Below are 144,179 nucleotides of genomic sequence, written 5' to 3' on the forward strand. Positions count from 1 at the left end.
GTGGATTGAGTGACATTGTCTGTTCTACCTTGAAGAATGATGACATCTAGTGGTGAAAAAGTGCCTTTTAAAAAAAAATTAGAACAGAAGTTCTTTTTTTTTTTTTTTTTTTTTTTTTTTCAAGTTGCATCAGTTTATAGCACGCCATAATCTCTCGTCAACAAATTTGTGGCAAGTTTTACGCCCTTGTGATTTTTGGTGCCCTTCTTCTCATCGCCACTATTTTGCCTGTTGGCAGTGCTACTTTGACATCACATGCAATCCTTTTTCCTTTTTTCTTTTTTAACATCTTCCTCCATTTTATTTTTATTTATTTTATAAGAATTTCGAAAAAGTAGGAATATTACAAAAATATGCTTCCTATTCCATAAACTTATATCTTCCCGTCCCCTCCCCCTCAGATCTCCCTCCCCAACCCCCCCCTCTCTCTCTCCGTCTCTCTCTCCAGCCCTCCCCCTCCTCTCTCCTCGGGACCACTCATTCTGGGACATTCCCTTGTTTCTTAAACTCCAACCATTTTCCCCATTTGCTATGATAAATTTCCACTTGATCTCCTCTTTTAAGTATTGATTCCTCCATTGATCTTAACCACTCTACTTTAGCTAACCATTCCCTCATGGATGGGGGTTCAACAGAGCCCCATCTCTTTGGGATCAGGCTTTTTGCAGCAATCAATAAGTGAGGTATCAATGAATTTTTATATTCCCCTATTGTTTTATCTGTGTCATGAAATAGACATGTCCAAGGATCTTTCTTTACCTGTTCCCCTGTTATCTGGAAGATGTTTCCTATTATTTTCTCCCAATAAGGGCCAATCTTACCACACTCCCACCAGATATGTGCAAAAGTTCCCACCTTATCACAACCCCTCCAGCATAGTGCTGATATGTCCGGCCTTCTCTTATGCGCTCTTTGTGGGACAATATACCATCTTGCCATTAATTTAAATGACATTTCCGCTGACATATTGTCCTTAGATATTGTACCTGCTATTCTTAAAATCTTCTTTCTACGTTCCTTATCTCCCAGAGTACCCAACTCTTCTTCCCATTTTTTCAAAAACAGTGGTTCTCCTGGTTCCTTTTCCTCCTCCAGAATTTTATAGATTTTGGACAAACTTTTTTTTTTTACAGCTCGGGTCTGAAAGCATTCTCTCCATAGGTCTAAGATCTCCTTCCCCGCGAAGTGGTCGGGGTAGCGCCTGAACAAAATGTTTAATTTGTGCATATCTCCAGCTGTCTAATTTCCTACATCCCCATTTTTGTCTTATTTCTCCTAAAGTACAAACTCTGTCCCCATTCATCACATCTTTCAAAAAAATATCACCCCTTTTTGCCCATCTTGTGAAATAAACATATTCTTCCTTCCCTGGTTTAAAAAAACTTGTGTCTAATAAAGAAATTAAAGGTGAATTGTGCTGCCAGTGATTTAATTCGCCCACTTTATCCCATATTCTAAACAGATTAGTAGTTAGTGGGTTAGTGCTTCTCCCCAAGTCACGGTAGTCCCGAGGTATCCAGATCCTTTTTCCTAGATTAACTCCACTTTGTGTTTTCTCTATATTTACCCACCCTTTATCGCCTTTATCATACACCCAATCCACCACCCGTGAAATTACTGCTGCCTGATAATATCTTCTAAAGTTCGGGGCGGCTAATCCCCCTTCTACTTTCCCCCTTTCCAGAGTCGCATATGAGATTCTAGGATTCCTACGTCCCCATATATGTTTTAAAATTAGGGTTTGGAGTTTCCTAAAGAACTCCTGCGGAACTTTTATTGGGATCATTTGGAACACATATATTAGTTTTGGTAAAATAAACATTTTCAACGCGTTTACTCTTCCTATTAGCGACAGGGGTTTATATCTCATGCGTTTAATACATTCTTTCACCCTATTTAATATATCTGTATAATTAGCTGCGTATGCGGATGACAATGTGGGTGTGATTTTTACTCCCAGGTACCTCAAATCTTCCCTACACCAGATGAAGGGGAAGAACCTCTGGAGTTCCTCTTGTTCTTTTTTTGGTACCGTTATGTTCAGAATCTCAGTTTTTGACATATTAATCTTGAAATTTGTCAGCTTCCCATATCTATGGATCTCCCTGATTATATTTGGCAAAGTCACCCTGAGATCCGAAACATAAAATAATATGTCATCCGCATACGCAGAGATCTTATACTCTTCTCCGCCCATTCTCACCCCCCTTATGTCTCCATTCTTCCTAATTGAAGCCAACAAGGGTTCCAAGGCGAGTATAAACAGCATTGGAGACAGGGGGCATCCCTGTCTAGTTCCATTGTATAGCTTCACTACCGGGGAGAGGTTACCGTTAATTTTAATTTTTGCCGACGGGCGGGAATAAAATGCTTTTATCCATCGTAATATTTTTTCTTTTAACCCCAAATATCTTAAAGTCTCAAACATGAAGCCCCAGTCTACCCTGTCGAATGCTTTTTCAGCATCCACCGATAACAGGGCGACTGGGGGTCCACTGCTCTCCACCCCATGAATCAACATTAGGGTTTTAAGACAATTATCCCTCCCCTCCCTGCCCGTAACAAACCCCGTTTGGTCCCTATGGACCCATTGGGGGAGCAACGGTTTCAATCTCTCTGCTATCACTTTTGAGAATATCTTCACATCCGTGTTCAGAAGAGAGATTGGTCTATAACTCCCAGGGGTTGTTGGCTCCTTCCCCTCCTTTAATATCAAAGTTATGTAAGCCATCAATGCCTCTTCCCTCAGATCTTCCCCTTCTGCAACTGCATTCATATACTCACATAATTTGGGGGCCAATATCTTTTCAAACTTTTTGTAATATAAAATTGGAAACCCATCCGGGCCTGGACTTTTCCCTATTGCCATCCCTCTTATTGCCCTCGCCACCTCGTCTACCGTGACCGGGGTCTCCAACATTTCCAGCTCTTCCTCCGGGACTTTAGGAAAATCTATCCCTTTTAAATACTCAATAGTATCCTCCTTATCTCTGTTTTTCTCCATTCCCTGTCCTACCTTATATAACAGACTATAATATTTATGGAAGACCGTCGCTATTTCAGGAGTGGAGTGCTTCATTTCCCCCTTTTCATTTTTAATTTTGGGTATGAAAGACAAATTCCTTCTCTCCCGCACTACTCTCGCTAACCATTTCCCAGGTTTGTTCCCCTCCTGGTATCTTATGCTCTCTGCCCAGTGGTTAACTCGCACCCTTTCCTCCTCCATAAGTTCTTCTAATTGTAGCTTCTTATCTTTTAGCTCTACTTTCTCTGGGATCCCCTTTGATCTAGTTTGTTGCTCCAGTTCCCAAATCTCCTTATTTAGATCTTGTAACCTTTTCCCTATTTCCTTTTTTTTCCCTGTCCCAATGCTTATTAGGATTCCTCGTATATATGCTTTGTGGGTCTCCCATATCGTACTCCTCGTAACCCCAGGGGAATCATTTCTTATAAAAAACTCTTCTAGTTCTATTTCAATTCTGCTTCTAGTTTCTGGGTCCTGGATCAAAGCTTCATTTAATCTCCATGTCTCTCTTTTAGCCTGATCTATTACTAGCTCCAGCTGCACCATGACTGGAGCATGGTCAGATAAGGAGATAGATTTTATTACTGTATCTTTGAGAGCTGGGAGCATTTGATGTTCAATCAGAACATAATCAATTCGGGTGAATGTCCCATGCACCGAAGAGTAGAAAGTATAGTCTCTGCTGTTCGGATGTTTAATCCTCCAAGCGTCAACCAGCTGAAATTCTAAGAGCAGGGCCTTTATTTTTTTATATCTAAGCTCCGGCCAACGCGGGGACCCGGCTGAGGAGTCCACCCGAGGGTCGATGCCCATATTCAGATCTCCCGCTACTATCAGTTTACCTTTTTTAAACTCCGCTAATAGTTCCAAAACCTTCCTTAAAAATTTATCTGGGTCCCTGTTTGGGGAGTATATATTCGCAAAGGTGTATATTCCATCCGATAGTTTCCCTCTTATAAACAAGAATCTCCCTTCTGGGTCGGCCATCTGTTTCTCGACTTCAAACCTCACACTTCTCTCAAAGCCTATTGCTACCCCCCTGGCGTTACATGTTGTAGAGTCACCGTAGAACCATGTTGGGAACCCCCGGGACGTCAGTCTCCCTGTAGCCTCGTGTGATAAATGTGTTTCCTGCAAGCAGACCACATTCGCTCCATACAATTCCAACTCCCTATTAACTCTGAACTTTTTTTGGGGAGTACTTATACCCCTTACATTATATGTTATCAATTTCAGTCTTGTCATATCTCACTGATCCCCTCCCCCTCCCCTCCTCCCCCGGCCCCCCGGGAGGTAGACATCCCCCCCCCACCGGAGGTCGACGCGGGGGAAGAGAGAAGGGGGGGGCGAGAGAGCAGGAGAGAGAGCACCTAAACCCTGTTTGAGAGAGAGATTACCCCCTAACCCACCCCCCCCTCCGTCCCCCTCCCATCCCCCCTCCCCCCTTCCCCCTCCTCCATTTGGAGGAGTGAACAATTTCCACATTTGTTCCTCGCTTAGGTGTCCCGGTGACCCACAGGTCACCTTTTGCCCACCTAGCATTCTTTGGGAGGACCGCCTCATTCACGGCCTGTCCACGTGCCCACACCTCCCCCCCTCACCCGCCAATGATGGTAATTATACCCCCTCCCTCCCCCCCCCGTCCTGGACCCGAGACCATTGCACCACCCTACTAATTCCTTCGTTCCCCAACACCTCCTCCCATCCTGGTAGTGCTGGTGGGGGGATTTCTAACTTATTACAAAAGTCCGTTAAATCCTCTGGGAACCTTAGTACTGCGGAGCGGCCATCTCTCCTTCCCCTAAGGCATGCTGGGAACCCCCATTGATAGGGGACATTTAGTGACCTCATCAGATCTGTCAGAGGTTTAAGGAGCCTTCTTCTCCTCAATGTTTCCCCTGCTAGGTCCGAGAATATCTGTATCTCCGCCTCCTGAAACAAAATTTTATCCAACCTTCGGATATTCTCCAACACTAACGCTTTATCCTCGTAAAAATGGAATCTAATTATTACGTCTCTTGGTTTTTCTGTGGCTTGGGCGCGGTATCCCGTGACTCGATGTACTCTGTCTATTTTTAATTTGTCCTTCTCCGCCCTGCCTAGAATGGGATTGAACAAGTCCTGCATCACCCTAGGGAGCTCTTCATTTTTAAATTTTTCTTCTAGGCCTTTTATCCTTAAATTTTTCCTTCTTCCGCGATTTTCTTGGTCCTCGATTTTATATAGGATCGATCTGTTTGTTTTTTGGGCTAATTTCACTTGTTCTTTTAGATCCCTCATATTTTGTTCATATCCATTCATTCTTTCCTCCAACTCTTCCACCCTTCCTAGCACTCGGCCAATATCTGTCTTAATCCCGGCTATATCAGATTTAAGTGATGTTTCAACCTTGGTCAATGCCTCTGTAAATACCTCTCTCAGCATGCTCAGGCTCACTTGTGGGTCTGCCAGCACTAGGGCTCCTTCTAATTCGGGTTGGATTTCAGGTTGAATTTCGGGTAGGGGGGTAGCCTCTCCTTTTCTCCCCAGTTCTTCCCTTTTTTTGCCTTTATCTTCCTCTCGGGAGCTTACCCCCCCCGTCCTGGTACGAGTTGGGCCTACGTCCTTAGGTTTTCCTGCTCCCCGCACTTCTCCCGTGTCTATAGTTTTACTCGTGCCTGCACCTGATTTTCTTGATGTCTTCTGGCTAGGGGTTTCCTGGCTGCTTTCCAACACACTTGTCTCCCCCACTAAGTATCGTTGTATCCCCCCCGGGCTAACAGGTCCCGTACCCCCCCTTTTATTCATCTTCCCCGGCATTCTCCTTTGTTGCAGGTTAACACCCAGATCCAGGCCCTGTCCCTTTCCCTATGACTCTTATGGGGTCCGGGTTGCTCAGATCACTTTCTGGGGGCGGGGTACCTCACTCCCTTGTATCTGTATGCCTGCAGGCAACTACAAGACAAAATTGCTGTCAGGGAGTGCTGGGTGCACAATGGGCGAAGGACCGACAATTGTGAAATGAGCCCCCAACCCGACCGCTATTTTATGCCTCTATCTAAAATTGTAAAAAGAAAAAGAAAAAAAAAAACTCTGCATAGCATTACTGATTATCAATCCTTCAAATGTCCATCTGTTCACCTCTCATCATTCCTCCCCCTGCAGGGTTTATATCCAGCTAATCAAGCAGTGTTGATAACAATCTGATAGTTCCAGAGAAGGAGTCACATTAAGAGCAGTTGTTAGCGTGCTTATGTATATATCCGCCTTACCACTTTCCAAGAGAAGTTATTACAATAACAGCTTCTAGTCAATGATAATGACAAGATATGCAGCCGACCATCACCCCTCCTTTCATTCACACAGATTGCTCAGCTATCATTGCTCCTCCACTCTATCGCTGATTATCTCATTCATAGCCTTGCCAGCCTGTGCAGGGGTGGAAAGGTCCGTGTCCGGCTAATCAGGCGATATTGGTAGTACACTGATAGACAGGTAGTAGACGTCACATTAGCAGCAATCGTTAACCAGCTTATACATGTATGTACCTTACCGCTTTCAAAGAGAGGTCTTTAGAATGATAACTTCTGATCACTGATAATGACCAAATCTCCAGCGGGCCATCTCCCCTCCACTCATCCATACGGTTGCTCACCTCTCACTGCTCCTCCACTCTGTCAATGACCCTCTAATTCTTTGCCTTACTGACCTATATAGGGTAGGGAAGGTCCGTGCCGTCAAGCCTGCTCCGCTGAAAGGAGGGGGGGGGCGTAAGGCTTCCTACAGAGCCACCTTCCCACCGCTGTGTCTCCGCTTCACAGGAAGCATTCTCCGCTCGCTCTCTCTCCTGGCTTGATCCGGGGCGTCCGCTCGCCTCGTGGAAGCGAACAGCTGACGGCGGGTGGGCGGGGCGGGTGGATCAGGAGGCATAGGCGGGGGGAAAGGACGCGAGCCGACGGCCGCTACGTGTCCACGGCTCCTCCCATCCCCCAGAGGTTCCGATAGAACAGAAGTTCTGATTTAACTTTTAAAACATTAAAGCAGACCTTAAATCTTTTGCCCTTGTTATTTTAACTTTAGATAGTAAAACATTTTATTTTCTGCCAGTAAAATACCTTCATCCAATCCACTTCCTGTTTGTCTGGTAAAAAGCCTAGGCTTATGACATCATGCACAGCTCTCTCTCACTCTGGTGAGAGTTTGCCTGGAAGGGGGGGGGGTGAGTCATAAAAGGGTCAATAAAAGCTGCAGAGCTGGAGGTGTGCCTCTGTGTACATCCAGGAAGCGAACAGGCAGCAGCTTCCGATGCCCACAGTTAAAATGGCTGCAGTCAGACTCAGTGGAGGGAGATTTCTGGAGTATATTTGCCAAGTACAGAATCACAGTATATATAAAATAATATATTAAATATTTAAAAATAAAAATTTGGACCAGTGTACAAAGCAAGGCCCTTAAAGACATGGATGAGTGAGTTTGAGGTGGAGGAACTTGACTGTCCTAACCTCAACCTGATAGAACACCTTTGGGATGAATTAGAGCGGATACTGCGAGCCAGGCCTTCCTGTCCAACATCAGCGCCTGACCTCACAAATGTGCTTCTGGAAGAATGGTCAAACATTCTCATAGAAACACTCATAATCCTTGTGGAAAGCCTTCCCAGAAGAGTTGAAGCTGTTATAGCTGCAAGGGGTGGGCTAACTCAATATGAAACCCTATAGACTAAGGCTAGGATGCCATTAAAGTTCATGTGTGTGTAAAGGCAGGTGTCCCAATACTTTTGGTAATATAAATAGCATTCGGCATTCAGTTTAGCAATGTTTGCTATTCAGATTTTATTTAAATTTTTTTAAACAAAGCTTAATTTTATCTCCAGCTATTCCAAATTCCCTCAGAATTTGCATTAGAATCACACCTGTCACTACAGAAATCGCATCAGTGTGGACCAATTATTGCTGGGAAGATCCACCCTCTCTATTAGTTCTGGTGACCATTGTCTCCAGTTCTGTTGTCAACGAAACACGAGGTGAAGGGAAATGGACTGGAGTAGGCTGTTCCTCAATCTGAACATGAACAGCCGGATCAAACACATGTTCTCCGAGGTCTGTCAGCATCTTTAAAGGAAACCACATTGGTAGGCAGTGTATGCTCTGACTCCTTAAAGTGATTATAAAGTCTCATTTAAAAAAACAAACGTTATATTTACCTCCTCTGTGCAGTTGGTTTTGCGCAGAGCAGTCCGACTCCTCCTCTTCTCAGGTCCCTCTTCGCTGCCCCTAGCCCCTCTCTTCTGTCGCGTGCCCCCACAGTAAGCAGCTTGCTATGGGGGCACCCAAGCTGAGTCACAGATTTGTGTGTCCATTCAGACATGGGGCCCCCACCCCGCCCCCTCTCTGCTGATTGGCTAACTGACTTTGACAGCTGTGGGAGCCACTGGCGGCGCTGCTGTGTCTTAGCCAATCAAGGGGAGAGTCCCAGACGGCTAAGACACTCGTGGACATCGCTGAAGAGCGATAGGGCTCAGGTAAGTATTAGGGGGTGCTGGGGCGACTGCTGCACAGAAGGTTTTTTTTATCTTCATGCATAGAGAGCTGATTTTACAACTCCTTTAACCACTTTCAGACCGGACCATTTTGCTGGTAAATGACCAGAGGTCTTTTTACAATTTGGCACTGCGCTGCTTTAACTGGTAATTGCGCGGTCATGCAATGTTGTACCCAAACAAAATTTGCGTCCTTTTCTTCCCACAAATAGAGCTTTCTTTTGATGGTATTTGATTGCCTCTGCGATTTTTATTTTTTGCGATATAAACGTAAAAAGACCGCAAATTTTGAAAAAAAATGATATTTTCTACTTTTTGTTATTAGAAAAATCCAATAAACTCAATTTTAGTCATACATTTAGGCCAAAATGTATTCAGCCACATGTCTTTGGTAAAAAAAAAGTCAATAATTGTATATTTATTGGTTTGCGCAAAAGTTGTCACATCTACAAACTAAGGTACGTTTTCTGGAATTTACGCAGCTTTTAGTTTACGACTGCCTATCTCATTTCTTGAGGTGCTAAAATGACAGGGCAGTACAAAACCCCCCCAAATGACCCCATTTTGGAAAGTAGACCCCCTAAGGAAATTGATAAGAGGCATGTTGAGCCCATTGAATATTTTATTTTTTTGCCTCAAGCGATTGAATAATGACAAAAAAAAAATTTTTTTTTTTTTTTTACACAAAGTTGTCACTAAATGATATATTGCTCACACATGCTATGGGCGTATGTGAAATGACACCCCAAAATAAATTCTGCTGCTTCTCCTGAGTACGGGGATACCACATATGTGGGACTTTTTGGGAGCCTAGCCGCGTACAGGGCCCCGAAAACCAAGCCCCGCCTTCAGGCTTTCTAAGGGCGTAAATTTTTGATTTCACGCCTCACTACCTATTACAGTTTTGAAGGCCATAAAATGCCAAGATGGCACAAAACCCCCACAAATGACCCCATTTTAGAAAGTAGACACCCCAAGCTATTTGCTGAGAGGCATGTTGAGTCCATGGAATATTTTATATTTTGCCACAAGTTGCGGGAAAATTACAAACTTTTTTTTTTTTTTTTTTTTTTTCACAAAGTTGTCACTAAATGATATATTGCTCATGCATGCCATGGGCATATGTGAAATGACACCCCAAAATAAATTCTGCTGCTTCTCCTGAGTACGGGGATACCACATATGTGGGACTTTTTGGGAGCCTAGCCGCGTACGGGGCCCCGAAAACCAAGCACCGCCTTCAGGCTTTCTAAGGGCGTAATTTTTTGAGTTCACTTCTCACTACCTATTACAGTTTTGAAGGCCATAAAATGCCAAGATGGCACAAAACCCCCACAAATGACCCCATTTTAGAAAGTAGACACCCCAAGCTATTTGCTGAGAGGCATGTTGAGTCCATGGAATATTTTATATTTTGCCACAAGTTGCGGGAAAATTACAAACTTTTTTTTTTTTTTTTTTTTTTTCACAAAGTTGTCACTAAATGATATATTGCTCATGCATGCCATGGGCATATGTGAAATGACACCCCAAAATAAATTCTGCTGCTTCTCCTGAGTACGGGGATACCACATATGTGGGACTTTTTGGGAGCCTAGCCGCGTACGGGGCCCCGAAAACCAAGCACCGCCTTCAGGCTTTCTAAGGGCGTAATTTTTTGAGTTCACTTCTCACTACCTATTACAGTTTTGAAGGCCATAAAATGCCAAGATGGCACAAAACCCCCACAAATGACCCCATTTTAGAAAGTAGACACCCCAAGCTATTTGCTGAGAGGCATGTTGAGTCCATGGAATATTTTATATTTTGCCACAAGTTGCGGGAAAATTACAAACTTTTTTTTTTTTTCACAAAGTTGTCACTAAATGATATATTGCTCACGCATGCCATGGGCATATGTGAAATGACACCCCAAAATAAATTCTGCTGCTTCTCCTGAGTACGGGGATACCACATATGTGGGACTTTTTGGGAGCCTAGCCGCGTACGGGGCCCCAAAAACCAAGCACCGCCTTCAGGCTTTCTAAGGGCGTTACAGTTTTGAAGGCCATAAAATGCCAAGATGGCACAAACCCCCCCCCCCCAAATGACCCCATTTTAGAAAGTAGACACCCCTAAATTTAGGGGTACACTAGTGAGACTAGGTAATAAATGGCGGGTGCCCTGAAACTATAAAAAAATAACTAACCAACCAGCGTCACCTGTAACAGTTATATGGTGATCACTGGTGAAAGGGTTAACTAGGGGGCAATCAGGGGGCTTTATGCGGTAGTATATGGGGGTCCCTGGCGCTATAAAAAGCTGCGGCGAACCTAAATACCTACCTGCCTAACTAGCGTCACCTGTGACACTAATACAGCGATCAGAAAAACGATCGCTTATTAGGCTGGGTTCACACTGGAGCGATGCGGGAACGCCACGAATGCGCGGCGGGTTCCCGCATCGCATGCCTCCCGGCGGCAGTTCACACTGCCCTATGCGAACTGCTGGGAGTGTCAGTGAAATGTTAATGACACCCCCAGATCAGTTCGCATATCGCAGTGCGATCTGCAAACTTGGATCGCATGGTGTGAACACCCATGCGATCCGATTCTGCTGCGGACCAAAAAAAGGGTCCCGTGCGAGTTTGCGGCGGGTGCGGCGGGTGCGACACGAATTCAGCCATACTATCTGTATAGCTGAACTCGAATCGCACAGAGATCGGATGTGATTTGCACTGCAGTGCGGTGCGAATCACATCCGTTCTCATAAACCGCTGCAATGTGAACCCAGCCTTAGTGACACTGGCGACGGGGGGTGATCACGGGGTTAAACCTTTATTGGGGGGGTTAGGGGGGTACCTTAGAACTAAAGGGGGCTAACCCTAACTGCCCTAACAGTTATTAGTCACAAATGACACCTGCCGGGTGATCAGGGGGTTAAACCTTTATTAGGTAATAAATGGCGGGTGCCCTGAAACTATAAAAAAATAACTAACCAACCAGCGTCACCTGTAACAGTTATATGGTGATCACTGGTGAAAGGGTTAACTAGGGGGCAATCAGGGGGCTTTATGCGGTAGTATATGGGGGTCCCTAGCGCTATAAAAAGCTGCGGCGAACCTAAATACCTACCTGCCTAACTAGCGTCACCTGTGACACTAATACGGCGATCAGAAAAATGATCGCTTATTAGGCTGGGTTCACACTGGAGCGATGCGGAAACGCCGCGAATCCGCGGCGGGTTCCCGCATCGCATGCCTCCCGGCGGCAGTTCACACTGCCCTATGCGAACTGCTGGGAGTGTCAGTGAAATGTTACTGACACCCCCAGATCAGTTCGCATATCGCAGTGCGATCTGCAAACTCGGATCGCATGGTGTGAACACCCATGCGATCCGATTCTGCTGCGGGCCAAAAAAAGGGTCCCGTGCGAATTTGCGGCGGGTGCGGCGGGTGCGGCGAATGGCTGAACTCGAATCGCACAGAGATCGGATGTGATTTGCACTGCAGTGCGGTGCGAATCACATTCGTTCTCATAAACCGCTGCAATGTGAACCCAGCCTTAGTGACACTGGCGACGGGGGGTGATCACGGGGTTAAACCTTTATTGGGGGGGTTAGGGGGGTACATTAGAACTAAAGGGGGCTAACCCTAACTGCCCTAACAGTTATTACAGTCACAAATGACACCAATGCAAAAAAAAAAAAAAAAAAAAAAAAAAATGACATTGGTGTCACTGTGACTGGGGGGCAGGGGTAATTGGGGGGGTGATCGGGGGGTAAAGGGGGGGTGTGAGTGTGCCTGGCATGTTCTACTGTGTGTGGGATGTGTTGGTGCAACTCACTGATCCGCTCTCCTCCGTGTCGGAACGAAAAATACCGACACGGAGGAGAGAATACATCACTTCCTCTCCTGTGTTTACATTACAGGAGAGGAAGTGATGTCACCGGGGATTTCCATTCGTCGGGAGCGATCGCGAGGGGGTGGCCATGAATGAATGGCCGTCCCCTCGTCCGGGATCGCTCCCGAACGAAAACCGACCGCCGCAGGCACCGGGCGGGGGCCCGATCGGGCCCCCGACCCGCGGGAGGCAAATCACGTACATGTATGTGATTATGCCTGCCTGTGCCATTCTGCCGACGTACATCGGCGTGAGGCGGTCGGCAAGTGGTTAAGGGCTTGCTCACACCAGAATGCGGTGTGGGAAAATTCCGTTCCGTGTGTGTTTCTCAAAGCGCACTGGGTGTGCGATCCTCTGCGGGAGTCTGTATATTTGTAATGACACCTCTAATGCAGATCACAAATATAGTGTTTACTTGCACTGGATCACATGGTACAGCAGTACCATGTGATGTACTGTGCACGCACTACTTTTTGTGCAATTTCAGCCCATTTAGATCAATGGGTGGGCGTGAACCAGCCCTAAAAAATAGTTTTTGACCAAATCCTAATAAAAATAAACTACGTTTCTTCTGTAAGAATACATTTGTCTAGATCTCCCGTTCCGCATTCAGATTGCGTTTCAGGGGCTGCTGACAAGCGGTGTGGAAGCGATCTGATGTCTCCTCACTTTAACTCCATTTTTGCCAGCAAATGCACTCACACAGTTGCGGGGTCTTTGTGGTGCTTCCCCATTTGCTTGCGCATGTAGCATTTGGTGGACAGAAGAAAACAGCTGCACACCAGAGAAGTTTATGTGGCGTGCAGCCGTTTTCTTCTGTTCGTTTATCTTCAGTGGCGAGCCGTGGTATTGCACCCAGCACTATTTGGGCTGCAGTGATTGGTCACCTGGAGCGGAGTTTTCTTCTTTGGACTGTTAGCATTTTGGTGGGCTTGCTGCCTGCCGATCACTACATGTTGGGTAAACATCCCCATCTGCTGCCTGTTGCAGCTTAAGGGGGGCAGGGGGGTAAAAATGTGGCTCACCTGCAAATTCTTGGCACTCCCAACCACACGTCTAAATTAAGCCTAACCGTTTACACGAAGCCATCACCTTTTTCTCCCAGTGCTGTACATTGTTGTATTTGGCATATGTTGCAAGTGAAGTGATGTTTATTTGGTAACTGTTAAAGTATTTGTGTGTCATTCATATTTGTGTGTTATGTTGAAGCATTTGTGAATATTCACTAATGTCTTTTTCTGCAACTAATTCACTTGAGACCAAATAACAGTGTTATGGACGATCATGGAACCTGGCAGGGGCCCATGATTTTACATCTAATGCAGTTTTGACATTTTGTGATAATTGTACAGTTTGTGTATTTTGTACATTTTATAAGTTTTCTACATTGAAATACAGAGCCATGCATCCCTGGACTTTGTGTTTGTTTTTGTTTTTTTTCCCTCTTTCCTCTTCTTCTTAGATATGAATATGAATAGGGAAGAAAAAGCACATACATAGTAATGTTTGGCAAGCTAGATCTGTTGTATAATAATCACACACACCCCCTGTATAGGGATCTAATCCATAGGTTTCATAGGTCCATATCCTCAAAGCTTGCTACAAGTCCTTGTACACACGTATAGCTTATACGGCAGAAAGGCAGTCTGAAGTCGCATGGAAGCCGGATCAGAAGTCATGTAACTTTTGTGTCGGAACAGTGTGAACATGGCCTTAAGGGGAACTAACTAAATCCTGCTGCTTACAATTCAAGAAGCACAAGTCTCAGCTGTACTCGTCTGTAAATATACACTATATTACCAAAAGTATTGGGACTGTTATAGATCAGGCGGAGGACAGAGCCCGCACACACACAGCGGGTTGACATTGCAGGATCCTGGGGACAAGGTAAGTAACTTTGCCTGGATCCTGCGCTGCAATCCCGAGTGTGGCTCGGGGGTTACCGCTTTTGGTAATGAAAATTCACCCCGAACCACACTCTGTAATACTGCCAGGGAGGTTAAAGGATAAGTTCACCTTTACAAAAAAATAATAATAAACGCACATTTTTTTGCAGGTAAAAAATATATACTTTTTTTTTGTAATGAACCTGTAAAGCATTGCACCCACCATGCTCAGCAGATCATAATGTGTATCAGGCAGTTACACTGTGACAGGAAGACTTGATGAACTATCACACTGCTCAACAGCGCCGTGGTAGTTCATTGAGAACCAAAAGCCGACAGTCGCAAAGGTTGCCTGACCTTGTCGTTTTCCTATTCACAGAACACTGCAGATTTGGGGGTGAAGATCCCCTGCTAGCTGTCAGATTAGTGGGAGCGGGGGCTGGTGCATTTGTAATGTGTTATATGTTACACCATGAATATGAGTGTAACATGTTATAAGAGGTGAACTTATTATTTAACCAATTGGGACTTATTCACCCTTATATCCTGGCGACACTAGACCTGAAGTAGATAATTTGCTAAAGACAAATTGGCTGTTACTTTTGCAAGGGAAATTTTTCCTTAGCATAATGAATAAGGTGAAGCTCTGCTGACGTCCAGCATCATCCAAATCATGTATGCACATATTAGGTATTCTTTGCAAAGTGAATTTTCCCCACATTTGCTAAAGGGGAAAATTCTCTTACAACATGAACAGCCTATTTGCCTTTAGTAAATCAATCCCAAAGAGGCTTTATACTTACTGGCATCCCTCATGAAGACTGCATCCTTCTCCTTGGGGTCTGACGTCCTCCTGTGTAAGTGTTGGCCCCCCATTCACACCGGTTCGACTTGCCATGCAATTTGACAGTTCCAGTCCTAGTTCAAATGCTTATAATAAAAACCCCAAATGGCCCAAAGATTTGTCAAAAGAGAATACTCTAAATACCGTAGTATTAAAACAGAATCTATGGGAGGTGACAAACATGACCCGTGGGAAAGTCTGTGTCCCAAAACAAAAGAAAGACCCACTAGTCCACTAGTCCAGTTTTTTGTGTCCACTTCGAATATAGGTTCATCAATTAACAGGGTGATGAATTCAAACTGGTCATTAGTTACTAGCGATTAGCCCTGATGTTTACCAATTCACCTTTCCCATATTATGGACTATTGGCCTGGCAGAAACCTTTGTTACATTCTTGTCAAGAACTTTTCCCACCGAGTGGGTAACATCTGGCTGTACCACACTAAATTGGGGTATTACAGGTGCTCTAATTGTACCACATGTAATCATCTATATACAAGCTTGTTCTTACATCTGCAAATGGCCAATATACTGCATTTATCTGTGTATAACGCACGCATTCATTTTAAGAGGGAAGTTTCAGGATAAAAATTTATATTTTAAATCTGGAACTTTGAAGCAAAATAAGAGTCAGCGCCCAACTGCAGCCTCACCATTGCCATCAATGCAGCCTGATCAATGCCCACCTGCAGCCTCACAAGTGCCATCAATTCAGCAGCCTCCCCATTGCCATCAGTGCAGCCTGATTGATGCCCATCTGCAGCCTAGAGGGGACAGGGAGGGGGGGCAGGACAAGCGCCAACAGATTACATACAGTGAGAATCTCCTATGATAGATAGAACAGTGGTCCAATGGCGGCCCAGGAGATGGGACTTCCTATTACAGAGGCCGCTAAGTAAACAGGAGAGGTCATCACCCGGTGTCCATGCCCCATGCCTATATAAGTCGTTGGGCACCTCGCACACAGCATTATAGTGGGAGAGAGCGTCGTGTCAACATCGGAAGAAGGCAGCGGAGGAGACTGGGTCAAGACAAGCAAAAGAACAGAAGATAGCGGAGGAGCCCAGTAGAAGACACAGAAGACCTGGAGAAGAATCGGAGAGCTCTAGAAGAGAGCAGAGAAGTCGGGAGAAGACCCCCAGAGCTGCCTAATAAATTACTTAAAAAACCTGTGTAGTGTGTTTTTTTTATTGACACTTTTTTTTACCCCCAGGTGAATGGGTAGGGGCATACTCATTCACATAGGCTGGGGGGAAGGGGCGCTTGTCCTCATCAACATGGGGACAAGGTGCTTTGGGGTGCAGAGGCCGCAGGGCGCCCCCTTCTCCGAAGCACCCACCCCCCATGTTGGGGGCATGCGGCCTGGTACGGTTCAGTGGGGGGGGGGGGGGCGCTCGCTCATCCCCACCCCCTTTCCTGACTGAATGGGCTGCGTGCTCGGACAAGGGTTTGGTGTGGATCTTGGGGAGACCCCACGCCGTTTTTTCGGCGTAGGGGGCCCCCCTTAAAATCCATACCAGACCTAAGGGCCTGGTATCCTCTTGGAGGGGAACCCATGCTGTTTTTTTTATTAGAGAGGCGACACTTTCTCGTGTTCACTACAGTAGAAAATGTGTTTTTCCTATTGCAGCCAGCGCCAGATGTACAGTACCCTGTCGCTGAGAACCAGCACGATGGGATCGGGCTGGAAACACATTCTCACGGGCAGGTACTGTAATTTATTTTCCTGTAAATTTGCCTCAATATAGATGGAGATCCGACTTGGGGGCGACTTCCATTGAATTCTATGGGTACAAGTCACCTAGAAGTCGCCTTGAAGTAGTACAGGAACCTTTTCTGAAGTCGGAGTGACTTCAGTAGTGTACATTAAGACTGCTCTTATTGACTATAATGGAATTTCTGATGTCAAGCGACTTGGGGTGACTTGAGGTCTGTTAAGTCAGATCCCAAGTCACGGTAGTGTGAACCGAGGCAACTTTGAGGCGACTTCAAGGCAACTTGAAAGCAAGTTTGAGGTAACTTGGAGGCAACGTTGAGGCAATTTTGAAGCAACTTGGAGGCAACGTTGAGGTAACATGGAGGCAACTATGAAACAACTTGGAGGCAACTTCAAAGGCAACTTCAAAAGCAACGTCGAAGCAACTTCAGGGAATTCCTGGGTAATCTTCCTGTAATGTCGGATCCAAATCACAACAATTAAGATAAGGTTCCGACTTGGAGGCAACTTCCATAAATCTATGGGTCGGCTAGAAGTCGCCTTGAAGTAGTACAGGAACCTTTTCTGAAGTCGAAGTAACTTCAGTAGTGTACATAAACAGCTCTCATTCACTTAAAAGGAATTTCTTATGTACAGCGACTTGGGGCAACTTGAGGTCTGACAAGTCGGATCCCAAGTTGCTGTAGTGTGAACCGGCAATTACTCTTTGGAAGATATTTACGCTATGTTTAATAAATGATTATTTTAGTAATTGCAGTTGTTTCATTACCAATGAGTCATCCTAGACCACCCGGTTTTGTTACTTTGTTCTTTGTTTCTTGTTGTGGGTTGATGACTCATGGGTAGTAACTAGTGATGGACGAACGTTTCGCCCGGCGGTCGTTTCGCGGCGAATTTCCGACATTCGCGGTCCGCACGTTCGAACGCCTTTTTCCGTCGTTCGCCGCGGCGGACTTACGTGTTTAATGTATACAAGAACTTTAACCTTTGGTGACACGTTTATCATGTGATACAGGACAGCCAATTGAGACATGACAGCACATGGACACTTGGACATTCCCCCTAACCTATAAATACACCCGATCCGGTGGCCATTTTACATTCTTTCTTCTGTTACGATAGGGACAGGTTCCTGTGTGGAGTAGGGAGAGATAAACCACTAGCTATTTGGTACACAAAAGTTCTTTTCAGGACTGGTATAGGTGTTAGGTGTTGATAGGTTTGCTGTGCTGCTGATTCTTGCAGCAGCCTGAGTGTCTTTTGTTAGTTTAGAGAAAGGGAAAGGACGGTGTATGCTACAGGGACAGCCAGATTAGTCTTTCATCATCATCATCATCATCATCATCATTAGCTGTTACTATCAAGGTCCACAAAAGAGCTGTTCCAGTAACCACTAATCGTTCTCTTTTTTTGCCAATTTGTATAGGGACAGGAAGGAAGCAGTGTTGTCAGGCAGTGAGGGTAATTTTAAAGACTTGCTGTTATTATTAGTTCCACAAAGGTTCTTTTCAGGACTGGTATCAGTGGTACAGTAATAGGCTTGTACATGTATAATATTCTTTCTTCCAAATATAGAAAGGATATTATACTTGACTGCTGCCCTTCTGCTGCAGTCTGCTAAACATTCACAACTCACTTGTTCCACAAAAGTTCTTATAAGGACTGGTAACTTGGTATAGGGTGCTACGGTACATAGGCTTGAGTGCGGTACAGTCTGCTGTTCTGTAAGGACCGCTATCGGTCCACAATAGATAGGGTTGACGTGCACCACTGCTGACCGCTGCCCTATACTGCAGCAGTCCTTCAGCGGTATAGGGACTGACGTACAGTCTGCTAATCACTAACACACAACCTGCTTGTTCCACAAAAGTTCTTATAAGGACTGGTAACTTGGTATAGGGTGCTACGGTACATAGGCTTGAGTGCGGTACAGTCTGCTGTTCTGTAAGGACCGCTATCGGTCCACAATAGATAGGGTTGACGTGCACCACTGCTGACCGCTGCCCTATACTGCAGCAGTCCTTCAGCGGTATAGGGACTGACGTACAGTCTGCTAAACACTAATACACAACCTGCTTGGTCCACAAAAGTTCTTATAAGGACTGGTAACTTGGTATAGGGTGCTACGGTACATAGGCTTGAGTGCGGTACAGTCTGCTGTTCTGTAAGGACCGCTATCGGTCCACAATAGATAGGGTTGACGTGCACCACTGCTGACCGCTGCCCTATACTGCAGCAGTCCTTCAGCGGTATAGGGACTGACGTACAGTCTGCTAAACACTAATACACAACCTGCTTGGTCCACAAAAGTTCTTATAAGGACTGGTAACTTGGTATAGGGTGCTACGGTACATAGGCTTGAGTGCGGTACAGTCTGCTGTTCTGTAAGGACCGCTATCGGTCCACAATAGATAGGGTTGACGTGCACCACTGCTGACCGCTGCCCTATACTGCAGCAGTCCTTCAGCGGTATAGGGACTGACGTACAGTCTGCTAAACACTAATACACAACCTGCTTGGTCCACAAAAGTTCTTATAAGGACTGGTAACTTGGTATAGGGTGCTACGGTACATAGGCTTGAGTGCGGTACAGTCTGCTGTTCTGTAAGGACCGCTATCGGTCCACAATAGATAGGGTTGACGTGCACCACTGCTGACCGCTGCCCTATACTGCAGCAGTCCTTCAGCGGTATAGGGACTGACGTACAGTCTGCTAAACACTAATACACAACCTGCTTGGTCCACAAAAGTTCTTATAAGGACTGGTAACTTGGTATAGGGTGCTACGGTACATAGGCTTGAGTGCGGTACAGTCTGCTGTTCTGTAAGGACCGCTATAGGTCCACAATAGATAGGGTTGACGTGCACCACTGCTGACCGCTGCCCTATACTGCAGCAGTCCTTCAGCGGTATAGGGACTGACGTACAGTCTGCTCACTTCCTTGACCCAAAAAAGCACACCGTACTATATGCCCCTACCCTCCTCTTTGAAGAGGTTGAGCGGTGTCATATTTCTACTGGGGCTGCTTATGATATCCCTGTGCTGTGCTGACTTCCTCCTGGGGGTTCTTATTATGAAGGGATCACACTATCCCTGTGCTGTGCTGACTTCCTCCTGGGGGTTCTTATTATGAGGGGATCACACCATCCCTGTGCTGTGCTGACTTCCTCCTGGGGCTGCTTACGGTGCTGCTGTCAGTGCTGTATGTCACGGTGCTGCTGTCAGCGCTGTATGTCACGGTGCTGCTGTCAGCGCTGTATGTCACGGTGCTGCTGTCAGCGCTGTATGTCACGGTGCTGCTGTCAGCGCTGTATGTCACGGTGCTGCTGTCAGCGCTGTATGTCACGGTGCTGCTGTCAGCGCTGTATGTCACGGTGCTGCTGTCAGTGCTCTGTATTACGGTGCTGCTGTCAGATGCCTCTATCACGGTGCATGTGTCATTCCGGTATGTCACGCTGCTGGTGATCATCTCCTGCACCCTCTTCTTTGCCTACCCTGGTCCCTGACCTTCCCTCTCCTCCATTGCCTTCATTAGCTCCATAGTCCTGAATTGTTAGAACAATTTCCCAAATAAAATAAAAATGCTTGTAGTTATCGATCCCAAATTCACCTCATACATGTATTATGTCATTGTCCAGATGGTGGGACTACGTTTTACCCCCTAATAATTACCACGTGGCCGCAAATTCGACATGAAGGTTTGCAAAGTTCGCCTCCCATTGAAGTCAATGGGGCCCGCGGCGAACGTTCGGTTTCGCGAACGTTTGGGTCCGTTCGCATTTCGCTTTCGCGAAACGTCCCGTCGGAAGTTCGTCCATCACTAGTAGTAACTGATTCCCTTCCACAACCATTTATATAAATCTTTTTAGCACAGTGGTACTGTCATGCTGGAACAGAAAAGGGCCTTTCCTATACTGTTGCAACAAGGTAAGAAAAACACAATTGTCTAAAATGATTTTGTATGCTCTAGAATCAAAAGTACCCTCCACTGGAAACACATGATCTCAGTCAACTGGAGGGATTTATATGTAGGTATGACGGTCTGGTCTAAGTTTATTTTCATGTAACAGACATGGAACAAGCATAAACCAAATGAAATCCATGAAAAGTCAGAATTCCTTATCGCTATGCTTGTTCCAGTTTAACAAGTGTTTTGAAGCCAAAGCATAAATATAACAGCCAGGCAAAATGCATTTGCAGGAGGAGAGGTTGGCAATGGAAGCACATTCAGCTCTGGCAAAACATTTTAAGAATTACACAAATATTCTCTACTGCCTCAGTTTTTATGATGGCAATTTGCATATACTCCAGAATATTATGAAGAGAGATCAAAGGAATTACAATCAATTGCAAAGTCCCTCTTTGCATGAAAATGAACTTAATCCCCCAAAAAACATTTCCACTGCATTTCAGTCCTGCCACAAAAGGATCAGCTGACATCATGTCAATGATTCTCTCCTTAACACAGGTGTCGAGGACAAGGCTGGAAATCATTCTGTAATGCTGATTGAGTAATGCTGTGTACACATGGCTGGCAATTTCGACAGACTAGGTCCGACGGTCTTCCCGACGGACTTTCGGCAGACTTCCGATGGACTTTCAGAATGAACAGACTTGGCCACACACAATCACACCAAAGTCCGACGGATTCGACTGTGATGACATACGTCCGGACTAGAATGAGGAAGTAGCCAGTAGCCAATAGCTGCCCTAGCATCGGTTTTCGTCTGTCGGACTAGCATACAAACAAACTGATTTTTTGACTGGACTCGAGTCCGTCGGAAAGATTTGAAACATGTTCTAAATCTAAAGTCTGATTTTTCAACAGCAAAGGTCCGATGAAGCCCCCACATGGTCAAATTGTCCGACGGATTTGTTCCGTCGGACCTTTGCTGTCGAAAAGTCCGGCCTTAGACTAACAGACAGGAAGCTTTACAAGAAGGGTAATAATTGAAATCATTGTTCTTCCTACAAGGAAACACATGCAGTCATCATTGCTTTGCACAAAAAGGTATTCACAGGCAAGGATATTGCTGCTACTAATATTGTACCTAAATCAACCATTTATCGGATCCTCAAGAACTTCAAGGAGATATGGTCAATTGTTGTGAAGGAGGCTTCAGGGCACCCAAGAAAGTCCAGCAAGCACCGAGACCATCTCCTACAGTTGATTCAGCTGCGGGATTGGGGCACCACCAGTGCAGAGCTTGCTCAGAAATGGCAGCAGGCAGGTGCAAGTGCATCTGCAGGCACAGTGAGGCAAAGACTTTTGGAGGATGGCCTGGTGTCAAGAAGGGCAGCAAAGTCATTTTCTCTGATAAATCCACTTTCTGATCGTTAGGGGCATCCGGCAAAAACATTTTTCAGAGAAGAAAAGGTGCGCTCTACAATCAGTCCTGTGTCATGCCAACAGTAAAGCATCCTGGGACCATTCATGTGTGGGGTTTCTTCTCAGCCAGGGAGTGGCCGGATATTGAATGACCAGAAGTGATGTAAGAGGTGTCTGCAATGCTGTGTATTGCACATTTCTGCTGTTTTTTTTTTTTACCTTTTTCTTTGTAAGTGCCCATTTGGCTAGTTAATAAATTCATTATTCTAACGGTTTGCACTATGGGAGATCCTTCTTTTATCCCCTTATATGCCCGTTTTCCGTGAATGGCTGTGAATCCGGAAACCCATTGTTTGGAACACACTATTTGGAGAAACACCACTGGCTATCACTGTCTCTAAAGGTCAGGAGATCCATAGATGTCCTCCAGCTAAGCTGATTGCCAATGCTGTATATACTTCATATTAAGGTAAAAGTGAAGAGAGCTTTAAGTGGTGTTTATGAAGATCCCCAATTGAAGATACCCTTTGATGACACGTTTAGGACTTTATTTATTTTAAACACAGTGGACTATTATTTTACTATATAGTTCTATAAATTGGAGCTATCTGGGACTTCATGCTTATTTGCACAGTATACTTTTATCTATTTATTAGCTATTTGCGCGTCACGTTATTTGCACAGGAGTTTATTTTGTATCTTGCAATATTTATTGTCATCTTGCACAGTACACTTCATTGCATAAATTTGCACAGGAGTTCTTTTTTGCAAAGGATTATATTTTACATAGGAGATTTTTTAATTAGTTCACAGGTAACATGCTTTTATTCTATTAAGTTGCGCTGATCATTTTTTATCCTATCCCTCACTCACAATTTTGCCTAAGAACACAGACATTAATAAAAAAGGGTACAAAAACATCTTCCAACTTCTGACAACCATCCAAGAAGTTTGGTGATGAACAATGCCTTTTCCAGCATGATGATGGAACACCTTGCCATAAGGCAAAATTAATAACTAAGTGGCTTGAGGAACAAAACATCAAAATTTTGGGTCCATGGCCAAGAACCTCCCCAGACCTTAATCCTATTGAGAACTTGTGGTCAATCCTTAGGAGGTGGGTGAACAAACCCCCCCCCCCCACACAAATTATGACAAACTCCAAGCATTGATTATGCAAGAATGGGCTGCCATCAACTGGGTGCAGAAGTTGATTGACAGCATTCCAGGGCAAATTGCAGAGGTCTTGAAAAAGAAGGTTCAACACTGCAAATATTGACTCCTTGCATGAAAGCCTTTGACACTCATGAAATTCTTGTAATTATACTTCAGTATACCATAGTAACATCTGACAAAAAGATCTAAAATCACTGAAGCAGGAGACTTTGTGAAAATGTATATTTGTGGCTTTTCACAAAACCTTTGGACAGGGCTGTATGTTTCCCCTATGACAGGTTTCATGTACTAGAGGTGTCTCCAAACTTTCTAAACAAAGGGCCAGTTTATTGTCCTTCGGACGTTAGGGGGGTCGGACTGTACCCAGTGAGAGTGGAAATTTTCTTGGCATCAGTGAGAGTAAACACATTTGGTAATATTGGGAGGAACAGTGCCCCATTGTTGGTGTCAGTAGGGAGAAACGTTGCCACAATGTTGATGTCAGTTGGCAGATCAGTGTCTTGTATCAGTGGGAGGAATAATGCTCCAAGGGTCATATAAAGGCAAGCAAAGGTCCGCATTTGGCCCCTGGACTACAGTTTGGAGATCAGTGTACTACTAATAGAGTATCAGCGATGGTAAGCTAGAGGTGCCAACAAGAGTGTTTACATACTTTGAAACCTGTTCCTTGAGCTCCAAACTTGGGTGATGTGATGTGCAAATCGCAACTTTACAAACTCAAATTTCACTTTGCCCCACTTACTGTGCCTCCCTATCAGCTTACATGTATGATGGGTGGCCTCATGGGTCAAAGGAAGAGGCAGATAGTGACAAAGCTAAGTTCAACTGCAGTTGCCAAAGTATTTGTAGGTCAGATCAATGGATGGGGATTTTGGAACTTTACACAAGGCACAGAAAAGTCGCAGTGCCACTGAAAATCACTCATTTTCTGTTCCCTTTTGGTTGTAAATGCTGTTGAAGTATGTACTGTCCACAGGAGGTAATCACATGTTTGTGATAGTAAACTTTAGTCGGCGTGGAATGTTTTGTCTTGTTAAAGATTTTATTGTCAGCTGAAGAGATTTCCAAAGCAACAAACCTATTTTGCACAATTATCACTAAGCAGACTGGAGACCTGAAAAGACTGCATGAGCCCAATTTTTTATTTTATCTGTGCTACAATGTAAACCTGTGACAATTCAACTGAAGAATTAGTAATAATACCGCAGATATTAGGCATGTTATGGAGCCAGGGTGCTTCTGATTTGCTGCTTCAGCCCTCAAGTATGGACTTTTAACAAGTTCTTATTTGAATTGGGTTAGGTATAACCCCCACCGCACTATGCCAGTAGCCTGGTGATAGGTTTTAGGGAAAGTGACTGCATTCTATGAGAACACATTTGCCCCCCATGCTTGGATGTTGTTTCTTTCAGTGGGCATCCAAGATAGAAAGATGCATTGTCATCATGGGCTAAAAATCCATTGCTCCTTCTGGAGAGCTAGACAAAGGGGGTGATTTACTAAAGGCAAATTGACAGTTCACTTTGCAAGAGAATATGGGGTTCATTTACTAAAACTGGAGAAAGTAGAATCTAGTGCAGCTCTGCATGGAAACCAATCAGCTTCTATTTTTTTCAGTCAAAGCTTAAATGAACAAGCTGAAGTTAGAAGCTGATTGGCTATCATGCACAGCTGTACTGGATTTTGCACTCTCCAGTTTTAGTAAATCAACCCTACGGCCCCTTTCATGCGAGGTGGACTCCACTTCCACGGAGTCCGCCTCTGTCCGCCGGCTCAGCGGGAGATCTCTCCGTTGATTTCCGTTAAGCCGGCGGATGACAGGTCCCTCTCTGCTCACTGAGCGGAGAGGGGCTTGTCCAGCACCGCTGGTCTCTATGGAGAGATCGGATAAAAACGGACAGCATGTCCCTTTTCATCAGATCTCATCCGATCCGCCAGCGACAGATCCGGATGTAGGGCCATCCGTCTGTTTTTGGTGGATCGGACATGTCACCGCTGACATCCATCACTCCGTAGACCAGCATGGAGCGCCCGTTCAGGTCCACTGTCAAAACTGACAGTGTGAAAGGGGCCTACTGCCCCAGAGCCTAGTGAATGAAGTGAAGCTCTGCTGACTTTCATAATCCAATCATGTGCAAGCAAACTTTTTTTTTTTTTTTCGTTTGTTTTCACTGCATATGGTTGGTTATTCTTTACAAAGTGAAATTGCACTACATTCACTAAGTTCTGGAGCACATTTCCCTGCCAAATCTAACTTCCCCTGCATGAACAGTCAATTTACTTTTGTAAGTCAACCCTGAAATAACATATCTCCTATTATAATCGTTAAAGAAACTGCCCAGATTACCTATAGTGATCAAAATGTTGCCCATACAAAGAATTGAACCAGTCTTTTCAATACTTCATTTATTGGTACAGTGCATACAACAATGAATAAAGATTTCCAAATTACTTTTTATCCAAAAGAACGGATTTATTACTAAATCTCTGTTTCTACTTAAACACATCTCAATCTCAAATTACTGTTTTCTCAGAATCGGTGTATTTTTTTAGTGCAGTAACTATTCTCCCTAGTTCTAGGACATTACTATTATTATCACACATCCTAAGAATATTCTAATTGAGCAATCCTAGCCTTACAAAGGGATGGTCTGATGTCATCATTATGTTTTTAACCTACATCATCAGCAAATAAAAATGATCGTACTTAGAAACAAAATAGAACTAGTATGTCACTAGGGTCAGTATGCTGGTCTCCGGTGGCAAGAACCTTGCTCCATAAGTTCTCAACTCAGCCCCTGAAAACAAGTTAAAAAACATGTCCCATATGCCCTGAGCCCTAACCCTTCAGCTGACCCTAAAACCTAACCTCCATACACATACAAACCCTAAAATATAAAAGGAACCTGTCAGGATAGAAATATGAGAGCTTCCCTTGCAGATTTAGATGACCCTATAGATGTCTATGGGGACTCACGACACAATCGCAACACTCGGTAAAGAAGATTACAGCTAAAGGATATAAACGATACAGGGGGCCATAGGTGCAATAGTCAGGTAAGTATGTTTTTAGAGGAGGGGGAGTCTGGAAAGTTTTGATCAGAAAGATTAGGCATGGTAGGTAAGGGTACTTTGTGTGACACTTTTAAAGTGATTCTACAGACTGCAGGTTTTTGTAGCTTAACCGCCTCACGTCGATATACGTCGGCAGAAGGGTACGTACAGGCAAAATCACGTACCTGTACGCTGCCCTTTAAGAGGTGGCGGGGGCGTGCTTGCGTGCCCACGGGAAGCTCCGTGAGTCCGGTCGTGGGTCCTGCAGACTCGATCGCCGCGGGGATACCCGCGATCACCTCACAAAGAGGAAGAACGGGGAGATGCTAAAATAAACACGCATCTCCCTGTTCTGCCTAGCAACAGTGACACTGATATCTGCTCCCTGTGATTGGAGCAGAGATCAGTGATCTGTAAAACACAGCCACGCCCCCCACAGTTAGCAACATGCCCCTAGGACACACTTAACCCCTACACTGCCACCTAGTGGTTAACCCCTTCACTGCCAGTGTCATTTACACAGGAATCTGTGTATTTGTATAGCACTTATTGCTGTATAAATGACAATGGTCCCAAGAATGTGTCAAAAGCGTCTGCCATAATATCGCAGTCACGATAAAAATCGCTGATCGCTGCCATTTAAAAAAAATATATATATTAATAAAAATGCCATGAAACTATCCCCTATTTTGTAAACGCTATAACTTTTGCACAAACCAATCAATAATCGCTTATTGCAATTTTTTTTTTACCAAAAATATGTAGAAGAATACGTATCGGCCTAAACTGAGGAAAAAAAATGTTTTTTTTTATATATTTTTGGGGGATATTTATTATAGCAAAAAGTTAAAAATAATGTGTTTTTAATGTGGCTCAGAAGTGCCCCCATAGCATGTGGTTTGCTATGGGGGCACTCGGCAAAGAGGAGGAGCCAGGGGCATCGGCAGAGGAGGATCGGGGCTGCTCTGAGCAAAACCACTGCATAGAGCAGGTAAGTATAACATGTTGGTTATTATTTTATTTTTTTTAAGTTTGCCCTTAGTATCACTTTAACTACCAAAGCCCTAAATGTAAACCGACCCTGTCCCCAGATCATTCATTTTAACAATAATATTCCCATAGGAATATATAATGTATATATCAGAATTTAATTTATTTTAGGCATGTTATTTCCCTTCCTTGTGTGGACATCCAAAAATCCTGAGACTGTTGCTGGGTGCTGCCATCTTAGATGTGATGTCAGCAGCCCCACCTGACTGAAAGCTGTTACTCAATCCTCTTCGTTCCTCCCCTGACAGCTACTTAAAGGTTTATGTAGGAAGCAGAAGGAAGGGATGGTAGCTGTGCCAGCACAGGCATATAGACACTCCCAGATGAGAAGAGGGCTATGACGTACAAGAAGGGGGATAGAGCTATGCTAAGGAACTGTCATTTATTGGAATGTCAGTTCCCTAGTAAGTTTGGAGACACATGGCCAGTCAAAAAGAACTCATTTATGAAAAGTAAATACAATGCAAGTAAGCTATTAAAATATAAAAAAAAAATTGCAGTTTTTTAACTCTAATATTTTAATTTGGAGATAGGTTATATTTAATTTCTAAACCTGAACTTAAGGTTCCTTTTACACCATACTGCATATAAAAATGCACTGAAAATGCACACCTGAGCGTTTTGTTTTCAAGCAGAAAGTCGTGCATTTTACCGTAATTTTGACATGTTTTTGTACAGGTCAAATGGTCACCAATGAAAAAAGAAGAAAAACGCCCTTTAATAGAAGCTCCAGAACTTGTTTGAGCTTCAGGCGACATGGAGTGGAGATGTGAACCATCTCCATAGAGAATAATAGATTTTTTCCCCTCCAGCATTTTGTAGCTTGAGGCTTCAAGTTACAAAGCGCCCAGGTGTGAATGGGGCCTAAGGGCTCAATCCCACCGTGTCCGGCGACCTGCATTTTTCTACACTGGTCACTGCAACGGCACATAGAAAACAATGGCTTTCGATGTGCCTCATTCACATCGCAAAGCACATTATTGAAAAGCAATGCACATAAAGATGCATACATATTCGTGGTACTACACATGTACTTTCAGTTTATTTTTATGTGCAGTATGTTAAGAACGGATACTTATTAGGGTCCTTTCACATGGGCGGTTTGTGTTTTCCGATCATCAGGGATCCACTCACAGATCCCCTGCTGATCAGAGCAGAGCGGGCGGATAACAGGTCCGAGCCACTCAGACAGACCCCGCTCTGCTCTATGGGCGCCGATCTGTTCTGCCCCAAATGAAAGAGAATACAGTCCCCCTTTATTTCATTTTTTAGTGGGCCTGATCGGACCCGGATGTAGGCGGGTGTAAACGGACACAAGTCTGCTTATACTCACAGCCCACCTGTCCATAGGAATAAATGGACCATCTGATCAGGTCCCCCTAAAAAACTGATAGGTGGACCTGATCGAAACCCCAGTGTGAAAGGACCCTTAGGGTTTGTGGACACGTTGTTGTTGGCATCAGAACGGCTCTTATCCCAATGGGAATGTACAAGTAGTTTAAGTCAGAAGCACCTGAGAAGTGTCTGAGACACATTCTGAATGCACCTGAAAGCATACAGGACTTTCCCATCTACACAAGCTTCAATCTTTAACCTAACAATAACTTAAAGTAGAATTCTGGGATATACCTAACTAATATTACAAATATCCCCTCCCCCCACCTAACACCTATTCTGACTGTCCTGTGTAAGAAAGATCTGTATACATGCCTATTTGCAGGCCACTTTGGTCCAGTCACATAATCTCCCTGTGTCAGCCATTGCTGGCTGCAGGGGAGAGGAGAGAGTGATTGACAACGTTTGAACATGAAAAAGGACCACTAAGTCAGACATTGAAGGCAGATTGGACCAACGATGTTAGTTAAAAAAAATCACATTTATATATAAAGGTAAAAAGACATATACAGTAGTACCTTGGATTACGAGCATAATTCGTTCCAGAAGAATGCTTGTAATCCAAAGCACTCCTATATCAAAGCAAGTTTCCCCATGGGAGTCAATGAAAACTCAGATAATTTTTCGCTATTGTATGCAGTACCGCATGTGGCCAGAGGTGTGGGGGTGCCGGAGACATTCGGAAACACCCGAGAGCCAATCGGATGCACTCAGAGAGGCTCGGAGACACAAGGGGACGGAGTGTTTTTGAGTGTTTTTGAGTGTTTCCGAGTATCTCCCGAGCATCACCGACACCCCCCGCACTTCTGGCCAAATGCGGTACTGCACACCCCATTGGCTTGGATCCTGCTCGTCTTGCAAGACAACGCTCACACACCGAGTCAGGATTTAAAAAAGAATAGCTCGTACTGCGAAACACTCATAAACCGCGTTACTTGCAATCCGAGGTATTACTGTATACATATACAGTTTATAGTTAAGGAAGCATATATACACACAATCGGATGAAAAACCTCCAGTATGTATAATTGACCACAGAAAGGGTCACATATATCTAAATGGCGTTCATTAATGTAACATCACAAATGCAATAGCTCCTGTACGTCTACGCATTTCACTGGTTTGCTTCCTCCGGACACACATAGAGGGTGTATAGAAACAGGTCTCACTAGCCTGGGTGTGTGAAAATGCCTGCATAGAAGATCTCCCTGGGTGGGCACTGGAGCAACAAGGATATTTAAGTCCCAAGTTGTCTGATATAATCAGAGGGTTGCTGTTTAGAGGAAACTATGACTCCCTGGGTCACCATATGGTTGCAGGAGCAGGCTCTGACTCTGGCTTTCCTGGGGATATGTGCTGTGGAACTGCTTGGAATGTATTCTTTATAGAATCCCTGTGTTAAAATCAGGCAATAGAGATCTGGTTGCTGTTCTTTGTGAAGCTATTCTGTTGATATTGTTCTTTGTCATGTTACACTATTGAACGTCATTTGGGAATATTGGACCCTTTCTGTGGTCAACTGTACATACTGGACATTTTTGTGTATTTATGCCTTTTTAGCTATAAACTGTATATGTACCATATTTATTGGCATATAACACACACTTTTTTCCCCTTAAAATCAGGGGAAAATCGTGGGTGCATGTTATACGCCGATCCCCTGCCAATTGTGAGCCTGTGGGTGGTTTACGGCCATTCTCGGCGGCTTCTGGCCACCTTCGGCTGTTCTTGGGGGCTTTCGGGCGTTCTCAGCAGCTTTTGGACCGAAAGCCACAGAGAATGGCCGAGAGCGGGTGGCCGAAAGCCGCCGAGAACGGCCGAAAGCCACCAAGAACAGCCGAAGGTGGCCGGAAGCCGCCGAGAACAGCCGAAAGCCACCAAGAACAGCCGAAGGTGGCCGGAAGCCGCCGAGAACAGCCTAAAGCGGCCGAAAGCAGGACATTCGGCTCTGTATCTCAGTGGCGCCATTTTTAAATGGCAAAGCTGAAAATGACACTGACAAGGCTGCAAATGACACTGACAAGGCTGCAAATGACACTGACAAGGCTGCAAATGGACACTGATAAGGCTGCATTGATAGGCATTTAAATGTAAGTTTTTTCCTTAAACTTCCCTCCTAAAAGTTTTTTTCCTTAAAATTCCCTCCTAAACTTGGGGTGTTATACGCCGATAAATAGGGTATATATGTTTTTTTTTATCTTTATGAATAAATAAAATATGTGAATTTTTAACTAACACCGTTGGTCCAATCTGCCTTCAAAGTCCGACTTAGTGGTCTTTCCTTTTTCATGTTCAAATGATTTATAGGGATGTGGCTTAGGAGTGACAAATTTTAACTTTAGCGATTGACAACGGTTGAAATGCCTGGAAGCGGGGACCTCACCCATAGGCTTACTATGGTCCATCCGCTGTTGGCACTCCCTCCTCTCAGCTGCAGCAATCGCTGGCTAACAAAGGGGAGCTGGATATCGTGGCCGGACCAGAGCAGCCTGAAAAAAGGTCAGTATATACATCTTTCTTACACAGGTCTTAAGAGGGGAGAGGGGAATTCTTAAGATTAGTTAGGTATATCTTGAATTCTAATTTGATTCCCGCAGCTAAATTGTAGGGCACCAAAATTCTGGATTTCTCTCTGTTGAGATCGTCATCTAAAGTTCTCTGTCCTGTGCTGAGATGTCCCCTCCTATACCCTTTTTTTTTTCTTTTTATGATTTTACAAGTGCTTTAAGAGCTTGCACTAATCTCTCTCTCTTGTCCCAGCTTGTTTTACCAAGCTTTGAATGACCGTTTTTTTATTACTGCATGAAATTTTATATTTTTGGGGTAAACTAATGCCCCGTACACACGGCCGGACTTTCAGCCAACAAGCTCACATCCAACATTTCCCTTTCGGAAAGTCCGATCGTTTGTGTGCTGCATTAGCCTTTTGGAGTGGAAAACCTATTAAAAAAGGTAATTGCTGAAAAATTAAACATTTTGCAAGATAAAACAAATACATTTTTTAAATGCTTTTTTTTTCTAATTAAATATAAAATAAACATATAAAAAAAATCTTATTTAAACCACATCTGTGTGAAATAATCAATAAAGAAAATTTATATAAAAAAAAAAATAAGAAAACAACATAAAATCTTTGTGTGGTGTACCGTGTTTAAGTGCATCAAAACTGAATAATTTTACATCAAAGAACCAAAGTAGTTTCAAATAAATTGAAGCTTTTTTTTTTCTTTTTTTTTAAGATCTGCATATCAGTGAAGTGCTATCTCCATAGAAATATGGTTTAGAATATCAAAAACACAGAACGTGAATTTTTTAGCACAGTTTTCTCTATGTTACACAGAAAAGCCACGGGACATAAACTGAAATTTAGGTATTTACAGTACTAATCACTAAGTTATTAAAAAGAAAGAAAAAAGATAATCTTTAAGCCACTGCCTGCAATAGCACTCCGGAGATTTGTATTATGATACAGAAGAGATGGGATTGTGTGGGGACCCCATCTGGGTCAGAACCTTGTCCAGCCATTGTAGAGGACCGTGAAGATGGATCTCAATCCAACATGGAGTGCTGGTGACGTCTTGACGGTGATATTCCGCTCCCCAACCCTGAAAAATAAAACAAAAATTAAAATTTTAATCAGCTGAGCTCTTGCATGTGTATACCCCTTATGAACCACAGTAATATTTGACATTTCTGCTATTGAGTCATCATTAGCATATATACTGAAAATCCATGATATTGTCAAAAGTATTGGGACACCTGTCTTTACACGCACATAAACTTTAACCACCCTGGTGGTATGATTATGTCAGATTTTTGCGTCTGAAAGCGGTACAATTGTTTTGCATAGAAATTTGGCGTTTTATATTGTAGGCCTGTAATTCTTATCAATAACTCACTTAAATCTGTCAAGTAGACATCCCGGGTATGATAAAGTTTGAAACACAAAATCATAAATTATAATATAATAAATAACTATAAATAATTATAAAAAATAATAATAATAAACTTAATTTCCCCAGGATTCACTATCACTCAGTTCTGCAAGTGTTCTAATTTACTATCGCTGTTTTCTAGCTGGTCTAAAACCACTTTGGACGTAAAGGGTCACTTTTTAGTTGCTATAGACAATCTCCAGTTTCCAGGCAGAAAGAAGAGTTTATATAATATAAAACTGCATGCAGGGCACTGGACAAAAGGGATGTGAAATGATTTCATACAGTAATGCAATCTGTAAGATTACAGTGTACTGTATGTGTTTTTAATTTAATTTTTTTTTTTATTTGCTGCCGGGCTCCGTGTGTCGTGATGCTCGCAGGGAACAGAGCCCAGCACACCGAGGCATCGGGCGGAGAACAGAGCCCGTGGTCACAGCGGGGGGGACATTGCAGGATCCTGGGGACAAGGTAAGTAACCTGCACCAGGATCCTGCAATGCAATCCCGAGTGTGGCTCGGGGTTACCACTAATGGTTGAAACAGGAAGGGGCCATCCCTAAACTGTTACCACAAAGTTGTACACTATATTGCCAAAAGTACTGGGCCACCCCTCCAAATCAGTTGGTAAAGGGGGATTATGGTGTGGGGTTGTTTTTCAGGGGTTGGGCCTGGCCCTACTTCTCGTTAAAGCGGAGTTCCGGCCACATTTTTATTTTTTTTGATCTGAGCATAATTAATTATTAAATTTAAAAAAAACGATTATATCATTTTAATAATGGATGTTGCTAAAATAAAAATGTTAAACTCACAAGTTTTTCTCTCCTGTTGTGGCCGTTGCCATCATGATTGTGGGCATGTGAAGCAAAACACTATATGTGGTGGAAAACTAACACTGTACATATACCCAGAACACACCATCCCTACAGTGAAACCTCATGTTGTGGGGATGCTTTTCTCCAGCAGGGACAGGGAAGCTGGTCAGAGTTGATGGAAAGATGGATGGAGCCAAATACAGGGCAATATTAGAAGAAAACCGGTTAGAGTCTGCAAAAGACTTGAGACTGGGGCGGAGGTTCACCTTCCAGCAGAACAACGACCCTATACATACAGACAGAGCTACAACTGAATGCTTTAGATCAAAGCATATTCATGTGTTATGCTGTGTACACACAAGCAGAATTTCCAACAGAAAAAGTCAGATGGGAGCTTTTCATTGTATATTCCGATCGTGTGTATGCCCCATCGGACTTTTTACGTTGAAAATTCTGAAGTACCTAGAAAGAGAACATGATCTAAATTTTTCCGACGCACCCAATTCCTATTGGGAAAACCGTTCGTCTGTATGCTGTTCCGACGTACCAAAAACGACGCATGCTCTGAAGCAAGTATGAGACGGAAGCTATTGGCTACTGGCTATTGAACTTCTTTTTTCTAGTCCCGTCGTACGTGTTGTACTTCACTGCATTCTTGACAGTCGGACTTTGGTGTGATCGTGTGTATGCAATGCAGCTTGAGCGGAATTCCATTGGAGAAACTTTCAGAGTTTATTCTAACCGAAAAAAACGCTTGTGTGTACACGGCATAAGAATGGCCTAGTCAAAGTCCAGACCTAAATCCAATTGAGAATCTGTGGCAGGACTTGAAAATTTCTATTCACAGACGCTCTCCATCCAATCTGACAGAGCTTGAGCTATTTTGCAAAGAAGAATGGGCAAAAATGTCACTCTCTAAATGTGCAAACCTGGTAGAGATATCCCTAAAAAGACTTGCAGCTGTAATTGCAGTGGAAGGTGGTTCTACAAACCCAGGGGGGCTGAATACAAATGCACGCCACACTTTTCACATATTTATTTGTAAAATATTTTGAAAACCATTTATCATTTTCCTTCCACTTCACAATTACGTGTCACTTTGTGTTGGTCTATCATATAAAATCCCAATAAAATACATTTACGTTTTGGTTGTAACATGACAAAATGCGGAAGATTTCAAGGGGTATGAATACTTTTTCAAGGCACTGTATTTCCTGTGTCTTATCAGTTTTCATCTCCTAAATCTACATACCAGGAAGTCATGAACTTCTGAATGGAACAAGCTGGAGGCTAAGGTAAGGTCTTGTTCTAAAATACATAGAAAGCTTTTTACTTTTCGCCAGCAGAAGTTTTAGGAATTTAGGAAAAAAGGTGAACCTAGCCTTTAAATTTGATTTGTTCATTTATAGATTTTTTTTTTTTTCAGCCCACAAATATTTGTAAAATATACAATGTGACCCTCGGTCTAAAAAGTTTGGAGAGCCCTGGAGTAGGGGAAAGGCTAGTGTTAGTGGGAACTTAGGGTAGGGTTATTGGGAGGTTTAATACAAGGATTGGGATGGCTATTTGTATACAGTAAGTAATGGTTGCAATAAAAAATAAATAGTGCTTACTTTTACGAAACTCATCCGGATCGTGCACATTTTGGTCAGCTCGTAGACCACCTCGAACCCTTGGTTAACAGACTGTGATAGAAGCTGGGCAAACAGCTGGTTATTGAATATCTTCAGGCTGCAGCCACTTGGGATCTTGCACACAGTTGCTGGGTGGAAGCCATGCTGGTAGTTACAGTTGCGACTTTGTACAAAAATACTGCTGTCACTGACGCACTCTGCATATACCTCTCCACCGACATAATACAGATGAACTCCTGGGTGCAATAACAGAATGTTGTTATAGAAGAACGTCTTACTTCACCTGCAAAACCCCTCTATTTAATATAACAAATGTAACACTCCCTTTCAATTATTTCAGTATAAGCAACCTCTTCTGTGATCTGAGATCCCCATAAAAAAATAAAAAATAAGCCACGCCCTCTCCATTCAATATTCTACACACTTTTGGATGTTTACCAGGATTGGTTTTATACTTTTTGCCCATTATGTTTAGCACACACCATGCTGATTAAAAAAAAAAGGCAAGAGTATAGCAAAGTGGTGCTAAATTGAAACCGTAACTCCACTTTTGTTGAGAAAAAAACATTCGACCTCTGGGGAACAAGGATTTTAAAAACTTTGATGCAGATTTGTACCTTTTGTTATTGTGAAGAAATCCCTGTGTGTTTGTCTGTGTCCATGTGAATTTAATGGGAGGGGGTTTCATGATTATCAACCAGCTGCTGCACCTGCAGGGCTCTAGTGAGAAAAATATGCAGGGGCTACATTCCTTTAGATGTTTATATTGGGATTTAAGACCAGTAATCACGTGATCATTATATGTCTATAAATATCCCTGTCCTACCCCATTTTTTTCTAACTCAACAATCAAGGGGGAAAAATGCATCAGTGCGGAAAAACAGATGTGTTTGTGTCAACTGTTTAAAAAATAGTATGGGAATCAAAAAAACAAAACAAAAAAAACAAAACATCTATACACAGCTCCACTGCAGCATCGGTTTAATGCTGCAGCTGCTCCCCAATAGCTCTAAGCCTGAGAACTGAGTGATCACATGACCGTTGATTGCTCAGTTCTTGTTCTGCTCTGAGCAGAGAGCGGTGCCTGTCAGTCACCTCTCTCTGCTCTGCGCCTCCAGCACTCACTGGAGTGCCACGCTAGGGAGGGACAGAAGGCTGGTTCACGCATTTAGCATCATGGTGAGAGGCTGAGCAAGCTTTCAATCAGGTACTTTGGTGGATCCCGACGAAATGTTTGGGATCCATCTGGGGCACTTTAGCCTGCTGTCAGATAATTCTGGGTCACAGGAGAGCACGAGTCACAGGAGAGTAAGGGCACTCCTGTGACCCACAAAAGAAGCATGGCCAAAAGAGCATCAGCATACGTATCTTTTGATAAAGTTTTTTTAACATGTGGTTTGAAGTGGCCTTGCATTTCTGTCTGCAGGCTCACAGTCCTCCCAGTTTCTAAAAGTTTGACATGAGAAGTTGTGAAGTCAAAGTGATATACAGAATGATATCTTTAAAAATAGATTTTGTACTGAAAAGGCAAAAAATAACCTGACAAAATACAGCAAATAAAACCCTTTTGATAAACACTTCTATCCAGCTTTCCTCTATTAAACAATTACACATAGTACCAGCTTTACAGTGTCATAAATCCTGCAAACATTTCCAAGAAAAGAGAACTAGCAGGTTTGTTCAATAAATATTACATCTAGTTCCTCTTGCCAATAGCCGGCCAGCATGCCATCTGCTGTGTATGGGTACCCAGCTTTGGTCTTAAAGTGTTACTAAACCCACAACAGTAAAATCAGTCTGTATTTGCAGTAAAGCATGCTTGTTATACTCACTGTGGAAGGGGTTAATCCTCTGAATTGTGCAAAAAGGCTGTTTGAGCCTGTCTTCTTTGATCCTCCCCTTCTTCCACCGTCCCCAAACCATCTCCTGATAGAACAGAGCCTTGGCGACAAGCTGCACATGCTATGTTTGGTGTGTATTGCTACAGATTTTTTTTATTTTCTTGGGAGTGTGCATGTGATCAGCACAGAGCCAATCGGCACTGTCCAGACAGAGGGTGAGGGGTCCTGCAGCCTCATAGGACAATCAGGGGAGAATGAAAACTCCTCCTACAAGCTTTAACCAGGCACTGATAGAAGTCACAAGACTGCTATATACTGATGATGAGAAAGGGTATTTAGCAGTTTATATTTACTAAAATAATTGCATTTCCATGTTCTGTGTACTGTGGGAGTTCAGATATAGTGAATGCAGGGTCCTGGGTTTAGTAACACTTTAAAGTGGTTGCAAACCCTATTTTACAATCTTAGTCTACAGGTAAGCCTATATTAAGGCTTACCTGTAGCTACCCAGGATATCTCCTAAACCTGTATGGTTTAGGAGATATCCCCTGTCCCCTGCATGTGCCATTGTCATTGGCACATGCGCACTGGGGAAAACTGAAGCAATGACACCTATGTGCCTTTGCTGCAGTCTCCATGCCGTTACCGGCGGCTTCCACGCGCATGCGCGGGAGTGACGTCATCGTGGCTCCAGCCAATCACAGCGCCAAAGCCACGATACCCAGAAGTAACTCCGGGACGACATGTCGGCGGCCGGAGGGGGAGGCGAGGACCACTGTGGGGTCTTCGATCTGAGGTAAGTAATACATAATAAGCTAGTATGCTATGCATACTAGTGCATTATGCCTTTTCTTCCAGGGTTTTTTGTGGCCCCTGTCTTAACGTGACACTTTGTAAACACTGGTAACATGGCATAAGATAGGTATCTGAATAATTTGCATCTTTTTGGATTAGTTAAAATGTATCTATACCAAAGCAAAAAATGTAATACACTGCACCTTACCAATCCTTCGCTGTGGTGTCTGCATTTGTTTTCTTTTTCAGGCTTCTTGTCTTTTATTTACACCTGGTCATCCTGCCAACAACACTTCCTGGCCTAGGGGGGACAACGAGGACTGGGGCAAGGGCAGAAGGAAGCTGCCCCGGGCACAGTGTTGTCCTGCGGAGGAAGGGCGCTGGGAGAATGTCAGTACTCCATGCTCCATCTACCTAAATTACAGGAGCGATGCTGCTGGAACTGAGCAGGAACTGCAACAGCTGCTGGAGGGAGGATTCTACTCTCACCTCCTTCAAGCAGCACTTTTGTGGAAGAACGTAGGCAGGACGTGCACCCACTGAGAAAAACAGATTACTGCCGGAGAAGAGAAGAAGATGGGCCAGAGCGGGACCCCTGGTGACATCATCTGTCATCTCAGATGCCGCCCCTTCCTGAAGCTGGTGAGACTGGGGAAGCGGGAGATCTAAGAGAAGCGGCTTGAAGCCACTTCCAGCGTTGTCAGTGCACACGTTTTGACCAGCTTACATGGGCAGCCACCTCTCTCAATCTGACAGTCCACATATTATTCTACTTTAATTGGCCACAAGTTTGGATATTGAATTCACACCATGACATCACAAGCAGCACTAGTGGTTTCTGGAGTGTCTTCTTCTTTGTAAGTGGACTATTTATACGAAATCTGCTCATTAAAGCTACCATAACATTACTGCATATTGGAGCACTTGGCATTTACTGGCCTTTTTTCTGTGGACCCCTCCTCAGACTTTCTGGGAAAATGCTCCTGCACCTCTGCTTTCACTGATGTTGCAGCTCGGTCTCGGTGGTGGGAGTGTGCAGTGAGTGCGCTCAGCATAGAAACATTGTCCACCCAGCGATGCATACGTATAACTACCCTACATCCCATGCTCCTTTACATTTGCAGTTGCAGGCAATAAAAACACGTGATTGAGCAGCATTTCCTGACAGATCCGTGCATCACACATCTTTTATTCTCCTGCTGAGTCATTGTATTCTAACAAAGGGGACTCCACCCTGCCAGAATACAGTGATCAGTGCTGCAGCCATTGGCTAAAAGAGCTGATCAAATGCTGGTTTTCCAGCAAGGTCATTCGACAGCAGCAAGCTTCTGTTGGACAGTCAGTGGTAAACATGGACTGAAAGTTGGCCAGTTCCGGCAATATTTGGACCATGTATATCCAGTCTCACACTATTCCCAGCTATCGCTCAGGGACTGCAAACCCCTCACCCAATGTTATGGGGATGATGAGATGGGAATCAGTTCTAAAGTCCTGTCCTAGGTTGACAAAGCCACTCCTCCACGGATACAGTGAGCAACGGCACCCTAGGACAGGAAGTGTTATTAGCAAGATCACCAGATGAAAATCACAGAAACCCAATAAAAAAAAAAAAAATTCTGCCACCACATCTAAGGACCAGTAAGCTACAATATATTACATTTTGGTTCTTGGGTGGGTTTGGACACACTTTAACCTCTTCCCGCCGGCCATACACATATATGCGGCCTCTTGGTGGGTAGGCTTCAACACCAAGAGGCCACATATATGCATAACAACTGTAAACATTTCTGTGTGCTCCCAGCACAGGGATCGGTGGGTAACACAAAGTTCCTGATGCCTACTTGTAATTGGGAGCTTTCCGATCATGTGACAGCCAATTACAGCAGTCACATGATCAGAATGCCCATCTCCACCTCCCAGCCCTTTAAGAGGTTCTAAATGCCAGGAAGATGTTAATGCCTAAACAAAGGGCCCTTGTACAGTGTCCACGTGAATGAGCCCTTAGATTGATGAATATTGCTTGTGTATCTATTCTCTCTTCCATTCAACTGCAGATTCGTTTGATACATATATACTTGCCGTTTGAAGTTTACACATTAGAAAAACATTCTACAATGAACCGTTGAAGAAGGAATTGTATTAATTTACCTTTCCCAATGTGCCGACGGGTGTTTTCAATAGTGGAGTTACGATTGACATTAGAGAGGAGGCCTAAGCAGAATCTGTTCTTGTTGTTGGTGGGATCCGTGAAACCGTCAATGAGAACACTGCGAGACGATGCCTGAAATGTTTCTCCCACCCGATTGTTCAGCTCATAATAAGCTACAGAACACCAGTGTAATGGTTCCTCGTAACAAACTGGGCGGAAATCTGTGAAAAAGCAGAATAAATTATTCAATATTATTTGACATTCTGACAAATTAATATTTGTACTAAGATGATGCAAAGATCTGTAACATACAGTAAAACCTTGTATTGCGAGTAACATTGTCTACGAGTGTTTTGCATGACGAGCTAAATTTTTCAAAACATTTTATCTTGATATACGAGCGATGTCTTGCTATACTAGTAGCGTTGAGTAGTATGAGCACAGTTTAACTAATGCGCAAACCCTCAATAATACAGGAAAGGTCAATGATTAGCTGCCAACATGTAAAGTGTTCTCACACGGAATGAAGTACGGTATATGATAATATGGTGCTAACTCAACCAAAAATAGGAACAAAATACAGTGCTCTAGGGGAAAAAGGTCTATCAATAACAGTAATAAATCTGAAAGTGCAATGATCAGGCTTCAAAGAAACACCTCAAACACTTTTTTCTATGAACTGTCTGTTTGGATGTCTTTTAATTGGACACTACTATTGCTCTATTACCACTTTGGAGCATCTTTGCACTTTATTTTTGAAGATTTTTTGCACTTTGAAAGATATTATTATGCACACATTGATGGAATTTTTTCGGAATATTGCACTTTATTATTCGTTTATTACAGTTAGCACTGTCATTGAGGTTTTTCTTTGAAGCCTGCTCATTGCACTTTTGGATATATTACTGTTATTGATAGATCTTTTTGCCCTAGAACACTGTATTTTGTTCCTATTTTTGGTTGAGTTAGCGCCACACGATCACAGTTTTAATGTAAAAAAGTGAAATTGCTTTCACAATGTTAAAAACAATATCCAGCGTTAAGGAGTCTGGTGTTCTTCCATGTAAAGTCACTGGTGTATACAGTATGTGGCTAGAGGTCCAGGCTAGTGGAAGCTGGTGGCTTCCTGGAGAACTCCCAGCCAGGTGGGGCAGTCGTAATGCACCTTCAGAGCACCCGGAAGTGATGTCAATGGTTCCCCAGTGTCTCTGTGTTCTCCAGAAAGCGCTGTGAGCCACCAGTGCCCCCGGACCTCTGGCCGTGTACTGTATACACCAGCAGCTTTACACGGATGAGCACCAGACTCCTTAATGCTGGATTTTGTTTTTAACATTGTGTCATTTCACTTTTTTACATTAAAACTTAGATGGCACTGCTCTTTTTTTTTTTTCTTTGTGTCAACTGATATGGACTTTTCAACAGAAACAAGTACCTCATTATGTAGGTGGCTCTGTTGCTCGTGTAATCGGCCCTGCCTCACCTTGCAGGGAGATCGCTCTCTTTATCTGATTCTGGAGATCTGTCCCCACCGTGCCCCACCAGGAGAACGCGCAGGAATCTGGTAGATCTGGAAGCCACTGAAAGAAAAGCTGTCCCTTGTAAACACAGAATACTTCTTTGTTTATAAGTGACAGCTGAAGCGGGAGCGGAGGATGAGAGCCAGAGCTGGCAGAATGGAGTTCTGCCACTTTACAGCTGCAAAACTGGGTGCAAGGGTGACATGACAAGGTCTGGAGGGCCGGATTCAGCCCGCGGGGTTTGTGTTTTACATATGTGAAATAAAGTATGCCGTTTTTGAGATATTGAGTGGGTTTTGTTTGTTATGGGCATGAAGGCACTGGTGACCCAGCCTTCCTGAAGGGCAGTTTGGATACAGAGTTTTTGCCTTTTCTATCCCTTTAGAGAGGTTTCTCTTTATTTCTTGCCCTGTAGGCACAAAAGGGATTCTCTAAATTTAAGGAAAATATTCTCTCAGACAGTTGTCAATTGAACAACCAAGTATTAATACATTACACAGTGGTGTGAATCTGATCCTGGAAGCTTTCTGACAGGAGCAGGAGCTCACTATTCACTGCTTTGACTGTCCGGCCACAACCTGTGGAGGGTCCTTGACTAAGCTGCACTGCTTAAAGCAACACTACAGTTAAAGTGACATAGCTAGGTTGGTGGCCCCACTTTCTCCACTGCAGTTGGAACAAATCTGCAAACGAGAATTCTCTTCAAAGAACACAGTAACTGGTAATATTTATTGTTGCCACTGCCACCAATTGTCACTTTAATGAAGAGAAGTTGCTGCCTAAAGAGTCTTCAGAAATCAACATTTCCAGGGGTGTCGATCTCCTTTTTCTTCCGTTGGCTCAGTGGTTCCTCCAGCCAATCTGTTTGTCACTACAACACAACGTAGTGGAATAGAGGTTGGAGGGAGGAACCACAAATTTTAGCGAGTCATTTTTTTTTTTAATTGTTTATTTATAATGGGTCCACATAGACCAACAAGATACATACGTTCCACATGTCTTACAGAGTAGAAGGCAAAACAGGTGATATAACAGCAAGTCTCTGCTAACATTAATATCAATAACAGTAAATGCCATCTTCGTGGAATTCAGCGCATTATAACCGTCTCGTGGGCACACCTCCCAAGGTCTTTTTAAATGACCAACTATTTGGATACAACCCCCTAAGGTGTGGGGGGGGGGTGAAGCAAGAAAGAAAACAGGGGGGACAGATGGGAAAGGAGAAGAGCGGGAGAGCATTAAGTATGTGGGAGGTAGCGGGAGAGGGGTGGGGGGAAGGGAGGGAAAAGGGGGGGGGGGAACAGTGTGGCACACGATCATGGAATGTGCAGAAATCTGATCAAATTCGCAGTTACGGGGTCTTTGTCTACGACCACTGAACTCAACATACTATTGTCATTACCCGCCGTATTATGTGTCCTCTTAGGGCCTGGCCCTCAGCTGAATATATAAACATATTCCAGCCCTGCCAGATTTTAGTGAAGACCTCTTCTCTGTGTCATGCTGTGAGGAAATAGGTCCTCCATTTTCCTGATGTCCTCTACCTTACGAAGCCCGTAGCGGGATCACACTTTGGGACTGTTCCAGCTTGGCCCATAGCTTGATTCCCTGATGGCGGCACCAATCTATGAGTCTCCCCAAATGTACAGCCTGATAGTAGGCTCGGATATTTGGTAGAGCTAGCCCACCATGAGATTTGGGGAGAACAAGAAGTTTATAGATGAGTCTAGGCCTTTTGTGTGCCCAAACAAAATCTGTAAATACAGATTGCACCCGTTTAAAGAAAGCGGTTGGGATGAGTATAGGTAGTGCCTGCATCAGGTAGAGGATTTTTGGAAGGATATATATCTTTAAGATGTTGTAGCGGCCTATCAATGAGTGCATGCCCGATTGCCATTGGGTCAGAAGGGTTTTTATTTCCAAGAGTAGTGGTGGGAAATTAAGTTCATACAGTTTCGAGAACGTATGGGGAATGTATATACCTAGGTACTTCAGGGCCTTGTCTGTCCACTTCAAGTGGAAGCTGGATTGAATGTGCGTGAGCTGTATCGTCAGTATCCCTACCCCCATTGCCTCCGACTTCGCAAAATTAATCTTCAGGTTTGAGAGCGCCCCATAGGTTGTAAACTCCTGCATCAAATTGGGAAGGGATATCACCGGATTTGAGAGTGAGAATAGCAAGTCGTCAGCATAGGCAGACACTTTGTATTGAGTATTCTTAATCGATATTCCCATTATGTTCGGATTTGATCTGATGCGGCATAGGAATGGCTCGAGTGACAACGCGAAAAGGAGGGGTGAGAGCAGGCATCCCTGTCGCGTACCGTTTGTAATCTGAAAGGGTTCGGAGATTACCCCATTAGCCCTAACCCTGGCTGATGGTGTTGTATGTATTGCGGAAATCCATTGCAACATGTTATTGCCCAGTCCTGTATGGCGTAGTGTGGCAGACATGAAAGCCCAGTTCACCCTGTCAAAGGCTTTCTCAGCGTCCGTGTTGAGAAAGACACTTGGCCCGCCTTCCAAAATGGCAGCATGCAGCAGGTTCAGGACTTTGGTGGTATTATCCCTAGCTTAGCGAGTCACTTTAACTGCAGTTGAATCACTAACTTTGCTATATTGTCTGGCAGGGGTGCATCAGGGGTAGATCACAAGATTATGTTACACACCCTTTTGAGAGCTGCTGAGTTAGGGTTCCCCACTACTGCACAGCCAGGCACACAGCATTTCCTTCATGCACTCAAACACTGAAAACACTTCTTGACTTGTTTTTGTTGTTTTATTAGGGGGGTTCATGACTTGGATGGGGTAGGGAATTATGGGATGCCCAACTTGAAAAAGTCTAGAACAACGAACAAAAAGAGACAACCTCCTCCTTATTTACAAAGGTCTTCTTCTTCCTTCCACCTGCGCACAATTGGCTCCTATGTACAACTCCCACTGTTTCACTCCAGGGGAATTAACAGTCTTTTTATTTAATTCAGCAACAGCCCATTACAGGCTAGGAACATCCTGTCCCTTTGTAGATAAAGTAGCACAATGTGGAGTGAGCAGCTTCACCTTCTGCCCTCCTGTAGTCTCTGAGCCCAGTTCTACTGCTGCAGAAGATACCAGCCCACCTGGCTGTTTGCTTTCCCAGTCCTCCTGACTGGCACACTTCCCCAGTCCTGCCTGACTGGCACACTACACATGGAGATCTCCCAGGGCAAGGTTAGATGAAGACTTGGTACACCACTGTATTTAAGAGAGTCCTGCTACAACTGGTAGTCCCTCCCCTTGTCCGTCCCTGCACTGTGCTGATCTACTCACTGTCTCTGCTTGCTCCTTCCTGCTGCCTCTCCTGTCTGAATCCCTCCAACTGCCTCCTGTGGCGGGATTCTTCCAGGCCAGCTTTCCTGAGTTCCCAGTCCGAGGCTCACCCCCTCCCCCTAAGGGGTCCCTCGAGGGCCACCAACAGCCTTCTTCAGCATTCCTTCACCATCTTCCTCCTAACCTCCCTATTGGCATGGCTCATGTTTATTTAAAGGCTCTTTAGTTCCCTGTCAGACACCCAATCTAGGGATTGGCTAAAGGCCTTGTAAGTATTCAAAGCAACTCCTCCTCACCAATGCCATCTAGTTCTAGAACATTCTCCAATATTCCAGATGCCAGAGGGAGGCACCAGAGAGCTGCTAGAATGAGTCATCCAGCCCTGGCTTCTAATAACCCTGACCCAATGCATTGACTCAGGTTTAGTCCTAGAGCCAGACAATGCTTCTACCTGCACTACACTTCACACTACACTAGAGGGTGCTACAACTATAACAAATTTTATTGGCAATTAAAGTGGTTGTAAACCCTTACAAACCACTTTGACCTACAGGTAAGCCTAGATTAAGGCTTACCTGTAGGTCCAGGAAATATCTCCTAAACCTATACGGTTTAGGAGATATTTACCTGAAGACAGCCACTGCTGTCAGAGGTGCGCATGCGCACTGGGTAAGCCGCAGATCGCAGCGATATGCCACGAGTGTCGGCTCCCGTGCGCATGCGCGGGAGTGACGTCATCGCTGCTCCGGCGAATCACAGCGTCGGAGCAGCGAGACCCACCAAGAAGATGGACGCTCGGAACTACAGGGGACAGCGGTGACTTTGTTGGCTCCTGTGTCAGGTAAGTAACACATAATGGACTACTATGCGATACATAGTAGTCCATTATGCTTTGCCTTTACATGGAATCAAAGAGGAAGTAAACCCATCAGGGTTTACTTTCTCTTTAAGACAGCTTACACCTATGTATTTAAAAATTAATTTAGTTGCTTGCAACTCTGCTTTAGGTAGTACACTAAATTTGTATAGGATTTGGACATGTTTAAGCTAATCCTTTAGTCCAATCTGCTATATCCTGCAGCTATAGTACTTAATTTTTTTATTAAAACAGACTTGAGACACATTTGTTCTTTCATTTACTGTACATATTATATCCTACCAACATGGCATTTATTGATTAGGACAAATACATACCTCTGTTTGATGTTGACAAAATAAACTGGCAATCAGTGGAGTCACCAGAATGTCCATTTTGGTTCCCAAGTATCTCTGGTGGGTTGTATGGTGGCGGAGGGGTATCTGAGGGTATAAAGAAGAAAGTTATTGTTTGTGAGTATACACAATTGAGACAAAAAGCTGTCACAGAAGTAATCAGTATAGTTTACCTGTGATTTGATATGGGCTTCCCGGATCAGAGGAACTTCTGGGGGAATCAGGGTAGCCAATAGTGTTTGGAGAATGGTGGTAGATGTTGCTGGGTGAAGTAGAGAATGGCGTACAGGATGGTTGCTGGAAGGACTCGGGGAAGGTTGCATTGTGTGGCATTAGTGGGTCATTATTGAGAGAGGTGTTACGAAACTTGGCAAGCAGGCTGAGCTGTGGATTAAACTCGCTGTGTCTTGGAACTAGGACCGGTGGAAGAACTAGAAATAAATAAATTAATAAAATTAAATACTTGTCCCTGTATTTTCCTCCTATAGCAAATACATCTATCATAATCCCCACATGAGGCTGCTAATATCTCTCCTATTCCATAGCAATATTTCGAGGCACCAGACAAGGATGCCCCCTTTCTCCCATGCTCTTTAATTTTGCACTGGACCCCCTTTTCCGACTCTTAAAATTACAAACCACTTTTCAGGCCTTACCTAAAGTCACAAAACCATTAAACTTACTGCTGCTACAGACAACCTACTTTTATACAGCTCACATCCCGAGTCTTGCCTCCCTCGCATACTGTTTCTTATTACCACATTTGGTCAGATTTCTGGTTACGCTATTCATTTTAACAAATAAAAGGCACTTTACCTTACCAAACATCCCAAATCTCCCTGTAGGTATCTCTATCATTTTATGTGGTGTAAAGACATAATATCTTAAAAAACATATTCTATACAGCACCACTGTCTCCCCTCTCACCTAAAACCTCTTTCACTACTTATTCACATTTCAATATCTCCTAAATGGCTTTCCCAAAACTTTATTTTATACCATGCAGGTTCTTACTATTTACCTTAAACATTCAAGTCTGAAGTGTATCTATAAGATGTGCTGGACGTTCATCTGGGGCAGCAGGAGAGCAACTATAAGGCTATACGCTTTACAACATCCTTCTATTCATAGAGGGCTTAAAGTGATACTAAGGCAGCCATGGATTGCAGGAAAGAAAATCACTTGATTCCCCCATCAACATTGTATTGACGGGGGAATCCCTCCCGCTATTGTGTTCTCCGGGCGCGGGGGGGGGGAGGGGTGCTGTCCCTTCCGGAAGAACACAGTGATTATTGCTAGTCGCTGTAGCCGCTGGCTATAATCGCATTCTGGAAATCTGATATGCTAGTTGTAATCAAGTTGATCGATGGATTGACTTGGGTACAATCAGCCTGCCCATACATGAATCGTATCTCGGACAGTCCCTGCTGAACTGGCCGAGATTCAAACCACACTTGGGTGCCAGAAGAATGGGAGAGCGATCTTTCTGTGCAATATCGTTGCACCGAGCAGGTAAGTATAATCTTTTTTTAATTAAAGAAATGCCCTTAGTATCACTTTAACCTTACAGACCTGAGGTGTAAACTATGGCCTCTGTTACCAGATATATAAGGAACTGGGTTCATGGCACCTCAGTGTACACTGACACTGATCTTAACCAGAATATAGTGCCTTGCTTTATTTATTATATGTCCTCCTTATTCTCAAGGAGATTTTGCCTCCAGTGGTAACCATTATTGATTGGTTTGAGCAAAAGTTATAGCGTCTACAAAATAGGGGATAGTTTATGGCATCTTTATTAATATTTTTTTTTACTAGTAATGGTGGCAATCAGCGATTTTTAGCATGACTGCGACATTGTGGCAGACAGATCGGACACTTTTTCCGCTATTTTAGGACCATTCACATTTGTACAGCGATTAAAAATGCATTGATTACTATGTAAATGTGACTAGGAGTGAAGGGGTTAACCACTAGGTGGCGCTGTAAGGGTTAAGTGTGTCCTAGGGAGTGATTCTAATTGTGGGGAGGAGGGGCTATGTGTGACACGACACTGATCACCACTGATTACAGGGAGCAGAGATCAGTGTCAGTGTCACTAGGCAGAACGGGGAGATGCTTGTTTACATCAGCATTTCCCCGTTCTTTCTCTCCATGAAATGATCGCGGGTAACCCTGCGGACATCGAGCAAAACGCTTCTTAAAGGGCAACATACAGGTACATTAATCTGCCTGTACGTGCCCTTCTGTCGACGTATATCAGTGTGAGACGGTCGGCAAGCGGTTAAAGCGTGACATTTTAGGTATTTATTCACTAGGCGTAACATCATCGTTTATATTTTTCACCAAACAGTTGAGAATTATATTGTGTTTTTGTGCATTAAAATTCACTAAAATGTATTTAAAAAAAAAGAAAAAAGAAAAAAAAAAAGAAAAACCGCTGCACAAATACCATCTTTTTAAATTTTTTCTGAAAATTTTTTTTTTGTGTGTACTAAAATTCATTATGATACAGTGTGACATAAAAAATTGCAGCACCCACCATTTTATTTTCTACTGACTGCTTCAAAAAATATGTAATGTTTGGGAGTAATTTCTAGCAAAAAAAAGTAGATTTTACATATATGTGAGAAGTGTCAGAATTGATCCAGTGTTGGAATGGATAATTTCATATTAAAGCTGTAGTTAACCGTAGTTGGTAAAAAAAAAAAATCTCTGCAAGCACATTATGAGAAATTAACCTTAAAACGAAGCCCTCTAGTGCCGCGCTGTCACCACTAAGAGGGCTTCCATTCCCAGGTCTTCCTTCCGGGTTCGCAGGCCACGGCTACATGAGTGGACAGAGAGACGCGATGACGTCACTCACCTGCATTTGCGTTTACGGCCCGGGCTCTGAAGGTCCGGCACTGTATGCTATAGAGTGCATGCGCTGGTGATGTCATGGGCTGTATGCACTCTGAATATCTCCTAAAAGTTTAGGAGGTATTCACAGTACCTAAAGGTAATCCTTATTATAGGCTAACAGAGATTACTACCGCTTTCATTTATATTTTTCTCCAGATTTACATGCAGAGGTCCAGAAAAACTGACAGTTGCAGGGTTGGGACAACTAGAAATAATAGTACTAATGGGTAAGGGTTGTAAGGACCCCTCTGGCAGTGTTTTATGTATCATCCCAACCCATCACTGTCACTTTCATCCACATGTGGTGGATAGCTTGGCCTTCATATAAATGTATTAGAAATATAAATACAGGCATGTGCAATACAAAAGAAAATCATATACTGAATATTATCATCATTCAGTTATCAGAATACATTTTTTCTTATTGGTTCTTTAAGATCTCCTGACAAAAGTTGTTGAAACCTAGCTGCGGAAGAATGTTGATAAAGTAATAGTTACCTGGAGTTTCTACCCTTCGGTAATGATAAGGATTGATGCACACATCTTTCTGCTTTGATCCAAATGGGAACTCGCAGCATTCAAGTGGTTTTAACTCATGATGTGACTGCAGATCTGGCCACCTCCAGACCCTACAATAGATGACATGTGGCAGACCCTTACGATGTGACACTTGTAGCCTCCCATCCAGTGACCTTGGGATGGTGACACATTTACTGGACTGTCCCGGTGTACTGAGTGCCCTCTCCAGCTCCTCCATGGCACCCTTCTTTTTCTTCAGCTTCTTCACCAAAGAATCCACAGCCTTCTCCGCCCATTTTTCCTCTTCGTCTCCTTGCTTCCATCCCAGCAACCGTTTTACTGCCGGGCTTGTGAAGGAGAACAAGGAACTGATAGGGGTGCTGGTGTGCATAAGACTTGTTGGGGGTCACTTGGTAGACTTCTGAAAAGACCAGGTGGCTTAACCCTCTGATTTTTCTTTTTGAAATGACTCTTTCAAACCCGGTTGTTCAACATCAGATTCAAGTATTCTGATAAAGAAACAATAGTTGCAGTCAAAGTTTTGTAAAAACAAGTACATTCTAAAAGACTTAAAATATTCTTCTAAAGTTTCTATTATTTCTTAAATAGCTTGCCTAGTCATTTTAAAAATAAAAAAAGTTCTCGCTACAGAATTCGAATTTTCTCTTCTGAAAGTCTCCATTCCAGCTGCCAGACTTCTCCGTGGTTAAATAACAGTCACTGCCCTTCAACCCACTTCATGTAAACCCAGGCTGTCATGGGCAAAACCCCTGGGGGTGTCACCATATTGACCTGGACTCAGGTAGAAAACTCATAGGGTGTTGTGTGACTGGCCAGCCGAACCAAAGCAAAAGAGAAATTATTGAAAAAACAGTGTGGGGAGAATTTTATAAAAACATTCTGCTTATACCACCAGATAAATAATGTATCTACACCCAAAATGCACTATTTTAGAGTGAGCAGGCAATGTTCGGTCTCCCGCTGGTTTTGCAATGCCGTCATCCGCCCCACATGGACATGGCAACCTCAAAGTATAGCTGTCACCTATGTGTGAGTCTTTTATAAATTCATATGAAAAATGTAATAGGTAGCATTTCTTTACCCTGCCCTATGTTTTGAATTCTCCACAGGCATATAAGGAGAACTCGGTCATTCCAATGACAACAATAGCTCTTCCTTCATCCAGCTTTTAGCCAATCACTATAATGACTCACTTGATACTTGAACCATATCCTAAAGTAAGAAATCTCTTTTGACAGGGTTTGCTTGAACCTCCCTGGCGGTATGATTATTTCAGATTTTTGGTGCTGAAAGCCTTACAATTATTTTGCATGGAAATTTGGCATTTTAAATTGTAGGTCTGTAATTCGTAAGCCGCGTACACACGGGCGGATTGTATGGCCTACTTAGACCGTCATACAATCCGACGGACAGTCCGTCATACTTTCGAATGAACGGACTTGACCACACACGGATGCACAAACAGTCCGTCGAAAGCTTGCGCGATGACGTGTACAGCATGTACGACGGGACTAGAAATAGGAAGTCCAATACACAGCAATGCAACCTGCCGCCGTGTAAATCCTTTCTGAGCATGCGCCATTCTTAGTCCGTCGAACTAGCCTACTCACGAGCGGATTGTCCGCTGAAACCAAAGTATGACGGACAGTATTACGGAAATTCCGAAATACTTAGTACGCCAGACTGCACGCTGAAAAAGTCCGCTGAAGCCCACACACGAGCGGACTGTCCGCTGAAATGTGTTTCGACGGACTAAGTAGGCCATACAGTCCGCCCGTGTGTACGCGGCTGTAGGAATAACTCATTTAAATCTGTCCAAACCAGAGTAGACATCCCGGGTATGATAAAATTTGAAAAACAAAATCATAAATTAAAATATAATAAATAACTATAAAGAATTATACCAAATAATAATATAATAATAATAAAAATTATTCTATAATGTAATCAAATCAAAAACACTGAAATTTTCTCAGTTGCAGAATTGTCACTGTCATTACTTTTCAGTATTTGATGACGAATTTCCCCACAAAAAGCTATCGCTCAATTCTGCGAGTGATTCTAATTTATTATCGCTGTTTTCTAGCTGGTCTAAAACCACTTTTGATGTAAAGGGACAGTTTTGGTTGCTATGGACAATCTCCAGTTTCCAGGCAGAAAGGACAGTTTTTATATTATAAAACTGCATGCAGGACACTGGGCAGACCACTAGGGACAAAAGGAATGTGAAATAATTACATACAGTAATGTATTCTGTAAGATTACATTATACTGTATGTAATGTGTGTGTTTTACTTTTTGAACTTGGCGCCGATCTCCTTCCCCATAACGCTCGCAGGGAACGGAGCTCGGCTCCGTGATAGATCGAGAGGAGGACGAGCCGCTCGCACAGTGGGGAGACATTGCTGGATCCAGGGGATAAGGTAAGTATACTCATCCTGGATTCAGCGATGCGATTCCGAGTCTGGCTCGGGGGTTACCGCTAATGGTACTGAATTTTCACCCTGAACCAGACTCGGGAATACCGCAAAGGGGGTTAAAGTATCCACATGCAACAAATAAGAAAGTTTAAAGCAACACAGTATCTTCTACTTTCACTCTAATGCCCCGTACACGCAATCCGAATATCGTACGGCCAATTGTATAACCATTTTCGGTTAATAATCGCAAGTAGAAATTGAATAGCTAAATAAAGTCATGAAAATTCTTGTACGATAGAAAAAAAAATCGGACGTGATGTCATGTGTCAATGTATTTGTTTTGTATTTTCGGACGACAACTATACTGACTAAATGAAAATCGTACGATCTCGAATCGTATGAGGAAAATTTCCATTAATGTCCGATCTAATAATATTGGATGAACGGTCATGATCGGCTGTCGAAAGTAGTGTACACACGATCTGAAAATCGTACGATCCTTCTTTGGACAACCGCTTTCGTACGATATTCGGATCGTGTGTACGGGCCATAAGGCTCGGTTCACACTACCGCGACTTGGGATCCAACTTGTCAGACCTCAAGTCGCCCCAAGTCACTTGACATCAGAATTACGTTCTAGTTAATGTGTACGGGCCATAAGGCTCGGTTCACACTACCGCGACTTGGGATCCAACTTGTCAGACCTCAAGTCGCCCCAAGTCACTTGACATCAGAATTACGTTCTAGTTAATGTGTACGGGCCATAAGGCTCGGTTCACACTACCGCGACTTGGGATCCAACTTGTCAGACCTCAAGTCGCCCCAAGTCACTTGACATCAGAATTACGTTCTAGTTAATGAGAGACGTCTTAATGTACACTACTGAAGTCGCTCCGACTTCAGAAAAGGTTCCTGTACTACTTCAAGGCGACTTCTAGGTGACTTGTACCCATAGAATTCAATGGAAGTCGCCTCCAAGTCAGATCTTAATCTATATTGAAGCGACTTTACAGGAAAAGAAATTAGTATACTCAGGCAAAACCCACCCCCCCCCCCTCCCAAAAAGCTGATTATTCTAAGACTGGCCATAGTCAAAGTCGCCTGTCCTGGAGGCAACTTTAAGTTGCGTTGTAAGTTACTTAAAGCCGCGCTGAAGTCGCCTCCAAATCGCGATATAAGTCGGGTTGCCCCTGTGTGAACCGAGGTCCCTGCAATAGAAGAAGTGTTATGTCCACATCTCTGTAGGCCTTTGTCGCCTACCTTTCCACCATTCCAGTGATGCAGCCTCCATTTCACACTTCAGCATTTAAATCCTGGGGATGTAGGGAATGGGGGGAGCAGAGCCTACGGCAGGGACACAGTTATGATGGACATTCTCAATGCTGAATAGTTTGATGGAGGCTGCAGCTCTGGAATGGTGGAGAGGTAGGAGACACAGGCTTACAGAGAGGTGGGCATAACACTTCTTTTATTGCAGGGCCCTGCCATTTAGATTTTTGGGGGCAACTGGCAGGGTCTCTTTAAAGGAAACATGTACTGTGAAAAATATACAGCCTTTTGTTGCTCACTACTTTCTGAAAATGCTAGATCTCTGGCTTTCTGAGTCCATGGTCCTGGAAAAAGCATGCAGAAAGTCTAGTCTAATGTATGAGGGTCCTATGGTAATTGTCTCTGATATAACAGTTTCATAGTTTGTAAGGTTGAATAAAGACACCAGTTCAACCTGCATGAGTGTATACAATTGTCCCTGTACATTGCACACTCACATCAGTCCCTACCCTCAAGGAGCCCACAATCCAAGGTCCCCATTCATATACTAGGGCCAATTTTGGATAGAAGCCAATTAACCTACCTGCACGTCTTTGGATTGTGGGAGGAAACTGGAGTACCTGGAAAAAACCCATGCAGGGAGAACATGCAAACTCCAGGCAGGTAGTGTCATGGTTGGGATTTGAACCAGTGACCCTTCTTGCTGCTAAGTGAGAGTGGTACCCACTACACTACACCACTGTGCAACCCACAATTTTAGAACCTCACTCCTCTGCCAGGTATGCTTAACAGCATAATATCTCTTCATCTGCTCATGTTTTATGAGACACTTTATGACTTTTGACAGTTACAAAATGTATTATGTGAAAAAAGTGCACCTGCCATGAAAAAAAAAAAAAAAAAGAAGTAGCAACTGCTGATTTACTTATGAATATGCTAACTTCTGGGGTAGCATGGTCATCCTGTTACTTCAGTTGCTTACTGGTTAGCACTTCTGCCATGCAACACTGGGGTCCTCGGTTTGATTCCTGGCTAGGATGCTACCTGCATGAAGTCTGTATGTTCTCCCTGTGTTTGTGTGGATTTTCTCCCACAATCCAAAGATATGAGGTTACTTGACCCCTGTCTAAAACTGGCCTGAGTATACAGTATGTATGCATGTGGGATTGAGAACTGTAAGATCCCTAAGGGCAGGGACCAATGTATAAAATACTGCGTCAGTTGCTGGTGCGCTTATGTTATAAATAGCTTTTGACTAATTGACCCAAAAGCATGCAGACTTCACTTGAAGCTTACCAGTTCTGGGTTAGTGACATGTAAAGAACTGAGACCTGAGACAGCAAGGCCAATTTGAGTTGTACTTCACTCATGACAGGGACCCTTTACGATATTTTCATATCCACAACTGTCATTTATTTATGGTTTGCGTAATGGATTTTACAGTAAGAGTAGCTTTCCATCATTGTATTTGTCAGCTGTGACTGATTTGCAGGGACGAACCTTGAAGGTTTGCCCATAAAAATATTTATGGGTTTCAGAACTGACCAACTAGTATTATGAGATCCCAAAGTTTGCTTTATTTTAGATTAAAAAAAATGTTTTATCATTTCTTTCTTATATTATTGTATAATAGTTAAAGTGCAGTATTTATTGAGAGGCATTTAAATTACAAAAAATAGTCTTATTTCAATTTTAAGTGTATGTATTACCAAAATTAAACTTTTTTTTTTTTTTTTTTACATATAGTAGGGAAGAGTAAAGCAGGGTAAACATGGACTGTAAATCAGCCGGTTCAGCAGGAACCAGCGTAATTTTGGTCTGTGTGTACAGTCACGCTGGAAAACCATCATTCCACCAGAGCTTGCCGTCAATAGCTGCAGTCTAGATATAGTCTGTTTATTCTTGGGGGGACAAATACACCACTAACAGAATTATTATTCAGGATTTATAGCGTCCGCAGGTAGGGGCAAGGGGGGTCAAGTGCCCCCTCCGGAATCAGGGATCGGATCTTAAATTCAGCACAGTTGCTTCGCTATCAGGGCTCCGTTCCTTCCCTATTGGCCATAACCGAGGGCCAATCAAAGGAGATCAGGAGAGGACAGCATCATGGGACATTACTTATCCTAGGGACTGTACTACGTCTATAGTCTCTGACCATGATAATGTGATAATGATATTTTCGAGTTTGCCAGCAGAACACAGTAGGTGAAATCTTACAATGTGGAAACCCGTTCAGGTGACAACTGTCTTGGAGGTAAATTCCCCTCACCATGTAAAGATTTCATCTCACGTCTGATAAATCTCTTGAAATTCGCTTTGTGGGTGGCCCTGTCTGCACCCTGCCCCCCGACATCTGAAGGAGCTGGATGGAAGAAAGTTGGCCAACAGATGCAGCCACACTTTGGGTATTCTGACCGCCACTTGCCGTCAGTATTTAATAGCCAGTACTGCAAATTTATCCATCCATGCAGTATAATGTGGATGGAGTAATCTCTTAGTTTCGTTTATCTCAGCCTGCAGTGTATGGCCAGCTTAAAGAGGAACTTCAGTTGCTCCTATGATTTGTTTTTTAGCCCCACTTATCTGTTACGTAGGTTAAAAAACCTGCCAATTTAAACAGTGGAATTTAGCACAAATGTAGTTCAAATGCACAAATACATCCCAATTATCAGACATGTCACACTATGATGTGTTACCATATGTTGTAGTGGGTTACACTACATGTGTGTTGCCTTAGTGCTTGAGGGTGCTATTCATAATGAACCCATGTAACATGCACTGTGGTAATGTGTGCATTACTGTAATTCAGAGGCTTCATGTACACGGGACGTTTTTACAACCTCTCCTGAACGATTTAACTTGACAGATAGTAACCCATGTTTAAAGCATCTGTTTTGCCATGTTTACATGCCGCATTTAGCAGCGTTTTGCCACATTTGCGTTTAGAATCGCTTCTAAAAAAAAAAATGTAAATGTCCAAAAAACGAAAGACACATATAAACGAAACGTGGCTATATGTGGGTTACCGCGTTTGGCATCTGAAACTTCAGGATCTGAACTCATTTTTTTGCCTTAAAAAAAAGCCTATAAACGCAACTGTCTAAAAACAACAGTAAACTAACCTGTGTACATGTACACATAAGATGACATTGAATGGGTTCGGGGGCAGTTGAAAAAAGTGTCCAACTGCCTCTGAATGTCCGTTTAGCAGCAGCAGTATACATGGGGCCATAGATGTCAAGAGACCCTTACTGACTTAGGGATTATACCCCTGGACCTCTTCTATATGCTGAAGAGGCTGGGGGAGAAAGGGGCCTCTTCATGTTTTGAACAATTAAAATGTTTACTTTATTTTAAATTCCCCTTTTTATGATGTCAACAGTCATCATATTCATCATCCATTCATAAAATCACATCATGTCCCTGGGTGGACCATTATCTGCCATATTAAGTTGAGGAGAGCCTACTGCAATGTTCACTTATGACAGGGGTATTGAATTAAAATTCAGACGTCTGATCAGTACAATTTTCTTCCAGCAGAGGTCCAAATCACATGCTTGTCCAATAATTCAGGTCCTTCACATCACAGCCCCCTTCCTCTTATATTACAATCCTGTGCTTATATCAGTGACCTCTGTAGTGTTCTGTATCCCACTTCACATCACCCCCCACCCCCCTCACAGTAGAGATCTCTGCCCCTTTAAATCAACCCCCCCCCATTCCTTTCTGCCCCTCCACATTACCACCCCCTCCCCACACACACACACAAAACACTAGCATGCTATGCACCTTCATATCACCAACCCCCCCCCCCCCCATAGTCCTTTCTTTCCCCCTCCACACAGTAGCATGCTTCCCCCTTTACATCACCCCACCTCAAAGTAAAGCTCTTTGTAAGTCCACAAGCATCCCCCGCTTCCCATCCTTCAGAGCAAGGTCCTCTTCCCCCTTTACTCCGCTACCTGACAGGTACACAGGGCAGAGAGTGGAAGGCAGGACAGATCGACAGCAAGAGGCACAGTAGTAATAATGACAGCAGTGGAGGCTAAGGGACAGAACTAGCTCCACGACGGCGGGACCGGATGGAACAGTGACTTGGTCCTGATCCGAACCACGGTCCACCATTAGTGATGCATGACCTATGGTATTACCGCATATAAAGTCAGCTGAACACAAAATGTTGTGCTTCTCTCCATTGGGTGGGACCGGATGGGACAGTGACTTGGCCCTGATCCTACCTACGGTCCACCATTAGTGATGCCTGACCTATGGTATTACTGCATAGAAAGTCAGCTGAACACAAACTGTTGTGCTTCTCTCCATTAGACGTGACTGGATGGGACAGTGACTTGGTCCTGATCTGAACCACGTTCTACCATTAGTGATGCCTGACCTATGGTATTACTGCATAGAAAGTCAGCTGAACACAAACTGTTGTGCTTCTCTCCATTAGGTGGGACCTGATGGGACAGTGACTTGGTCCTGATCCTAACTACGGTCCACCATTTAGTGATGCCTGACCTATGGTATTACTGCATAGAAAGTCAGCTGAACACAAACTGTTGTGCTTCTCTCCATTAGGCAGGACCAGATGGGACAGTGACTTGGTCCTGATCTGAACCACGTTCCACCATTTAGTGATGCATGACCTATGGTATTACTGCATAGAAAGTCAGCTGAACACAAACTGTTGTGCTTCTCTCCATTAGGCAGGACCAGATGGGACAGTGACTTGGTCCTGATCCGAACCACGGTCCACCATTTAGTGATGACTGACCTATGGTATTACTGCATGGAAAGTCATCTGAACACAAACTGTTGTGCTTCTCTCCATTAATTTGATTTTGGATATTCAGCTCAACTAACCTCCTAACAATTTCAAACAGGTGACTGTAAATCCTAAAAAAATAAATTTAGTGTTGGTTATAGATACTTTGCAGAAGTCTGTGATTGCCTTCCAAATCCAAGAGGCATTTACAGAATATCAACAACTGTTTGCTCATCACCCGTCTCCACCCGCAGCCAGCCACATGAGCCATGTCATAGCAGGCATTAATGGCAGCTCTATAAGCTTTATTTGTTTAGCCTTGCGAAAAAGAGAAGATTTGACAGCAGATCAGTGAGCATTGCTGTTTATATTGTACAAATGTTTTTCTTTATAGAGGGCTTGGAGAAGAACACTGATCCCTTTTGAGTCAAATGAAATTACTAGCCGGTGACATCAGCGTGAACTAGAACACCATTCTTGTCAATGGGAGCCAAGCCAAGATTGTCAATTAAGGACAGAGCCATAGTACGTACACTATGTCATATCACTGCTGACCTTTTTAATGCCAAGTCTTTCTGCTCAGTGCTATTTTCTGAGTATCCAGTATTGCTAAATAGGCACAATAGGGATGAACACAAAACATGTATTCCATGAAATACGACCTTGATGGAAAACTGTCAATTTTCTTTTGCAAACTGTTTGTTTGGTCAAAGTATCATAACAATAGCAATACAATCCAAATATATACTAAAGGAAAAAGGAAAAAAAAAGGAGAATTGTCAGCATAAAGAGATACAGGTGATAGAGGTGTGATGACGCTACACACAATATATAAATATATATAAAGTGGCATGAAGCGTTCTAGACCTCATATGCATACACCACAGATCAAAACCAGCATCAAGACAAAACAAATAAAAAGTATTTCATTGATAGAATCCATTAAAAAACAAATGTTGATTTCTCAACAACAGTTCCATGGAATCCTTGGGCTTCCTTGAGCAATGAGCAATGCTTGGCGTTCAGATACGTTCCCACTGACACCACAGATTTTTTTCTATCTGCAGGGCTTTTGTTCAGCGGGAACACGGGGGAACGCAGTTCTGGCACTTCCAGCATTGAATGTATGTAGTGGTATGTGGTGCTTCAGAAGCGCTTTTCAGGCGCTTCGGAATCGCTGCCCATTCACAGCAATAGGCAGGGGTGAATAGGCATGCATACAGCACTCCCAAACCACCCCAAAGCTGCTTGCAGGGCTTTTTCTAACGTCCCGCAAGCGCACCATCCGGGTGTGAAAGCATTCGGGCGGCATGGGAAGGAAGTTTTCAGGGACATTACAGGTGCTATTTCTAGCTCTAAAACGCCTGAAAACTGACTCAGTGTGAAAGATTTCTTATCGTTACTGGAGGGGATATATTTTTACAGGTCAGGGGGTGTCTATTATTGCTAAGGAGCTCTATTGTTGCTGGCGGGGGATATACTGTTGCTGGAGGTGGGTTTTATGCTGCTGAGGGTCAGTTGTTGCTGGGAGGGATATATGGGGGTCAGTTGTTGCTGGAAGGGATATATGGGGGAGGGGGTATTTTGTTGCAGGTGATCCATTGTTGCTGGGGGATCTATTGTTTCTGGCTGCAAGGAGAACTATTATTGCTGCCGGGGATCTTTTGTTGCTGGGGGGGTATTTTGTTGTGAGTGGTCCATTGTTGCTGGGGGGATCTATTGTTGCTGGCTGCATGGGATCTATTTTACTGCTTTTATTATTATCATTAATTTGTCTTTAGCGGATATGATCAGATGTCGGCGGGTGTAAACCGACTCATGTCCATTTCCAACCACCGCTCCAGAACAATGGATGCTCTGTTTCGGTTCCACCTGTCAGGGTTTAGGTGGACCCGTTGTCCACCCATGTGAAAAGGGCCTAACTTTGTGCACAACCTTCAGTCACCAATTAAAAATATTTAAACTTCAAAACACACTGGATGTTACTTGTAACAACACAGGGTCAAACATAACAAGCAACACTACCCCTGCATTTATTACCTCTTACAACTGCACTAGTAAGATTCCTCACCATGGATGTCTTCAAGGTTTGTTCGAACTCATTATCCTGCCTATGTATACAGACAAATATCTTAAATGTTCTATCGTGATGCGAATTCCATGTTCCTACCTATGCTATGACACCAACAGCCCATGAGAACCATGAGTTTGTTGTACTGCAGCCTTTCTCAACCTTTCTAACTCAGAGGAACCCTTAAAATAATTTTCAGGTCTCTGGGAACCCCTGAAAAAAACCATTAATTGGGGGTCAGTGGGAACAATGTCCTTTACTTTGGTGGTCAGTGTGAAGAATGGCCTTTTTTTACAGTGGTGGTAAGAATGGCCCTCTTACAGAGAGCTATAAAGATCATTGGTGTCATACCACTGGCTCCTCCAAGTGGCATTGGCTCAAAAGTATGTAGGCACCATCAAACAGGAGGTAAACCAGCCACAGCTCAAGGAACCCCTAGCCATCTCTGGAGGAACCCTCGGGTTCCACAGAACCCTGGTTGAGAATGGCTGTTGTACTGTATTCGCTGGGTCCAATCCCTTGTATCTATAACTTTATCAATAAAAATCTATTGTAAAAAAATGTGTTTTACTATCCATACAGAATATTACAACAGATTATTGCTTAAATCTGGGCAGTTTACAATATCAGACAAATATTTCTACACTTATGTCATAAAGAACGTGATTGGAGGAAAAATAACAATGTACAAAATGTTGCAAAACTTGTTTGACTTAAACATGATCTCTGGATTGAATTATTTTTACTTTTAATATTTTCTGCACATTTGGCTTTGTGCTTATAGGCCATCCACGCTCTAATAATAAAATATACTTCATATAGATTGGAAAGAGCCTTGGACCGTTCCTACAGATATGGAGGAGATTAATAAAATAGTTGTTTTATGAGTTGGGGCACAGGGTTGGATCTTTGAAGAGTGTACATTCCTGAAGGATGAATCAAAACCAACCCTGTTTTGTCTAGCACAATTCTACATTATGGGAAGATGTTTTCTATGTAAGATTTATATGTATAGTTCACTACACATGTACCAGAATTTCTGGGCTTTTATTCCAGCAGAAAACAACAATTTCAAATGAATGGGTTCCTTCATGTGTAGAATACCTAGAGCCACCCATATTACATTTTCTCCCCGAAAGATTCCTGAAATACTTTCAAGAAAACATGTCATGAAAGGACTGCCATTGCTGATCTCATTCTGAAAATGCTAAATGTCTGGCTATAGCAATGGAACTAAACTCCCCTGTCCACTAGGAGAGCATTGGTCTCTACTGTATGTAGACCTGCATTTGCTATGGTGCTGCACATATGATAAGCCATGAGACCAGCTATCTGAGGTCTTGAAAGATCAGAAAAGAGTTAACAAAGGCTCAATGGAAGAGGCGGCTCTAGGCTTTGTGATGCCTTAGGCAAAACTTAGACATGAGGCCCCACTCATGCCCATAATGGGAAAAACAAATCAAGGGATTCGTCCGTCAGCTGCGCAGCAGGCCTTCCCTTAACAACAGATGAATCATCAGCTGTCAGGGAGGTTCCCCGCTGACAGCTGAATGTAAAAAAAAAACATTGCCAGCAATAAAAAAAAGTGAAAAAAAATGTCCAATATTTAAAAAAAAGTCATGCCCCCCCCAAATCCATACTAGACTCTTTTTCGAGCATGCAGCCTGGCAGGCCAGGAACAGGGGACAGGGGGATGAGCCATACCAGGCCACATGCCCTCAAGAAGGGGGGTTGATGGGGACAAGGGCCTCTTCCCCACAACCTTGGCCGGTGGTTGTGGGCTTCTGTGAGGTTTTTTTTCTCATTCAGCTGACAGCTGATGACTCATTCGTTGTTAAGGATGTGGTGGTCGGCTTCCTGGCCTGCTCCTTTAAGTGGCTGTAAACCCTTACAGTCCACTTTTACCTACAGGTTAGCCTAGATTAAGGCTTACCTGTAGGTGCAAGAAATATCTCCTAAACCTACACGGTTTAGGAGATATTTGAAAAAGACAGGCACAGATGTCTACTGCCTGAGTGTGCCGTTGCTAGCGGCGATCGTGCCGTTAGTGGCGGTTCTCGTGCTCATGCCAGTCACAGCACCGGAGCCACGATACCTGGAAGTCAATCCGGGAGATATGGCGGCAACGGAGGAGGGGAATGAGGACCACTGCGGGGGCTTCGATCTCAAGTAAGTAATTTATAATGAGCTAGTATGCTATTATGCCTCTGTCTTGCAGGGTGTTTATTTTTTTTGTTTTTCCAGAGGGTTTACTTCATCTTTAACAACCAGCTATTCACTCCGGCGGCCCCACTCCTGAGTGAGACACAACTCTTAACACTGCCTGAGCACAGCAGCGTTATGGTCTACTGTCCCTGAAAACTGGAGTAATGTGTTAGGAAATTCGGGGCTGCCGCGAGGCCCCTAAGAGCATGAGGCCTTAGGCAACTGCCTATTTTTCCTAATTAAAGAGCTGCCTCTGCTCAATGGCAACTGTGACATTTATCACCAGAGGCATGCCGTGAATGTAGCATACACTGCGTTTGTGCTAGTACACAGAATGGAAATCAAACCACTGCAGAAGATGACACTGGTACATTTCATTAAAGTGATACTAAACTGTCAGTTTTTTTCAAATTGTATAAATCAGCTGCTGAACGTGCTCAAAAGAAATGGACAGTTTAATATCACTTTAATGAGCCTGAATCTTTTTTAGATTTTAATCCTTGCCTATCATCTTGGATATGCAGCTAACAGGCTGATTGGAGGCTGCACTGTCCACTGTTAATTCCTTCCAGACTGGAAGTTCAGGGAAGCAACACTGAATGAGTAGGAGCCAGCAGCACTGAAAGTCAGTATTGGGGTAAGATTTTTAACAAATAGTTTACTGGGAAATTTTTATTTTACTGTGCTCAATGTGTTAAGCCTAAAAAGAAAACAGGTGCAGCCACCGCATATAAGAAGTAGTAAACTGCTATATATAATAAATGTTTGCTTTTGGGTTTAACACCATTTTAAAGCAAATCTGACTTGTCATATTTAGTCCAGAAGGAATTGTTGATCAGCAGCGGGTCAACAGAAGACAGGTTTTCCTTTCATGCAAGGAATGTCAGTTTTCATGTATAACTGGTTAAATGCCAGTGAGCCTAATCAATAAAGTCAAACTATAGGTAAACTTTTTTTTTTTTCTCACTTTGGATAGAGTAAGGGAGGGTTTAAAACCCGTCAGATTTTTTTTTTTTGCCATCTGTGTCCCATTGGGGAGATTTCCTTTCACTTCCTGCCCCATAGCCAAACAGGAAGTGAGAGGAAATCCTTGCAAATTAAAGTGTCTCTAAAGCCTAAATGTTTTTCATTCTGTGCATTAAGGTGAGATTGTAAGCTCTAATGAGCAGGGCCCTCTAGTCCCTCCTGTATTGATTTGTATTGTAAGTGTACTGTCTGCTCTCATGTTGTAAAAATTTGTGCAAACTGTTGGCGGTATATAAATCCTGTATAATAATAATAATAATAACCTTCCATGCTGCAGCTCTTCCCCAGACCCCCCCCCCCCCTCCATTTTTCTTACCCGAGCCTGATTCGGTGATGTGCAGGAGCACCGCAGCTCCCACAGATTGGGCAGATTGATAGCAGCAGGGCTGTCAATCAAGTGCTGTGACACCGGAGCGGGGGGGTGGGGCTGAGTCCTGCTATCTGTGTCAATGGATGCAGCAGCAGGGCTTCGGGAGCGAGCAATGAACAGGTGGCCCCATGAAAATCGGATTTCCATGGGGGCATCTCCAGAAGAGGAGTGGCCTGGAGTGCTGGCGGGGGACCCCAGAAGAAGAGGATCAGGGCTGCTGTGTGCAAAAGCATTACACAAAGCAGGTAAGTTTAACCTGTTTGATATTTTAAAGGAGAAGTCCAGCCTGAGCTTGTTTGGTTGGGCTTCTCCTATTGGTCACAGGAGTGCAATTCGTTTTGCACTCCTGTGAACCATTTTCAGCAGCGAGTGGTCTGAAGTTCGCTCTCCGCTGATGTTACTGCTATCAGTTGCGGCAGTGCGTCATCCCGACTTCCTAGTTTGGATCCGACAGCTGCCTTGATTGATGGCAGTCTCAGCGAGCAGCTCCCCGCCCCCTCCACAGCTCAGCGCTCCAATGAGCATGGGAGAGCAGAGAGGAGAGACGCTGACTGACAGTCAACAGCTCTCCTCTTGAGGATCTGTGAGAACCGAGCCATCGGCAGTATTCGGTGGGTCAGTTCTCAGCGCAGAGACAGCGGGGGACAGCTGCAGCATTGGTCTGATGCTCCATCCACAGAGGTAAGAATGAATCAAAAAAAAAAAAAAATACTTCTCTTTTCATTTAAAAAACCCCAAAGGTTTAAAATCACTTTAAGGGAATCCCTTGGGACCCCCCTGGTCACCTGACACCAAGTTGGTTCTATAAATATCTTTATGGATTACTTATTTGTTTCTAAAAAAAAAAATTAAGTATAAAAACTGTGAACCCCAAAGATAGCCATATATCTTTCAAACTGATTGAACAATCGTCCTTAACTCTACCAACAATTATGTAGTATTATAGCCAGATAAAAATTGAATGTTTTGCCCCGATTCACATCTATGTGGCCTTCGACAGCTGACATCCCGCGTGCCTTGATTGTGGCCTATGACTCGCCCAAGTCGCCCAAACGTAGTGTAGGAACCTTTCAAGTCAATGCGGTTTAAGTTGCACCAGTTAGAACAGTTCCATTACCATTACTGAGGTGCAACTTGTCATGTGACTTTGAACCCTCAAGTCGCATTACAAGTCGCGGCAGTGTGAACCGGCATGTACTACACAGCTTTGTAAGATCTAAAGAAGACTGATATTCACATTGCTAGGTGTATGGTCAGCTTCAGCCAAGCGTAATTCATTATATTTAGCAGACAAAAGCTGGAAGTGAGCTTCGTTCAGAGAAACGCAGAAGGAAAAGTATACACTACCTCTATAATTAGGCTCCAAAATGTTCTGTTTACTTCTAGTTGAGATGACCGGTTTACATTCAGACATCTTATCTTTAATCTGGCACAGAAAAGTGAGCATTTGGTGACAAGTTGTAGGGCGAGTGATAATGATGTACATAGAAAAGAATGCTTGCTATGTTCTATTTTATGTTTGGAAACAAATCTGTGCAGCAGACTGTTGCGAATACGTCATGTTCTACTGACTGATCGAGGGCAGGTTCATTGAAGACAAAATAAATCGCTTTAAATGCTATAGGATTATGTGTTTGCACAGACATGGCAAAATGCAACACTTGCTGCAAAAGACTCTTAGGTATTATTGAGATATTCTAACTGGCTGTAACTGGCAGGTGGCAGAATATCCCGAAACTGACTCGTTCCACCAAATAAAACATTACGGTAAATACCACGTTTTGTAAGCTAAGGCTGGTCAGATGTGCATGGGATTGATTGGGAAATTATTATAATATTTGTAGAGTTTTCATTTAGGGGGCATGCATACCGGGCATCAAAAATAACGCTTTTATAGGTGTTTGATGTTTTTTTTTTGCCTTTAACCACTTGACCACTGGGCACTCAAACACCCTTCCTAACCAGACCAATTTTCAGGTTTCGGTGCTCTCACCCTTTGAATGACAACTACTCAGTCATGCAACACTGTATCCATATGAAATGTTTGTCCTTTTTTTCCACACATATAGAGCTTTCTTTTGGTGGTATTTAATCACCGCTGGGGGTTTTATTTTTTGTGCTATTAATCAAAAAATACTGAAAATTTGGTAAAAAATAAAAATTCTTTCTTTCTGTTAAAATGTATTGCAGAGTATTGGCGAGTATTAGCGAGTATTGGCAGAGTATTGCTGTGTTGCAGAGTATTGCACAGTGTTGCAGAGCATTGGCAGAGTATTGCACAGTGTTGCAGAGTATTGGCAGAGTATTGCACAGTATTGCAGAGTATTGGCAGAGTATTACACAGTGTTGCAGAGTATTGGCAGAGTATTGCACAGTGTTGCAGAGTATTGCACAGTGTTGCAGAGTATTGGCAGAGTATTGCACAGTGTTGCAGAGTATTGCACAGTATGGGCAGAGTACTGTCACTGAGCAGCGCTGTGGGCACTACACATCCAGCCCACAGCGCTGCTGCCATCTCTCCCCCTCTCCCCTCGCACTGTACCGATCGGTACAGAGAGGGGAGGGAGGAACCAGCGTCATGACGTGACGCCGGTTTGTTTACAAGTGATCGCTCCCTCATTTGACGGAGCGATTACATGGTGAACGCCCGCTACCAGTGGGCGTTTACCACAATCCATGATGGCGGTCACGGATGTTTGCGGGAGTGTGGGGGCGTGCAAGAGCAAGATTCTGGGAGGACGTCCATGGGCATCCACCCAGAAAAACATGACCGCGCTGTAGCCGTCTTTCGGCTATGGCCCGGTCGGCAAGTGGTTAAACACCTTTGGGCTCCATGTACACGGGACGCTGAGGCAAAGTCCTCTGAGCGTTTTTTTTTTCGAAAGCCTGAAATCGGCGTTTAGAAAGGCCCGTTTAGCCGCATTTGCATCTAGAAGCGTTTAGTAAGGATAATATCATAAGACCCTCCCCAAGCTTAAAAAAAGGTTTTATTTATCTATTTCAGCCATTTTGTAAGACCAGAGTGAGTAGCAGCAGCAGAGAGAGCAGCAGTGTCCTTGTATTTGTCCCCATTTCTGTGCTTTTTTTTACAATGGATCCCATAATGAGCATATGTGAGGAAATGCTCCTGACAATGCTCTTGATGAGGCTAGAAAGACGCCAAAAATTGAATGCGATGACCAGAGTTCGTCGCTACTGGACCCATCCATTGATCGCTCAGCGCATGTCAGTAGGATATTTAACCAACATGTATGTACAGCTGCGTACCTACCCCGATACTTTTTTTTTATTTTACACGCATGTCCACTGCCTCATTTGACATTCCACTAGAAAAAGTTTGACCCAGTCTGACTTGCTTGAACACGAACATAAGGAAGAGCGTGCCACCAGAGGAACGTCTGTTGGTGACTATCAAATTTCATGAAACTATGTTTGATCACGTCGGTGGTCAGGCTCAATGGTGGGGTCATCTTTTTCATATCTAACAACATATAGGTCAAATTACAATTATACTTTGTAAAACAACGTTGCTAGTGGTGTATTGGATTGGATCAAAGGCTATATATGATCTATGAATCATTGCAAGTAATTACCAGTTTTTACATTTTTTTTTTGTTGTTTTATCATCGTTTTCCATAATTTTTTTATGTTTTAATGTCCAAAAAATTGGGTACCTTTAAAAGCACTTGGCGTCTCAAATGTGGAAATCTTCGGCATCTGAACTCAAAGAAAGGCTGAAGAAAGGCTGTTAAACGCAACTGCCTAAAAACTACTGTAAACGAAACTGGTCACATAAGATAACATTGAATGAGTTCAGGGGCAGCTGAAAAAAATTGTCCAACTGCCTCTAAACGTGCGTACAAGCAGCAGCAGTGTAGTGTACATGGGGCCTTAAATGCACCCATGCACACATAGGCATCTATATGCAGGAGCATTTAGGCTTCATGTACACAGGACATTGTTTAACCTCTCCTGAACAATTTAAATTGACAGCTAGAAACCGGCATCTAAAAACATCCATTTAGCCACCTTTACATATCGTGTTTAGCCGTATTTGCGTCTAGAAGCATTTGAAAAAAAAAAAAATAATTTTTTTGTTAAAATGAAAAACATCTGTAAGCGAACATGAACATCTGTCTGAACCCATTTTTTTGTGTTCCAAAAAATGCTTCCAAACTGAACTGCCTAGAAACTACTGTACACAACCCTGTGTACATGCACTGATGAGATAACATAGAGGAGAGTTCAGGGGCAGCTGAAAAAAACGCCCAACTGCTCCTAAATGTCCATTCACCAGCAGCAGTGTACATGAGGCCGAGGTAAAGAAATCACTTGCGTATTCAGGAGAGGAATGTCTTAGCAGAAGAAACTCTTTAGTGCACCTAAATGCCTGTAAACGCACCTAAATGCTAGATATTTAGGGGAGGAAAAAAATGTCCTGTGTGCATGAGGCCTTAATCATACCATACATAAAGTTACAAAACGTAAACAATGTTTTCAGTGCAATAATAAAAAATAAAAAATGATCTTAAAGCGGAGCTTCACCCAAAAGGGGAAGATCTGCTTGTTTGCCTCCTCCTCACTCCCCCTCTGCTGCCACATTTGGCACCTTTTGGGGAAGAGGGGGGAGAAGACACCTGGTTTTGACAGGTACCCGCTCCCACTTCCGGTTGACTTCTCCATGGTGAACTCAGCCCAAAGTTCGCCCCCTCCCCTCGTCCTTCCCCCACTGCCGGGCCATTCCTCAAGCCGCAAGGTTTCCCTTAACCAAGATGGTGGCAGCAGTGCCCAAGAGGCATTTGAAAAATCAGCTCGGGTGAAGACACTGCTGGATTCCTGGACAGGTAAGTGTCCTAATATTAAAAGTTGGCAGCTACAGTATTGGGAGCCTGGAGCTCTGCTTTAAAAATACATATAGCACATATGATTCACTAGAAAGATCCACCAGGAATATTATACAATCAGTCACCATTAGAGAGGGTTCAGAGAGTATAACTCTTATAAGGTCCATGAGGCTATGGGGCTCACATATGACTGCTAGTTACCTATATGATAGCATACTGTAAATGACAGGTTCTTTTTAACCACGTGAGAACCACATGAGAACAAAAATGTTACACCTCCTTCCTGTCCATGCAATTTTTCAGTGCTGTGATAGTTTGACTGCCAATTACTCTGTTGTGCAATACTGTGCTCAAATTAATTTTGAAGAGACAGATAGAGCTTTCTGTTGGTGGTACTTAATCACTTCCCGTCCATACTATGTCATAGGATGTCCTCAGTTTGAAATTGTTGTACCTGAATGATGCCTGCAGCTGCAGACATCATCCCATATCAAAATTTTTAGGCAGTGATTCTCTCTTTTGAAGAAGTGATTAGAGCGGCTATACAGCGCTTGATCACTTCCACAGGTGGGAGAAGGGGGTCCCCACCCTCATGCACCCACCTATCCTGTTCCATCGGAGAGATCAGGACCAATCTGCACTGGGCAGAGAGAGAGGAACTGAAGTTGTTCCTCCCTCACTGTGAAATCAGAAACTGGAAACTGGAAACACCGAGGATTTTGTCACTTCCGGCTTCGGTTTGTTTGCTGACAAGCCGTTTTGGGCTTGTACAGCATCTGATCATACCGATCTCGGTTTGATCAGAAGCTTTGGAGACCAGAGGAGACCCCAGATTTCTCTAAAAAAAGGGATGCTGCTCATCCTTTGTTGTATTAGCAATAAAGTTGATCAAAAAATAAATAAATGAAGCTTCATTACTGAGTCTTTGAGGTTGTTGTAGGTTAAAATATGTAGTACGTTATAATGCTCATTTTAGGCTTGAAGATGACTTAAAACCTCTGCATGCAGAGACCCTAAAGAATAAAACAGTGGCAGTTGCTATACCATGTAAACACAATGGATGATCAAATCCATATTTTCACTGCATTGTTTTGTACGTGCAAACACAATATATTACCCAATTCTTTGGTAAAATTTAAAAGATAAGGTTGTGTTGAGTAAAAAAAATTAAATAAAAATACTAAACAAGTCAAAGGGTGGAAAAACAAAGGTACCAAAAATTGTCCATAAGCAATGCTTAAAAGTGAATGATGGAGCCAGAATTCTTGTTCTCCGGTCTGTACGGCAATATCTAATACGTGTGGCACAATCTCCATTTACGTAACCACATGACTTGTGTGTTTACATTTGTACGTGAGTGTAGGTACAGGCACAGGGGCTTGAATACTGACCACCATGTAAGGGTTCACACTGAGCAGTGAATGCCAATTTAAGGGGACACATTCAGCGCTTATCACCAGTATAAGTTGGCCTGGTGACCGCCTGTGTAAGGGGGCATGTTGATTGACAGTAGTAATTTGTGCAATTCCATAGTCCTGACCCCTGTACTCTGACTGCAGTTTGGTGTATAATACATAGTCCTACAGTCCATTGCTGCACTGTATACTCAACATTAGTGCTCCTCAGTTTACCTCCCACCGAGCTGCAGCTTAACAACTGCCAAATCTGGCAAACCTTTTTTCACTGATGGCAGCCAACAGGAGCGACCCAGATGAGACCTGGGAACTGACTTCACAGACTTGTTGGCTGGCCTACAGGGAGTCTGATCCTTTTTTGGGTCAAGACTCTGCAATAATGTAATCTCTATTGTATCCAGAGAGCCCTTCCCATCCATCCTTCTCTTCTACCCCAGAATCCTAACTCAGACATTTCAAGCTGCAAAAACTCATTTCAGGACTTCAGTGCACCTGGCAAGCTCATTTGAGGGAGGTCATGCTCCTTGCCGACACCCCCCCCCCCCCCCCATTCATAATAAAATACTACTTAAAAGATAATTAATAATATAATGCCATAATAAAATAATACTTCAAAAAATAATGTTGTGTCACACTCACCAACAATGCACCCTCACTGTGCCCATTTGCATCCTCATCAGTGCCAACAATGCAGCCTCACTGTGCCAATCTGCAGCCTTATTGTGCCAATCTTCACCCATCTGCAGCCTCGTGAGTGCCTATCAATGCAGCCTCACTGTGCCCATCAATGCAGCCTCACTTTGCCCATCAATGCAGCCTCACTGTGCCCATCAATGCAGCATCACTTTGCCCATCAATGCAGCCTCACTGAGCCATCAATGCAGCTTCACTGTGCCCATATGCAGCCTTACTGGAGGCGGGGCTTTGTTACAGTGGACGGCCATCAAACAGTTAAGACTGCAGCTGTATGACACAACGGGAGACACCTGTGATTACACAAACGAAGGGAGGGAGAGGAGGACTCTGCATTTGGATTGGCCCTGGGCACCGCTGCAGACACAGCTCAAAGCGGCCCCAGGGCAGGCAGCCTACCCGGGAATTTCTCAGTATCCCTGTAGGCCAGTCTGGCCCTGCTTGAGGCTGAGTGTCAAGGCTCAGCCGGAAGATCATCGTGCCGCACTCACGGGTGTCCGTGAGCTCGCTGTCAAATGTGGGAGTATCCCGCGAGTTGCAGGAGACTTGAGATGTCTGCTATGTTTGCCCCACAAAATGAGTTACGGTCTTGTCAATATCCTACAATAACCCTACTTAGGTGTATAATGTTCCCCATATTGATTCACAATTTTTCTGCTGCCTCACCCCACCTCCTTCCCCATTATTATCCCTTCCCCTCTCTCCCCTATAACCGTATTGCTGTCTAACCTGTATAGCATTGGGGGTTATTTACTAAAGGAAAATCCACTTTGCACTGAAAGTGCACTTGGAAGTAAAGTCACTGTAGATCTGAGGAGGACATGCAAGGAAAGTAAAAAACAGCATTTTAGCTTGCACATGATTGGATGATAAAATCAGCAGAGCTTCCCCTCATTTCAGATCTACCCCTTAGATTTAGAGTGACTGCACTTCCAAGTGCACTTTCAGTGCAAAGTGGATTTGCCTTTCGTAAATAATCCCCCATTGTGCTGTACTGAGATTGTCCAAAAGCTGAACAGGTCCATTGATGGTTGTTCTATAAGGACTGTCTGTTCTAGTTTTGTACAAATGCCTTGTGGCTTTTTTTTAATCCATGGCTGGTGGGTCTAGGAAAAAGTAGAGATGCGACTACTTAGCCTGTGAAGCTAAGGCGCCCTGGCAGGGAAGACGTTCGATGCGCAGAGCAGCCATCTTCCATGCGGGAGCTGTATGATTACACCAGTTAAACTGTCATATATTTTAATGGCCATGGATTCCTGGAACAAAGGTTGCCCTATATTGAGAATATGAACTTACTAGGTAATTTCTAGAGTTGTGCATTGATTTTGTTGTTTACATGTTTCTCTTCACTGAGCAATGGTAAGTAAACCATGCAATAAATGGGTGGTTAGAGAAATAAATGATCCTTTTCGATGAAGAAGTAAAATCACTCCTGGCAGGAAAATACAGTTATCACATTGATCTTTTTCTTATATAAATCTAAGACACTCAGTACTCAGACACTGCTTTGTCATCACGTAAGGCCTCATACACACTGGACATTTTTACAGCAGCTTCTAGGGGCATCTGGCATTTTTTCCTGCCTCTAAACTCCCCTGGATATTAGCCTATGGGGTTGATTTACTAAAGGCAAATGGACTGTGCACTTTGCAGCTGCTCCAGACCTTAATAAATAGCAGAGGCTCTGCTGATTTCCATCATCCAATCATGTGCAGGCAAAAACACTTTTTTAAATTTTCCTTGCACATAATTGGGTACTCTTTGCAAAGTGACGCTTCACATCATTTACTAAGCTCTGGAGCAACTTCACTTGCAGAGGGCAACTATATTTGCCTTTAGTAAATCAACCCCTATGTGTCCATGTACACATAGGCTTTTAGCAGCATTTAGCTGCAGGAGAGTTTAGAGATAGGAAAAAAAAACACTGCCAGTGAGTCCAGGATCAGCAGAGTTTGGTTGGAAAAAAACATTATGCTTGCAGACGCGTCTAAATGCGCATTAACGCTAGGCACATTTAGCGCTTAAACGTTAATTAATTTCAATGGCAAGAATACATAATTTATTCTGGCCAATGATATTAATACCCAAACACTTGACGCGGGTAAACGTGGCTAAATGCGATATACACTTTTACAAGCGTCAAGCTTTTTTTTTTTTGCCAAAACGCTGCCAGGAGGAAGGCTTCTACAAGAATTTAGTACATTTCCATTGTGCATGAGGCCTAAAAGCCAAATGTATATCGACTGCCATCACCAACACAAGATACATTCACTAGAGCAACTCAACTCAACTTGTACATGTCTACTGACTGTTTTTGAGGGAAAGATAGAAAGAAAGTATAGAGTGATCATATCTGAAATCAATCATTTGTATGTCCAAGTATGATAACAAACAAATATAAATGAATGAATGAAAAAAGTGATGATAACAAAACAAAACAATGAATCCTGTGGCATATATAAAGTATATCAGAAAAGATCTGTGAATAATTAACTCAAGAAATGATCAAAAAAATTAATATTTACATATATAAAATATATATATATATATATATATATTAAGATGAATATGCCCAAAAATATATAAAAAAAATCCAAGACTCCTCAATTGAAGCCTCTTGGATTTTTTTATATATTTTTTGGCATATTCATCTTAATATATAAATATATTGAGTTAATTGTTCACAGATTATGTCTGAGGACTTTATATATGTCACAGGATTCATTGTTTTGGGACTCATCATCACTTTTTTCATTTATTCATTTATATTTGTTTGTTATTATATTTGGATTATCACGTCATTTGAGAGCGCAGCTCCCTTTTTTACTTATTTTTACTCGTGTATTTCACTTTGAGTTGCAGCTGGGGTTGTTGGGTTTGTACACAGTGCAGTTTTCTTCTTACAATCATTTGTATATCATTGATCTACTTTATGGTGCCTATGCACTAGACAAAAAAAATCGTTGGCAAATCTGTCATTTGGACAATTTGTTTATTTTTCAGCCAGTTAATGGGGACAAATTGGTAATCGGTTGTGATGTTTTTGAGTCAAAAAAAAGAAAGACAAGGTTAATGTGTTTCTCTTCTAAACTGTTTGCACTAAGCAAGAGAGGGCAGAATCTGGTGCAGCTGTGCATGGTAGCCAATCAGCTTCTAACTTCAGCTTGTTCAATTGTAAAGGTAATTATTTTTTTTTTTAACATAACAAACATGTCTATACTTACCTCCTCTTTTCGGGTCCTCTGCCGGTGTTCCTGGCCCCTCCACTCTGGACGTTGCCCCATGAAAAGCTGCCTTCAATGGGGGCACTCATGTGTCCTCACACCCAAACCCCGCTGCTGCATCCATTGACACAGACAGCGGGATGGACCCCCCCCCCCCCCCCCAGCTCCCTCATCACTAGTTTTGTAGTTTTGATTGACAGTAAACTGTGCCCCAGCAAAGACAGCGAGACCCGCAAGTGAGGGTAGAAGAGAAGAGCTGCAGACGTGCACGGCACCTTTATCGAATGAGGGCTAAGGTAAGTAAAAGGGGGGGGGGGAGGGATGCTGACACCTAAACATTTTTTTAATTTTTTTACCTTAACCTCCCCAGCGGTATGATTATATAGGATTTTTGAATCTCAAAGTGGTACATTGTTTTGTATAGACATTTGTCGTTTTATATTGTAGGCCTGTAATTTTAAGGGATAACTCACTTAAATCTGTCCAAACAAGGGTCTAGTAGACATCCCAGGTATGATAAAGTTTGAAATACTAAATCATAAATTATAACAGTTCTGGTGCATCCATAAGGGCGCACCCTCTCTCTCTAGCCACCCCCTCTATCACCAATAGCCGCCGCTGCCACCCCCTATTCAGGCGCCCAGCCCCTTTTTGGGTGCCGGGCACCTGAATTACAGGCGGGGGGTGTTTTTGAAGCACCTGATTAGAGCCATAGGCTCTAATAGGCATCAAAAAAGGTAAACAGCGAGCACCACGCTTAGCGCTCGCCGTTCACCCAGGTGTGTTAGAAAACGTACGGATATTTGCTTTCTTAACACTGAACCACCTCTCCGCCAATCAGGTGCTCAGGTCTGTTACCCATCACCTGATTGCCTGAAACGCCAGGCGCTGTGATTGGACGCCTATGGCGTCCAATCATAGGAGAGGACGGGAGAAGACATTGAGGACATGGAGGAACATGGAGAACGCCGCTTGCTGCCTGCTGCCATCACCCGCTGCCGGAACGAGGTAGGGTAAGTGCCGGGCAGAGGGGTGGGGGGCACGGTGGGAGCATTCGATGGGCACAGTGGGAGCATTCGATGGGCACAGTGGCAGCATTTGATGGCACAGTGGCAGTGTTTGAGGGGCAAAGTGGCAGCGTTTTATGGGCACAGTGGCGGAATTTGATGAGCACAGTGGCTGCGTTTGATGGCACAGTGGGAGCATTTGATGGGCACAGTGGCAGAATTTGATGGCACAGTGGGAGCATTTGATGGGCACAGTGGCAGCGTTTAAGGGGCAAAGTGCCAGCGTTTGATGGGCACAGTGGCAGAATTTGATGAGCACAATGGCTGCGTTTGATGGCACAGTGGGAGCATTTGATGGGCACAGTGGCAGCATTTGATGGCACAGTGGGAGCATTTGATGGGCACAGTGAGGGTGCAATTGATGGGATTTTCTTTGTTTGTTTGTTTGAACCCCCCCCCCCCCCAAAAAAAATATTTTGAGCCCCAGCCACCACTGAATTATAATATAATAAATAACTATAAATAATTATCAAAATAATAATATAATAATAATAAAATGTATTCAATAATGTAATCAAATCAAAAACACTGAAATTTGCTCAGTCGTAGAATTGTCGCTGTCATCACTTTCAGTGTCTGATTGCGAATTTGCCAAAAAATCACTATCGCTCAATTTACTATCGCTGTTTTCTAGCTGGTTTAAAACCACATCAGAAAGAACAGTATATATATCATATAAAAGTGCATGCAGGGCACTGGACATAGCACTAGGAAGAAAAGGGATGTGAAATGATTTGATACAGTAATGCAATATTACAGATTACAGTGTATTATGTGTACCGTATGTGTATTGTACTTTTTTGAATTTACCGCCGTGCTCCACCCCCATGCATTGCGGTACTCGCAGGAAATGGAGCCCGGAACAGTAATACATCAGGCGGAGGACACAGCTGGGGGACATTGCAGGATCCTGGGGACAAAGTAAGTAACCTGTACCAGGATACTGCAATACAATCCCTAGTTTGGCTCGGGATTACCGCTTTTGGTAATGAAAATGAACCCCGAGCCACACTTGGAAATACTGCTGGAAGGTAATGCAAGGAATGCATTCAGGTAAAAATGTTTAGTCTTTACAACCCCTTTAAAAGTTTTTTTTTTAAATCAAACATATACTTACCTCCACTGTGCAGTTCGTTTTGCACAGAGTGGCCCTGATCCTCATCTTCTGGGGTCATCCAATGGCGTTCATGGCTCCTCCCCACATCGGTAAACCCCCTGGGAGAGCGCTTATTGTGCGGGCGTGCTCTGGCGTTCTGTGTCTATGGACGCAAATGAGTCCAGCATTTGCGTCCATAGACACAGAATGCCAGACTCTGCCCCCCCAGGTGCCCATGTCATTGGATTTGATTGACAGCAGCAGGAGCCAATGGCTGCACTGCTATCAATCTATCCCAGAGCCGGGAACCCTGGCCAGAGAGGTAGAGCGCGTCTCCAGCGGGGGAACGAATGGCCTCAGGTGAGTAAAACAGGGGGGGGGGGGCTGCTCAGTGAGAGAAGTTTTTTCACCTTAATGCATTAAGGTGAAAAAACACACTTTACTTACTTTAAAGGAATTGTAGTCTTTAAAGTTTTTTTTGTCTGTTATGGATAGAGTAGGGAAGATTTAGAATGGGGTCTGCAGCAAGCCAACCGTAACCTATCCTTTGATCATGGCCATGTTGGGTAATGAAGGGTTTTGCTTTTTACTGCTGACCCAGCTTGTTCTGACAACAAACTGAATTCTGCCTGTCCAGACCTTTCTATGTTCCAGACTCTGATTGTCCCTTCTACTATTTTATACCAATGCCTGCCTTGAATTTCTTTCTTGATTTGACCCCTGGCTCATTTAAAGACTCTGCTTTGTCTGATGCTCCTGGCACTAAATCTGACTGTCTGGTGATGACCACACAGCAAATATGCCTTGTCTGACTCTTGTACTGTATTTACTGCCATACTGACCTTTGCCTAGTTTGGACCAACGTGCTGGTTACGTTACCGGTCTGCATGTTTAGATTTTGATCATCTGGTGCATTTGATCTGAGGGCAGCCAAGCACTGATGGACCATAAAAGACTGAACAGTCCAGCAGTTATAATCAACAATAGACAGTAGTCAGACCTTTGGAACAATGAACCAGCTTATAAAATGTCTGCTTGTACATCATGGGATTCCTTTAAAGCACCATTTCTTACCACCCCCCCCCCCCCCCAACCACGCCATGCAAAAATACTGCAAAGAATCTTAAAAAAAGGTACTGATATCACAGGTACCTGCCTGGTGGGTAGGCTTGGATTTGGTAGCTGGTGCTAAAGAAAAGTCCTCTCTGCCATGACGATGTATCATTACTCGTGGTACGGTGTTATTTAGAGAGGGACATAAAAAATAAATAGGCATAAAATATACATAAAATATACATACATAAAAATATACAAGAACACCCGGTCCAGGGTCTTAGCCACCTATGACTTAAGCCAGCCATACATGATTCTTTTTTTTTCTTCCAGTGGGTAAAACTAAAAAAAATTGCAGATTCCCTCATCATACATTTAATGTGGATGGAGGAATCCTCTTGCTCAGCTATTGTATTCTGATAGAAGGGAAACTTACTCCCCATCAGAACACATTGATTAGCTTTGCTGGCTATAGCTGATGGTTCGGGGAAAAACCTGACAGGCCAATTGTACAAAATATGATTGATAGATTGACTTGTGTACAACCAGCTTAGTCCATACATGGAAATTTGGCCCATTCGTGATGAACCGGCCAATATTCAATCCATGTATGGCTGTCTTAAAGGGGTTGTAAAGGTAAAAGTTTTTTCACCTTAATGCATTCTATGAAGTTGTGGAGTCCTTGCAGGAGGGAGCCGAGACAGCTGCCGAGGGAACCCAGAAGATCAGGTTCGGGGCCACACTGTGCAAAATGAGCTGCACAGTGGAGGTAAGTATAACATGTTTGTTATTTAAAAAAAAAAAAAAAATTACTTTACAACCCCTTTAAGACCCTGTATGCTTTTTATTCTTACTAAATAAGATGATTTGTGAGCAAACCTCTAGTACCGGATGCCTCTTTATATCACATTGCAATTACTGTATGTCTTGGAAGGAGGCTGACACTTTCTTTGCATTAGTAGGTGGAGGAAACACAAGCAGGGGTGGGCTGTATACTTTTCTTTTTCTATGAATACTTACCTTAGACCAGGGGTAGGCAACCTGGAGCCCTCCAGCTGCTACAAGTCCCATCATACTTCTGAGAGTAATTGGAACTGCCAGCCTTGCAATGCCTGATGGGAAATGTAGTTCCACAACAGCTGGAGGGCCCCAGTTGCCTACTCCTGCCTTAGACCCCATGTCCCCTTGTCTATCAATATTAAATAAAATACTGTTTCCCTTTGAGAGTCTGCAAAACCCCAGTTTGGTCACCACATTGGACAAGTACTAACAAACAGTGACACAATCACTCTGACCAAGCAGAGAGTTTGGCGTTTTGGATGTTGTATGGACACAGTGGTTGTAGTAGGGGAAATGATACATTCTAGATAGATACATTTATAAATGCATAATATAGACTTTCCTACAATTGCCACATTACCTGATGCTGAATCCAGTACACTTTGCAATTCTTGTACACACGGTCGGAGAATCCGTCGGAATGAGTCTTATCGGACCGTGTTGTCGGATAATCCGACTGTGTGTGGTATGCATCGGACTGATTCCGTCTGAATATCCGTCGGACCCAATTTTCCAACTTGTTGGAAATATTTTCCGACCAACTGGTTCAATCGGACATACTCCAATCATGTGTAGAGAATTTTGATCGGACCAAGTGCCACGCATGCTCAGATCAAATTCCTACATCAAAGCTATTGGCTACTAGCCTGAACGTAGTCCCATCGTAACGAAATTACGTCATCACGTTCTGAAAGATCTGATTTTTCAACAACTTAGTCCGACCGTGTGTATGCAACAGTTTCGGACAAGATCTGACGGACAAAATCCGACGGGCAAAATCCAACGGATTTGGTTGTCGAAATCTCCAACCGTGTGTACAGGGGCTAATACTAAAAGAGTTCAGTCTGGAAAAAGTCTCCAGTGTCAGAGGCGTATTTATATGTCACCAGGTGTCTGGGTGCAGGTAAGGGGTGGGGTCCAGAGCTGCTCAATGACCCATTTTAACATATACAAAGGGACAAAAATGTGTAAAATTACTTTAGAAAGGAAAAAAAAGCAGTTCTAAAACTAGGCCCAGACATGAAATGACAGTTGCTTGCTCCAGATGTCCTTACCCAGATAAAGACAACTACATTATGCCTATGGACCCCACACATGACCACCAGCCAACCACTTTCTCTAAGAGGAGGACATGTAATCAAGCAGGTTAGCAAACCTGTACTGATCCTGTACTGATCCAGCCTGAGCTCGTTTGGCTGGGCTTCTCCTGTGGATCACAGGAGTGCAATTCCTTTTGCACTCCTGTGACCCGTTTTCAGCAGAGAGCGGGCTGAAGTCTGCTCTCTGCTGATGTCACAGGAATCAGTCCAGGCACCGTGTTATCACAACAATAAAGTCTGCATCCGCCAGGTGCCTGGACTGATACAGTCTCATGTAGAAAAAATGATCTGCACTCCGGTTGTTGCTCTTAAAATTTCTTCATATAAGGCCTTAGTCATAACATTATGACTAAGGCCTTATCGGCTGAAACGTGTCAACTGACTTAATCTGCACTTGTTTAATGTGGCTATTCAATAAAATAAAGACATTTTAAGAGCAACAAACGGCGTGTGGATAATTTTTTCTACATTAATCTACTCAGCCAGCGGCTGTGGATCGAACATCTGGGAGATATGCTGTCTATGTGGTGTACGGGTAGTAGCACTGATTTTTCTGTTTATACTGATACAGTCACAGCCTCTCAGCGAGCCGCTCCCTGCCCCTCCACAGCTCAGCACTCCAGTGAACATAGAGGAGCAGAGCGGAGAGCTGTGATTGACAGTCGACAGCTCTCTGCTTGGGGAGCTGAGAGAACCGAGCTATCGGCGATGTTCGATTGCTCGGTTCTCAGTGTAGAGGTGCCGGGGGACAGATGCAGCATCCACCTACATAAGTATGAATCTAGGAAAAAAAAACATACTTCTCTTTTAGATAGATAGAATGTGGTAAAGTTTCGCTTTGCAAAGAATACCCAATCACAATGGAGAGCAGCAGTTTCACTTCATTCAGTAAGCTTTCAGTGTTCAACTTCCTTATCAAACCGCACAGCCTATTTTCCTTTAGTAAATCAACCTCAGTGTGGACCAGGGACCTCTCCCTCTACTTCCGTCTCTATGCATCGATTAAAGCGCTTGTAAAGTCCTTTTTTTTTCTTTTAAAATAATAAACATGTTATACTTACCTGCTCTGTGTAATTGTTTTGCAAAGAATGGCCCCAATACTCCTCTTCTGGGGTCCACCGCCAGAGTTCCTCCTCTTTTTGGCACTGCTTCCTATTGTGGCATATCTGAGGGTTTGACCCAAAGCCGTGCTGCCTGCTTCTATAGACACAGACAGAGAGGCTCTGCCGAGCCTGAACGCCACAAAGCCTATAAGAGTGAGGAGAAGAGGAGGGAGCGGATACAGACGGACACAACGCTGTATTGATTCCTGACTCAGGTAAGTATAAGTGGGCGATACACCGACTGAAACAGTTTTTACCTTAAAGCAGGGAAAGCATTAAGTTTTTTTTTTTACCTTCATGAATTCTATGTAAACCCCCCCACAATCTCCCTCCGATCAAGCGATGTTCACAATAGCCTCAACTGTGTTGGGACTCTTGCTCCTCTTTGGCTTAGACAACAGTAGGAGCCCATTTGCTCCCACTGCTGTCATTCACAGCCAGTGAGCCAATAAGGAGAGAGTGGGGGCAGGGCCGAGCCACGGCTCTGTGTCTTATTATTAGTATTATTATTATTAATAACAATTTATATAGCGCTAACAGTTTACACAGTGCTTTACAATGTAGAGGGGGAACAGCAGAATTACAGTACAATATAGAAGAGACAGGAGGGCCCTGCTCGTAGAGCTTACATTCTAAATGGAGGGGGTGGTGGTACAAAAAGGTAATAGATGCGGGGAATGATTTGATGGGGTTGTTAGGTGGGTGTGGGATAGGCTTCCCTTAGTAGGTGAGTTTTCAGGGATCTCCTAAAGGTGGACAGGTTAGGGGCGCTTCTAATGGACGCATAGAGCAGCAGCTCAGGAGCGAGCAGGCGGCAGTGCCCCTAGGGCAAGCGGCTTTCTCTGGGGGCACTTGTTCGAGGGGGAGGAGCAGGTAAGTATAACATGTTTGTTATTTAAAAAAACAAAACAAAACAAAGCTTTAATAGCACTTTAAGCATAACTGCTCACCCCAGCAGCACCACTGACAGATTTGCTGAGTGGCGGTTCACACTTGTGCGATGACAGACACTGCATGTGATTCGCACCGCATTGCTGTGCAGATCACATGCGATGTCTGTGCGATGCGAATTCAGCCATACAGATTGTATGGCTGAATATTCATCGCATTCGGACCAAAATCATGTAGGAATCGCACCCAAACCCATGCGATCCGATTCCTGTCCGAATATGCAGTTCGCACTGCGATATGCAAACCGATATGGGGGTGTCATTAACTTTCTATTGACACACATAGCGGTTTGCATAGGGCAGTGTGAATTGCCTGCAAGGTCTATGCGATGCGGGAATTGGCACTGGAATCGCGCGGGTGGGAACCGGCACTGGAATCGCGCTGGTGGGAACCGGCACTGGAATCGCGCTGGTGGGAACCGGCACTGGAATCGCGCTGGTGGAAACCGGCACTGGAATCTCGTTGGTGTGAACCGACACTGGCGGTGTTCAGATCAATAATTTCTAGAGCAGCCATAGCTCTGAAGCGGCTGAATTAAGTGGAGTGGGCTAACTAAGAAATTCTATTGTTCATGGTATCCAGTTATTCCCAAACCTGAAATGCAGGAATGACAGTTGGAAACTTGCTGATTGCTCTGGACAAGTAGAACCTTTTCATATCGCACATTCTTCATACAATTTCCAAAATAATTGGACAATAAAAGTGGTATAAGTGACTTGTGTAAATGGTCTTTTGCTGCGCCGCTTGGGGGTCAATAGGGCCACCACAGCTCACACTTCGGCCAGTTCAGCAGGACAATATTTGAGCTGTGTATGACAGGCTTTGTATTTTGGCTATGCAGGGCAAAGCAATAGGCTCTTGTTAATGCAGACCAGCACAGACACATACTGGATAAGGCTGCTGAAAGTCCTGTATAAGCTACATGATGCCAAAGTCATAGCTCACACTGGGCTGTGGACTCACCATGTGAAAGCAATGGGGGTTATTTACTAAAAGTGAAGAATGTGAAGTCTGGTGCAACTCTGCATAGAAACCAATCAGCTTCCAGGTGTTATTGTCAAACCTTAAAGTGGTTCTAAAGGCAGAAGGATTTTTATCTCAATGCATTCTATGCATTAAAGAGGAAGTAAACTTCTCTGGATTGTCTGTACCTATAGGTAAGCCCAGGGGCGGAAATACAAGGGTCGCAGGAGTCGCCATCATTACCGGGCCCCATGGTACAGCTAAAGTGTGTGCTGTGCTCTCTGCCGCCCCCTACAGTGCAGTACCTGGCAGAAGGAGATAAAGGGACTGCCGTTTTTAAAAAGGCTATCTGTATGTGTGTTCATATGTGTGTGTACGTATGTATGTATGTGTGGGTGCATGTTTGTATGTGTGCATGTGTTTATGTGTGTGCAGATGTGCATTTATATATATGTGTGTCTGTTTATATATGTGTATGTGTTATATATATATATATATATATATATATATATATATATATATAATGTATGTGTGTGTGCATGTATGTGCATGTGCATTGTTTATATGTGTGTGAATATGTGCATTTATATATGTGTGTTTATATATGAGTGTGTGTATGTACTTATATATACAGTATAATGTATGTGTGTGTGTGTTTATATATGTGTGTGTGTACTTATATAGACAGTATAATGTATGTGTGTGTGTTTATATATGTGTGTGTGTGTGTATGTGCGTACATGTGTGTTTACATGTATGTATGCACATTTTATGTATGCCCTTTTAATCCTGACCCCTTTATGGGTACAATCTAAACAGATTATGCCCTGTACACACGGTCGGACATTCCGACCACAAAATCCATCAGCTTTTTTCTGACGGATTTTGGCCAAAACTTGTGTTGCATACACACGGTTGCACAAAGTTGTCGTAAAATCCAATCGTTCTGAACGAGGTGATGTCACACACGTACAACGGGACTATAAACAGGCCAGTAGCCAATAGCTTTCGTCTCTTCGTTTATTCTGAGCATGCGTGGCACTTTTTCCGTCTGAATTGTCTACACGCGATCGTAATTTATGCGATCAGATTTTGTTGTCGGAAAATTTTAGATCTTGCCTTCAAACTTTTTGCGTTGGAAAATCCGACGGAAAAAGTCAGATGGAGCCCACACATGGTCGGATTTTCCGACAACATGATCCGATCACACATTTTTCGTCAGAAAGTCCGACCATGTCCGCTCCTATAGCTCCCCTGCCCATTGAAATGAATAGGCAGTGCTGCCAAAGCGTCTGCAATGCGTTTTGGCAGCGCTGCAACATGGGCACTGCCCCGCTAGCAGCCAAAAAGCACTGCTATAACAACGGTAAAGCAGCGCTAAAACTAGCGCTGCTTTACCACAAACGCTGGCACCTCCCCAGTGTGAAAGTACTCTAACTGAACAAGCTGACATTGGAAGCTGATTGGCTACCATGCACAGCTGCACCAGATTCTAAGACCTCCTTTCACACTGAGCCACCCCGGGCGTCAGCGGTAAAGCGGCCATATTTCTAGCACCGCTTCACCATAGTTCTAGCGGCACTATTCAGCCGAAAAAGGGGTAAAATCTGCCCACAAAACGCCGCCACAGAGGTGCTTTGCTGGTGGTATGGCGGCGCTGCCCCATTGTTTTCAATGGGCAGGAGCAGTGCAAAGAAGCTCCTTCAGCACTGCAAAGAAGCTGCTGGTAGGACTTTTTGTGATGCCCTGCCAGTGCAGCGCCCCGTGTGAAAGCACTCGGGCTTTCACACTGGGTTTGCAGCTGAGACTTTTTTCAGGTGCTATTTTTAGTGCTGTAGCGCCTGAAAAATGCCTCCAGTGTGAAAGGGGTCTTAGTGCTCAAGTTTTAGTAAATCTCCCCCACTGTCACATGGGGTGACTTACAGTATGCGTACTGTACAATTATTCTGGTATATAGTACCTTCGATTGTAAGCTTCTTGAGGGCAGGGACTGATGTGAATGCGCAGTATATATGTAAAGCGCTGCATAAAATTGTTGGTGATCTATAAGTATCTGTAATAAATAAATACTAATACTGCTATTGTCTGTAATTGTCTGTAATGGCTCTTGCACATAGGCATAAAAATGATGCCTTCAGATCCATACAGTGTATATATTTTTTTACAAGTCTGAACACAGCCGTATTGTACTTTATAGACCCACCGAAAAAAAAAAGTAGAAAATTCAGCGGGCGCGATCTGCGCGATTAACACGTGTACACATATATACACGTGAATGCTGGGACTGAACATGTGCTAAAGCAATGGAAGAAAAATGATCCGCGTGTGAACTTTTTTTGGCCAATGACGTGTCTAAGCTGATGCATTTTCCCGACCAATATGTGCGTTTTTAATGCAGGATCTTTCTGCGACCAAGACCCCGTATAGATATCAGAATTTTATTACGCATGCATCAGCCCTAATGATTTTATCTTTGTGCTGTTATTCTATGCAAGTTTTTTTTTTTCTTTTTTTTGAAGTTAGAAGTAAAATGTTTGCAACAATTTTATATGTGTGCCCAATGGATAAGTGTACCGATCCCATCACAGAGAGCACATGCGTGCTCGTTATCTTTTTTCGTCGGGATACATGGGGTTAACACACTTTCCATATAACATCAAGGGGGGAAAAAAAAAGACTTGTCACCAGAGCAAAGAACAGTCTCACCTCCTGCGTCATCGTGTTATTTGTATAGGGAGAAATGATGCAGTCTTGGGAGAGCAAACTCCTCCTTCCCTTCTCTCTCCTGATCACAATACTGGCGTCAGTGTGTCTCCTCTCTCTCCTGTCTCTCCCTCCTCCCCTGATCACACTATAACACTGCCAATATGTCAAGGCATCTCCAAGATATACATACATGGCTGGATTCATCCCATGGATCACTATGAGCATGCACTCACCACCGCCCACCCCACCATCATCATATATACTCTTCTCATAACTTCATTAAACTCATGTCCAGCCCAAAAAAAAAAAAGGGGGGATGTTTTACAATATTTAGGAAAAAAAAAAATATATATATATATATATATATATATATATATTTTTTTTTTTTTTTTTTTTTTCCTAAATATTGTAAATCATCCCTTTTCTTTTTTTCATTGGACATGAGTGTAGTGAAGTTATGAGATCATAAAAATATACAAATATATATATATATATATATATATATATATATATAATGTGTGAAAAAAAACAGGATGTTTGTCCAAATCAGATGTAACTGTCACCTTTTAAAAAACACAGAATCTACTATGGGTGGCACCAACGTTTTTCTTTTGCTCTGGGTTGTCTTTAAACTATACACAACAGGAACTGAAGTATGAAGACTTCAGGAAAGAAAAGTGAAACGAAGGTTTCATTTCATCTCACGCGCCGGGAATATAAAAGAATCTGCCTGCCTGTAGAAATAAATGGCTTCTCTATTCTGTATAAAGTCAGTGTGAACAAAGCAAACGCATCAGCCCTGGTGGCACCATAATCTCCAGGATGCCCAGATCAGACGGAGACTTTATTATAGCCCAGAATGTCTCTATTTCATTATGTACCCCTGTGTTATGACACCCCTGGTGTTGGCACATTTATTTATTGTTACTATTATTCTACAGGATTTATATAGCGCTGACAGTTTATGCAGCGCTTTAAAGCGGAGTTTCTCCCTCGAAAAAGTTTTTTGATTTTTTTTAAGTCAGCAGCTACAAACACTGGAGCTGCTGACTTTTAATAAGGACGCTTACCTGTCCAGAAGCCTGTGATGTCGCCCTCCCCCCCCCCCCCCCTTCCCGAGGTCGATATATCCAATCGGATCGGGTGCAGGTGCTGACTTTGTAACTAAGGGAAACCGGCAGTGGAGACTCCAGGCTTCACAGCTGGTTTCCTACTGCGCATGCGGCCCCGTCGTCTTCTGGGACACACACAGGTTCTAGAAGGCAGCGGGGGAGAAGGAGGCGGGCTCATCGCAGAAGAGGACATGAGGTATTGTGCCACGTCCAGGCTAGGACCGGAGTACACTATAGAGGTTATTTACGAAATGCAAATCCACTTTGCACTACAAGTGCAAATTACAAGAGCAAAGTGCACTTGAAATTGTACTGGAAGTGCAGTCGCTGTAAATCTAAAGGGGTAGATCTGAATTGAGTGGAAGCTCTGCTGATTGTATGATCCAATCATGTGCAAGCTAAAATGCTGTTTGTTTGTTTTTTGCATGTCCCCCTTGGATCTACAGTGACTGCATTTCCAAGTGCACTTTCAGAATGGAGCAGAATCTGGTGCAGCTCTGCATAGTAGCCAATCAGCTTCTAACTTCAGCTTGTTCAATGAAGCTTTGATCATAGAACCTGGAAGCTGATTGGTTTCTAGATTTTGCAGGCTCCAATATTAGTAAATCTCTCCCAATGTCTTTAAAAATAACCAGAATAGGTACCCCAGTTTAAGGTAAAGATTCATCATTTACTAAGCTAAGACAAATTGTATAAGACCCCTTTCACGCGGAGGCGGTTTTCTGGCATTTTAGCGCTAGAAATACCCTCTAAATAGTGCCTGAAAACCGCCTCCCATTCATTTCAGTGTGTCTTTTCACACTGGGGCGGTGCGCTTGCAGGACGCTTGAAAAAGTCCTGCAAGCAGCATCTTTGGGGCGGTTTGGTAGTGCCATAACGCCCTGCCCATTGAAATGAATGGACAGCATTTCCAAAGCGACTGAAAAGCGATTTGGAAGCACCACAACACTGGCGTTTTTAACCTCTACTTTGGGGTTAAATGCACCCCGCTAGCAGCAGAAAAGCGCCGCTTAAACATCGCTAAAGCGCCAGTAAAACGAGCGGCACTTTAGTGCTAACGCAGCCGCAGTGTGAAAGGGGTATAATACAACTTGTATACTGAGAAGTGCCCCTCACCTACCAATCTTATAGCCTAATGCTAGTCATGCATGCACAGAATTTGGGCCGAAACTGGTCGATTCTGGAAAGATCGTTCAACAATCGGCTATTAGTGGACCCAACTTTACCAACGATTTTGATCGTGGGCCTGGCTAATGTCAATGGATCTGAAGTGAAAAAACTTTTACCAGTTCAACTAAAGTGTATACGTGTATGTTGTAATCAAAATAAAAAGAATATTCTGTCTTGGATAATTTATATGTTTTTATTGTTATCCAACGATCATGTAAACGAGTTTATTCTGTCAGTTAGGGGCCAATTTGCTTTCGACCGATGAATAATCGCTCAGTTACAATTGGCCGAAATTCTGTGTGTGTATGGCCAGCATAAGAAAGGCTTGTTTGTTTGCTTTGCTTTTTTTGGATGTGTTATTTATAAACAATCACAGTTCAGCTCTAGCAGGAAAGTCACATGTAGCTATATAGATTGTAGTACTGTAGAAGAGTCTGGTGTGTTATTGGATCTACTACCTATAAAGAGAACTCAGCAGTTGCTAGAAAGTCGCACATAGCTATAGATTGCAGTATTATTATAAGTCATGGAAGAGTTTGGTGTAATACGGATAGAAAATCAATAGGGGGATCAGATCTAAACATAATTCAGTAGTAGGTGCAATCTTACATATATACGGTAGCTACAGATGATAAATAATAATAAAGACTGTCCTATGGACAAGTTTGGTGTGGTATGGATCCTTACCACACCATACAATTTCTTAAAAAAAATAAAATAAAATAATTAGATAGACAGACAGACAGACAGACAGACAGACAGACAGACAGACAGATAGATAGATAGATAGATAGATAGATAGATAGATAGATAGATAGATAGATAGATATGAGCTATAGAAAGAGTTTGTTGTAGTATAAATCTAATACCGGTATAGGGGAAGTCACATATAGCTAAAAACTGCAGTATTATGACTTATAGAAGAGTTTGTTGTATTGCGGATCTAATGTCTATAAAAAACGTTAGCATTTAGCTATAGACAGCAGTAACCTATATAAATGTTTGGTGTAGTATGGATCCAATACCTAAAAGGCGATCAGATCTCAATAATTACAGTTCAGCAGCAGATACAGTTTCAAGTGTAACTATAACCTATAAAAAGAATAAAGATTGTCCAATAGACTATAAAAAGTGTAAAGACTATTCTATAGACTATAGGAAGAGTAAATACTATTCTATTGATTATAAAAAGAATAAAAGTTGTCCTATATACTATAAGAAGAATATAGACTATCTATAGGCTAAAAATAAAGAGTAAAGGCTGTCCTATAAGCTATAAGAAGTGTAAAGAGCCTCCTATAGACTAGAACAGGAGTAAAGACTGCACTATGGACTATAAAAAAAAAGAATAAAGACTACACTAGAGATTCTAAGAAGATAAGACTATCCTAGAAACTAGAAGAGAGGTGTAAAGACACTAGTGTAGACAATATGAAGAATAAAGACTACCTTATAGATTATAAGAAGAGTAATGACTGTCCTACAGACTATGAAAAAAGGAAAGTTTATCCTTTAGACTATAAGAGGAGTAACAAATATTGTATCTATAAAATAACGAGTGTCCTATAGACTATAAGAGGAGTCAAAAAGGGCCCTATAGGCTATTAGAAGAGTAAAGACTTCTTACAGAGTATAAGAAGAGTAAAAAGCGTCATATAGACTATAAAATAAAGATTCCTATAGACTATACGAGGAGTAAAGAGTGTTATATAGGCTATAAAATAAAGAGCATCCTATAGATTAAATGCTATCCTATAAACTATAGTGGGAGTAAACAGTGTTCACAGACTATAATAGAGAGTGGGGTGTATAGTATAATAGAAAAGAGTGGGGTGTATAGTAGAATAGTAAAGAGTGCGGTGTATAGTAGAATAATAAAGAGTGGTGTGTAATGTATAATAATAAAGAGTGGGGTGTATAGTATAATAAAGAGTGGGGTGTAGAGTATAATAGTAAAGTGTGGGGTGTATAGTATACAGTAATAGTAAAGAGTGGGGTGTATAGTATAATAGTAAAGAGTGGGGTGTATAGTATACAGTAATAGTAAAGAGTGGGGTGTATAGTATAATAGTAAAGAGTGGGGTGTATAGTATACAGTAATAGTAAAGAGTGGGGTGTATAGTATAACAGTAAAGAGTGGGGTGTATAGTATACAGTAATAGTAAAGAGTGGGGTGTGTAGTAAACAGTAATAGTAAAGAGTGGGGTGTGTAGTAGAATAGTAAAGAGTGGGGTGTGTAGTAAACTGTAATAGTAAAGAGTGGGGAGTGTAGTAAACAGTAACAGTAAAGAGTGGGGTGTGTAGTAAACTGTAATAGTAAAGAGTGGGGTGTGTAGTAAACTGTAATAGTAAAGAGTGGGGTGTCTAGTAGAATAGTAAAGAGTTGGTGTGTAGTAGAAGAGGAGTAGAGTGTGTCCTATAGATGACAGACCTACATTGAGAAGAGCGATGTACTAAGCCCCACAATGTGATGATGAATGAAAGCAGATCCATGGTGCGATGTATAGAGCGATGTATAACGAGGACTCCAATGCAGTGTGATGGAAGGAGAGTGCCCCATTGCCCGGTGTACACCGCCCTCACCCAGGGCAGCGCTATGGTGGAATAGAAGGTGTCCCCTTACCTGTGTGTGGTGTCCGGTGGGGTACGGAGGAGTGAGGCGGCTGTGTCTGGAGGAGGAGGAGGAGGAGGAGGAGGAGGCAGCACACAGTCAGGCGTCAGTCAGGCTGGAGCCTCTCCGGCTGCTCTGTCACTGAGTATTACTGCGCAGAGCTGGAACTGACCCAGGACACGTCTTCCTCCTCTCCCAGCCAGTCCTGGGCAGGAGGGGGAGGGGGGTAGAGATGAGGGGGGTGTAGGGGAGGGGGGGTGTAGGGGTTGGAGGTGATGGAGGTCACACAGTCTAGGAATGAGAGGATGGCTCAGCAGGCTGGATGTCCATTATCATAGGAGGAGGGCATCACCGATACCAGAGTGGGCACCTTCACTGTCCTGGATGAGGATAGACCTACAACAAGGACTTGTCATCCTGCCACCAAAACCCATGGAACTCTTTATACCAGGCACTGTGTGCCATGTTCTATCATTTAAATTGGATTTATATAGTGCCAACAGTCTGCATGGCACTTTACAAAATAAAGGGAGACAGTTCAGGTACATTGTACATCAGTACAAGGCAGTTACAGTGCTAATAAACCCAAAAGCAAACATAGCTTTAGCTCTTAGCTGTGAAGGCTGCATTCGTTTTCTTTTTTAGTCTTTTTTCCCTTTATTTTCACTTGTGGATCCTGCTGGTAAGTCTGTTGTTTTCTACAGAACAAGCTGTCCTGCAGATGTGGCAAATAGAAGGTTAAGAGCCCTTTCACACCTAGACCGCCCCACGATTAAGGCGCCATGTACACGGGACGCTGCTAAACAGCGGTTCTTTGAAAGCAAAAAAAGGGGTTCAGGCGCTGAAGATTTCCATGTTTCAGACGCCAAATGCAACTAAACACTGTAACCCGCGTTTAGCCGCATTTCGTTTATAGGCGTTTTTCATTTTTGGCCATTCAAAAAAAATATATATTTTTTTTAGAAATGCTTCTAAACGCAAACGCGGCAAAACCCAGCTAAATTCGGAATGTAACCGCGGCAAAACAGACTTTTTAAACGCGGGTTACTATCTGTCAAATTAAATAGTTCAGGAGAGGTTGTAAAAACGTTCCATGTACATGAAGCCTTACTGGTGCTGCAGAGCCGCTTTGCAGGGGGAAGCAGTGTGCTTTTAACCCCAAAGAAGGGGTTAAAAGGGCCATGTTGTGGCGCTGGAATGTTGTGGCGCTTCGGTAGCAATGCCCATTCATTTAAAAAAGCAGGGCGGTTTGGGAGTGTATACACCGCTCCCAAACCACCCCAAAGATGCTGCTTGGATGACTTTTTTTTTCCGTTTTGCAAGCACACAACTGGGGGTATAGAAGGGGCAGTTTACAGGCGCTATTTTTAGAGCTAAAATGCCTGAAAAGCGCCTCAGTGTAAAGGGGGCAAACCATTTACGCTGAAATGGAAGATTACAATCATCAGCTATATATATATATATATATATATAAACCCTTTATTGCAAAAGGGATGTAACTGCCTATAAAGTATTAGGTGAAGCTTGGCTTCTATTTGTTAGTGTATTTAAATCTGCTAGTATATGTAATGCCTTAACAGCTTGTTCTCCCTTTTTAAGGTTAGCATTCATTAACCTAAATCTTTTGCATTCATAGCTTTATCTCTGCACCTAACTCCTGATGAATGGCAAAGAGCCATGAAACGTAGTGGTGCAATGGATCGTCACCGATCCGTGATCCGAGCGGGTCAACCTGTCCAGATCAGCACACCACGCGATCCGCAGAGCACTCCGCTGCCTCGGCCTTAGAAAAGGCCGGGGCTTCGGCCTATCTCCGGAGCGGCGGCATCTTGGTACACCCGGCAGCGTATCGCTGATCGCGGCCGTTTACCACATGATCGCTCTTTCAAATGACGTAGTGATCACTTGTAAACATGTCATGACGCCGGTTCCTCTCTCCACTCTGTGTACTGATCTGTACAGTGGAGGGGAGAGATTGGATGGTAGCAGCGCTGTGGGCTGGATCTGTAGTGCCCACAGCGCTGCTCTGTGACAATTGCAGTCACATCCATGGATCCATCCATCCATGCTCAGCCATCCCTCCATACTCTGCAATACCCTGCCAATACCCTGCAATACTCTGCCTTACCCTGCCAATACTCTGCCATACCCTGCCAAAACTCTGCCATACCCTGCCAATACTTTGCCATACCCTGCCAATACTCAGCAATACCCAGCCATACTCTGCAATACTCTGCCGTACCTTGCAATACACTGCCATACTCTGCAATACTCTGCACAACCCAGCCATACCCTGCAATACCCAGCCATACTCTGCAATACCCAGCCATACTCTGTAATACCCAGCCATAACCTGCAATACCCAGCCATACTCTGCCATACCCAGTCATACTCTGCCATACCCAGCCATACTCTGCCATACCCAGCCATACCCTGCAATACCCAGCCATACTCTGCAATACCCAGCCATACTCTGTAATACCCAGCCATACCCTGCAATACCCAGCCATACTCTGCCATACCCAGCCATACTCTGCCATACCCAGTCATACTCTGCTATACCCAGCCATACTCTGCAATACCCAGCCATACTCTGCAATACCCAGCCATACTCTGCAATACGCAGCCGTACCCAGCCATACTTAGCCATTAGTAGTGCAACGGATCGTCACTGATCCATGATCCGAACGGGTCAACCTGTTCGGATCAGCACACCACGCGCTCCGCGGAGCGCTCTGCTGCCTCGGCCTTAGCAAAGGCCCCGGCTTCGGCCTAGCTCCGGAGTGGCGGCCATCTTGGTACACCCGGCGGCGTATAACTAATGTGTTTGGTGTATCCACCTCCCCCCCAAAAAAACAAACACTGCTTTAACCCTTTTTGGGTTTACTCAATTTTTGCATAAATACAACCTAAACCATAATCTGTTTTTCACATATTTGATTATTTTAGGTCATATGCTTGAAGGCACATGTGCACTGTCCAGGTAAACCCTGAGAGGCTGACAGATGCTGGGGCTGTGTATGTGCATTGAGCTGTACAAATGTTTAGAGCAGTATGTGCTCAGGGAGGGATGTCCACAATGCAGCATTCTTGCATTCTGGGCATTCGTCCCTGGGCACATAATACTGCCCTAAACAGCAGCACTGGGTGCAAGGTCTAGAGGTTTAACAGGCTGCGTGGTGCCCCTGTGTCTTCAGCCCACACTGGAGCCTTGTGCATCAGGTCTAAATGTCCAATGTGCATAGGGCCTTAGTCAGAAACCTAATGGGGTTCACTTATCAAAACCACGCGATCCGGGGATATGCAGTGTTGGAGATGTCTGTGGATATTACAGTGAGTGGGAGAGATGTCTATTACAGTGGGAGAGATTGTAGATATTACAGTGGGGGAGATTATGGATATTACAGTGGGGACTATATGGTGGTGGAATTTTCACAGTTTTTTGCAAATTCAGTTATTTGCTTATCCGAAAAATGATCCGATCCGTGACTCTGATCCGAGGAACGATCCGAACCGTGAGTTTTTTGATCCATTGCACCCCTAATGAAACACGTGGAGTTTTTAAGGGTGCCCTGACAGGGTCGGTGTATAATTTATTTAATTTTATTGGCCTGCATATACTACTTATGTTATGTACCTAGATTTTATCAAGTTCAATATTATGTAGCACTAACCCCCGAAGGATCTGCTGGTTATTTTTGGGCTTACCGTTACCTTCCGTACTCCTTGTTGCACGTCTAGGGGATGTCCCTTGGTAAATGACCCAGTAACTTGAGACTGACAATAGATCCACTTGAATGGATTTTATTTGCAAAAACTCAAACCATTGAACAGTCTTTCAACTTGGGATCAGAGGGTTGGAAAAGGTAGTTCAGGTACTCTCAATGTCAAAGTCTATAAACTTGAAAGAACTTGCTTACTTTGACTGCATCCAGAGAATAGCCATTCGCAGCTGGATGAACACTCAGGTTGGACAGTCCCTCTCTCACAAGGCCTAGCAGCCAACAAGGTGCTTACTCAGGAACAAAGTCTTTGTCACAGACGTTGTTGCAGAACACGTAGGGAAACTAAGCTGTAGAACACTTGTAGGATACCTGGATCTTTCAGCCTGCTTGGCGATATCCACAAGACCGGATTCTTTCTGTAACTTTAGCCCTTCCAGGCTCTTGTTAAGAAAACCAACCCGTGCGTGGTATTCTTCTAAAGAGTCCTCCCCTGGAAGGCTCGAAGTACAATGGGTCTCTCCCGAACCGGATACGGCACCCAACCACCTCAGAATCCTCCTTTAGTTTCCTTGCCCTGGGCTAGCCAGCCCCGAGGCATAAAAGTTGGGTGGATCCGCACCCCTGGCCATAGCCTTCCTGGAGGCTGGTCAGGAGGACCAGGACCATGTAATCAGCACATCATACTGGACCAGAAACCCCAAACCACATGACGTCCGCATCTTAAATACCCTCTCCCAGAGGGCACAGCAAGAGGGCCACTCCCACTGACCTGGTTCCGAAAGAGAGTAACTTAAGCGCCTGACCAGACCATAGTTCCACGTCTGCCACAAGAGACAGTGCCCCCTGTGGCCAGGCTGAACATCTCACAGTCCAGTCAGACTGATACAGAAGTCAAATTTAGACAAATAATACCCAAACCTAACTGCAGTTTAGGTAGAGTTTAATTTTGAAAAACCCATAGCACTTGCTCTTCAGGAGCCTGCCGCTACACAATGTATGTGTATTCTTGTGTGTGTGTACATGGCAGCTCTTTTTCATATGGTTTATCACCAGCTATAAAAGCATTATTTATCTCTTGAATATGGAATGTTCAAATATATCTGTATTTGATAAATAAAATATATATTTATACTTTATGCAATATTTGTGTGTAGTGATATCCCTCAATTAAAGTCCCACAAACAAAGAGGGGTGGAGGTTTGTCACCAGCTATAAATGCATTATGTATCTCCTGAATATGGAATGTTCCAAAGTACCTAGGTTTGATCAACAAAATATATATTTATACTTTATGCAATATCTGTCTGCAGTGACATCCCTCATTTAAAGTCCCACTATTTTTCTCCTCTGTTTTTATATGTATACCAGGGATGGAGGTGCGTCATTTCAGTGGTGGTCAGGTTATACCCCTCTTTTGTTTAAATTGCACTTACATCCATAAATCGTAAAATAGCGATATACAGAAAATCCTCGCCAGCCGAGCATACAGCAGACCGCACGCACGTCCAGGAACGGCAACACACAATGACGTCAGCACATTGCGCGACTGTGCGCGTTTTGTCATGTGACGTCATCCAGGGAAAACTGCTATACTCTTTATAGCAAACTATGCAATAAAAAAATAGGGATATTTAGTTCACACATATAGACCAATAGATATTTAAGCTGGCCAACTGCATCAAAGTAATCCCTCCTTAGTCAATAGCCAGTGGGGGATATGCCTTATGTGATGGGAGTAGCGGTGGGTGAACATCATCAGGCAGCGATGTCATCAAGGATCTCCAGCTGGTTTGTTTACAAAAATAAGCCAACAAAAACATTTAGGGATCTGTCATTTAGCGGCAACCCCCAAAAAAAGAAAAAACACCAGCCACCACTATCCAAAACCACAATCACACAACTGAATATCCCTCAGAAAGCTCTTGCTATTACAAACTAGGTTTGAAAGCAGAAAATTGTCCTGTAGGGATTTGAATCAAGAACCGTGAAATCAAAAATCACCTCTGTAGCTTTAGACCAAAGCAAGCAATAGATTATCCAATTTTCTTTCCATTAATTATGGTTTGAAGAAAAGAAAATCGCTTGATCTCCACATCAGTACAATATATCTAAAAAACATTTTTATGGGACTTTTTAAGTGCAAAAACACTGTATTATAAAAAATATATACATTTTGAATGCAAATAGAAAAAGACATATAAATACATAGTTTTGGAATAATTTCAAGAAAATACATCACAGAATACATAAGAACAATTGCAATGCTGATAAATCTCTACATGTTTCGCCATACAATATAGGGCTTCTTCAGGAGAACTGTTAATATCGCATATGCATATAGTCACTAGAATGAAAAAAGACAATTTAAAAAAACACACAAAAAGATACAAATAATAAATGTAATACAATTTACAGCCATGCAGAATATCGTATAGACAAAAATTGACTTCAAGCACTGACCTGTGCAACCGATGAAATTAGGGAATACTCCAAAAGTAGTTGGATAAAAGAGGATCAAATTTGATGATACCATAGAGAGGGATAAATTGTCAAGAACGGCCACACCCCTTGGGATCCATCTGTCAGATTAGGAGATAAAATAGTACTGATCCGGTATATCTATAGGGAAGTATATGACAATCAAAAATTACAATGCCTACCTCAAACAATTCTGGAAAGTGGAACAAGCAACCTTCCAAAGTGAAAATATTTTATTTTTAATTTTTAAGGGAAAGCCTTCAAAGGACTTCAGTATACAGATGTCAAACAGAGCCCTTCAAATAAAATGATATAATAAATAATAATATTATCCAATTCAGCAAATAAAAAAGACAAGTTATCATATAAAGAATAATCAAATACCCCAACTTTCTTACAACTAGCACCGCATTGCCAGATGTAAAAAACAACAAGCGCTTACACCCTAAGACGTGTGTGTATATTCTGGGGGTTGTGGAATTACGTTCCTCTTAAGCAGCTGTTTTAAATTAGGCTCTATACACTGATAAAGCCCTATCACTATTATACAAAAAAACTCTATAAAGATAAATCAACACTTCCGAAAGATGAATCAGTCTATCAAAAGAGAGTCAGAAACAGCGCATAATATTCTAAATATAGACAATCACAGTGGTGTGCATTGAATGGTCAAAAAAACTTCCTCAAATACATTTAAAATCGTGTAAATGAATATATGTTGAATAAATTACAAGCTTAATATCTCATATTATGTCCATCTAGCCAATGTCCATCTAGAAATTAGTGCTTGGTGGTGAGTTCATTAATCTCACAGTCATTCAACATAGTTCGTTAAAACTCATAGTATATATTGCATATATTGCACTATTGCCCGAAATACACCTCCACGCGTGCACACATGCAAACACCGCAAGAAATCGTTGCCAGTGAGGAGTTCCCCTTAGGTCTTTCTCTTACCAGACTCAGCTGGTTTCACACAGCTGATCAGGAAATCCTCTTAGATGTAAATGCAGGTTTTCTTTCTCTTCGTATACCACCCCACTCGATCTCCGAAGGAAGTATAGTTACAGAGAAAAACGCATATAGTGTAATTCTGTTAAACAAACAAGGTGCTTTATTAAATTAAAAACCATCAAACATTGCACTCACAAACGTTTAAAACTTTTAAAGCGTAGATTCAATATATGGATTAGCAGCTAGGATCAGATAGAAACAGCTAGGTTAGAGGATGGTCCTACCGCCCTCAGCAACAGATCGCTCCCCGCTGATATTTCCCGGCTCGAGACCTCTCCTCTTCTATCTCCTGTCACTCCTGCTGTGTTTAATCTCGTATGGTTCCACCCTGACGCGTTTCGTCGTATTGACATCATCTGAGGGTGGGGCCATACGTTCCCATCTCCTTTTTGTACAGTTCGGATGAATTATCTCATTAACCCTTCATAGACTATTCCCATGTCTCTTCCTATATACCTCTGTGATACATGTACCATGCTCACAACTAGTAACTTCCACAGGTTATTTAAAATAATTTTAAATTATTTTTACTAATTACCTCTAATTCTATATCCCTCTACCCTCCCCTCCCCTTTGGGTACCGTTACTATATAAATCCCATCCCACACATGCAAATGTTGCATATGTCAAATTTAGGTATAAACCTTGATAATACTACACATGAAAGAAGGGATGGTAAGTGTACCTTCTATATAGGCATTGTGCATTTAAAAGCGCTCGTCAGAGAATGAAATGATGGAAATGCTTCTCGAGAGGTAGCTGCATGTTCCTCCCTAATGGGGAACTCGCCGGGATATATTTACATCACCGGTTCCCCGCTCGAAATACTATATTCCTAACACTGATCTAATAAGCTTCATACCTTACTTGGGCTTACGGGTGTCCAGATCCATCCCTCACTGTTCGGTGGATGGATCTGTACTCGTCGAACCGGTGATGTAAATATATCCCGGCGAGTTCCCCATTAGGGAGGAACATGCAGTTACCTCTCGAGAAGCATTTCCATCACTTCATTCTCTGACGAGCGCTTTTAAATGCACAATGCCTATATAGAAGGTACACTTACCATCCCTTCTTTCATGTTTAGTATTATCAAGGTTTATACCTAAATTTGACATATGCAACATTTGCATGTGTGGGATGGGATTTATATAGTAACGGTACCCAAAGGGGAGGGGAGGGTAGAGGGATATAGAATTAGGGGTAATTAGTAAAAATAATTTAAAATTATTTTAAATAACCTGTGGAAGTTACTAGTTGTGAGCATGGTACATGTATCACAGAGGTATATAGGAAGAGACATGGGAATAGTCTATGAAGGGTTAATGAGATAATTCATCCGAACTGTACAAAAAGGAGATGGGAACGTATGGCCCCACCCTCAGATGATGTCAATACGACGAAACGCGTCAGGGTGGAACCATACGAGATTAAACACAGCAGGAGTGACAGGAGATAGAAGAGGAGAGGTCTCAAGCCGGGAAATATCAGCGGGGAGCGATCTATTGCTGAGGGCGGTAGGACCATCCTCTAACCTAGCTGTTTCTATCTGATCCTAGCTGCTAATCCATATATTGAATCTACGCTTTGAAAGTTTTAAACGTTTGTGAGTGCAATGTTTGATGGTTTTTAATTTAATAAAGCACCTTGTTTGTTTAACGGAATTACACTATATGCGTTTTTCTCTGTAACTATACTTCCTTCGGAGATCGAGTGGGGTGGTATACGAAGAGAAAGAAAACCTGCATTTACATCTAAGAGGATTTCCTGATCAGCTGTGTGAAACCAGCTGAGTCTGGTAAGAGAAAGACCTAAGGGGAACTCCTCACTGGCAACGATTTCTTGCGGTGTTTGCATGTGTGCACGCGTGGAGGTGTATTTCGGGCAATAGTGCAATATATGCAATATATACTATGAGTTTTAACGAACTATGTTGAATGACTGTGAGATTAATGAACTCACCACCAAGCACTAATTTCTAGATGGACATTGGCTAGATGGACATAATATGAGATATTAAGCTTGTAATTTATTCAACATATATTCATTTATACGATTTTAAATGTATTTGAGGAAGTTTTTTTGACCATTCAATGCACACCACTGTGATTGTCTATATTTAGAATATTATGCGCTGTTTCTGACTCTCTTTTGATAGATTGATTCATCTTTCGGAAGTGTTGATTTATCTTTATAGAGTTTTTTTGTATAATATAAAGAATAATCCCAAGTAGGACAAAGCTAGAGAGTTATTACCTGGATACGCTAAATCCCAAAGTTTCAAATGACCCAAAGAGGGGGGACCTATAGGTGTATAGGTCCACCGGACCTTATTGTAAAATCTCTCCTTACCCGCAAAGCACATTCAAGGACTCCCTCTCAGGTTGACCAGCCCTGAAGTCTGATCTCTGCAAATCTTATATGTCCCTCTCCACCTCGCTTGGCGCCAAAACGAGGTGAGGACACATATGCATTATAACGAAGGCACCGTCCCACCGGAAGTGACGCCGTTGCTGTAAACAGGAACCGGCGTCACAACGGAGGCGCCGTCGGAAAATACAGTTTTCAGATACCCTGCCATATATAGGCAAAGGACTGAAACAGGAATTTCACGATTGAAAAAGGAATAAATAACGGCTCACGGGCAGCACCATAGTCACCACTGCTAGATATAAAAAATTAGGTGATGTTAAAATTGCCTAAGACTAGGGTGAAAAGGGCAATTTTTGATCTCAGAGTCTAAAATAATCGCCTAGAGATTAAATTGCTTTTATGCATAGTTGTCACATGATTTATGGCGATTCAATCTTGCACGGTTTTCTTCTCTGTGCAGGGGGAATTCTGCAGATATGAAACAAGCATTTCCTGTTAGAAAATTGCCAATCACTTTCAGGTTGCATATATAAATAATTAATCACACAGCCAATTCATTTCTATAGAAGCCATTGATCATGCACAGTATGTGGGATGCAGCTGAATTGCGGCAATGTACGCTCATAGGAGATCAGTTGCACAATCTGGGAAGCATTGTGCAAACATTAGCGATGAATCTATATACTTCACTTCATTGTTTCCTATGGGGGAGATTTACAAAAGTTGGTGCACACAGAATATGGTGCAGCTCTGCATAGAAAGTAATCAGCTTCTAGGTTTTATTGTCAAAGCTTAAAAGAGAAGTATGTGTTTTGTTTTGTTTTTTGCTTCATACTTACCTATGTAGCACCCTGGTGTTTAGGCCGGGTTGCTCCTAAATTTACCTGCCAGGCCGCGTGCACACGCGGGGACTGTTCGCTCAACTTTGTCCGCTGAACAGTGTTTCGGCGGACAGTCCGCTCGTGTGTGGGCTTCAGCGGACAGTTTCAGCGAACAGTCTGCTGAACAAAGTTTTTCGGAATTTCCGAAAAACTGTCCGCTGAAACTTTGTTTGAGCGAACAGTCCCCTCGTGTGTAGGCTTGTTCGTCAAACTAAGTTCCGCGCATGCTCAGAAAGGATTTACACGCCGAAAGTTGTATTGCAGTGTATAGGACGTCGTATTTTTCGTCCCGTCGTACGTGCCGTTCACGTCATCGCGCAAGTTTCAGCGGACTGTTCGTTCGTCGTGTGTGGCCAAGTCCGTCCATGCTAATTTTGAGCGGACTGTCCGCTGAAACTGTTTGACGAACAAAGTTGAGCGAACAGTCCCCGCGTGTGTACGCGGCCCCAGGTATAGCTGCCTTGGCTAATTGTTGAGGATCAATTGATTTCACTCTAAGTTTGTAATTGCTGCACTTCTCTATTTTGCCGCTAGGTGGCCGGGTACCTGGTGGAATTAGATATGAGAAGGGTGATACAAGTGCAAGGCCAGATGATGGGTATATGGGGTATCTTAGCCAATGGACAGAGGTTTTCTTGGATCCCTTGACCTGCTGGGAGAGCCTATATATTTGGGTGGAGTCAGGTGATTGGCGTTCTGTGCCACCTGGACGGCTGTCTGGGTGGGTGTGTTGTATTGCCCTGGATGCTAAGCTGGAGTTTGGACCTATCCCGGGGACATCTGGCTGCTAGGCCGTCTGAGGGCCTATCCAGAAGCAAGAACAGTGCAGGGTGGGGATTGCAGTCCCACCAGAAGTGCCAGTTCTGGCGGTGAGAGAACATGTCATGGTCAGAGGTAGAGGGGAAGTTGTCGTTATTAAGGGACCACCCACCTTATTACCAGGGACCACAGTGAGTAGCTGAAGCAAGTACCGGAGCAGTATTCTCACCAACCGGGGACGGTGAAGAATCTGAAAACTTCAGTTGGTATCAAGCCAGGGATCCAGCCAGTGGAGGTGATGCTTGCAGAGCAGCCCTGTGTGTCAAGCCAGGGACTGAGCAGGCCAGCAGGGTGAAGCTTGAGAGGTATCTGGAGTGCCAAGCTAGGGACCCAGCAGAGAGGTGGGGGTGACGTTTGAGGAAGATACTACAGTAAAGATTGGAGGAGCTCAAGGGATTCAGGGGCAATAAATCATCTAGTCTAGTGAGAGGGACTGGGAGCTCAGTGGGCTGAAGAACTACAAGAAGTGATTGTAGTGGAAGTGAAGGAACTGTTACACTTTGTCTTAGAAACTGTTAAAGACTGTTGCCATAGGAGACAGTATTCCTACATATGTAGATGTGGCGTCTTGCTGGATGCCTTTCCCTGCATGGCTGTCCTCTTATTGAAGTGTCGGAGGCTGCCAATCAATCTTGCAACTACCTAAGGGTGTCCTGGCCCTAACCCTCTCTCCCAAAGTTCTGTACAGAGAAATAAAATCTCTTTTACATTCAAGAAGTGTCTGGCGCCCAATGACTCTAACCATAGGCGTGCCTGAGCACACCCTAATCACCCCCTGTTAGTGTGGCTGCATGCAGGCTGTCTCCCAGGTTCTCCTGTGAAATGCTGCAAAGGTGTGTATAGTGCTTTGAGCAGATCACCAGGCTAAGAGCCACTAAGTGCATTAAACCAGTGGTCATCAACCCTCTCCTCAGGGCCCACTAACAGGCCAGGTTTAAGTATTACCTTAGGGAGGTACAGACAAGAATACTGCAATCACTGAGCAGCAAATTATATCACCTGTGATGTATTTCAGTTATCTTGCAAACCTGGCCTGTTAGTAGGTCCTGAGGACAGGGTTGATGACCACTGTGTTATACTATCATGTAATGTCACTGCTTGCAGAAACTAGCTGTCAAAATTCAGTGGTGATGCCAGGGGTGGGTGGAACCAAACAGCTATCCTATCAAACATAAGCCAACGGGATAAGGGCTGGGCGGGCTGCTCCGTGTATGTGGCCCCAGCTCTTTTTTAAGCAGCCCAATCATTGGTTGGTGTTTGATAGCTGATAGAAAGGTGGTGGGGCCACATACACGGAGCAACCCGCCCAACCCCTATCCCGTTGGCTAGTGTATGATAGCTGTTTTGTCCCGCCCACCCCCGACATCACCGCAGAGTTTTGACAGCTAATCTCTGCAAGCAGGGACATTACATGACAGTTTAACGCACTTAAGGGCTCTTACAGGCGTGGCTATCTGCTCAATGTGAATCTCCCCCTCTCCTCTATCAGTGCCAATCAATGCCACCTGTCAGTGCCAACCAATGGCACCTATCAGTGCAACCTGTCAGTGGCAATCAGCGCCAATCAATGCCATCAATCAGTGCCAAACAATGCCACCTATCAGTGCCATCTGTCAGTGCCAATTAGTGCCAACTAATGCAATCTATCAGTGCCGCCTATCTTTGCCAATCAGTGCTTCCAATCAGTGCCACCTATCAGTGCCAATCAGCGCTGCCTATCAGTGCGGCCAATCAGTGTTGCCTATCAGTGCCAACCAATGCCACCAATAAGTGCTGCCTATCAGTGCTGCCTATCAGTGCTGCCAATCAGTTCCCATCAGTGCTGCCAATCAGTGCACTGAGTGCAGGGATGGGGAAATGAACTCAGCAGCCAGGTACATTGTCCATGGGGGGGCCGGCCTGGTAGGGCACAACTGAAATCTGTTGATGTTTATTAATGACACATGCCAATCTTTAGTATAATAGGTAATCACCACACCACTATTTACAATAAATTACTGGAGGTAAAATAAAAAAGTGTCAGTAAAAGGTCGGCCGCTAAGCCCTTTTATATGTTCCCACACCAGAAAAAAAAAAAAAAAAAAGCGCAGTGCTAGCTTGCTAATCAACAACTTAACAATAAAGGTGGAATCCTCTAATGTATGGAAATCTCAATAAACTGTAATAATATCACAATAATGGTCTCTGTGATATGTAACATCACATATAATACACATCAAACTGAAAACAAGAGATACAAAATGATACGTAGCAGGGATGGTGGAAGCCCCTTTTATAGACATTTGCCATACAGATTAACTTCAAGTGCCATAATTCCAGTGATATGTGATCCCACATGTAATACACATCCAAATGAGAATAAAACATAAACATTTTTTTATACTTAGCAGGGATGGTGGAAACCCATCTACAGATAATTACAAAACAAATTAACTTCAAGTGTAACAGCGTTTTAGTTGGGAGGTTCATATCCATTATAGCACTTTGGAATTTTTATTTTTTAGATTGTTACACTTAATTCTATATGTTTTAGTTACTAATATAAGGTGAATTTTTGCACTTGAAGTTAATTTTCTGCCACCCTTGCTTAGTCCAGGTCTTTATGGACCTTGCTTTGTGCACTGGTGCGCAGTCATGTTGGAACAGGAAGGAGCCATCCCCAAACTGTTCCCACAAAGTTGGGAGCATGAAATTATCCAAAATGCCTTGGTATGCAGACACCTTAAGAATTCCCTTCAGTGGAACTAAGGGGCCAAGCCCAACCCCTGAAAAACATCCCCACACCATAATCCTCCCTCCAAATGATTTGGACCTGTGCACAAAGCAAGGTCCATAAAGACATGGATGAGTTTGGGGTAGAGTAACTTGACTGGCCTGCACATTAGAGTGGAGACTGTGAGCCAGGTCTTCTCGTCCAGCATCAGTGCCTGACCTCACAAGTGCACTTCTGGAAGAACGATCAAACATTCCCATAGACACACTCCTAAACCTTGTGGACAGTCTTCCCAGAAGAGTTGAAGTTGTTATAGCTGCAAAATGTGGGCCAACTCAATATTACATAGTTACATAGTTACATAGTTAGTCAGGCTGAAAAAAGACACAAGTCCATCCAGTTCAACCACAAAAATAATAATAATAATAATAATATCATACAATCCCATATACCCAATTCTATTCCCACAGTTGATCCAGAGGAAGGCAAAAAAAAACAGCAGAGCATGATCCAATTTGCTAAAGCAGGGAAAAAAATTCCTTCCTGATCCCCCGAGAGGCAATCGGATTTTCCCCGGATCAACTTTACCTATAAATGTTAGTACCCAGTTATATTATGTACACTTGGTAAATAATCCAGGCCTTTCTTAAAGCAATCCACTGAGCTGGCCAGAACCACATCTGCAGGGAGTCTATTCCACATTTTCAGAGCTCTTAGGGCCGGTTCACACTGCGACGCGAGGCGAGGCGACACGGCTCGCCTCGCCTCGCTCCCGCAAGTCGCCCCCATTCAGTGCTATGGAACCGTTCTGAGAGGAGCGACTCGAGTCGCTCCGACTCAGAAAAAAGGTTCCTGTACTACTTCGGGGCGACTTCGGGGGCGACTTGCATTGACTTCTATGCAGAAGTCCTCTGCAAGTCGCCGCTGAGGTCCGTGCAGGTCGCGGCGAGGCAAGTCGGAGACGCCTCGCCACGCATCGCTGTGTGAACCGGCCCTTACTGTGAAGAAACCTTTCCGTATTTGGAGATGAAATCTCTTTTCCTCTAGACGTAAAGAGTGCCCCCTTGTCCTCTTTGTTGACTGTAAAGTGAATAACTCAACACCAAGTTCACTATATGGTCCCCCTTATATATTTGTACATGTTGATCATATCCCCTTTTAACCACTTACAGACCGGACCATTTTGCTGGTCAAAGACCAGACCACTTGCGATTCGGCACTGCGTCGCTTTAACTGACAATTGCGCGGTCATGCGACGTGGCTCCCAAACAAAATTGACGTCCTTTTTTTCTCACAAATAGAGCTTTCTTTTGGTGGTATTTGATCACCCTGCGGTTTTTATTTTTTGCGCTATAAACAAAAATAGAGCGTCAATTTTGAAAAAAACGCATTATTTTTTACTTTTTGTTATAATAAATATCCCCCAAAAATATATAAAAAAACATTTTTTTCGCTCAGTTTAGGCCGATATGTATTCTTCTACATATTTTTGTTAAAAAAAAAATCGCAATAAGCGATTATTGATTGGTTTGCGCAAAAGTTATAGCGTTTACAAAATAGGGATAGTTTTATAGCATTTTTATCAATAATTTTTTATTATTTTTTTTACTAGTAATGGCGGCGATCAGTGATTTTTATTGTGACTGCGACATTGTGGGGGACCCATCGGACATTTTTGACACATTTTTGGGACTATTGTCATTTATACAGCAATCCCTGCTATATCAATGCATTGATTCCTGTGTAAATGACACTGGCAGTGAAGGGGTTAACCAGTGGGTGGCAGTGTAGGGGTTAAGTGTTCTTAGGGGTGTGTTACTAACTGTGGGGGGGTTGGGCTTTCATTTAGTGAACACTGATCTCTGCTCCAATCACATAGAGCAGAGATCAGCGTCACTAGTTGCTAGGCAGAATGGAGAAATGCTGTTTACACGGCATTTCCTCCATTCAGCCGTCCCGTGAGACGAACGCGGGTATGCCCGCGGCGATCGAGTCTGCGGGACCCGCGACCGGATTCACGGGGGTCCCGACCGGCACACGAGCGCGCCGCCGCCGGCACGCTCGCGATGGCAGGGCGGCATTGAAGATTGGACGTGCCTGTACGCCAATATGCCTGCCCGTGCCATTCTGCCGACATACATCGGCGTGCGTTGGTCGGGAAGTGGTTAATCTCCTCTTATCAAGAGTGAATAAATTCAATTCCTCTAATCTTTCCTCATAGCTGAGTTCCTTCATTCCTCTTATCAGTTTGGTTGCCCTTCTCTGCACTTTCTCCAGTTCCCCGATATCTTTTTTGAGAACTGGTGCCCAAAACTGAACTGCATATTCCAGATGAGGTCTTATTAATGATTTGTACAGGGGGAAATGATATCTCTCTCTCTGGAGTCCATACCTCTCTTAATACAAGAAAGGACTTTGCTCGCTTTGGAAACCGCAGCTTGGCATTGCATGCTATTATTGAGCTTATGATCTACCAAAACCCCCAGATCCTTCTGCACTATGGATTCCCCCAGCTGTACTCCCCCTAGTATGTATGATGCATGCATATTCTTAGCCCCAAGTGCATAACTTTACATTTATCAACATTAGCCCTCATCTGCCCCATGGTTGCCCAATTAGACAGAGCATTGAGGTCGGCTTGTAAATTAGAGACATCCTGTAAGGACGTTATTCCACTGCATAGCTTGGTGTCATCTGCAAAGACAGAAATTTTACTTTTGATCCCAGACCCAATATCATTTATAAAGATATTAAAAAGTAAGGGTCCCAACACTGAACCTTGGGGTACACCACTGATAACCTTAGACCATTCAGAGTAAGAATCATTAACCACGACTCTCTGAATTCTGTCTTTTAGCCAGTTTTCTATCCATTTACAAACTGATATTTCCAAACCTGTAGACTTTACCTTACACATGAGCCGTGTGTACGGAACTGTATCGAACGCTTTTGAAAAATCCAAGTATACCACGTCCACCACCACCCCTCTGCCCAAGGTTTTACTTACCTCCTCATAAAATTAAATCAGGTTTGTCTGACAACTTCTGTCTTTCATGAATCCATGCTGTCTGTTGCTTAAAATATTTTTTTCCTGCAAGAACTCGTCTATGTGGTCTTTTATTAATCCCTCCAGTATCTTCCCAACTATAGAAGTTAAACTAACGGGTCTATAGTTACTTGGTAAAGACTTTGTTCCCTTTTTAAATATAGGCACCACATTGGCCCTGCGCCAATCCAGTGGTACTATTCCTGTCATTAATGAGTCCCTAAAAATTAGATACAATGGCTTTGAAATGACAGAGCTCAATTCTTTTAGGATCCGTGGGTAGATGCCATCAGGTCCAGGTGCTTTATCCACCTTTATTCTGTCCAAATATTTCTGGACCATATCACTTTTGAGCCATTGTGGATTTGGGGTGTCACTATTACCCCCATTATGGACATGAGCTCCCCCATGCTCCTTTGTATACACAGAGCTGAAGAAAGTAATAAGTTAGCCTTCTCTTTGTCCCCAGTCACCCACTCCAGATTATTTTGTAAAGGGCCTACATGCTCAGACTTGACCTTTTTACTATTAATATATTTGAAGAATTTTTTGGGGTTTGTCCTACTATCTTTTGCAATCTGTCTTTCATTTTGAATTTTTGCATCCTTGATTTCCTTTTTACATATTCTGTTATATTATTTGTAACATTTAAATTACAATAGCGTTCCTTCATTTTTATATTTTTTAAAAGCTCTTCTCTTATTGTTTATAGCTTTTTTAAATTTGGCCGTGAGCCACATCGGTTTTATTTTTAGCCTTTTAAACGTATTGCCCATGGGAATATACTTTGCAGTGAGATCACAAACAGTCTTTTTGAAGAATTCCCATTTCTGTTCTGTGCCCATTGATGCCAATATTCTCTCCCAGTCTAAGTCCTGGAGAGCAGCCCTCATCCTTGGAAAATTTGCTCTCTTGAAATTAAGTGTTTTTATCTTTCCCGTATGTGATTTTTGCTTACAGCTAACATCAAATGAAATCATGTTATGGTCACTGCTACCCAGGTGTTCCTTTATCTGAACATTAGTAATACGTTCTGCATGGTTTGAGATTATCAGGTCCAACAGAGCATCATTCCTAGCTGGGGCCTCAATAAACTGGACCATAAAATTGTTCTGTAATAGGTTTATACATTATGGGCGGCACAGTGGTGTAGTGGTTAGCACTCTCACCTAGCAGTAAGAAGGGTCGCTGGTTCAAATCCCAACCACGACACTACCTGCCTGGAGTTTGCATGTTCTCCCTGTGCCTGCGTGGGTTTCCTCCGGGTACTCCGGTTTCCTCCCACAATCCAAAGACATGCAGGTAGGCTAATTGGCTTCTGTCCAAAATTGGCCCTAGTATATGAATGGGGACCTTGGATTGTGGGCTCTTTGAGGGTAGGGACCAATGTGAGTGTGCAATGTACAGGGACAATTGTAGACACTCAGGTTGAACTGGATGGACTGGTGTCTTTATTCAACCTTACTAACTATGAAACTATGAAACTATGAATTTTTGCCCTTTAACTGTCCCAGCAGTGCCATTACTCCAGTCAATTTCTGGGTAGTTAAAATCCCCCATTATTATCACTGTCCCAACCCTTGCAGCCCTTTCTATCTGTGCAAGGAGCTGAGTCTCCACCTCCTCATTAACATTGGGTGGTCTATAACAAACTCCAATGATTAACTTTGAACTACGCACATCTGTATGCTGTTCCACCCACAATGCTTCAGACTCATCACACTCTCTGTCCACCAGGTCCTCTTTCTCACTCGCTTTGAGATCACTTCTCACATACAGACAGACCCCTCCACCTTTCCTTTTTACTCTGTCTTTCCGAAAGAGTGTATAGCCAGGAATATTAATAGCCCAGTCATGTGAGGAATGAAGCCAAGTTTCAGCAATGCCGATTACATCATAGCTCTCCTGATGCACCAGAGCATATTGAACCCTAGACCGGGATGCCATTAAAGGTAATGTGTGTGTAAAGGCAGGCATCCCAATACCTTTAGTACTATAGTGTAAATAAATATAAATATATATATATATATATATATATATATATATATATATATATATATATATACACACACGCATGTGTGTTTGAGCTTTGGGGTGCATACCCTAATGCAAAAGGCTGCGCACGCCTATGACTCTAACTGCTTTACACCCACTATGCCTCACAACCCACCATATACAGAAGGATGTCAGCTATCTCTGGCCCTGGAGGTTCTCATTAGATCGAAAGAGGCCTGAGACCGTGCTGCAGTTGTCTCCTGGCATGTCTGCACTGATTGCTCAGTTCTTACAGATCCAGAGAGGAGAGATGCTGACTGACAGTCAACAGCTCTCCTCTCTGGATCTGTAAGAACTAAGCAATCAGTGCAGACATGCCAGGAGACAGCTGCAGCATGGTCTCAGGCCTGCCTGGCCACGCACAATGAGCTGTGGTGCGGCGGGGAGCGGCCGTCTCAGCGGCTCACTGAGACTGCCATCAATCAAGGCAGCTAGTGAATCCAGACTTCTGAAGTTGGGATGACGCGGAGCCTGGACTGATTTCAGTGGCGTCAGCGGAGAGCCGACTCTGAAAACAGGTCACAGGAGTGCAAAACTAATTGTACTCCTGAGACCCAGAGGAGAAGCCCAGCCAAACAAGCTCAGACTGGTCTTCTCCTTTAGGAACAAGCTGAAGTTAGAAGCTGATTGGTCACTATGCACAGCAGCACCAGTTACTGTGTGCACTAGTTTTAGTAACAACCCCCCCCCCCCCCCCCCCACCCTACCATGTGCACCGGTAGCAATTAATCATGGGAAATTTTAAAGGTATAAATACACTACCAAAACTTGCCCGTGCCTTAATGGAATCAGGAAATGGATTATTACAAGAAATTGAAGAAAGCCTCTCTGTGGCCTAAGGTGGCTAATTTAGCAAGAGTGACAGATTAATTGCTTTTGGTTTGTGCTTATTTTATATTATGTCTCTACTATATTTTGCCTGGGTGTTTCCTAGGTGTGTAAAAGCTTAGCAATTGGGTAAAAAGATACACTTCAATAATACATACACTATATAACAGCGTAACTATATCCACAGCAGATCATGAGACTCCTGTGGGGCCCAGAAACACTGATTACATAGTGATATAGTATCTCACAAAAGTAAGTACACCCCTCACATTTTTGTAAATATTTTATTGTATCTTTTAATGTGACAACCCTGAAGAAATTACACTTTGCTACAATGTAAAGTAGTGAGTGTACAGCTTGTGTAAATTTGCTGTCCCCTCAAAATAACACAATACACAGCCATTAATTTCTAAACCGCTGGCAACAAAAGTAAGTGCACCCTTAAGTGAGAATGTCTTTTTTCTTTGTGAGATACTGTATGCAGGTAGCAAGAAAAAAAAATAGGTCCTGCGTTATATTTTTATTGGCGCAGGGCAAAGCAAATGCATCTGTGCCTTGCAGTTGTATGCAATGCTGGTATGTTTCAGCTCAGTGTAATGGTAAATCTGATTGAAATTAAATTTGCATTGCAACACCAAACAAATCTACAACGTATTGCTTAATAAGGTCCATTCTGGGGTGAAAAAGTCCTCAATCTTTACTACATGAATGTATCTAGTTTAGTTTCTGTATGTACATATTGTTTTATTTATCTTTCTATAATATACAGTATATTGGTATCATAAAATGGTTACTTTATTTTCATATGGCGAGTGTGAAAAAAAATATTGATGTATTTATTTTATCACAGGCACTTATACAGAGTACAGAGCTGACTATTTACTCAGCACTTTACATACTGTAAAGTAAGTATACTCTATGATACATTCACATCAGTCCCTGACCTCAAGAAGCTTACAATCTAAGGTCCCAAACTCACTTTCATATATATCTCTACCAGGGCCAATTTAGACAGAAGCCAATTATCTGACCAGCATGTCTTTCGAGTGTGGGAGGAAACCGAAGTATCCAAAGAAAACCAACAGTTGAAGAAAGAGCCCCCTCAATCAATCATCAGCAGATTCCTATATACAAGCTCTTATTAAAGTGTTACTAAAACTAGGACCCTGCATTCACTATATCTGGTCTCCCACAGTACACAGAACATGGAATTGCAATTATTTTTAGTAAAAATAAACTGCTAAATTCCTTTTCTCTTTAGCAGTATATAGCAGTCCTATCAGTGTCTGCTTAAAGCTTGTAGGAGGAGTTTTCATTCTACTCTCACTGACCTATGAGGCTGCAGGACCCCAGACCCTCTGCTTGGACAGTGCTGATTAAGCCTCCCCCCCAGAATTTTTTTGATTTTTTTTGCAATACACACCAAACTGAGCATGTGCAGAGTTCCCACAAGGCTCTGTCCTATCAGAAGATATATTGGGGAGAGTGGAAGATGGGGAGGATCAAAGATGTGAAGTGATTCTGTATTATAAACATCACAAACAAAAAGTGTCTAGGAAGGACATAATATAAATGAATGTGATATGCGATAGATTTTATGTATACAAATCCATAAATGCATCTTGAAAAGTTGAGTTTAAGTTTATTGTCAGTGAGGGGAAATGCAAATGTATTGGTTTGCCTGACCTGTAGTAATCATCCTTCTAATGTGGTGGGACATAAGGATGTGATCCAGTCACTGAGTGATGTCTCAGTCATTCGCAAGGCACACAGACACGCGATGTCCTGCAAACGTGCTGTGACTCTAATCACAGCAGTCCCCGGTAGTCATAGAACAACAATACTAACAGCATTCAGCGGAGGTCTCCAAACTTTCTAAACAAATGTGCCACTTTACTGTCCTTCAGACTTTAGAGGGGCCGGACTGTGGCCATCAGGAGTACAGAATGTCCCAGCATCAGTGGGAGTGCATTACCCCCATCATTGGTATCATTAGGCCCCATTGTTGGTGTCATTGACAGGAACTGTGCCCCATCATTGGTGTCAGTGGGTAGAATTGTGCCCTTTGTTAGTGTTGGTGAATAAAATAGCACCCTAAGGCAGTGTTGCCAACCATCAGTATTTTTACTGGCAGCCAGTCAAAAAGGGCACTTTTCTCCTGCCAGTAAATGTCAGTAAGAGGAAAAGGTTGCCAGCAAAAAATATGGCTGTGACTCTTGGCTCAGAACTGGGTTTGCGCAGCTTGGGTCCAGAGCAGGCCGAGACTATCCAAGTGTCTGCTACAGTGTGTTCGGGCAATACAGTTGGGGGGCTGGTCTGACGGAGGCGGTGCCTTAGCGTGTCATGAGATGTCATGGTGCAAGGGAGCCGAGCAGAGTGGCCAGCATGGTGTGGGGGTCTGTGGGACGGGAGCAAGGCAAGGCGGCAGTGGGACTGTCAGTGCTGTTGGGACTGGAGGGGATGGAAGGGACCATCTGACATGGAAAGAGACTGTCACTGGGACTCAGGATGGGACGTGTCGGTGATCTGTGCTGTTGCACACTGCTGTCAGTGTCACTGTGAGAGTCAATTTCATGTATCTGTGCCACCCATTCTAATTTCCTGACTCTAAGTCCTGTCCCTGAGCCAGTGGCGTAGCATGGGGCGGGCCAGGGGGGCCGTTGCCCTGGGCACAACATTTGGAGGGGCGCAGTGACAGGCGTCAGATTAGTCTAGGAAGTTGCGGTGCAGTCCCGGCTTAGGCTCCAGCTCCGCGGTAACACTAAAATCGCAGTGAGTGTTACAGTGAAAACGATGATGCAATGAGGGGAATGTGACCGTGTGGCGTGCGGAGAGTGGGGGGAATTTAGGGCAGCCGAGGCATCCTCCATCTCCATTACACGTGACTCCAGGATCCCCACTCGCCCCCTCAACCCTACATGCCACACACAGCACACCCCCTCAATCCTGCACTCTGCACACAGCGCACCCCCTCAACCCTACATGCCACACACAGCACACCCCCTCAACCCCTGCGCGCTGTACACGGTGCACCCCCTCAACCCTGTGATTATCAGTGTAAATGTGTGCTGTCACTGGATGGACTGATGTTCATAATAATTTTGCATTACATCATACTTTCCAACTGTCTTGGATTTGCTGGGAAAGAAACACTTTTTACTAAGCTGTCCCAGGAGGGCTGGGATTTTATTTAACCACTTGGCATCCACGCTATAGCCGAATGATGGCTACAGTGCAGACCTGAATTTCCGGGAGGCCATCATATGACGGCCTCCCCTTTGCACGCTCTACGCACAATCCCTGCAGGGTGCGCGCTGTGATTACTGAGTCACCGAGACTCAGGTGATCACATATCCGAGTAAGGGGCCGGTCCCGGCCCTTTACCACGTGGTCAGCTGTCAGTCAATGACAGCTGATCACGGGTGTAAACAAAAGCTCGGTAATCAGGTTTTTTTTCTCCTCACGCTGACAGCATGAGAACAAAAAAGAGCCGATCACCGGCTTATGTGCAGGGGACATCTGTCTTGAAGAGGAAGGAGGCACATCTGCCTCATCTGTGAAAATCAGTACCCCCCTACCAGTGCCACCCACCAGTGCCACCTATCAATGCCCATGAGTGCCACCTATAAATACCCACAAGTGCCAACTATCAATGACCACCAGTGGTCCCAATCAGTGCTTCATCAGTTCCACCTAGCAGTGCTGCCAATCAGTGTAACCTACCAGTGCCAATCAGTGCCCATTATTGCCACCCATCAGTGCCCATCACTGTCACCCATCTGTGCCCATCACTGCCACCTATCAGTGCCAGCTATCAGTGTCACCTATTAGTGCCACTTCTCAGTGCCCACCAGTGTCACCTATCAATGCCCTTCAGTGCCACCCATCAGTTCCACCTCTCAGTGCCCACCAGTGCCACCTATCAGTGCCCACCTCTGCTGTCTTATCTGTGCCCATTAGTGCAGCTCATCGATGCCCATCAGTGCAGCTCATCAGTGCCCATCAGTGCAGCCTCATCAGCGTACATCAATGAAGGAGAAAAATTACCCGTTTGCAAAGTTTTATAACAAAATATAAAAAAATATATATTTTTTTTAAATCGGTCTTTTTAAATCTTTTTAACAAAAAATAAACACTGCAGAGGTGATCAAATACCGCCAAAAGAAAGCTCTATTTGTGGGAAAAAAATGCTAAAAATTTAATTTTGGTACAGTGTTGTATGACTGCACAATTGCCATTCAAAGTGCAACAGCGCTGAAAGCTGAAAATTGGTCTGGACAGGAGGGGGGTTTGAGTGCCCAGTAAGCAAGTGGTTAAAGTACTAATAAATATATGTTTAATTCTATCAACTATTTATACATTAATCCTTGAGAGTAGGTGCGTAAATTGGGGCAGGCTGGTAGGGGCCCCAGTGCATTACTTTGCCCAGGGGCCCAGGATGCTATTAAGACGGCCCTGCCTGTAACAGCTTTGAGTGACAATTGAGCAGTCATGCAACACTGTACCCATAGGAAATTTTTATAATTTTTTAAGACAGATAGAGCTTTCTTTTGGTGGCATTTAATCACCAATGGAGTTTTAATTTTTACTAAACAAATGAAAAAAGACCAAATATTTTGAAAAAGAAAAAAAAAATGTTTTCTTTGTTTCTGTAAAAAATTTAGCAAATGAGTAATTTTTCTTCTTCACTGATGTGCGCTGATGAGGCTGCACTTATGAGACTGCACTGAAGAGGAAGGACTGATGGGCACTGGTGAGGTGGCACTGATGAGGTAGCACTGATGAGGTTGCACTGATGGACACTGATTGGTATTGATGGGGCTGCACTGATGATCAGTGTCCTGATTATCAGTGTAAATGTGTGCTGTCACTGGATGGACTGATGTCTTTATGTAACTATATATACTATATATACTATATATACAGTGGCAAGGTGGCTCTGCTGCATCAGATCATGTACCTAGTATGTGATCCAACACTTCTGGGTGGTATGTGCACAGCCAGTTGCCTGCTGGCACCCACCGATCATTAGGCAGAGAGCCAGAAAGGCAGAGGTAAGGCATGGATTCTGTGTCTCTGCAAACAAGGGACTAGGATCCAGATCTTCCCCTAGTAACAGCACCTCTCACAGCACACTATAACACTGGCTAAGCACACACTCTTTGAACGCCCCTGATGTTTAACCCCTTCCTAGCCAGTGTCATTAGTACAGTGGCAGTGTGTATTTTTAGCACTGATCATTGTATTATGCTGATAGCGCTTTCTTTTGGTGGTATTTGATCATCTCGGCAGTTTTTATTTTTTGCACTATAAACAAAAGAAGAGCGACAATTTTGAAAACAAAACACAATATTGTACTTTTTGCTATAATAAATATCCCCATTTTTTTCTCAGTTTAGGCTGATATATATTCTTCTATTTATGGCATTTTTATTATTTATTTATTTTTCTGCTACTAATGGCGGCGATCTGCGATTTTTATCAGGACTCCGACATTATGGCGGCCACATTGGACACTTTTGACTCATTTTTGGGACCATTGGCATTTATACAGCGATCAGTGCTATAAAAATTCACTGATTACTGTCAAAATGTCACTGGCAGGAAAGGGGTTAACACTAGGGGGCGATCAAGGCGTTAACTGTGTTCCCTGTGTGTATTTCTATACTGAAGGGGGAGGGGACTGACTAGAGGAAGTGACAGGTTGTGGTTCCTAGCTCTCTCCTCACAGAACAGTACAGGGATTTGCGTGTTTACACGCACACGTCCCTGTTTTGCCTCTCGTGCCCGCGATCGCTCGTGACCGGTGGTCATTGCAACCGTCGGCCACGAGCATCAGCACCCCCGCAGTGCAGCGGCCGCACGCTTCCTGCTATCTCGCTTAAAGGAGCAGGTATATATCTACGACGGCTTGCAGGATCGTGCCGACCTGCCGCAGTATAATGACGGACCCCACCCCCCCTTTCACACAGCACACAGGAACAGGAGCTGAGGCTGTCAACCAGTTGGGATTCCCTCCTCTGTCACCATTTTTCTCTTGGTGTCAGGAAAACTTGTCAGAAGTGACTCATGCTAAATTACACTTAGTGCTTTTTATTGAGACATTACACACTACGGAGGGATATGTTTTGTTCATATTTTAAGTCTGAGGCCGCGTACACACGGGCGGACTGTTCGCCCAACTTTGTCCGTCCAACAGTTTCGGCAAACAGTCCGCTCAAAATTAGCATGGACGGACATGGCCACACACGACGAACGAACAGTTTGCTGAAACCGTGCGCGATGACGTGAACGGCACGTACGACGGGACGAAAAATACGACGTCCTATACACTGCATTATAGCTTTTGGCGTGAAAATCCTTTCTGAGCATGCGCGCAACTTTGTTTGACGAACAAGCCTACACACGAGCGGACTGTTCGCTGAAACAAGGTTTCAGCGGACAGTTTTACGGAATTTCCGAAAAACCTTGTCCGTCAAACTGTCCGCTGAAACTGTCCGCTGAAAGCCCACACACGAGCGGACTGTCCGCCCAAACACTGTTCAGCGGACAAAGTTGGGCGAACAGTCCGCGCGTGTGTACGCGGCCTGAGGTTTACAACCACTTTTAGTAATATGAAAAGCTTTTAGTAAAATACACATGTTTCATACTATAGGCAAATCAGTTATTTACTATTTAACCAAACACTTAAGAGGTAATATCAATTGTGATATACAAATCTTTAAATCGAGACTCTAGCATTGGCAGAAAATCATTAGCTCTCTAAAGAAGATGCTGAAGAATCTATTTAACCGCTTGCTGCCCAGATGTCGTATATATATATATATATATATATATATATATATATATATATATAGCCTCAGCAGCAAGTGGCTATACCAGGATCATGGCTGTAGCGACAGCCATGGTATTAGAATCATTTTTTTTCAGCTAGCGAATGGCTTTACTGTAAAAGTGATCCAAGTGGCTTTACAGCTGCCCAGTAAATTTTTCAGTGCTCAGAAACCTCCCCCCGCACACAAATGCAAATGTGCACGTAAGTCTGGCACGCAAATGGTAATCGCACCACTCATGAAATATCGCCGCAAATGTCAGAGTGAGAGCAATATTTATAGTTCCAGAGCGCTTAACTCTTAACTTAAAGAGTTACGTGTGGACAATTTTCAGTACGCAACTTTGTCGCCATTTCATGGGCGTGCCTGATTTTAAATCTTAACATGCTTGGTATCTACGCATGAGACACAACATTATCTTTTACCAATAAAATGTTGTATTTCATTGAGTTTGTGCGCACTAAAATTAATTTGAGTCAAATTTGTATTTTTTTCCTGCAAATATCATATGGTATAAAAAATTGAAACAGCCACTATTTTATTCTGCAGGGCTTCTGGTTTCAGGAAATATATAACGCTTGGGGGTTCTAAGTAATTATCTAGCAGATTTTATGTATGTGAATGCTTGCATGGAAAAAATGAAAATAATGTGACAGCGGGTGGGGGATCCTCTCCCCGTACCCACTGTCACTTTTTGAAAACATTGTGGCTCTGTGGGGCTCCACCAGCACAGCCGCTTTATTTATTCACAGATTCATCTGAATAAAAAAAACTACAAGTACCGTCTTTCAACTGCAGAAGACGTAAGTTTGAAAGGGCTGCGAGCGCTGTGCTCAGCAGGCTTATAGTTCATTCAGTCTTCCTCTAGCTTTGTAATTAAAAGCCCATATGGGGATATAGACACAAACCTAGAGAAAGACATGAGCCTGACATTGCACCTGTGATCTGCTGATCGTCTTACACTATGGATTAAACTCTCTGCGTCTGGAGCTGTAGGCAAGTAGGTTATGAATTTGAATCTGACACAGCTCTGTGGGAATATGATAAAATCAGAAGTTGTGAAGGATTAATACAGAAAACAAAGGAAAAGTCCCAAAGGTGATCAGACTGACCCTTCTATCCATAATCCCTGCATGCAGACCTGGCTACCCCTTAGCTTCATTGTTATTGATGGACATGTTGGGGTTTGTGGTTCTTGAAAAGCTGGGATTCTGTAGACTGCTTATTAATACCTTCAGGAACTTTTTCCAAACTATCATTTATAACATTTAAAGCCAATTTTCAGGATCCAGCCAACTTTGCACTTCTATCTCCCTGTCTCCAATTACATTCATTCAACACTACAAACAGAAAAGAACCTAATCAGATGGGACTTTGCTGGTACCAGAAAGGAATGATTACACAATATAAATGTATAAAAAATGATATTTTATTACAAACATTTATGAAAGAATAGATAAAAACAGGGTTAACAATATCCTGTGCCATTGGTCATATAACTATGCCAGCCAAAAAAGAGCAATGGTGAAGCACCGTCAGTATACTTTGCAGGTTTGATATAAGAGGTTGACACATTTCGCTCATAGCTTCATCAGGACATTGTCATCTTGACTGCAAAGGTAATAAATAAAAGGCCTGGCCAAGAAAAAAACACAGTAAGTATCCTGTAATATGTAAATAGTATAGTATTGCATTTATAGCATTTTAATCACAGTCCATGTGAATTTAGGCACCCCTTTAAGCAATGTAGTCCAAGAGCATTGTGTCAGAATAAAATAGGATATTGGGATGGTAACATATACGGATCAATTGGTAAGTTGCTGGTGTCTAAATATAGAATAGTATAAGCTTTTTAACATGTCGAATGTATGCAGACAGTATATCGAGAGCTTGCCTTCATGGACCATAAAAAGTTAATTAACTCACTTACATAAATGGTATGTTACCCTCCCAATATCCCATTTTACTCTAACACAATGGTCTCGGCACTGCGTTTGCGACCTGCATTTGGGGTATCGTTAAGATTGCAGACTCCCACTGCAGATCACAAGGGCAGTGCGGGAAACGCGCACGGATTGCAGGTTTCCCGCATTCAAGTGTGGACCAAGGCTAACTTGGAGTACGTCACAGGAGTTGATACTCATGACTACTTGGGTTATGGTGGCACCTTCAAGTGAATGGATGCTCTCCAAAAGAGGCAGGTATCCCCGCCAAGTTATAACCCCTTCCAGCTTCACTAAGCTTCAGTTTTGCAGCAAACAATGAGGACCATACCAGAGGGGAGGGATCTTTGTGTACTCCAACAGATGGTTTTTACAGGTAAACCAAACATCCTAATTTATTATTCATACATTCCCAGACACAGGAATATGTCCAGGAGTATTCATGACTACTTGTGATGTCCCAAAACACTGAACATGACCAGATTCTCCCAAGTAGATGTTACTGCCTCTGTAGATGCCAGTTTTGTATGAAAAGCATTGCAGGTGACTTTGTAGTGGGGGTTCCCTCATTCATGTTTATAAACGAGTGTCTGTCAACGTGAAACCCACACAGTGCTAATTGAATACTAATATATGTGGCGCTTACTCAATAAACAGTAAGGGCCAGTTCACACCAGACGCAGTTCTGTTCAGTTCCGTGCGCTTCTTTTCTGCACTAAAGATGCATGCACAGTGTTTTCCATGTATTCCAATGGCTCTAGTTCACACCATGCAGCCAGTTTCTGGTGCAGAAACTGATCGTAACTGACTGTATTGGTGCAGAAAAAAACAGAACTGCATGGAACTGCATCTGGTGTGAACTGGCCCTGAGGGCCAGTTCACACCAGATGTAGTTCCATGCAGTTCCTTTTTCTGCACCAATACGGTCAGTTCCGGTCATGTTCCGGTCAGAAACTGACCGGCAACTGACCAGAAATTGACTGCATGGTGTGAACTAGAGCCATTGGAATACATGGAAAACACTGTGCATGCATCTTTAGTGCAGAAAAAAAAGCGCACGGAACTGAACGGAACTGTGTCTGGTGTGTATTGGCCCTATATGTAATAAATCTTCAATAAATAGTAGATAATGTAATAAATCTTCAAACAGTGTATAGTGCAAATATGCAAAAAGTGGCAGTGCACAAATATAAAGTTTCTTCACACACAGTAAAAGGTATATATAATATATAAAGTTTTTTCACGCACCACAAAGGTGCAACAGTTTCAAAGTGACAATGCAGTGACTAAATGTGATAAACGTGCCCAGTCCAAAAGTTCATATATAAAAAGTGCTTGTGCAAGATAAGTAGAATCCAATAAATTCAAATGCTTCCACCATCCGTAGTGCGCCAGTGGTTTTCCCCAGCCTCTCACTGCAGACAAAGACCCCTACAGGTCTAGTTAAGCCTTTTTTTATACGTGATTCCAAGCTCCAAAGCAATGAAGTCCTTCTCCTGGGACATCCAGCCAGATTGATAATAAGGCTTCCACTGGTGCTGATATTCTCCTTATAGATCCTCACTCCCCTCCCAGCTCCTGATGTTCTTCTAGCTGATGTATTATTGTAATAGGAAGGCACAGCGCATGTTTCTTTTACCCCTCAAAGACACAGTGGCGATATCCAGGTCGGAGGCTGTATGGCAGAAAGCATGAATACTCCCAGGCATACTCCCCTGTCTGGTGGTAAGAAGGCAAGCAGAGTAAACAATTCCAAAACAACTGTAAGGATAGACCCAGAGAACAATATAAATCAGGTATGCCCAAAGTCCGGCCCGTGGGCCAATTGCGGCCCATGTTCTGGTTTCATACGGCCCCACTGGTAATTTGGATATATATATATCTTTTGTGGCCCCCAACAAATCAGTGCTCTGGGGATTTGTTGTGGGGCCACAAAAGATATATACCATATTTATTGTTCCTCGGTGGGGACAGGGAGGGAGCGGGACAAGTGCCCTCTGATTACATACAGGAGAATCTTCTGTTTACTCTGCGGCCTTTGTAATAGGAAGTCCCGTCTCCTGGGCTGGTATTGGACGACTGTTCTGTCTATCTTAGGAGGCGGGACTCTGTACTAAAGAAGCCGCAGAGTAAACAGGAGATTCTACTGTATGTAATCTTTTGGCACTCATCCCGCCCCCCTTCCCTGTCCCCTCCGAGGCTGCAAATGGGCATAAATCAGGCTACACTGGTGAGGCTGCATTCAGAGGCTGCATTAATGGCAATGGTGATGCTGCATTCATGGCAATGGTGAGGCAGCAGAAAGGCACTGATTAGGCCACATTGATGGGCACTGACCCTTATTTTTCTTCACAGTTCTTTATTTAAATTTACTTTTTTTCCCTAAAATGTCTCTCTTAAAGGGAAGGTGCATGTCATATGCCTGTGCGTGTTATACGCCGATAAATAGGGTATATCCAAATAACACGCCCCAGCTCATCCTTAGACTTTTCACTACACACTGCCACAAAGGCAAGAGAATTCTTGTTGGGCAGTGTATTAGTTAATTTGCATTTAATTTCAATTGTTCAAAGAAAGTCAGGCAAAATGATCGTCCCTCACGCATGTTCACTTCATCAAATCTGGCCCTCTTTGAAAAAAGTTTGGACACCCCTGATATAAATCAATCATCAGTGCTGTCCGTGGTGCTGGAATCTTCGTGGAGCTGAGCTGAAAGTATTACAAAAATGTATGCAACTGAAATCGGAGGACAAAAGAAACAAAAATAGAATCCCTTTTTTCCTAACATTTCAAACAGAAGGTAAAAATAATTAAAGAACAAAAAAAAAACACTTTTGCAAGGCGTAAAGATGACAATTCATTTACTTAAGCACCAAGGCTATAAAATAATTGCCATTTTTTAGAAACAGTTTTGACTATTTTGCATAATTTGCATATTACTATGGCAATTCTATAGTTCATTTGCAGCCACTTCCTGCATATTCCACAGTAGGGTGTCAAACTCAGTTTCATCATGGGCCACATCAGCATTATGGTTGCCCTCAAAGAGCCAGTTGTCTCTGTAAGACTAGATGTCCAGAGCACCCCACTCCCCTTACATCAGATGTCAAGAGTCCCCCACCCTCTCTTACATCACAGTACACTCCCCTTACCTTGGGCTGCTACCAGGAAGAAGCTGGGAAGCAGAAAGTGCAGTGTCTGTAGGAGGACAAGGGGAGGGCTGGCTTCATCTGCTGAATGCTGAGACCAGGGGAGGCAGAAAAGAGGGGGTGCTGCGGCTACACAGAGAGGAAGCACAAGCACTAATAGGAGAGCGTTGATGCCCTACTGCAGGGATAAGCAATTAGTGGACCTCCAGCTGTTGCAAAACTACAACTCCCATCATGCTCTGCCTCTGAGTGTCATGCTTGTGGCTGTCAGAGTCTTGCTATGCCTCATGGGACTTGTAGTTCTGCAACAGCTGGAGGTCCGCTAATTGCATATCCCTGTCCTACTGTATATCAGAAGGTGCCAGAACAAGGACCTTCACAAAAATATCACCTGGTATTATTTAATGAAAGGGTCCGATTCAAAAGGAAGATTTTTTTTCTCACCTCCTGTTGAAGTGACAACTATAAAAATATTTTGATTTTCCGCTCACTTTCTGCCTCACTGACAATGGGAACAAGACAAAAAATTAAATGTCCCCAGCATGGACAAAGATAGCTAGGGATGGGTGAATGGTTCGGCTCGAGCATGAGTTTGGGTTGAACATTGGCTGTTCGCCGGTTTGCCGAACAACCGAATTATCAGGGTGTTTGATCGTTTGTTTGCCGAACTACCACAATGCACTGCGCCACCACACAGTGCATTGAAAGCTCTGATTGGCTGAAGCAATGAAAGCTTTGCCCAAACAGGAAACAGAGCACTGTCAGAGCCATCACTGGATGCTGTCATGATGACTCTATCCAATCATGGCTCATTGCTGTTAGTCCCGCCCCACACTATAAAAGTATTCTTTCAATAGCAGCCATTTTCAGTGTGATATTGGCATTGAGAGAGATAGAACAGGGCTCTGTTCAGTGCTATTAGACAGTGTACTATTCTGATTCTATTGTTAGTGTAGAATATCAGTTTAGTGTGAATCTAGGAATAGTTCAATCTGAGTGTAGTGCAACCATTCATCTTTACAGTAGTGTGAATGTAGGGATAGTTCAGTCAGTGTGAGTGTAGTGACCATTTAACACAGTATATTTCATTGTGTTACTGCAAGTTTAACACCGTATATTTCAGTGCGTTTTGTTCCGTTTAACGCAGTACATTTCTGTGCGTTACTGCACGCTTAGCGCAGCATATTTCAGTGTGTTATCTTCTGTTTAACGCTGTATAGTTCAGTGCATTACTGAAAGTTTAGTGCCGTATATTTCAGTGCATCATTTTCTGTTTAACGCAGTACAGTTCAGTGCATTAGTGCACATTTGAAAAAATATATTGCAGAGCGTCAGTGTAGTTTTACTGCAGTATAATATAGGGGGTTATTTACTAAAGGAAAATCCACTTTGCACTGCAAGTGCACTTGAAAGTAAAGTCGCTGTAGATCCGAGGGGGACATGCAAGGAAAATAAAAAACAACATTTTAGCTTGCACATGATTGGATGATAAAATCAACAGAGCTTCCCCTCATTTCAGATCTACCGCTTATATTTAGAGTGACTGCACTTCCAAGTGCACTTGCAGTGCAAAGTGGATTTGCCTTTTGTTAATAACTCCCATGGTGTATCAGTGGAGGATGTCTGTGTAGTAGTGAGTGCTCAAGTTAAAGTGCACCAAACACCACTTTCCATTGATTACAGTACATCCATGTACATATTTCCACATCTATATTACATTGTGTTAATAAGCCCCCCATGATGTCTTGGAGGACAGCAAGGAGAGGAAGACATTCCCATGGCACTGTAAGGGGGCCAGCAGCGTATTTGTCCACGGCAAAGGTGGACATGGTCATTCCTTAGGCAGGGCATAATTTCCCCTGTTTAATGATGTTACCTGTGCTATCCAGCCACAGCATGCAGAGGAGGTGGTGGATTGGCTTACTAAACCATCCTCATCCTTTGTCACCCAGGCAGAGACTGATGCACAGTCCACTGCAGCTGCCAGAGTGGCTAAACCTGCCTCCTTGTCCACAACTATTCCTGCCATAGCCCCAGGCATCAGGCATGGAGGAATCAGCTGAGTTATTTGAACACAGCGTCAGCCACTTGCACCTTGACGATGCACAGCCATTACTCTATTCAGATGTTGGTTCTGAGATTGAGGAAGACAGGAACATGAGCCTACAGAGAGGAGAGAACACTGGTAAAAATTGTCATTCATGTTCCTCCAGGAGAAGCGTATTGACAAGTTGTCTTCAGTGGTAATGAGGATGGAGGAGATGATGATGATGAGGTCACTGACATGACTTGGGTGCCAGATAGAGCAAAGGAGGAAAGTGAGGGTGAGGCACAACCCCAACGAGGCAGCCATCATGGAAGAATAGACAGCAGCCACCTTATTCTATCACGTTGTGGAGCTGTTATCTCCCAAGCCCACTTCCCACAGCTCAGCTGTCTGGGCCTTTTTTAGTACTTGTGTAGCCGATTGCACTGTTGCAATTTGTAAACTTTGTCTTAAGCACATTAGGCATGGCAAAAACCAACCATTTGGGAACTACATGCTTGGCAAGGCATTTAACCTCCCACCACTCAGCCCGTTGGCAAGAGCACTTGAAAGCCACACAAAAGGGCAACGACTCTGTTGCTCCTCCGTAATCACCTCAGTCTGTCCCCGCTATACCTTATGACCTCTCAGCAGCCTCCACTGACTGGGATGATGGTATAGCGAGGGTGTCCCAGGTCCTTGCAGCACATCTGCCAGCAGCACACCACCAGCTGTAGACTAGTGATGGCCGAACGGTTCGCCCGGCGGTCGTTTCGCGGCGAATTTCCGACTTTCGCCGTCCGCGGGTTCGAACGCCTTTTTCCGTCGTTCGCCCCGGCGGACTTACGTGTTTAATGTATACAAGAACTTTAACCTTTCGTGACACGTTTATCATGTGTTACAGGACAACCAATTGAGACATGACAGCTCATGGACACTTGGACATTCCCCCTAACCTATAAATACACCCGATCCGGTGGCCATTTTACATTCTTTCTTCTGTCACTGTAGGGAAAGGATCCTGTGTGGAGTAGGGACAGAGAAAACGCTAGCTATTTGGTACACAAAAGTTCTTTTCAGGACTGGTATAGGTGTTAGGTCAGCAGCCTGAGTTTCTTTTGTCAGTTTAGATAAAGGGACAGAGCGCTGTATGCTGCTATTTTAGGGACAGCTCAGCCAGATTAGTCTTTCTTCATCATCATCATCATCATCATCATTAGCTGTTACTATCAGGTCCACAAAAGAGCTGTTCCAGCTAATCGTTCCAGCCTACTCTTTTTTGCCAATTTGTATAGGGACAGGCAGGAAGCAGTGTGTCAGGCAGTGAGGATAATTTTAAAGACTTGCTGTTACTATTAGTTCCACAAAGGTTCTTTTCAGGACTGGTATCAGTGGTACGGTAATAGGCTTGTACACGTATAATATTCTTTCTTCCAAATATAGAAAGAATATTATACTTGACTGCTGCCCTTCTGCTGCAGTCTGCTAATCATTCACAACTCACTTGTTCCACAAAGCTCTTTATCAGGACTGGTAACTTGGTCTGTCTAGGGTGCTACGGTACATAGGCTTGGGTGCGGTACAGTCTGCTGTTCTGTAAGGACCGCTATCGGTCCACAATACATAGGGTTGCCGTGCACTACTGCTGACCGCTGCCCTATACTGCAGCAGTCCTTCATTGGTATAGGGACTGACGTACAGTCTGCTAATCACTAACACACAACCTGCTTGGTCCACAAAAGTTCTTATAAGGACTGGTAACTTGGTATAGGGTGCTACGGTACATAGGCCTGAGTGCGTTACAGTCTGCTGTTCTGTAAGGACCGCTATCGGTCCACAATACATAGGGTTGCCGTGCACTACTGCTGACCGCTGCCCTATACTGCAGCAGTCCTTCAGCGGTATAGGGACTGACGCACAGTCTGCTAAACACTAACACACAACCTGCTTGGTCCACAAAAGTTTTTATAAGGACTGGTAACTTGGTATAGGGTGCTACGGTACATAGGCCTGAGTGCAGTACAGTCTGCTGTTCTGTAAGGACCGCTATCGGTCCACAATACATAGGGTTGCCGTGCACTACTGCTGACCGCTGCCCTATACTGCAGCAGTCCTTCATTGGTATAGGGACTGACGTACAGTCTGCTAATCACTAACACACAACCTGCTTGGTCCACAAAAGTTCTTATAAGGACTGGTAACTTGGTATAGGGTGCTACGGTACATAGGCCTGAGTGCGTTACAGTCTGCTGTTCTGTAAGGACCGCTATCGGTCCACAATACATAGGGTTGACGTGCACCACTGCTGACCGCTGCCCTATACTGCAGCAGTCCTTCAGCGGTATAGGGACTGACGTACAGTCTGCTAAACACTAATACACAACCTGCTTGGTCCACAAAAGTTCTTATAAGGACTGGTAACTTGGTATAGGGTGCTACGGTACATAGGCTTGAGTGCGGTACAGTCTGCTGTTCTGTAAGGACCGCTATCGGTCCACAATAGATAGGGTTGACGTGCACCACTGCTGACCGCTGCCCTATACTGCAGCAGTCCTTCAGCGGTATAGGGACTGACGCACAGTCTGCTAAACACTAACACACAACCTGCTTGGTCCACAAAAGTTTTTATAAGGACTGGTAACTTGGTATAGGGTGCTACGGTACATAGGCCTGAGTGCGTTACAGTCTGCTGTTCTGTAAGGACCGCTATCGGTCCACAATACATAGGGTTGCCGTGCACTACTGCTGACCGCTGCCCTATACTGCAGCAGTCCTTCATTGGTATAGGGACTGACGTACAGTCTGCTAATCACTAACACACAACCTGCTTGGTCCACAAAAGTTCTTATAAGGACTGGTAACTTGGTATAGGGTGCTACGGTACATAGGCCTGAGTGCGTTACAGTCTGCTGTTCTGTAAGGACCGCTATCGGTCCACAATACATAGGGTTGACGTGCACCACTGCTGACCGCTGCCCTATACTGCAGCAGTCCTTCAGCGGTATAGGGACTGACGTACAGTCTGCTAAACACTAATACACAACCTGCTTGGTCCACAAAAGTTCTTATAAGGACTGGTAACTTGGTATAGGGTGCTACGGTACATAGGCTTGAGTGCGGTACAGTCTGCTGTTCTGTAAGGACCGCTATCGGTCCACAATACATAGGGTTGCCGTGCACTACTGCTGACCGCTGCCCTATACTGCAGCAGTCCTTCATTGGTATAGGGACTGACGTACAGTCTGCTAATCACTAACACACAACCTGCTTGTTCCACAAAAGTTCTTATAAGGACTGGTAACTTGGTATAGGGTGCTACGGTACATAGGCTTGAGTGCGGTACAGTCTGCTGTTCTGTAAGGACCGCTATCGGTCCACAATAGATAGGGTTGACGTGCACCACTGCTGACCGCTGCCCTATACTGCAGCAGTCCTTCAGCGGTATAGGGACTGACGTACAGTCTGCTAAACACTAATACACAACCTGCTTGGTCCACAAAAGTTCTTATAAGGACTGGTAACTTGGTATAGGGTGCTACGGTACATAGGCTTGAGTGCGGTACAGTCTGCTGTTCTGTAAGGACCGCTATCGGTCCACAATAGATAGGGTTGACGTGCACCACTGCTGACCGCTGCCCTATACTGCAGCAGTCCTTCAGCGGTATAGGGACTGACGTACAGTCTGCTAAACACTAATACACAACCTGCTTGGTCCACAAAAGTTCTTATAAGGACTGGTAACTTGGTATAGGGTGCTACGGTACATAGGCTTGAGTGCGGTACAGTCTGCTGTTCTGTAAGGACCGCTATAGGTCCACAATAGATAGGGTTGACGTGCACCACTGCTGACCGCTCACCTATACTGCAGCAGTCCTTCAGCGGTATAGGGACTAAGAGTTTTGTCACAGGGTCATTTAAAAAATGACATGCAGAGGAAGAGGCAGGCCCTTCCGCAGGGGTGGTAGGGGTAGGGCAGGAGCAACAGGCTTGAGCCAAAGTGGGAAGTTGCAGAAGGTGCGTTCAATTACTTTAAAGGATGCACCAGACTTGGTTGAGTGGCTCGCTCAGCCTTACTCTTCTGCACCCTCCTCATCCTCTCGATCTGCACCCTCTTCTTCACTCTCTGCTATGTGCACCCCCAAAGACACTACCACCAACAACACGACCACCACCACCACCACCACATACCTTCCGCTTGAGTCACTGGAATTATTTTCCGATCCATATCAAGAGGACATTTCTGATGCGCAGCCACTCTTGGTATTGGATCAGGAAGAGGAGGTAGCAACAAGCGCTACTCAGCAGTCTGACGCCAGTACCCAGATCAGCCCAAGGAGGAGGTTGGTCCCCGGTGTTGCTGCCTACTCTACTTATAGCGGTGGGGAAGGTGACGTTGATGATGACGTGTCTAGTGATGTCACGTGGGTGCCCACAAGAGAGGAAGAGGAGGGGAGTTCAGAGGGAGATATGGACCAGCAGATAGGGAGGAGAAGCAGCAATGACTTACATTGCACAGCAGGGACAAAGCAGACTGCAAATGTATCAGGAGCGAGTCATCGACCATGTACGGTCACATCTGGCGCTCCCAGGACACCGGCACATGGCTCCGCAGTGTGGGCTTTTTTTAACGTGTCCGCTGCTGACAATAGCGTTGCCATCTGCAATCTTTGCAGTCAACGCGTTAGTCGCGGTAAGCCCAATACTCACCTAGGGACGACCGCCTTAAGAAGGCACATGAGCAGCCATCACCGAGCCCAGTGGGAGCAACGGAACACACAAAGCCACACTGCAGGCTCTCACCGTCCAGCCTCGTCTTCTACTTCTCCTTCTCCTCTCTCCTCACAATTGTCCTCCACTCCACCTTCCATCACGCCAAGCTCACATTTTTCTGCAAAAAGGCAGGCTTCCGTGGGCCTAATGTTTGAGCGTAAAAAAATGATGACGCCGGATAACCCTCTTGCCCAACGGTTGGCGGCTGGCTTGTCAGAACTCATAGCCCGCCAACTACTGCCATATAAACTGGTGGACTCGGAGGCCTTTCGCAAATTTGTGGCCATTGGAACACCACAATGGAAGGTCCCAGGAAGGAAGTATTTCTCAGAGAAGGGCATCCCAGAGCTATATGGCCATGTTCAGCGGCAAGTGAATGTATCTCTGGCACACAGTGTCGGTGCCAAGATACATCTGACCACAGACACGTGGTCTAGCAAACACGGGCAGGGAAGGTATATCAGTTTTACTGCCCACTGGGTGAACCTTCTGACGGCCGTCAAGCATGTAACCCGTGGCACCCGTGTAGATTTGGTTTTACCGCCACGGATTGCATGCAGGCCTGACTCTTCTTCTCCTCCTCCTACTCCATCCTCCTCCCTCTCCTCCTCAGCTGCCTCCTCCTTTTCCGCTGCTAGCGTCTCTTCCACTGCACCGCCCAAGCTCCCCAGAACCTATTCCACATGCCAGGTGAGACGTTGCCATGCCGTGCTGCGTCTGTTGTGCCTGGAAGCAAAGAGCCACACTGGCCCGGCACTCCTTTCAGCTTTGCGTTCACAGGCAGATGAGTGGCTAACACCGCTCAATTTGACAGTTGGTAAAGTGGTGTGTGACAACGGTGCCAATCTGCTTAGCGCATTGAAACAGGGCAAAATCACGCACGTGCCGTGCATGGCACACGTCTTAAACTTGGTCGTGCAGCGATTCCTTGTCAAATACCCTGGGGTCCAGGACATCTTGCGGCAGGCAAGGAAAATCTCGGCCCATTTCAGAAGATCTTACACGGCCATGGCTCGCCTTGCTGACATTCAGCGGCGACACCATCTGCCGGTCAGACGTCTTATTTGCGATTGCCCGACGCGATGGAACTCAACCTTCTATATGCTTGATAGGCTGCTCCAGCAGAAACGTGCAGTTAACGTCTACCTGTATGAACTCTGCGAAAGAAACGGTTCTGGGGAGCTGGGTTTTTTTTCACCGCGCCAGTGGCTGCTCATGCGCGACACATGCAGACTTCTGCGGCCATTTGAGGAGATCACCAAACTGGTCAGTCGCAGCCATGGCGCCATCAGTGACATGGTACCTTATGCCTTCTTTCTGGAGCGTGCATTGCGTCGTGTCATTGATCAGGCTGTGGAGGAGCAGGAGCGGGAAGATGAGGAAGTCGCAATGCTGGATGAATTCCCAGGGGGGGCTACTCTATCTGAGACAAGTCAACAACAGGAGTCTGATGAGGAGTCAGAGGAGGATGGTGCCGGGGCGGATGAGCAGGAGCAAGAAGAGCATGCTTTAAACCTTTCTGGGATCCCTGTTGTGCGAGGATGGGGAGAGGAGAATGAAGAGGACGACATTATCCTGGATGATGAGCAGGAGCCAGGCCACCACACCGCTTCCACTTTAGTGCAAATGGGGGCCTTCATGCTCCAGTGTTTTAATAGGGACCCCCGTATAAAAAGCATGAGGGTCAAGGACCAGTACTGGGTGGCAACGTACTTAGACCCCCGGTACAAACACAAAATGGCGGAAATGTTACCGCCGTCGCAGAGGGCTGTCAGAATGCAGCACTTCCAGGCCTTGCTTCGAGAAATGCTGCATTCTGCTTTTGCGTGCGCTGGCAGAGGAGCAATTCCCACTCCCAGAGAAGGATTTGCGGGTACCAATCCAACAGCGCCTGCAAGAAGAGGCCGGTTTGAAGATGTGTTGGTGACTTCGGATATGAGGTCATTCTTTCAGCCGACCCATCGACAGGTGTCATCCGGATCCAGCATCAGGGAACGCCTAGACCGTCAGGTGTCCGACTACATTGGGTTAACGGCCGATGTGGACGCTCTGAGGAGTGATGAACCCCTAGACTACTGGGTGGGCAGGCTTGACCTCTGGCCAGAGCTTGCCCAATTTGCAATCGAACTGTTGGCTTGCCCCTCATCCAGTGTCCTGTCCGAAAGGACGTTCAGCGCAGCAGGGGGGATTGTGACCGATAAGCGTACTCGCCTAGCTCACCACAGTGTTAACTACCTCACATTTCTAAAAATGAATGAGGCATGGATCTCGGAGGAATTCAACACATGTGATCAGTAGACCATGTATATGTCTATAAACAATTTTTGGAATCAAGCACACAGACCTTCTTAATTCATTTGGCTCACTTCCCTGACCCAAAAAAGCACACCGTACTATATGCCCCTACCCTCCTCTTTGAAGAGGTTGAGCGGTGTCATATTTCTACTGGGGCTGCTTATTATGAGGGGTTCCCACCATCCCTGTGCTGTGCTGACTTCCTCCTGGGTGTTCTTATTATGAGGGGCTCCCACCATCCCTGTGCTGTGCTGACTTCCTCCTGGGGGTTCTTATTATGAGGGGATCACACCATCCCTGTGCTGTGCTGACTTCCTCCTGGGGCTGCTTACGGTGCTGCTGTCAGCGCTGTATGTCACGGAGCTGCTGTCAGCGCTGTATGTCACGGAGCTGCTGTCAGCGCTGTATGTCACGGAGCTGCTGTCAGCGCTGTATGTCACGGAGCTGCTGTCAGCGCTGTATGTCACGGAGCTGCTGTCAGCGCTGTATGTCACGGAGCTGCTGTCAGCGCTGTATGTCACGGAGCTGCTGTCAGCGCTGTATGTCACGGAGCTGCTGTCAGCGCTGTATGTCACGGAGCTGCTGTCAGCGCTGTATGTCACGGAGCTGCTGTCAGCGCTGTATGTCACGGAGCTGCTGTCAGCGCTGTATGTCACGGAGCTGCTGTCAGCGCTGTATGTCACGGAGCTGCTGTCAGCGCTGTATGTCACGGTGCTGCTGTCAGCGCTGTATGTCACGGAGCTGCTGTCAGCGCTGTATGTCACGGAGCTGCTGTCAGCGCTGTATGTCACGGAGCTGCTGTCAGCGCTGTATGTCACGGAGCTGCTGTCAGCGCTGTATGTCACGGAGCTGCTGTCAGCGCTGTATGTCACGGAGCTGCTGTCAGCGCTGTATGTCACGGTGCTGCTGTCAGCGCTGTATGTCACGGAGCTGCTGTCAGCGCTGTATGTCACGGAGCTGCTGTCAGTGCTGTATGTCACGGAGCTGCTGTCAGCGCTGTATGTCACGGAGCTGCTGTCAGCGCTGTATGTCACGGAGCTGCTGTCAGCGCTGTATGTCACGGTGCTGCTGTCAGCGCTGTATGTCACGGAGCTGCTGTCAGCGCTGTATGTCACGGAGCTGCTGTCAGCGCTGTATGTCACGGAGCTGCTGTCAGCGCTGTATGTCACGGAGCTGCTGTCAGCGCTGTATGTCACGGAGCTGCTGTCAGCGCTGTATGTCACGGTGCTGCTGTCAGCGCTGTATGTCACGGAGCTGCTGTCAGCGCTGTATGTCACGGAGCTGCTGTCAGTGCTGTATGTCACGGAGCTGCTGTCAGCGCTGTATGTCACGGAGCTGCTGTCAGCGCTGTATGTCACGGAGCTGCTGTCAGCGCTGTATGTCACGGTGCTGCTGTCAGCGCTGTATGTCACGGAGCTGCTGTCAGCGCTGTATGTCACGGAGCTGCTGTCAGCGCTGTATGTCACGGAGCTGCTGTCAGCGCTGTATGTCACGGAGCTGCTGTCAGCGCTGTATGTCACGGAGCTGCTGTCAGCGCTGTATGTCACGGTGCTGATGTCAGTGCTCTGTATTACGGTGCTGCTGTCAGTGCTCTGTATCTCCTGCACCCTCTTGTTTGCCTACCCTGGTCCCTGACCTTCCCTCTCCTCCATTGCCTTCATTAGCTCCATAGTCCTGAATTGTCAGAACAATTTCCCAAATAAAAAAAAAATGCTTGTAGTTATCGATCCCAAATTCACCTCATACATGTATTATGCTATTGTCCAGGTGGTGGGACTACGTGCTACCCCCTAATAATTACCCCGTGGCCGCAAATTCGACCTAAAGGTTTGCGAAATTCGCCTCCCATTGAAGTCAATGGAGCCCGCGGCGAACGGTCGTTTTCGCGAACGTTTGTGTCCGTTCGCGTTTCGCGTTCGCGAAACGTCCCGTCGGAAGTTCGTCCATCACTACTGTAGACTATAGCTGGCAAATTTCTCTGCCCCATCTGCTGCCACAAAAAAAAAAAATACAGTCACTACCACCCACATGCCCAGCATCTAAATGCAATCTTGTCAAAGATGTTCATACAAAAAAAAAATTTAAAAGTAGGTGCTAATTAAATTACATGCATCCTAAAATTGACAAGTTAAGTAATAAAGCTTACACCCACTGTGATAATCACTATTGTGCAATACCAAAAACAAAAAATGCAAAAAAAAAAATTGCACAATAAATTCCACAAAGATGCTATGAAAAAACTTTTTCGTTGATATCAGTGTTCTATCAGTGATAAAGATCAAAAAGAAAAAAAACTTGAATATTTTGTTTTTGGCATTGTACAATAGTGATTATCACATTATTTCAATTTTTGAACGTATATGCATTAAGCTATCACTGACAAAACACGGGTACCAACAAAAACATTTTTTTCACAGCATCTTTGTGGAATTTTTTTATGCAACTTTTTTGTGTGATTTTTGTGTGTGCATTTTTTTGTTGTTTTTGGTATTGCACAATAGTGATTATCACAGTGAGTGTAATCTGTATCACTTAGCACATGTCAATTTTAAGATGCATGTACGATTTATTAGTGTAATTCACACACAGCAGCTGTCACACACATTTACAGTTGGCGCCTTTTATATTTTGGAATCATTTTATTGTCAAGGCTGCTGGATCTACAACTTCTGCCTTTCCATCTGGTGGCTTCTGCCCCTTCTGTGAATTTGCAGAATGTGCTGTACAACAATAGCAAGTTCCCAGTTGCTATTTCTTTTCACGTAAGGCCATTCCAGCTCTGTACCATCATGTGGAAGGCAATGTTGTGGCATCATTGGGCAAGACAGTCAGCCGCAAAGTTCATGTTACTGCTGACATGTGGTCCAGCAAGCATGGTCAGGGACAATATATTTCATACACAGCACACTGGGTAACTCTGCTTGCAACTCAGGATGCAGGACAGGGCTCATTGTTGCAGCTTGTTGTGCCCCCACGTCTCCATACAGCTAGTGGTGATGATGCCAGATTTGTCAGCTCTACCCTCTCCTCCTCCTCCTCCTCCTCCTCCACCCCCATGATGTCCTTTGCTGAATTGTCCTATGAACCACAAGTACCTCCCTAAGCGTTCAAGGGCCTATACAATGAGTCACATTAAAAGGTGCCATGCAGTGCTTCAGCTGGTGTGTCTAGGGGACAGGAACCACACCAGAACAGAGAGTCTTGCAGCGCTGCAGGGACGGGCCCAGAGGTGGTTCACACCATGCCAGCTGAAGCTAGGAATGATGGTGTGTGATAATGGCACAAACCTCCTGTCCGCCTTTAGACAGGGAAAGTTGACACATGTGCCATGCCTACAACATGCCCTCAATTTGGTGGCGCAGCATTTCTTAAATAGGTACCCAGGGTTGGAAGATCTGCTAAAGCAAGCCAGAAGAGTCTGTAGCCATTCCAGGCGGTCATACACAGCCAGGGATTGGTTGGCTGAAATTCAGCGGGAATTCCAACTGCCCATAAACTGGCTGATTTGTATCATGCCCACCAGGTGGAACTCAACTTTGGCAATGCTGCAGCGGCAGCACATGCCACAGAGGGCCATCGGCAAGTACCTGTGCAAGTATGGCACAACATCAGGCTCAGGCCAGCTCTGCTTCTTTTTTTTCCCCCACGCCAAATGGCTGCTCATAAAGGATGCATGCTGCACTGTACTGTCACAATTTGAGGAGGCCAAAAGGATGGTGAGCCGTGACAATGCATGCATCAGTAACACAATCCCTGTTGTGTTCCTGCTGGAGCAGACTCTACGTGGTATTATGGACAGGGCACGCAAGGTAGAGCAGCGGGAGGAAGAGGAGGACTTGTTTTCCTCTCAAGGCCCACTTTAAACAGACACCATTGTTCCTGGGCCACAAAACACACAAGAAGAGGAGGAGGATTTGGGCAGTTTGAAGTAAGAGATGGTTTTCCATCTGCAGAATCCTTGGGAGTAGTACGTGGCTGGTAGGAGGCAGTTCCAGATACTATAATCCTCAGTGACCCCGAGGAGTCTGCTTCTCATGCCTCTGCAAATTTGCAGTGCATGAGCTCCCTCATGCTTCAAAGCCTACAAAAGGACCCAAATATATGTGCAGTTAATGAGAAGGATCACTATTGGTTGACAACCCTGCTTGACCAACGTTATAAGGGGAAAGTAGGGGAAAGTCTCAGAACTCATCCTGTCCCCACAGAGAGTGCAGCAGATGAAATCTCTTAAGGACACCTTAAAGAGAAGTTTATCTAATGCTTTTCCTGACTCTGGTAAGTTACAGTGTTGTGGAAAACGTAGTTTTGAGGCTTCTGTCAGTCAAGAGAGGAGCGGTGGAGAAGTAATTTCACAATTTATTTAGTCCTTGCCCTCCAGGGCTATCAGCTTCCACATACCATCGGCAGTGTCTGCATCATATGGTGGATGGTTATCTACAAGCGAAAACAGAGATGGAGAGATTTTGAGTTGACGATCCACCGGCTTACTGGGTCATGAGAATAGACCACTGGCAAGAACTCGCCCAGTATGCAATTGAACTGCTGGGCTGGCCGGCATCCAGCGTGCTTTTCGAACGGACATTCAGTGCTGCTGGAGGTTTTGTTACTGATAATAGAACATGTCTGGCCACAGACTCAGTGGACCATCTGACATTTATCTATATGAATCAGTCCTGGTTTACCAGCAGCTATGAAGCCCCGGATGTCGACATCGCTGATTGAGTGTTTTTGGGATGTGGAATCTCTGCAGGACTTCTAGGCTGCCTAGCATTGTGGTTGTTGATTTAGGCTCCATGCACACTGAAGCTGATAAACTGCAGTTTAGTGGAGTTTGGGCGTTTTTTGTAAAAGCCCATAAACTCCACTCTATGTTAGCCTATGTGTCCATGCACACATGGACGTTTTTCAGCTTTAATGAGCAGTGGAGTTTATGGGCTTTTTTCTGAACGCCAGAAATTCGCGTTCAAAGTGCCGTTTTTCAGCGGCAAAAAACGACAAACGCTGATAAACGCTCATAAACGCTTGTAAACGCTCATAAACGCTCGTTCATTAGTGTTCGGCGTTCTATTTTTCAATGCATTGTGGGATTTTTGGAGTGTCCTCTGTATTTTTATAAAAAACGCCCATTAACGCTAACGCTGTAAAACGCTCATAAACGCTAGTATAAAACGCTGTTAAAAGCAGGTTTTTCAACCAGCGTTTTCTGCCAGCAATCTGGCGTCCAGAAATAGCTTTTTTGAGCTTCAGTGTGCATGGAGCCTAAATCTGGAAGAATTTTTTTGGTGTAGGTTTCATGGGCACAATTAACACCCAAAGAAAGACCAATTTTTCCGTACCTGTTTGACAGGTGCATATTATTTAAAATTTTCACAGCAAGGCCAATTCTTGCTTTCGTCAAGAGTACCTCTATAAGGATTCACTGTGAAGGCACCACTAACACGCAAAGACCAATTTTTCCACACCTGTTTGACAAGTGCATGTCATTGCAATTTTTGACAGGAAGGCCAATTCTTGCTTTCATCAAGAGTATCTCTATAAGGTTACGGTGTGAAGGCGCCACGGCACCCAAAGACCAATTTTTCCACACCTATTACTTCTATCCAAAGTATGTGGAAGAGACACCAGAATGTATGCAAAAAAAATCTCTAATCTTGTGCACTACATTGTAGCCTCATCATACAGACTGGCTCTTCAAGCCATTGCTTAACAAATCTAAAAAGCTTGCAGGGAAAATGTGATTTTTTTTTTGGGCTTTATAAATGCAATTATTTCTGAAGCTGCTTCTATACACAGTACAGATGTGCCATTTTTCAGGCAGACTAAGGAATTTTTCATTTTTGTGCTTTCACTTTGAACGTCAATAAATCACTGCTCATTTAAAAATTAAATTTCTTACAAACTTTTTTTTTTCATTGATACATGTCCCCCAGGGCAGTACCTGGACCCCCATAACCATTGTATGCTCAATTACTTGCATATAAGCCTTCAAAATGATTTTGATTTTTTCACGTTAGGGTCTCATAGACTTCAATGGGGTTTCAAACTTTTGCAATCTTCAAAAGTTCTGGTGCGAACCGAATAGGGGGGTCGTTCGACCCATCCCTAAATATGGCAATAAAAACGTGACAGGGAATTCAACACTTTGAAAAAATTTACTTTTTTGGGGGCTTTATATATGCTTAAAAATAATCTTTGTCTTGTTCCTTCTTTTCAGTCAGCAGCCTGAGAATTATAACCGCAAACGCAAAAGGGGCTCTTCCTTTGTAGGAGAGTATGTTTAATATGTAGTAAAACAGATGTGTCTGGAATAGTCAAATGTTTGTATGAATTGTCATTTTGTATACTACTAAATCTCTTTGTGTGTTTGGATTTAAAGAACATACGCTGTAAAGGGCACAAGTGCAGATGCAGATCTAACCATGTTAAAGACAGCAGAATGGTAGACATGAAGCCAGAAAAACCCTCCTTCAAAATTAATCACGGAGCCTTGGTTTACACTAATGCAGGAAACGCACAAGATTTGCTGCATTTCCCCGCATGGCACTGCAAGGCAATCGAACGATGTGCATGCAATCTCATGTAGGTGTCCATGAGAGGAAGAGCGTCCCATCTTTGGTGTCAGCGGAAGAAAAAATGCCTCATTGTAGCTGTCGGAGAGAGGAATGGTTCCCCGCTGTTATTGTCAGTGGAAGGAATGGTGCCCCCTTGTTGGTGTCAGTGGGAGAAATAGTGCGTGCCCTGAGGGTCAGATAAAGGAAAGCAAAAAGGGCCACAGTTTGGAGATAACCAATTTAGTTGGTGGGATCTATTTGCCCTTAGTGCAGGCATGCCAGCAGGAGGGTGTGCTTAGCTGAGAAAACCCCTCCTTCAGGAGGGCGGGGAAAAAAATGGACATAAAGACTCCTGGGATGTAGGACATCTTTTATGCCTAGGCCAGAAACCAACTGGATAAATGTGGGGGGAAAAAGGTTAAAACAAGTGAATATGAAATATTTTCCTATTTACTAAAACTAGCAGCAAAGGGATTAAAATAGTCAATGTTGATTGACAGAGTAAAGTTCCACTTTAAACAAGCAATGCTGATCGTCTGTCTATAAAGATAAAATATTCAATATTGAATAAAGATTTAAGACATTGATGCAGGGCACACACTTCAGTTTATTACCCTTTATAAAAGAGAAGAATGCTGGCACAGATTGGCCAGTAAATTATTATTGATTAAATGTACATCTAGTATTTTAAATACATCCATCGGTGGTTTTAAACATTTTTCAAGCTGTTACACACCATGATGAAACTTAAAAGCTTTGTGACAACATTTTGTGGGCTGTTGTATTCTACTACAGAACTAGCAATATCCCAACAAACTAGATGAGAATTGGCAACCCATAGGGCCCCGTGACCCTGTCCACACAAAACATCACCTACTTATGGCACTGCGCCCACATTACATACATATGTTTGTCCCTACCCCCTTTAGCTGCAGTGACAGCAGCTGAGGATGTACACATGCTACAGCAGGAATTAACCCCCTGTTGCTTTTGGTGGGTTACCACAACCCATTCAAGTGAATAGGGCCACTCTGCAAACACCCTGCAACTATGTGTAATGCATGCAGTTGCAGCAAGCTAGTGTGGGATCCAAGGGGTTAAAGCAGGTGTTCAGGAGGCAATACAACGCCTCCTCACTGCCCGTTTTAACTCTTTTCGCTGTACTGCACAAGGTTGAACAGCCTTTGCAGAACAGCCCTATTCACCTGAATTGTTTACGCTTGGCAGGCACTACACCTGCCAAGCGTGACAGCGTGTATAATTTCTGCTGTGGCTGCAACCTGGGTACACCCCTGGACACTGTAGCTAAAGGGGGGGTGTAAAAACAGGGCTTAACTATGAGGTTTTACCACCCCCCAAACTGTGAATGTAAACAAGCCTTTACTGTCCTGTGTCCCCTATCATAGTTGATGTTTAGGGGCCCCCTGGGATAAGGACAGAGAGAGTCCTGGGATGAAAGCATATAGGGGGGCCCGGGGATGAAAGCAGAGGGGGTGTCCCACAATGACAGCAGAGAGGGGGTTCCGGGCTGACAGCAGAGAGAGGGGGTCCCGGGCTGACAGCAGAGAGAGGGGGTCCTGGGCTGAGTAGCAAGCAGCATCTTTTTGATTTGGGGGAGAACTTGTGCTAGTGGGGGGGTGGCTGCTAGTTTTAGCGATACTCTATCGTTGTTATGGCGGCACTTTTCAGCTGCTAGTGGGGCGATTTTAACCCTAGCAGCCAAGGAAAGGGTTAAAACTGACATGCAAAGCCCCTCTGCCAAAACTCTTTGGCAGCGCTGCCCATTGATTTCAAATGGCAGGTGTGGTTTAGGAGCGGTGTATACGGCGCTCCTGCACCGCCCCAAACTTTTTTTCCCCGGTCCTGTAAGCCCACCGCCCCAATGTGAAAGCACTCGGGCTTTCACACTGGGGAGGCTTGAGAGGCAAAGCACTATTTTTAGCGCTAAAACACCTTCAGTGTGAAAAGGGTCTTAGCGGGATGAATGTTGGTGTCAGTTGGAGGAAAAAAGTGTCCCTAGGCACTGATAAAAGTCAAGCAAATGGCCGCATCTGGCCCCTGGGCCACAGTTTGGAGACCACTGTCAGAGATGATCAGAGATGTTCTGGTCCCAGATCAGCTGTATGATCAGCCAGGGAAACCACCAGCTTCAGTGCTGGGCTTCCAAATCGCACAGATCAGCCCAAAGAGGCATTGGCCGGAGGGGGGACAGCCCATCCCACTGCCTGTCAAAGCGATCCAGCTCCAGATCCACTTTTACATGGGTAGGGAATCGCTGGCTTAAAATTTTAAATACCGAAGTTATGGCTGACATCTGCAGCCATGGCCCTGGTATGAGCACTTGAACAAAGTCAGGTATAGTCAGGGATTGTGCAGCAAATGGTTGTCATTAAAGGACTTTTGTTCTTCCTTAACCACTTGCCAACCAGCCGCCGCAGTTATACTGCGGCAGGATTGGCTCTCCTGCGCAAACTGCCATACATGTATGGCGGTCCGTGAATGCAAAACTGTGGGCGCACGCCCGCTGCATGCCATAGGAGCGGGTCCCATGGACTCGATGTCTGCCGGTGACCCGTGATTGCGGTACACAGAGGCAGAAAGGGGATCTGCCTATGTAAACAAGGCAAACCCAGTTCTGACAGGAGACAGTGATCGAGGACAGCCATCTCTGTCATGTCTCTTGCAGTTTATCCCTCCCTACAGTTAGGACACACCCAGGGAATACAGTTAACCCCTTGATCGCCCCCTAGCGTTAACCGCCTTCCCTTCCAGTGTCATTTTACATTTTTATAGCACTGATCAATGCAGTAATGTCACTGGTCTCCAAAAAGTGTCATACAGTCAGAGAAGGGTTACTGTAGTTATAAGTCAGCTAATTTTAGGGAGTCAATACACCCATAATGCGAACTGCAGCAAGCTCCTGGGGCTGGACGCATTTAATTAGGATGATGGAGGCAGCAAACTGTAGCTACCTTTCTATACAATAGATACTAATGGCAATTACAACAAACATGTTTCTGAATTTTATCTTCAACAGAAATAGTTTTCCTATTTAATTTTTTTTTTTTTTTTATGGCACTACAGATTTTCCAGTCTTGCTTATTACCTACATACAGTAGTTTCCAATATTTAAAAGCATTAATTAAAATATAAAGAACGCACAGTGCGAAGTGTACAGTACCCCAAGGAAATAGCTAAATTATGGAAGCTGTGCCCAAAATAGGAAAACAGATGACGAGTCACCGGTATTATTTCTTTAAAAAAAAAAAAAAAAAGTGCAGCACTCACCTAGAACATTATATATATATATATATATATATATATATATATATATATATATATATATATATATATATATATATATAAAAAAAAAAATCCCCAGCATTCACAAGCTTCGCCTGGCTCCACCCAGTGTGATCACATCACTGCCTACCTCACACGTTGTGCCCAATTAGCTTGCTCAAAAAAGGTACAGTGTGTATTTATATATAAAAAGGGAAAAGTGCAGCGCTAAATAAATTAATAACAAATTATGAACGATTTCCTGGAGGTTTGCTCTTCATAAAAGAATCTTGGACCCCTGGGATTATATTATTAAGTCTGCTAGACTGACCAAGTATATACTTGTGTGTGTCCACATCCTCTGGTGAGCGATTAGTGCTGTCGGTGGTGGATCACGTTTGTCACTTACTGGGCTGGATACTCACGGAACCACTATTCTGTTTGAACACTTTTGGAATTCATTTTTATCATATTTAATTTATTGGACCACTTCATAATTTAAATTATCGCTGCTCTTTTCCCTTTTGCACATGCTTTATATGTACACCTTTTTGTGCTGGCTGCCAACATTGGGGTAGCGCTATATACACACACATACATAATTGAATATTTTTTATACATACATACATACACACACACACACACACACACACACAAAAAAACCACAACACTTTTCATGTTTAATTGATGGTCATTTATTTATATATATATATATATATATATACACAGTGGTGTGAAAAAGTGTTTGCCCCCTTCCTCATTTCCTGTTCCTTTGCATGTTTGTCACACTTAAGTGTTTCGGAACATCAAACCAATTTAAACAATAGTCAAGGACAACACAAGTAAACACAAAATGCAATTTGTAAATGAAGGTGTTTATTATTAAAGGTAAAAAAAAAACCAAACCATCATGGCCCTGTGTGAAAAAGTGATTGCCCCCTAAACCTAATAACTGGTTGGGCCACCCTTAGCAGCAACAACTGCAACCAAGCGTTTGCGATAACGTGCAATGAGGCTTTTACAGCGTCCTGGAGGAATTTTGGCCCACTCATCTTTGCAGAATTGTCCTAATTCAGTTACATTAGAGGATTTTCGAGCATGAACGGCCTTTTTAAGGTCATACCACAACATCTCAATAGGATTCAGGTCAGGACTTTGGCTAGGCCACTCCAAAGTCTTAATTTTGTTTTTCTTCAGCCATTCGGTGGTGGACTTGCTGGTGTGTTTAGGATCATTGTCCTGCTGCAGAACCCAAGTTCGTTTCAGCTTGAGTACACGAACAGATGGTCGGACATTCTCCTTCAGGATCTCTTGGTAGACAGCAGAATTCATAGTTCCTTTTATCACGTCAAGTCTTCCAGGTCCTGAAGCAGCAAAACAGCCCCAGACCATCACACTACCACCACCATATTTTACTGTTGGTATAATGTTCTTTTTATGAAATGCAGTGTTCCTTCTACGCCAGATATACTTGGACACACACCTTCCAAAGAGTTCCACTTTTGTCTCATCGGTCCACAGAATGTTGTCCCAAAAGTCTTGGGGATCATCAAGATGTGTTGTGGAGAAATTGAGACGAGCTTTGATGTTCTTTTTGCTCAGCAGTGGTTTTCTCCTTGGAACTCTGCCATGCAGGCCATTTTTGCCCAGTCTTTTCCTGATGGTGGAGGCATGAACGTTGACCTTAACTGAGGCAAGTGAGGCCTGCAGTTCCTTGGACGTTGTTGTGGGGTCTTTTGTGACCTCTTGGATGAGTCGTTGCTGCGCTCTTGGGGTAATTTTGGGCGGCCGGCCACTCCTGGGAAGGTTCACCACTGTTCCATGTCTTCGCCATTTGTGGATAATGGCTCTCACTGTGGTTCGCTGGATTCCCAAAGCTTTGGAAATGGCTTTATAACCCTTTCCAGACTGATAGATTTCAATTACTTTCTTTCTCAATTGTTCCTGAATTTCTTTGGGTCTCGGCATGATGTGTAGCTTTTAAGGATCTTCTGGTGGACCTTACTGTGTCAAGCAGCTCCTATTTAAGTGATGCCTTGATTGTGAACAGGTGTGGCAATAATCAGGCCTGGGTGTGGCTAGAGAAATTGAACTCAGGTGTGGACAACCACAGTTATAGTATGTTTTAACAAGGGGGGGCAATCACTTTTTCACACAGGGCCATGATGGTTTGGATTTTTTTTCACCTTTAATAATAAACACCTTCATTTACAAATTGCATTTTGTGTTTACTTGTGTTGTCCTTGACTATTGTTTAAATTGGTTTGATGTTCCGAAACACTTAAGTGTGACAAACATGCAAAGGAACAGGAAATTAGGAAGGGGGCAAACACTTTTTCACACCACTGTATATACACACACACACACATTTTATAGAGGAGCACTGCACTTTATGAAATTATCTATTCTTTGCATTTGCACAGGTGGTTGAATGCATGTTGTGTCAGCTGCTATCCATTGTGTATTAGGTTTCATACCCAGAGTATTTTGGGGCTTATAAAAGTTAGGTGGTGTATACACATTTTAGCATGGAAGGTTCATATAATTGTAGTCACTAGTATTGGCTGTAGGCTCCCTCCAGATGATCCTCCTCCTCCTCCTCCTCCTCCTCTCCCCCGCCCCCCCATTACTGACCGACCATGCTTTTTCTGTACTAGGTTTCCAGGTGGTGGCAGAGCTCCAACCCCACAGGCGAGGTGGTAGAAACACGGGTCCAAATAATAGCAGAAGTAGGGAGATCCTTGAACTACAGGTACAGTTTCCTCTACAGCAAGGAGAACAGTGAACAACACAGTAGCGAATTCATTAAACCTCAACAGAAATGTTAAGAGACTAGCAGTCAGACAGCAATGCCTTAAACCGTGCTCTCAAATATACAGTTATGAGGCTAAAGGTGCAGCACTATCTTTCTGAAGGAATCCTAGACTAAAAAAGGTTAAATTTTTCAGAGCACTGCTTAGGCACAATTGACATTTCTCCAGGTTTCCATATAACATAACAAACCTTCACTTTTATAGTTCAGATCCAGGTTAAAATTTTTGCAAAAGTTGCAATAAAAAAAAAAAAAAAAAACACAACCCACACACGCTATACTTATCTGCTCCGTGCAGTGGTTTTGCACAATGGCACCACTCCTGTGAGCCAATGAGGAGAGAGAGACCTGGGAGAGTCGCTGTTCTTATTCACATTTCCGTATCGAGATGTGGCTCAAGTATAAGGGGGGGGGGGGGGGGCTGGGGGAGCTACACCCAGAAGGTTTTTTACCTTAACGCATAAAGGGAAGGAAAAAAGAAAAAACCTTCTACCTTTAGAACCACTTTAACCACTTGCCGACCGCCGCACGACGATATACGTCGACAGAATGCCACGGGCAGGCATATGGGACGTACCTGTACGTCCCTGCCTTCCCGCGGGTGGGGGGCCAGCGGCGGTCGGTATCCGTTCAGGAGCGATCCGGGATGAGGGGGCGGCCATTCATTCATGGCCACCCCCTCGCGATCGCTCCTGACGAATGGAAGTGAAGCATTGCATCACGTCCTCTCCTGTAATGTAAACACAGGCAGAGGAAGTGATGTA

The 144,179-nt window shown here is 43.9% G+C and overlaps 1 protein-coding gene across 2 annotated transcripts; it reads right to left on the bottom strand.

Annotated features, from left to right (window-relative positions):
- Positions 1-31,587: 31,587 nt before the first annotated feature.
- On the bottom strand, positions 31,588-89,995 carry SMAD9 (SMAD family member 9). Of its 2 annotated transcripts, none has more exons than XM_077484152.1 (7): positions 89,835-89,995; positions 49,485-50,014; positions 46,256-46,513; positions 46,065-46,169; positions 40,044-40,265; positions 35,239-35,495; positions 31,588-32,481 (listed from the first exon to the last, which is right to left on the bottom strand). In XM_077484152.1, exons 2-7 carry the CDS (start codon positions 49,894-49,896, stop codon positions 32,338-32,340), a joined length of 1,398 nt encoding a protein of 465 aa, XP_077340278.1. In that variant the 5' UTR covers positions 49,897-50,014; positions 89,835-89,995; the 3' UTR covers positions 31,588-32,337. The 2 variants fall into 2 exon arrangements, with proteins under 2 accessions (XP_077340278.1, XP_077340280.1); XM_077484154.1 differs by lacking the exon at positions 89,835-89,995 and adding an exon at positions 89,647-89,779.
- Positions 89,996-144,179: the final 54,184 nt, after the last annotated feature.

This window comes from Lithobates pipiens, unplaced genomic scaffold, assembly GCF_037356315.1.
Source record: "Lithobates pipiens isolate NorthernLeopardFrog02 unplaced genomic scaffold, aLitPip1_a1.2 Scaffold_16, whole genome shotgun sequence".
Classification (NCBI taxonomy): Eukaryota; Metazoa; Chordata; class Amphibia; order Anura; family Ranidae; genus Lithobates; species Lithobates pipiens.

Excerpts from the sequence above, each read along its gene's own strand:
- SMAD9 (XM_077484152.1), bottom strand. The coding sequence starts at position 49,896 with ATGCACACCAGCACCCCTATCAGTTCCTTGTTCTCCTTCACAAGCCCG. Across the intron at positions 46,170-46,255 it reads AAGCCCATATCAAATCACAG|ATACCCCTCCGCCACCATAC; the intron begins GTAAACTATACT and ends TTATACCCTCAG. Across the intron at positions 35,496-40,043 it reads CCGTCGGCACATTGGGAAAG|GAGTTCATCTGTATTATGTC; the intron begins GTAAATTAATAC and ends TATTGCACCCAG.